The sequence below is a fragment of the Corvus cornix genome, chromosome 2 (assembly GCF_000738735.6).
Source record: "Corvus cornix cornix isolate S_Up_H32 chromosome 2, ASM73873v5, whole genome shotgun sequence".
NCBI classification, from domain to species: Eukaryota; Metazoa; Chordata; class Aves; order Passeriformes; family Corvidae; genus Corvus; species Corvus cornix.
This window is the reverse complement of record NC_046333.1, coordinates 65,413,977-65,551,827: the sequence shown is the minus strand read 5'-3', so window position 1 is coordinate 65,551,827 and position 137,851 is coordinate 65,413,977. Positions and strand designations below refer to the sequence as shown.

Here is a 137,851-nt window from a genome sequence, read left to right as displayed (position 1 = left end):
TCTACTTGGCAAGGTGCTGTTTGATCAAGGGCTGGACTCGATGATCTCAGAGATCTTTTCCAACCTGATTCTGTGATTCTGTGAGCCTTGTCCATCCATCCCTCCCAAAGGCATTTTTCTCCCATGCAGCTCTTGGAGGGGCTGAACACTGCTTTGTTCCTGTCTCTGCAATTATTTTTGTTCTCATTTGTCCTCAGAAGATGACCTTTTTTAACTACTACTGGTCAAATCAAGATGCCAAGTGCTTGCTTTGCCTGGCTGCTATTTTAACACTGATTAGACACCAGAGGCCAAGAATTCTTTAATGGCCTGGTGATGTCCATTATAAAGAGTGACCATGGTAAACAAGGATTATTTGGAAGAGAGTAATAATTAACTCTGGTATCTTGGGAACAAGAAAGAGTGGCGAAAATAGATGTGTGGTGATCCTCCATGCTTTTCAAGTCAGATCTCTTAATCAGGCATGATTAATATGGTGCACATAATAGGAATCTTTGTGTATGGGACATACTCCAGCTTGTTTAGAGGAACAGGAAATAAATTCTCTCCTTTTTGCCCAAGCTGGATCTTACCCAACATTTTTAGGTCACAGATGGACTCAAGGCTATTTCTAGTGGCCTAAGGAAAAATAGCAAAGAGTAATCTTGTACTACCAGATTACAAACATAACTACATTCCATAGCACAGTGTTATCCTTAAATTCTCATGTGACTAATCCTCTAGAGAGGGATCCTGTTGCTAAAATGGCTTCTTGACTGATAAAGAATGTCATACTTTTATCTGCAATCTCCTCCGTTCTCCAATTCCAGCATAAAATATGTGGCTGTACTGTACAAATTTACTAAATGAATGAAAAAATGCTTTTTTTTTCCCTATTCTGTCTTCTTGACTGCACATGCCCTAATAGCTCATGGGTGTGTGTCCCTGTCAGTACAAAATAAGTCTTGGAAATTAGTGAGCTCCTGCTTTCTGCAGTACAGAACAAGCCACTGTGGCTGGGTGGTAGCTGCTGCTCCAACCCCTCGTAGGTGTTTTTCTCTGGGCCTTCCTTTCCATTTTTCTTGTTGCTGTTGAGTCTTCTGATTTCCCAAGAAGAAAGGCAAAACAGACAATATTTTATATGCACTGGGTTTAGGGCAGTGTTGTTTTAAGTGCAGCATCAAAATAAATTTGGGTAGGTTCAAGAGAATAAAACTCACTTGTATGCTGTGTCCTTAGCCACTTTAATGAAGAAAGGAATTCTTCCAGTGCCTATATATAACCAGCTTACTATTAGGAGAGTGCAAATCTCTTTGGAGCATTTCTTAATTGAAGAGTTAAGAATCAAAGAAACACCAGTTTTCTTTTTGCATGTTTTTGCCATTCATACTCCAAGTAGAAAATTTCTTTTAACTACAGAGGATGCAATGGCTAAGATGTTAGCATGGTATTGGACTGGCATCCAAATTCCCTTCCTTGAATAAGCTCTGTATAATCTGCTCACGTGGCACCATTGCCATGAAGATAAATGCATTAAGGGTTGTAAAACCACGTCAGTAAGAACCAAATAAGTATTAGAGACAAAAATAAGAAAAGTAACATCGTATTTCTGACTTCACCTATATTTAAACTCAGAGTGCATCTGGTTTCCAGTCATCCCACCAATAGGGGTACTTTTCATGTAACTGGTGTTTTTTCAGAATGCTTTACAATCGCATTATGAAACCTAAGCACATTTGAGAAGCTGTGCCTTCTGCTTTTGTTTTAGCTTGCATTGCTTTTAATGTGTGCAAAAAATCCCTGACTGATTTTAATATGCGGTAAGAGATGTGTTAATATGAAATTCTAGTTGGAGTGTTCCTGTGTGTGTATTGTTTTGCCTTTATCACTCTCCATAACTCATATTAAATACTTTTACTTAGATGCCACTGGAATGACACTTTAGGCACAAAGCCTCAAAGTCTGTCAGTTTTGATAGCTGTACTTTACAACTCTGAAGGAGCAGATACAAGAGCTGGTATTTTACAGGGAGAAAAAGAGATTGCCATCGCACACCGCCTGTGCAGTGAAGTCCCACCGCTCATTTTATTCACACACCCTCCCTCCCCCTCTCTCACCTACTCCGTTTACCTTGAAGGGGTTTTTAATTTCCCCCAGGGTGAAGCACTCCTACGCAGTGGGACACTTCTAGCAGAGCTAGCAGCATGGCAGAGCTCCATGGTCTATCACGGATATCAGGGATTAGATATACCTTGAAAGAGAGATTTGTTAACGTGATCCGCTAACCTCCTCGTGTTGCTGTGAGAAGTCGGGATTGCGGCAGGCCCGTTTGTGGTTAGTGCAAGCACTGTGCTGTTCTTGGTGACCTTGGCGGCGGCCGTGCCTTTGCTATGTAATATTGTATTTCAGGCACAGCCGAGGGAAGTTTTGAGTCGGTTGCCTTGGATAATCAGCTCAATTATACAATGCAACTTGCTGATGAGGAAGCCGGGACCAGGCATTACTGATGTCTGTGTTTCAGAGGCAACTTGAGCTGTATTGCCAGGATTTATAACTACAAGGTCCTATTAAAGTTCTCAGGAGGGTAATTCATGTAATGTGTCTTTTTTGCTTCGCAGCACAGCAATGGCTTGATTCACTGCCCCATATTTATTCCACTGCAATTCTAGCAGAGTAGCAAATGGGTTCTGTGACTTCATCTTGTGTCTCTGTCAATGGCTTTTGTTTGTTTCTTTGCTTTTGCTGAAGGCAATTAATATTACTCTCTGCTCGTTTGGGCAACCTACTGTTTGTCTCCTGCTCTCATACCCCCTCCTGCTGAGCTTATTGCTTGCTTTATTTCTAATCATGTCTCTGCTCTGTGTCTTCCTGTTGCCCTTCTGATTGACAGCTGGGGTACTGAGGTGTTTGGGAGGTGGCAGTGGGTGATGTGATAGGCAGCCACAGGGACTGCTTGTCAGCTGGACTCTGCGGCTGGCCCGCTGCAGCCCTCAGGATACAACATGAAACGGAGCTGCCAGCAGGCTGGGAAGGGAATACCCGCTGAAGCACATCAGCCAGCTATCACCTTGTGACAATTGATAGGGGAACATGAGACAGATATCCTGCTCTGAAAGGTTACTCAAACAAAAATCTCCTTGTTCCCATTTCCCCATTGACACAATCTGAGAAAAGAGGGACACAGCAGAGTGTCTCCCTCACAGTTGAGAGAGTCTTTTCAGGAAGGGTCTGTGAGCTCTGTGTTTGGGAAACATTGAGCTGTCTTTTTTTTCTCCCTCTTCACAAAGGTCTAACTATCTCTTGGATAATGTTGTGCAGCCATCTGCATTGCTTCTTGCTGTGATACTTGGCCAGGGAATTTGGATTAAAATTAATTTAGTTATAGTGCCACTGCACTTTCTGAGCAAAGGAGTCATATTTAGCCTCATGTCCTGTCACTTCTATAATGTTACCCAGGCTGGTTCAGCGGATATGCAGTGGATGGAATTTCTTTGGTGCAGAATGGTTTTGTACACACACTCAGAGTGGTGGAATTTGCTTGCTTGGACAAATCTGTTAAAAAAGATGAAACGCTGCTGTTTCCTGAGAAGAGCGTTAACAAAAGTTCACCACTGACGTGGGCAGGATTCTGTGTCTGTCTGCACAGAAAGGCTCCCTCTCCCACCTCACTAGGAGATAATAAGAAAAATATTTCATTCTCACCCAAAGAAGGGAATATTTTGCATTTCAGCAAACCAAAACAAAGTCTGCTCTGTTTTTCTTTGACCAGTGATGGAAATCTTTTTAAGCAAGCATTCTATTCCATTTAACAGTATGAGAAATCTATCCTGGTGGACAGAGGAATGGGTAGCAGTCATTGTAGTGGTGAGATTTAAATGCAAGGGTCAAATTGTGAGAATAAAAATTGTGACTTAAAATTATCTTCTTACATTTGCCTGTCCTTTGCCATTTTACCTAAGGTGTCTTTTAACCATTGGGCTAGCTCACTTGCCTTGCTTTAGAATTCCACATTTACTTTAATATATACAAACTAATCTAACAGGCATCCCACCTCCTTTCACAATAAGGCACAAAAGCTGTTCACATTCTTGATAAGGGCATTTTATACTGTTTCATCAGGAATTGCTCATTTAACTTTGTAAGTAAACCATCAAGGCCCTGTTTAGTGACCCTCCTTCAGATAAGGAGAATAAATGCAGCTCCTTCTGTCCTCTCTGTTTTGCTTCAAATGCCAGCCAGAAAGAAACATACTGGTGTCCTCCCACCCAAAAGGTTTTGTAAGTGAATCCAGCCTTTGTTAGCTTGAGAAATCATGGAAGGCAGTTGGAATTTAGATATTTTGGCACTGGCTGTCACTAAGCCACCAGCCTGACCCAGTGAATGAAACTTGAGAAGTTTCTTCAGTTTTAAAAAAAAGGGGAGGCGGGGAATAAATACCACTACAATTTTAATTTGTTATGAGAAGCAGGTGGTCACCTTCTCAGGGGAGAATGGACATGGGAAAAGGAAACAGTGGAAAGACTATTCAAATAGCATGAGGGACACATCTTACTCTGGAGAAAAAGAAAGAGAGTGTAAAATTGAAAAGAAGTAAGTTTATCTCTGTTCTAGCATTGGAAATCAGTGCCACAGAAATGATTCTCATCAATGGCAAGTTGAACATGAGCCAGCAGTGCCCTGGCAGCCAGGAGGGGCAGCCGTGTCCTGGGGGGCATCAGGCACAGCATCACCAGCCAGGCAAGGGAGGGGATTGTCCCACTCTGCTCTGCACTGGGGCGGCCTCACCTCGAGTGCTGGGGGCAGCACTGGGCACCACAATATAAAAAAGACATGCAGCTCTTAGAGAGCATCCAAAGGAGGGCTGTGAGGATGGTGAAGGGCCTTGAGGCAAAGCTGAATGAGGAGCAGCTGAGGTCACTTGGTCTGTTCAGCCTGGAGGAGACTGAGGGGAGACCTCATCGCAGTTACAGCTTCCTCGTGAGGGGAAGAGGAGGGGCAGGCACTGAGCTCTTCCCTGTGGTGACCAGTGACAGGACACGAGGAAATGGTATGGAACTGTGTCAGGTGAGGTTTAGGTTGGATATTAGAAAAAGGTTCTTTTCCTAGAGAATGGTTGGGCACTGGAACAGGGTCCCCAAGGAAGTGGTCACAGCACCAAGCCTGACAAGAGTTCCAGAAGCATTTGAGCAGTGCTCCCAGGCATGGTGTGACTCTTGGCAATGATGCTGTGCAGGGCTGAGAGTTGGACTCAATGATCCAAATCAGCATGTTCTGTGGTTCTGTGAAAAGCTTTTCCAGGTCTGTGCAGCAGCTCCCCACGGAGATGGCTGGTGTAGAGCACTTAAGTCAGGGGGACTTTATGTTCTCAGCAGTGTTGGGAGGAATTTGTGGAAGACAACACGAATTGTAGCTGAGCTGCCATGCACCCTTTGCAGAGCTGAGGCAAAGCAGGAGCTCTGGGAACCTTGGTACGTAACACTGGTGAGAGGAGGGATGGCAGAAGCCCATGGCTTCAGAGTGGGTGCAGGGCTGTGCCAGACTGGGTCTGCAGTGCCTGCTTGCCTAGGAACCAATGTTATTGGGAGGGGAAGAAGAATGTGAGGTATGCAGGGAAGACTGGAGAGGGAAAAGAATGTCAGCATGGAGCACACACTAGCCTGTTCCTTCCAGAGATACTGTCAAAGGCTTATTCATTTCCCAAACAAACAAACCAGTCTAACAGTCGTGCTCGCGGGCTGCACTCCCTTATTTTCCCCTCCAGCACTGAATATTTTTAATACACGGGTTAAAAAATACTGGCTTGCTTCCAGACGCGGGGCATGCATGCCATTCAACCTACTGATGCCAAAAGGGTTTTTCTTGTTTTTCCTAAGAAAAACTGCAAAACAGCACAACTATGGAGACTGCAGAGGACTTTTGTTCTCTCTGGTTCACAACTGTGCAGATGAAATATGATAAATGAAATACAGGGAGGTTGCTCAAGAGGAAATGTATGTTTAGATATCACAGCTTGTTTAAGATGAAAGGAATCCAAAATTGAAACCGGAATTGCCTCAGACAAGAAACTTGGGCACAAAGCTTAGGCATGTTAAGCTTTTCATGCAGTTGTAAGAAGTCATAGTGCTGGCATCCAAAAGCTCAGATCTTTACCTGAACTTTCTACTTGAACTTTCCCCACTTTGGGCGAAACATGGAACATGTTACGTTATTCCACTAGATATTAAAACTGTTAAAATAGGAATGAATCGAGTAAAGTTTTTCTTTTCTTTTGTTTGTTTTGTTGGTTTGGTTTGGCGTTGGGTTGTGGGTTTTCTGGTTTGTTTTTCTGGAGGTTGAGTTGTAGGGGTTTTTGGGTTTTGTTTTTGGTTTTTTTTTTTGTGGAGGTCACCTAGCACATCACAGCACTATGAGCCCAGTTTGGAAACACCCCAGGCTCTTTTGAATTACTAGGTTTGTGGGAACAAAGCTCTGGCTCAAATAGCACATAACCCACCTGCAAAGGAGTTTCTAAATGAAAGCAGGAGTGTGAGTGTGGACAACTAAGTAGGAAACAGTGGTCAGGAATAAAAAGGTTCACTTTCCTGTGACACCCTAGAAAGGTAAGGTTTTGTAGACTAGGATCAGCAAGTTTTTTCTCAGGAGATGCAACCTCTCTCACCTCCTCACATACATGCAGAGTAATATACAGCAACTCTCATCCCCAGAAGCTTTCTCTTGAATACAGTAGAGCACAGCTCTGCTCTTTCCAGTCTGTGGTGCCCTGCTCCTGTCTACTTTTCCTGCCTGCCTCTCCTTCCCCTCCTCCTGCCTTCCCATTCCTGCAGTTGGCAGGGTGGAGAGCCCCAATTCAAAGCACACATGCTAGCACTTTGCTCTGAACTTGTGTGGAAGGATGTTGTACAGATACATGAAGCTACAAAAATGGTGAATAAAGAGGGGTGTGTGTTGAACTCCTCACACATATATTAGATAGATATAAAATACTGCATAAAACCCCTTGGAATCCCATTAATCTTCTGGACAGAGCATTTGTGTGTCTTAACCCCATTTTGGGAGTCGGGACCAAAGCAAACCTTGTCTAAATACTCTCTCCTTCCTCCGATTTGCAAAATGCACACTACTTTAACTTGGCAAAACATCAAAAATGACCCAAAAATACAATCTCTTCTGACTGTAATTTGTCCATCAGTTTTACACATCATTCAAGGAATTGTCCTGTGACTGGACTTGCCAGCTGTGTCCCTTTTTCTTGCAAAGCTTGTTATATTTGTTCTTTCTGTTTTTAGGAACCTTTTGTTGCATCTCTCCCACACTTCTTTTAGCAGAAATTATTTGCTGTTTTTATATTTTATATATTCATGTTTTCTCTCTTCCCCATCTCTCACCAGCAACTCTTTCAAAGCAAAAGCATTTCTGTCTGGTAAGGCCATCAGCTCCGTAGTTGTTCACTAGCCAGCAGCCAGTTTTTTTCCAGTAGGAGGAGAAGCAAAAATAAAACTTTAATAAAATGCAAGTTTGGGATTTAAAAAAAAAAATACAAAGAGGAAAGTTCTGTTTTGCCTTTACTGCCAAGCTTCCCATGAAGTCTCAGCTTGGATGTGTTTTGAAGCTTGAGGAATTTCAAGGAAATTTCCTTCTTTTGGAGGTGTTTGGAGGGAGGATATAAGATAGGAAAGCAATCATCTTTTCTCTCTTTTGTTTCAAACAGATCTGTGGAGATCAGTTGATATCCATAACAACAGAGAACAGCATATGAAATGTCTCACACTGTCTGACTTATTTTTCTCTTCTTTGGGTGTTGGTGTTTAAGCTCTCATCTCATACTCAGTGTAAATTTGCATCTCCACAAAACTGCCAAAAATGGTTTTCTTTGCTGCCATCTAAATCTGTTTATGGTCTACTCTCCCAAAATCATTCTTTAAAGGAAAATGACTGACTTTTAAACCCCTCCTTCTCTTCTGTTATTTTTAACAAGCATTTCAGTGTGGTGTCATTTAGAGAAGAGATCATTGCGTTGCTGTGTGTTGCAGGACTCTCAGGAAACAATGCTAGAAGAGAAGGAATGTGGGAACTCCATTCCCTCTCTTTTCCATTGCCATCATTTGCAAACTCTGAATGCTTCCAGCAACAGGGTGGCCAAAGGCAGGGTGAAAAGGACAGAGCATGTTCCCACTGGCAAAGCTTCTCTCAACTTCACTGGGACAAGGATTTGGCCCATGCCGTGCAGCATCCCAAGCCTTGGACTAAGGACTTCATTGGCTCCTCGCAGTAGGCTGCCTCTGCTGAGGGAGACAGCACTTGCCGATAACTCAGCCCTCACAATTATTCTTCTGGTTGCTGGATACTTGCATGGGTGATGGAAGCACCAGTCTCGGGATCATATGAAAGGGAGGCTCCACACAACTCTTTGCTGGCCTCTCCTTCAACACCTCTGTTCCTGTCTTTGCCCTTTCCCTCACTTTCCAGCTGACTCATGGTGTTTGCTTCAGAAGTCTGATGAGGGCTTGAGTCATAAGAAGTGACACGGGGATTTGACACCTCACATCCTCAGAGTTCAGCCCTGTCTGGGAGCTGTAAGGATCTGTCTCCATGTATTCTTACAGCTTTTAAGGAGGGGCTTAGCTCTTTTGTTGTCATAACGATGTGGAGTGTGTTTGTCTGGAAGCCATGAGTCAGGGTACTGGAGGGACTCCTTTATCTTCAAAGTTCTGAGATAGAGTGTGTTGGCTCTGGCTCTCTAGACAGTAAGTGTGCACTGTAAAAGGACCTTGGTTGTGCTTTCCCAAGTCAGCCACTGTAGCACCGTAGCGAGCACAGCTGCTGTGGGATGGCTCCACAGTAGCTATTCCAGAAGTGGTTGCCTCCAGTGAAAGGCCATGGTATGGCTGAGTGTTTGCCCAAAAAGAAGACCATGGAGGATATATCTATGCAATCCCTCTCCTCAGCATATAAGCAGTGGTCTGACGTGGCTGTCTGGTGGCGTAGATGTTGGCTCAGAAATGTGAAAGTCAAAGGTGTGCTTGGGAGAGCAGGTTTTGTGGATATATGTGTGGATAGGGCCGAAAGGTGTAGACAAAAGCTGGTGGCATAGGCTCCTTGGACTCTTATAATTCCATTTTCCTTATTTCTCAGAGGTGGATATTCTGGTGCAGAGATCAAAAGTGGGATATCATAAGAAATGAAGGTCCCCAATGCTGACCTGACCTAAGCACATGGATGAGGGAGAAGTCTGTTGGACCAAGCTGCTTTTATAGGAGTTGTAAACACTCTGGGGGGTAATGGAGGGAGACATGTCCTTGAATTTGTGGGAAAAGGGAAGGAGGGCAAAAAAAGGAAGATGAATAGAGAAATAGACTATTATTAATCAAAATAATGAGAGTGAAATAGTCAGGGCATCAGGGATACAAAGTACCCCACACCTTATGTGAATCAGTACATATTATGGCCTTTTCTGTCTTTTGAGAAATCTGTTCCACTTCTTACTTCAATATTTAAAACATTCTACACTTGATAAATAACAAAAAATATGGTCCTTAAAGACTGAACCACATTCTGGTAGCAGCCAAGATAACTTTATGAAGACGGACAAACTTGTGTTAAATTTAAAAAAAAAATATATCACGCTAGAAAGTTATGTAAGATTCTATTTTAAAATCATCTGGTCCTAATTTACTAAATTTACTGCCTCAGAGCTAGTGCCAAACTGCTACATTTGATTTATAGAAATACTTTAGCACATTTTTCCATCAGGCTATTGTAGAATATATTTACTGCCTTTTTATTATAGTGAAAAATGCAGACTTTTTAAAGGAAAGGAACATTTTTGAAGAGCCTATTGATAGTTTCTCACACGATGCCAGGAGACATGCAGATAGTAAACAATGCTGTGTGCTTAGGAACATTCCACTCGATTTTCAACTCCTTCACCATCTTTTTTTTCTTTGTAATTGAACAAAGTGATCCATCTGGTAAATGGATGTTTGAAAATGTCCAGTTTGTGCCAAACCACTTTTCTTAAGCACAGACTACATTTTTTTCAGGCAAATATTTAAACAGCAGTCGCACTGTGATGCATTGCTAGCCATTAAAAAAACACACACAAAACCCAGACAGCAGGCAGGGGGGAGTCAGGGTGGAAGAAAGCTTAACAAATATTCCATTAAAAATCTATCTAAAAATATCGTGCTAAACAACCCTCCTTCTTCCCCTTTCTCTTCCTGACAAGGGTTTCCAAATGGGAAATGACTGCTAGGGAGTAGAACCTACACTCTCTGATCAGCAGAACAACTGAGCACATGCTTAATTTTACACACATGCTCAAGTCCTTCGGTATTAATTTGTGCATCTGTGCTTCACAGAACTTCGTCCTTGATAGGTCTCTGTCTGCTTGTTCAAAAAAATTCTGTTCCAGAAGAGTTAGTTTTTCAATATTTTTGAAAAATCGTTGTGCTTTTTTTCTCTGCTGCATCTATCTCCCATTGAAATTATCCACAGAGTTTGATCCATGTGCAATGAGTTCTCAAATATATGGATATTGGATAGAGTTGTGGTTCAGGTCCTTCCCTGATTTTTATTAATCTCTGTGTACTGATCATCTGAACCCAGAAGTGCCAAAATACCATAAGCAGAGGTAATTTTTTTAGTATTTCCAGCTTGAGCAGAAGCAGTTGGTACAAGACATCTCTTTTTCTGTGGTAAACTCAGACTTATTCAGATCTAATCTAGCACTCATACCGATAGCTCTTCTCAAAATCCCCGCACAGTTACCCAGAAGTGGCACTGCCTGCTTTCATTTTCATTTTCATACCTCTGTTTCTTCATCCATCTCTACAAGTTCTCTCTGTTCAGTCTGAGATTCAAGTTTAGGGTCTCCTGGAGTCACACAGTCAGCTAACCAGCTTCAAGGACTTTTAACTTCGGCCCTGTTTTGAGTCCATAAACTCCGTCCCATTTTAAAGCTCAAATCTCTGAGTAATTTGCAGTTGAAGGGATTGATGTTTTTTGCCTTGATGCAGCAAGACTTTGGACTCTTAATGCCTGCTCCAAAAAAAAGTATCAAGGCTTTTAAAGTGTCTGGTTTCAGTAACAGTACTTCCAGATGTACTTCACTCCAGTAAAAGAATGAGAGGGTGTAGTCCTGGTCCTATCAAAGCTGACTCAAGTGTGGCTGGGATGCCACTGTATCATCAGTTAGTGTCAAGGTAGAGAAGACTTAATAAATTTTCACGCTTTTACAGTGCCAAGAAAAAATTGATGTCTATTTTGTATCCAATAAATGCCTTGCCACTCTGTAACATCCCAAGATTTTAGGGCGTTTCACTTTTGTGAAATAGGTTACTAGCTGTTGTGGGGTTTGTGGTTGTTGCTGTGGTGATTGCTATGGTTGTTGAAGGGCAGTCAGAGACGGGGCACTGTGTTTGTTGCCCAACATGAAAGGCTCCTGGCTGAGAAAATGTCCCTGCAGCTACTCAGTACAAACCCACCAATTCTTCTCAAATGCTTCTGTGATACAGATGCAGGAGAGCCTCTCATGAAGAAATGGACTGACGTGAAAAGGAAGGGGGGTAAAAAGGTCGCAGTTAGGAAAAGAAATGATTCAGCACTAGTTTTTGAGGGCTGGCATTTGTGTTTGCAGGTCAAAGTCAGTGTAAATTTGTAAATGTTCTTCTGTGTTCTGCTCTGGAAAGGAGGTAACAGCGCAAGACGAGCAAAGCGCTAAAGTCTAAATTTAATTTGACACACCATGAAAATGAGACAATTGTGTGCTGGCTGGTTGAGGTCCAGAGATGTCACCTCACATTACTATCATTTGTTGAGTGGTTGCCAACGTTTGTCCAGTTTCACAGCCCGGTTCAATATAGAAGAAGAGTTCAGGGTCTCCTCAGCAGTCTGAGGAAGAGTGGGGCTTTGTTTTTTGGGACCTAATCCCCTTAAACCACTTCCTCTTCCCGCTGGAGTGAGGTTTTCTTAATGCCTTTTTGTGTGTTTTGTTTTGTTTCAATGACCAGTGCTCTTGGGGCTGTTTCCAGGTCTCCCTGAAAGGTCAGGTCTGCTTTTTTCTTTGCTTGCCATTCATTTGGTGAGTCGAAAGTGCTCCTCCTGGCCCTTTCCCTCAGGCTTTGAGGCTGCTCTGTTTGCTGACTTCAGTTCTCCTCTGTGAGGATGATAGTAGATGTTTCAGTATTTCACTCTTTCAGAAAAAGTTTGAAAGTTCCTTAAAAACATGTGATTTTATGTCACTTTTTGCTATTTATCACCACCCAAATATCTGGGCAAGTAAAAAGTCTGTCTGCATCTTTCAGCCTTTTCTTTGCATGGTGATACAATGAAAGATGCCTGATGCAGAGAGGATGTTTTCCACCTGCAGCTCTGGACGTCTTTCAGCTCAGTTTTAGCATTTGTTGTTTTCTCTCGCAGGGTTTGTTCTGCATTTCAGAACATGAAAACAAGCAGACATGTGACATGCTTATATAGTTGTTCTAGATTTCAGACGTACTGTCTGTAAGCAGGTGTCCCCACATAATCTAAAATATATCAGGCATGCCAATTTTATAGACATATGTGATATGACTGCTTAATTAAACTAGCCATACATCCTAAAGATGATGTCTGTCTTTGATTGGTTCAAGATCTTGGTGGTGTTGAGATCCCACAAGCTACACTGAAGCTGCTCAGTTTTATGGGTCATTACTGTCTCTTGACACCAGTCCAGCTGGTAAAATTTATGTTGAAGTAGCTCACAGTTGCTTTCATATGTGTAGAGTAATAATTCTGATTTATTACATATAGATGGGGCTTCTGTATTTTCACAGAATCTCCACCACTATATCATTGCCTGTGTTGTAGTGCTGCAAATAGCACCAGGCTGGATTTCACTTGCTCTAGGGCCTATGTTGTCCTTGTCCTCAAAAATCAAAGTGGTTTGGATGCTTGGTTCACTTAGATGTGACTATTGATGGCTAGACTTCCGAGTAAATGTGGGTCCACCAGGAATGGGACTGGGTTACCTGTGCATGGAGTCCGTGGTCAGGTCTGTCTTGGGGTACCCCAGCTGACACAGAGCTGCAGCTCCAGAAGGACAGCATTATCCAGTAGGTCCAATTGCATTATACCCACCCTTGCATGGATAGTTGAGAACTGGGACCTGAGCCTTTTGAATCCAACCCCTGAATGTTTATTGGGATCATGGCCAAGATACCTGAATGTCCTGGCTCAGAAAAGCTGAGCTGGAGTTTGAGACCTGCTTCTCCCTCTCTTCAAATCATTTCTTCTGTCAGGAGCCAGACATGCAGAGGAGAAAACACATAAAATAATAATCATCACATCTTCAAAATATGTTTGAGCTGTTTCCAGGTAAAATTTTGGTCCAGGAATTCTGGGAGCAGGAAAGATTTGGTAGTTAGAATAGCAGTGGAAGAAAAATTGGGACCAGTTTCCGGTCCCTAAGGTTCAGCCAATTGAAAATTCATCCATTGTGCAGTTGTCACAGCCTGCTTGCTTAGGCGACCATGACCCCTGCCACTTTGATCCTGTAAATACAAAGTGGCCTCTTCTCTGGTCCAGCAAGGAACAGAAAATGATTCATTGCAGTCAAGCATCTCAGCGCTCAAGTAGTCAGTAAGTTTTTCCCAGGACTTTTGAAAAGCCTGTTCATTTGATGGAATGCACACAGCAGGCAAAGATAATGCAGAGGGGAGCTACTCTTTTCAGGTTTTTGTTTCTACTAATTTGTGCCATATGTAAAAGACCCTTAAATGCATCACTGATTAACTAACTCGTATATCAATATCCTGCTCTGTGCATCAGTAGTCTACCTTGCTAGCTGCCATGACAAAATGTATATTTCTGGTTTTTTAGAGTGAAATCACACCTCACACTGGGAGTTTCAAGGTCGTATACTCACATTCAGAGAGGATGTGGTTTTCAGCTTGCAATACTGCAAGAGCAAAATGGACTCAGAAAGTTTGCTGTGTAGTGCCAGCTGTGAGCTATGCTTTGCCATTCTTCTTCACAAAGAGGTGAAATCCACTGTTTTAGTCCTCTGGACTGCAACTGGCCTGCTGGGAATGCTAGACTCGGTTTAGCTTACATGCTGGGTACAGTAGGACAGTAACTAGGACAGGAGGACAAACGGAAATATACAGCATGATAATTCTTGCCCAAATGCTCAGTACAACTGGCCTTTACTTTTTGCTTTGACTTCTACTTAAATTGAAGGTATCACAATAAATCTCAACTTTTTCATCCTCCTGGGTGGGTACCTAACTAGAATTTGCATCCTGGCTTGACTGCATGCCTAAAGCTTCCCTATACAAGGAATCCTTATATACCACCTTTTTGGTTGCCAAGCATCTGCCAAGTCCTTGCTAGTGCTTAAGATGGAGCCCTTTGGGTTTGGAGTCTGCTAAGGGCCTCACTGTGAGGAGCTTGTGGGAGCTACTTTCTGCAACCAGTTCTTATTCAGTTATGAGAGGCTTAGTGTGGAAGAAATGTAGGTGGGGACATCTACCCCTTAAACCAAATGGCAGGGAAAAACAAATGCAGTGGCTGTCCTGAAGCTTCTTCTAAGAGGGGTAGTTTCTAGGAACACGGGGCTAGTTCAGCAGGGGCGAGCTGTGCTGCTGAAGAAGCTTTATTAAATTACTTAACCCCATCCTGCTGAATGTTATAACACAGAAAAGAAGACTATCTTTCCTTTTTGATGGCAGGCAGTCATCTTTCACCGTCAGTGCAGTTTTATCTTCAGGGAGGGATAAAGTCTTTGCCGGGAGCTCAGCACTCCATGGGTCTTTATAGAGGAAGACCAAAGGTCTGTCCTCCTTTGTGACAGATTTGCTATTAAATTGAGAAGAAAGAGGGTTTGCCACATTAATGACATTCCTCCACTCACTGGCAAACAGCAGAGGCCTTTTGTGCTGGGTGCTGAAGGCAGCCCTGGTGTGACCAGGAGATGTGCAGAGCTGTGCAACAAAAACGTCTACCCTCATCCTGCGGGCATTTGCCACTCTCACTTGCCTTTGGCCAGAGGGCCAGTGCCAACTAATGCTCCCTGATAGATCTATAGGGGCGGCACATTTGGCAGAACTGGAACTGCTGAGCATGCTGTATATGGAGTTACTTACTGCTAGCACTGGAACCAAGTCTCCATCTTTCTTCTCATTTAGAGGAAAAAAAAAAGCTTTATAATCTAAAATCCCTCAAAATCGTGGTTTGAAACTGCTACCAAAGAAAAGTTTGAAGGAAATATTTGCCCACCAATTAGTAAACTGATCTTTAAGGACAAGCTCTTGAGATTATTGCATAATTTGTGGTCTCTGACCTCATAGTGAAAAAAAAGCAACCCTTCTCTAAAACCACCACCTAGCTATAAATCATGACTTCATTTCAAAGGAGAGCTGGTATTAAAAGAACAAGACCAATTCTATGTATTACATTGTAATAATCTTCCAGACTATCTCATTTGTGCTGGAGTAGCTTCTCTTTTTCTCTAAAGAAAATATGTAAAGCATAATCATCATACATAGGTTGGGTTCCTTTTCCCATGAATATGTTTTGAGTGTGAAACATGGGCTTCACAGCCATTTACTTTTGGTCTTGATTTCATCTGGGATTTTAATGAGTTGCAGAATGATGTCAAAATGGCTTCTGACCTAAGCAGCTCATCCTTCCCCTGGTATGGCAGGAGACCATGCAGGGTAACTTAAGAGATGGTAGTTGCTGATGGATCTCATACAGAAGATGTTACTGCAAAATTTCAGCCCATACTGAAAAAACCCCCATGTTGAGTCATGTGGTAGTGTGGGCACTGCAAAAGCAAGGGGCAGCTCAGGGCATGTTTGCATTAACCCAAAGGAGCTAGATACATTCTCCAGCTCTTTTTTTGTTTGTTTGTTTTTGTTAAACAGAGGCTCAGGTCTACTGAATCATTCATAACATTTAAAGTTTCTAAAATATGCATTAGTTGGATTTTCACAGTGGATCTTCCAAATCTAGCCGTGTCCAACATGCAATATTTATGTCTAATTTAATATTACAGCCCTGTTCTGCAACTGTGAAGCTTCTTCCTGGAGCAGTGAAAGAGCTTCAAGGGGGCTCACATTCATGGGTGGATCTTGTGGTTATTGAGCCAGGCCCTCAGTTTAACGGCAAGGCTTTTGATGTGCTAACATGTGAGCGTGCCTCTTCTCTCTAATATAATTTTCTAAGTTCAAAGAATATCAAACACAGGTGAAAACGGCCCCGACCTTTCTACCAAACCAGCAGCGTTGTTCCATGTCTGTGCTCCAGTACGTGGTTCTCATAATCTGAACCCTGCCTGATTCTCTGTACATTTAGCTAAGCTTTGTTCTGCTAATAGTGTAATTTATTTCACGTGGAACGAAGTTTGCCAGGAGAACTGGATGCTTATCCCTTTAAATAGCATTCTTAGGATCTGCTCCCAAGCCATTCTTTTCTCTGAATATTTTCTGAACACTTACATTTCAAATCGTTTCTGCCAGCCTGGCATGCAAACGTCTCAGTGGTGAGGACTGCAGCAGCTCTTACAGAAGTTGTACAGAAGCCCATAGGACAGATTATTAAAACTATCTCTAGGGGAGGATTTTACTTCATTTGTGAAGTGTCATGACTGATTTCAATACGCTACTTGTCAACTGAGTTGTTTTCAGTCAGAGTAACAAAATATTGGATTCTGTACCTTCTAAAAAGAGCAACTGCTTTCAGTAATTTACTTCCTAATTGATAATGAATATTAAAATGTTTGCATGTGTGCAAGTTATATCTACATGTAAAGATACTAATTTTGCAATTTAACCCGATTACAACTAATATGGTAAAATATTTCTCTGTTTTTTGAGTATGTTAAGTGTACCTTAACAAAGTCAGTAAGTCCTGACTGCGTGCTTCATTCAAAGCACTGGTATTGGGTAATATCATTCATCTTAAGTTGTCTGTCTTCTTTCATAAGTGCAAGTGAAAAGTAAATGTTCTGGCTGTGAAAATGTAACCAACTCTGACCCAAGCACCTGTGCTGATTAATGTGGTATGGAATTTTGCAACAAGCATCTCAAAGAAAAAGGAATGTGGAATCAGTTTGACACATTTTTCCCTATTTTATGCCACGTTACATCAGTTATTGAAAGGTTGAGTTGAAGAGTTGGAGATTCCAACTTAAGAGGATGGTGTCAAGTGCAGACAGAAGACGGAGCGTAAAAATTTCAGGCCTATCCCTTGGCTTAGCGCAGGTCATCCCAAATGCACTGATTTGAATGAGTCAACACACATCTTCACTAGGCAAGGACCTGGCCTTTCAAAATGGCTGTGTGAAATGACCTCTACTTTTCACAGTTTTCATGGCTGACTATCCATTATTTTGCACTGGATTAAGGTCCAGTATCTTTCTATTAGATTGCAAGAGGTACCAGACCTCTACTGCATGCTGCTTCCCACCTTTCAATTGCCTCTTAGAGAATCAAGAAAAAACTGCCTTTCTACTTTCATATAGATCTTTGACTTCTGTAGTTGTTGCTAGTCCTCTGCAAAAGGACAAAAATCAGATCAATAAGAAACACAGATGCTCCTGGTTGGAAGCTCTCTCTATTTCTTGAGGGATGGGCTTCTGGGTGGCTACTGAGACAAAATTGTCCCCCTTGCTCCCTTACTTGCTTTCTGAAAGCTGCATCTAAGAATCTTTCCATCATTCTAGTTCAGCTTTTAAAAAAAAAAGTAAATGGATGTAGAGTAATTTAACCTGGTTCACTTCTGGGTGACAGAACAAAGGAAGATCTGGAAATGTCAATACCATCACTATTTTCCCTCTGTAGTTTTTCTTTAAAACTGAGGATATGTTTGCTGAAAGTCACTGTTCCCCACCTTTCTTCAAAATGGAATTTAGAATTGCAATTCTCCTAACGAAAGATTAGTATAAAGGAACTTGGGAATTTCCTCTTGCCTCTGCAGGTGTTTTTCGAATGGGAAGCCTTCATTTCTCCTGGAATGCGAACAACTCACATCCAACTGCTGCATAGTTTTGGGAGCGTATCTATTTGTGTAGTTCTTCTATATAGATTTATAAATGGCTGCTAGTTTAGGACTGTTCATTCTTCCTTATCTTTAGATATTTTTTCTATGAATGAAATTAACTTTGTAGAAATTATTTTCTAGTTTTCTGTTGAAGAAACCTTTAAGACAATGAAGAAAAATACTTCCTTTTTCTCCTTCTGTTCCATGCTGTACCATGAATATTGTATTGCCCACTAACGTTGTCCTCCTATATTGAAAATGCAGGTGAATGAGAGCCTAGCTAGGGACTGTAGTGTATCAGATTTCTGGTATTAAAACAAATGAACATAATATCCTGAGAACAGTAAATTCTGCGTATCCAAAATAATCTGTATGTTTCAGGTAATGATACTGAGGCAGATTGAAAAAAACCTGCATTCTTTTCTACATGGAATTGCTAAAGTTTTGGTGGCAGAGATTTTAAAACAAAGCCAAATGACCTTTATTTCAATGTAATTATTTAGTTTCTGGGAAGAGACACAATGTGCTTGTATTTGGGGGTATTTCTACCTGACTTATCTCCTTTTTCTCTCATGTACAAAAGGAGGGTGAAACTTTGGCATTTCTATTCTGGGGAAGCACCCCATTTCCAGTTGTGAATAGAGTACAGATGTTGTGTGAAATTGTTTTATTCACTTTGCCTCCTAAGATTATAAAAATATTTTTCCTGCATTTTAAAATTACAGATAATAAAACCTCTGTAATAACTGGGGGTGTGGGGGGTGTCATTTTTATTTTTATTTTGTTTGACATGTAAAGAAAATACAAGCTCTTGATCTACTTCTCCCTCTTCCAAGGAGCACTTGGACTGCTAGCCCCTTTCATTCCTTTAGGCTGTAAACACCTTCTACTAGAAGACTAAAAACTTCATGTTTATTACTCATTGTAGTTTTGCTTACAGCTGAAGTAGTTTATTAATTCACATGAACAAAACAAGACTAAGGCTCTGTCTGACTACTCAGCAGAACAGTTCTTGCTCTCTCAGGTCATGCTGTAAAAGACTTATGCCTGTTGTGAAAAAAACCTTGTCTAAAATCCTGGCTGCCATAAAGGAGGTAGCTGGAAGCTTTTGCAGGACACCATAGTATCTGGAACTCATCCATAGAAATGCAGTGAAGTATTTTTAAATACATACGAACCTCCCAAATCTTTGGAAATCTGAGCAGCTTGCTTTGAGCATGGCCGAAAATTAAATATCTCCCAGACTTGCAAGCCTCATCTATTGCCAAGTTTAATCCCAAATACCAAAAATGCAGAAAGAAGCTGTCTCATAAAGTGTGCAGTGATACTTATAGGTGCAGCTAGATCATCTCCTTTTGCAAAATCCCTGACAAATCCCCAGCATTTTCAATATGCAAAATCAACTTGCAGCTGCATATCCACTACAAAGGGGTTTTCTGCACTGCAAAGAGATGGTTTTCTTGGTGGTGTTACTTTATGTACATCAAGGGCTTCACAGGCAATTTGGAATTCCACCTCACTGGGCTAGGCTCTGGATGAGCTACCGACCTTGGCTCCCTGGCAGTCGAGAGTCGGGAGTTTCTTAAGTTCAGATATTTGGTCATCTGCACACACGGTGCAGTTTCTAAGAAATATGTACACGTGTATCCCTTAAGCTTTCATTTCCTTGGGAAACCAGGCACACGCACACCCCACCCCCACAGGTGCACACGCATACATTTGGAGGTCAATTTAAGAATCAATTTGACAAGTTTAACAAACTGCACTGGTCCCTGGAGTGCTGTTTAGTCCTGTGGCACATTTACACAGGCTGCACTGGTAACTGGCTCTCAGAACTGAGCATGAGGCAGCGTGTGGCTGCTGTAATGCTTTCAACGTACAGATCTCTACCTCTGTACTTGTTAACCTGGCTTGTGGGGTTGGGAGCACTTTTGCATAACTTCTGTTCATGCAGCTGAAAATCTCTCCTCTTTTTGCATAATCAAGTCCTGACCATTAAAATCAGAACCCAAAGGAAAAGGTCAGCTTTTAACAACCATCTGTTGTATAAAATGTACTCTTTTTTTTTTCTTATTTCCTCCCTAGATAACCACAATGACTCTTTAGGTATTTTTTGCCTGTCAGTTAACACTTGCTCATCATATAGTTTGTGTCTGTATTTGGGTATTTTGAAAGTTGACTTCTTGATTCATGTAAGGAAATTCAATGTAAGGTAACAAGAGTCAGACTTTTCCACCAGTTTCTCAAGAACAAGCTCGTTCTTCTGTTGCTGCTGGTGTACATGACTGCTTATCCTGCACTGAGGTAGGACTGAGTTAGACTGTTCAACTAGTGTTTAATTCCTCAGATCCTTCCAGCTAGACAGATGTGCAATTCCTCAAGCATTTAGTAGGATAACATTATGAAATCATATATTATTTTTTTACCAGCCAGCAGATGAAATGACAGCTCTCACTGTGCTCTGGAATGTCATTGTGGTGGCCTTTTTTACAAGTTTTGTCAGCTTAAGAAAAACAAATACCCTACTCATTTGCCTAAGGTCACAAAATAACAACTAGGCATTTAGTGTTGTTAAAGGGAACTGTAATTATTATCAATTACCAAGTATGCAAACATATTTTGTTTACTCAATGGATTTAGACCTATTTTCATTCCAGTCTAATTAGAAAGCTACATGGTAATCTCCAGCCTCAGGCTTTTCCTACCCATCCTTGAGTGACTGCTTAACTTATCCTTTCAAAATAAACAAAGAGCTGCCACATCCACAGCAGAGCTCCAAGAGGAGGTTCCATATACAGTGACACAGCACTAAGACATGCCTTATTTTTAGCAATTCCCTTTTGTTTTGCTTTGAAAAATTGCCTACTAGTTGCTAGCTTCAATGGGAGAAATTTAACTTTGAAATTTAATTTCAGTATTTTTACATCAAGTTAATATTTTCTTTCAGACATGTTGGGAGAGGAAGAAAGTAAATTTGAAGCAAAGATTAGTTAGTTGACTGTATGACAAAAAAAGATAAATTCTGTGAGTATAAAGTACTGAAGTAGGAATCTGGATGAGGTTATGGGCTCCCCTTTCTCATATGCCTTCCAGAACATGTTAGATAAACATGTGTTTGGGTTAGCCCATGGATATTAGACCCTGCCTTTGGGCAGAAAATGATACTAGATGATCTCAGGGGGTCTCTTTCAGCCCTAGTTTTCTAAGATTAATTGTGAATTAGAGAGGAGGCTGAGCTGTGTGAGTTACTGAACTTAATGCACTACTGCTAGAAATCAGGGTGCCCACTCTGCACCCTGAAAGGGAGGAACAGAGCCTCCCTTTGAGAACCGTGCTGCTGTAGGAGGAGGGGCACGTGGAGACAGGAGGTCACTGCAGTCCCTCGCCAGGGTGGAGGCTGGGAGCAGCACCATTCACGGTGGGTCTCTCCCCTGGCCTCTGAGACTGGCAGGGTATTAGCAGAACAGTTCAAAGCGAGTCTGCCCACTCTTCCCCAGGGAAAACAAAGAACTAAAAGAAGAGGGCTCCTAAAGCTTGGGTCTCTTTCTCCCTGCTGGGACTTGGAGGGTGTCCCTGATGTAAATGTCTGTTGAAAGGCAGCCTGATGCCCAGCTTCATGTTGAGCATCCAACTTGCTGGGTTACTGATCTACCCTCTTACTTCCCTGTTATCTCTGTGCCAGTTTAGGTAAGGGAGCAGAGTGGAGTAAGTCCCTCTAGTGAGACAGTGGGGGGACCAGTCCCAGCTAACATGTAACATAGCTGCTGAGTCAGCCTCCTGAGAGTTCGAGAAACCATTGTCAAGCACCAGTTTTTTTCATATTAGGCAAAGAAAGGTTTGAGCTCTCGCTTCTGCTGTCCCAGAAATGGAATTTAGCCATTGGCCCCCTTTATAAAAGAGTGCCATAGTTCTCATAGCATCTACCTGGGCATGTGTTCTGTGGGGGATGTAGTTAACAAGCCTGCTGTAGGACCATTATTTAACATTTATTAGGCATAAAGCAGTTTGGAGGTCATGGAAGAGAAAACAAGGTTCAGTGTCTGCAGGCAGAGGTTCTCAGGGTTGGAACCACAGACTTTGTGCAGAACATGGCAATTAGGCACCCAAACCACCCACACAAATCTCATCCAATAAAACTGTGGTGTGTTTATGTTTATAATTATGGTTGTATTTATATTTTAGATGAAAACACAAACAAACCTCTTTAACAAAAGAAAATATCTCATTGCACAAACATTTCTATCAAAAAGAAGGGGGCCCAAACAATAGAGATGGTCACACCACCAGATGTGCAGCCAGGAGGTGTTCAATACCACAGCAATGAAGCTTCCATGAGATTTTGGGTAGTTTAGAGCAGAAGTTTCAAGCTTTCAAGCGAAGGGCAAGTGGGTGTGTGTATCCCCATGTTCACTGCTGTGTGTATGACAGCACGTGTTCAGTTGCTCCCATGTCTCACGGGAGAAGCCGGAGCATCTCATGCTTCTCACAAGGTCAGGTGGCCAGACTTGCAAACAGTCGGACTCCATCCCTCTCTATCATGTTAATATTTCCACTCAGGGATATACAGTGGCTTTAGGACCTCAGGAAGAGATGTTTGTGCAAATTACCAAGCAATTCAATGGTATGTGCATTCCAAGGGCTCATAACTCAGGCAGAAAGAAAAAAAAAAAAATCAACAAATTGCTCAAAGGAACTTGTTTAGGGTAGCAATTTCCTTGCCATATTTTAGCTCTCTGTCTCCAGCTATTCAGGCTGTCTAAAATAAATCACTGGGTTCTTTTCTTCTTCTTTTTTTCCCTGAACAATAGGGTAAGTGTGATCATTTTGTTTGTGCTAACTCTTCTTGGTTTTTTTCATTAAGTCTCCTTTTCCCTAAATCCAAACAAAACCTGTGACTGTTTCTGTTGACAGCTCTACTCTAAGACCCAAACATGCAAAAACTTTCAACAGGCTTAAAGCAGTATTTTAACAGGACAATTCAAAATAGCTCAGCTGGTTTACCCACCACTGGAATGTAATGCAAGCTATGTAGACAAACCAGGCCCCACATGTTAAAAAACATCAATAACAAGTAAGATAAGTAAGATCCATTCCCTCTTTAGAAGCTACAGATTTCATCCTGTGCTGGAAGGATGTTAAGTCCAGGCTCCTGTTAGGTGGCCTCATCCCAGACAGTGGTGAGTCCATAGAAAATCATAACCAGTTGTGGGTTGGGTTTTTTTTTGCCAAAGCTGTATGTATTTCCCTTTGAAGTACTGCTGGTGAGGAGCATGTTTTATTATGCATGGTGTTAACAGCAGTTCAAAATTTTAACTCATTTTTCATAATAAAATAAGAAATTGTGTCCGTGAGAGCTTCAGGCCAGCCTTTTAGCTACAAGCTGCAATTCTTTTTTATCTCAAATGAATTAAAGGCACTGCTTGAGAGCAAGAGACCAAAAAGATGTTTCTAAGCTAAAAGGCAGACAGAATAAGCTTGGCTTGTCACCAAGGTGCACGGAATTTGACAAATGAAATTTCATTAGAAGTGCAAGGACGGTTGTGAAACTGCCAGTAAATAACTGTCTCCCCAGAGTCTCACACTTTTTCCAGAGTCTATTTCTCCTTGGACTCCATTCTGCCAGGGACAATATTTTAAAACGGAAAAACCAGAGTTAAGCATCAGAGTTAGAAGTTAGTAGATAATAAAGGTCAAATGTATTTCTTCCAAGAGCTACTGAATTTATGCCATTGTGTTATCTTTTCTTCCTCCCTTGTGCTTTCACTCACAATTGTTACCACTAATGGGTCCAAGCCAAAACCATGAATCCAGACAAATTCAGGACTGATTCCAGAGCTAAACTGTGTAGCTGACCATTTTCTCTCCAATGACCCGAAGCAAAACTCAAGCCCCAGGCCTGACACCCCATGCTCTGCAGTGCCTGGAGCTGTTTCAGACCTGGATCTGAACATCATGGCTTATGACCCTCTCTAGTCATCATTCTTCCATAATCCAAAATATAAATTAAGTGCACATCATGATTCATCCCACCAAACCACATCTATGCATGAACCTACTTTTGCCCTCTCAGGACATTACAAAACCATGAAGTATCTCTCTTGGCTGTTACCAAGCAAAGAAAAAGGGTTCTTTGTCTTGTTTCTTGCTGCTTCTGTAAGGAAGATTTTCTACTCTTTCTGCTTCAGGAATGTAAGAAACTTCAATTTCCAAACAGGAGGCCCTATCATGACATGAGGTTGTGTTTTCTGCAAGGATTAGCTGTTGAATTTACTCTTCTGTACCACCCCTCACTGCTCCTCAGCCAGAACCTTGGCTGGGGTGGCCCTGACAATGCAGCTTCTTTTTTTTCTGAAGCCAAGGCAAGATACAAGGCCCAGTGATGGTCCAAAGTGTGGGAATGCAACATTCCTGCACAGATGCTGTCACTTGTGGTTGACTGAGACTGGATTGAGGGAGTACCTGAGCTGTTTCCACAGGAGGCTCTGTGCTCAGTGTCACGATCTGTACGGCACTCTGAAGGATGCTGAAAATATATCTGCCTGCATCTGTCTCTGTTGTTAGATGCAATTTTGATCATGCTACAGATGTTCTGTAAGTGAACTCTTTCCTTCCCTGAATGCAAGGAAAAAGCTAGCTTTTCCTGGTAGCAGGTGAAAACAGGGTATGTGAACCACTTGTTCCTGAAGTGCACAGCAGTGTCCTCAATGGACAAGTGATGGAAAAGGAGGTGCTCTCCAACTAAATTTCTAGTTTTCTTTTTTAAAACCCAACACTATGTGTTTTGGGCAAAATTAATACCTGTCAGAAGAACAGAGTTGGCATTTCAGCTCCTTGATTTGTTTACTGGCTTGATTTGCTGGGAAACAAGTCCTGTGCATCACATGCTTCAGCCAATAAAATCAGCAAATGGTGTAAATGGAAGTCATTACCCCATCAGTTTATGGGAAGAGGATTTAGAGTATTGAGATAATAGAATGCTAGTCATTACTTTTCCAAGTTTCCTAAAGCTGTAAATGCTTGCAGAACTAATATGAAGAGTATTTCCAGTGTAGATGAAGTTGGAGGACTCAATTTCTAGGTAAAACTGTTTTCTAGAACCTTAATTAGAACTTTTAAAAATCACTGATAACCGAAATGTCTTGCCACTGCCTTTAGTAGAGTAATCCTACGTGACTTTCCACAAATGCCTTTTACTTAGCCTCTTTCCCAGGGTGTGCCATGCCAGCAGATGATTTCTTCATTAATATTACTGTATTTGCAGCTAATTCTTTATTCTTTCTCTAAAAATGGGGTATTATTTTGAGGCCCCATGAAGTTTTAGCTCTGAATCATCCTCTGTAAAATCTATTCTCACCCTTAAAGAGTCTAGTCACATTTTGAGGAGGATGGGGGGGATGATCTAAAATAAAATGTTGCAGATGATATTGCACAAAACACAAAGCAATTGCACACAACATACACACTGCTGCCAGCAGTCATGCTGCTTAAGAACAAAAACACTCTTATGAATTTGCAAGTTGATTGTAGTGCCATTGAACAAGCTAACAAATGCCACACCACTGTACAAGGTCACACAGGAGGCCATGCTAACGCATCCATTAGTGATACCAAACTGTGTAGATTGTGACGTCAGATGGACTTTTAAGTCTTGAGAAATAAGAATTAATTTATGGTGATTAATATTGAGAAATAAAACAGAATTTGACATATCAGAAAAAAAATTCCCATTTTCGCACTTGATATTCAACCATTGTACTGAACAGGAAATAGTCACATGAAAGACTCTGGGGTACTTACCCAACTAGATTTGCTAGGAATCATGCCCTGCTTAATTTGCACCTGCTGCAAATTTGGTCCAAGTTTGGGTCATCAGTCAGGTGTTAGTCTGAAATGTAGCATAACATTAGGGAGGGTCAGCAGAATATTGAGATTTGTATTTAAAACATTACAATCTATGTTGTGCATTTACTACGTCAGCTGCTACATATGGTACTATGGAAAGCATTTTGCAGCTGGTCTCAGAAACTCTCTGGAAACACTTTCCTTGAAGCTTTCTGTTTGGGGGGGAGGTGAAAAAAATAGGTAAGTACAATTTTTCCATCTCTGAGCTTTATGAAATTATGGCTTCATGGATGGTCATGTGAAGTGAGGATGGCAAGGTTCAGGATGGACGATTTCTTTTTCACGATCATGTGGTCTGCGGGGAGCCTGGGAGAAAAATCTATCGATCTCTTTATTTGAGTTTATCCATCCTAGTGGTAATCTGGGTGCCAGCAGGTATTTGATGGCTTTATGGTCCATATGGGTTAAAAGGCAGTGGAAGGGCTGTAAATTTTCAGACTGAGGCATGAATTGACACGTAACCAATGGAGGTTATGAACAAGCTTCTCCCCTGGGGACACTGCTAGGTTACTTGTATCTCAGCAAGGTGCTGGTTTTACACCAAAACCAGCACATGGGTTAGAAGGACAGTTAGTTTTTTCAAATATGGTGGTTCCTACATACTCCAGCTGTCAGGCTTGGTAGGGAAGCTCCATCAGATGGTGAAGACACACAGTGAAAAGGATCTGCCAGAAACATCTTACAATTGCTTTATAGGTACTGCATAGCTAAATGCTGAGAATCAGGTCCTACCAGACCCTACCACTGCTGTCATTTGCTGAAGTCCTTGTAAATGGAGGGTACCTTGCAGAATGGGAACCTGAAGCACCTGTCCTTTGAGTATCAAAGGGGAAAAGACACAGAAGGGGGAAATCTGAGGCCGAAAAAACTGAGGCAGGCTGCAGAGAAGATTTTCAACAGTGGTATTTTGCACTGTTTCCCACTATGTCCTTGGAGCCAGTAAAGATTTCTGTAGCTATTTGCTCGATAGAACACCCACTGTTTGTTTTAATTAGCTTGGTCTCATTTTTAATAGGCACCAGCTGAAATTTTGAGTGGGATCTTGTATGCATTTGCAGAAAGATGGGCCTGACAGAGTTCAAACTCGCCTCCCAGTTATTGCAGGTGTAGTTCCACGAATCCGATCTGGTACAGCATTGGGCGAAGCAGCAAGGCCCAGCCAAATTAAACTTAGTGGGTTGGAGCTATCTTTTGTGTTTCACTTAAACGACTTAAGATACATAAAAGCCATTTAGGTTCCTTTTTTTCCCATTTCTGTTCAAGGCTGCTAAGGTCTGTTGAAAGCAAGTAATGATTGCCTGTAGTGGATAGCTTTTCTATTAAGAGATAGTCAAAGCATGTCAGCAATCTTTGACTGATAACAAACAAACCAAGCTCTACTCATGTTCTCTCACACAGAGCCTTTAAGACTTATTGACACGCCTGGAGCTGAAAAAAGCCAAAAGCCAGCCCTGTTAATGACTTGTAAACACGGAGTGTGGCCACACCTCGTAGTGTCTGCAGCCTAAGGGAACAGATCTGCCAAACTAGATCTGCCCTTAAATCCCAGGAAACAAATCATTGGTAATAAAACACAATGGCTGTTCTCCATCTGCAATCAATTTCTGTTTAACTAATGATGTTAAGTGGAAAATAGCCACAGTCTTCTCTCACTAGGTTCTTGAATAAACAATGGCTGTAGCTCAAATGCTTCATTAGCAGGGAGGGAAGCAGCCAATAGTTCCTTTTCCAGGTGTCTGTAGCTGTTAGGGTTTGCATAGCTGTAGGCAGGCAGGCATGGCCCGGCCCGGCCCATGTTACTGCTATCATCCTTTGTGTGATGGAGGGAAGCGTCTCTGTTTGCTGCTTGGCCTGGCCAAGCCTGATTTTAACAGCAAGGTGAGCTCTGCAATTCAATGAAGTGACTAAGTCCTTCTGCTACTTGCAAATGGCTTTGGGCTCAACTGTGAGAGGAGTCAACCAGGATCTGGGAGAAGCTCTGTGTCACTGGGGGAAATGACACACCTGTGTCGGTATCTAAGCTCTCAGGCAGAGAGCCTGAGACAAGCCACTTTTGTGTTTCCCCTGTCCATTTGAGCAGGCTTGGGGTGCCACTGCTGGTGGTATTGCAGTCCCCTAGAGCAGGCCAGCTGCACAGAGTCGAGATGTTATTTCAGGCTCAATAGCACAGAAAGGTTCAAGGTGTAATATTGGGTTTAGGGCCAAGGGCAAAAGTTGTCTAAAGCTGAAGTTGATGATAGGACTTTGTTTTGTCTTGCCAAAAGCCATACACAGATAACACCTCTCAACTTTCACTCCTTAAGTTAGCTTTTCATGCCATCTATAAATTACAGAATCCAAATCTCTTAAAGTGGAAATTCTGTGCTATGTATGCACACAAGGCTTGGCTGTTCTCTTACATTAAAATGCCATGCCAAATAAATAATCATGAGCATACAGAAATGTCATGAATGAGAGAAGGGAGAAAAAGACTAAAGTTAAATAAGACTTCTTAAAAATATTCTGGGAAATGAACAGGCATTGTGAGTAAAGGCAGAATAATTTGTCAGCAGGTGAGTGAATCTGTTCTTTAATGGCATTATAATGTTGCTAAAAAGAAATGTATGTATTCATGGAACTTAAGTAGATGCTAGATCCTCTTGCTTTAGTATTAAAGCAAATAAATCTTTAAAATGTTTTCAGAGAACCCCTTTACCTTTACACTGCTCTTTGTTAGTTTAAAGGAAAAAATAAAACGCACACAAAGAACAAAACAGAAGAATTCCTAGAGAAAAATATTTATGTTCATTTGGGGCAACCCAAAGCCTTTCATTTGGTTTTTGTTGTGAAAGGCAAATGTTTGCCCTGGGTCTGAGCCCAGCCTTCAGGTGTGGTGGCTGGTCCTGTGTCCCTACATGTGCTGGCTCACGTGTGGGCGGCTCTCAGGGTGGCCCTCGGGGTGCCCTGCCTTGCCACACTCCACTGAGCTGTTTGCTTTGCTGGGTGTGTTGTAGATTCATCTTTCTTGTAAAGCCTGAGTATTTCTGGCTTAGGTTACATCAGAGAAACTGAAAGGTAGGGGCTTTGCTTTGTTCTCGTTTTCTCTTTGTGCTCTTCAGACCTATGGCTTCAGCCAGATCAAAATAGAGCAAAGCAAAAGGGAGTTCTCCCTGGCTTCTCCCTGGTGTCTGACTGCTTCTGACCATCAGAGCATTTAATGTTTGCACTGACCTATTCTATCCCTTTTGTATGTGTATTTAGCTAGCTGCTCTGGATTCCCCCTCTCCAGTGGAATAGCAATGGTGACCACGCGATAGGGGTTTATATAGAATGGCCTTTCAAAGAAAGGCTGTATACTGGTACAATGAGTGTTTACTTTGGCTGTTTCTTAGGTGAATCCTGATGATCCAGATACACCCTGTGGTAACCCCACACAACAGTGAAACATAACAACTAGAGGCTGTCTCTAACTGGCCAAAGTAATATTAAAAAATGGTATGAGGAGACACTGGAAGAGCCCAGCCTTTAAATACCAGGTTGCTCCACAGCTGATAAACATATCATCTAGATCCCCATGCTCTCCCTTCTGCACTCATCCTTGTTAACTTGGGGATACTTTCTCCAGTTGGTCCAGGATGCATTAATCCACAATCTAAACTTCAGCTAAGTCTCTGTATCTCTGTTTCTCGTTACTCTCCAGTTGGCTAGAGCATGAGATATGCCTTACTTGCACTTTGGCATACTTGGAAAGGAAGAAGGACTAAGCTGGCTTTAAACTTGTACCTGGCTGCAGTCGAGAAGTTACCGGGTTGGACACAGGCGTAAAACAGAGCAGGCTTAGGCTTTTTTCCACACTTTACTTTGTCTGCCAGCATCTCCTGAGGGCTGCTCTGTTTTGTATGAGGATTATCAGGGGATGGACTTCCCACTTATGAGTTGTCCCTGAGGTCTTACTGCTGCATTAAAGAACAGTAAATACAGGAGCTGCTCCCAAGGCCAGGCTTCCTTTAGATAAACTGTGGCCAATGTATGTTGATGAACTAACTACTTGCACAGCAGATGGGAAACAAATGGAAAGCATACTGTTTTCTACTCTCTATCTACATTTCATGCTTTTATATCTTCTGCCTCCACTGCTAATTTAGTCTGAAGATCCCTTTTTTCCTTAAATATATCTATATCCAAGCAATTAGTACTTTCCTTCAAGATCCAGTCTCAAGTACTCAGTTTTTCTTGCAGCCTCACTCAACACTATACCCAAATTTTTCAGTGGTGAATTTTAATGACCTAAATCTCTGTGCACAACATCTCTGTAACTGCCTATATTTCAGGCAGTTTCTACTTCAAGCCTTTATCTTTGTGTTTCAATGGAGATGAAAATAAACCATCTCTGTCAGCTGGAGGTAGAGGTTGTAGATGGAAAAAATGAATGGGAGAATTATTCATGGAGTGAAATGTAATCCCCCAAATCCAGGCTGGGAGAACTGCTGCTCAGCTGAGGCTGGTTTTAAAACCTTTAAGGCAACCTGCTTTCCTTGTAAACTAAGGAGTTGGGTATAAATACGTTTTACTGCACCTTAAAGTACAAAACAAAACAGAGGGTTGATAGATACTGTGCTTTCTTGTTAACCCTCACCCCTCTTACATGGAGTTCTTCTAGCCCTCCCACTCTTTCTCTGTATGCCTTAGTACAAGTTTTAATCCCAGTTTCCCTTCCCCATTGTCAAGGGGCCTCTCCCCTTGCTAGCCTCTGGTCAGACAATACTACTGAAGCCTGATTCAGAACTTGCTGCTGATGCCAAACCTGTGATTAGCTATTGTTTGGAAACCCTGACAATTAGGCAGGGTGTATATGTTCATCTGGAAGCCAAGGACCTAGTGCAGAAAGTCAGGGGCTGGGGATGAGCTGCTTTATGAGTGTCACAGAGCATCTTACTTTACTGTAGAGCAAGGCACCAGGGAATGCACAGGGAAAATCCACAATGGCTTGTTGGGAGCAGACATCCTGAGGAAGGGCATGTGGTTGCTGCCTGAACAAACCAGGTGGATTGGTTTTGTGGTCTGAACTGCAGAAGCAGATAAAGCACTGAGGGCTCAGTAAAAAAAATATATATTTTTTGCTAAAAAAATTAATTGAATGCTGGGATTCTTGCAAAATCTGGGAGCAGGTAGGGCACATGGTCTTGTTCTCTGGAGAATGTATCATGAGCTGGCAGTGCTGGACAGTGGAAGGCTCACACAGATAAAAAATTAATGCTGTGTACTTTAAGGTGCTGCATGTCAAGAGGGAGGTACATGATTCAAATATAACTTGCCTTGGGGTCATCTGAGACTGTGGACTTTTTTCAGCTTGTTACTCTCTGCTGTGTCTTGCTTCTTCCATCTGCTTCCAAGTAAGCAGCTAAGAGGACAATTTAATTTAGTCCTGCAGCTACCCTGAATCCAGGTGTGAGCTGAGTTGTTCACAGAGAAGAAAATGTTGCCTTTGCCCCATTATCATGCAGGCACTAAGATATGTGGGCAGAGCTTAGTTGGCTGGTTTTTGGAAGGTGCTAGTGTTAGGTACAAGTGTTATAGTTTTCTGGGCAGGAAGGCTGAAATGTATCCTGCCTAGCTGAGCTGCTGAGAGTGAGGTGTCTCCAGGGCCTGTTAAGTCTAATACCAGATTCTCTTGACTGTGGAGAGGACAACCAAGGCTAGTTGTCTTTGTTAGGTGAGGTGGATAATGCCCCAGATCCTTGGGTGCAGGGCTGGCTGGAGAAATCAAACACTGTGGTGCTTCCTTCTGTAACTCCCGAGTACGGACTTGGGGGATGTGGTGGGCAGGGATGTCTGAATGGGTAGACACTGAGACAGATGTGATTGTACACATCTCATAGCCCAGCTAAGAGAGCAACAGGATCACTCCATCCTCCATCAGTGGAAATGGGGCAATCACCTCTGCTGGGCACACTGCAAGGCAGAGACCTCCCTTTCATCATGGTGACTTTGCTCTATGGCCAAAGTGCAGGGGGTGGTTTTGGCCAGTTTCTGAGAGTAATGAAAAAAGCTATGTCTGAATCCTGCTGCCTCTTTCCAGGCACGTTCCAGATGCAAGCAAGCCAAAGTTCTGTATTTGACCTCAATTTACACCTTCCTAGAGGGAAATAAGGAAGCTCTGCAACTGAGTCCTGACTGTAAAAAAGCAAAGTGTGCCACAAGCGTTTCTCTATCTGTCTTAGTAGCAGGAGAGAAGGGAAAGTTTCTGCTTAGTGGAAGAAAGTGAGCGCAGCTAAAGCCTTGCTAAACATAGGGAGACACTTGCTACCTTTCAGCTCCTGCTTTCTGCCTGTGATTTGGCATCAATTCGTTCTGCCCACACAATTTCTTCAGTGTGACTTGGCTTTGCAAAAAGCTCCTTAATCCACCCCAGAAAGGTTTTAATGCAATTGCATCCAGCACAGTCCTATTTCACTTGATTTAAATGAGAGAGTTAAATCTCAGTCTAGACAGAGTGCTCTCTAGCTCCTGTGAATCTTGTACCCGGCAAGCTGTATCATCTATGAGTATGTTTCTCATTTTCCAGACGAGCCCAGGGGATCTGCACACCCCCTCCATAAAATTTCTGTCTGTGCTAAATTGCCTTGTAGTCCTGATTTATACCTCAGTAAAACATATCATGAGAAGAAGAAAATGTTTAATTGTATAACTGAAGTATTTATGCAGGACGCATTTTTGCTGGTTATTTATGCGCTTACCTTCTTTAAAAGGGGTATAAAGAACCGTGACTTTCATTTACAGTGGGAACAGCAAAAGGTGAGGAGAATAAATGTAAGGGGCAAGGAGTAACCCCTAAACTAGTATGGCTTCTGGAAAAGGACCTGTGTTAAAATATTCACTGAAAAATACAATGAGATGCATTTGGGATCTTAGGGGATTTCAAGAGAAACTTGGACATTCCTTCTGTCCTTTATCAAACCCAACCAGTAACACAACCTTACATTTGGGCTATGTAATGTTGAAAGTTGGAAAGCGTTTCATCTTTTAAAACAGTAACATGTGGAAAAAAGTCTTTTATGTTGCTTATGAAATCATCAATTCCAAGTTCTTACTTGATTTCTTTCACCCAGACCCCTTTCAAAATTGCGCTGTAGTTTTCTTTTAAAAATTTTTCTCAAGAATGACTACAGTGCTAGAGACTGGGACAGGTATGCAAGCCTGGCTTCAGATCTGTGCTGTGAAGTTTCTATTGGCAACCATGTCCTATTGACAAGGCACTCTGGCAGCGCCTTAAACGAGAGTTCAAGCAGCACATGCAAGATAAGATGACTCCAGGATAATTAAAAATGGGTTCATTACTGGGAGACCAGCATGATTTACTTAATTATATCATAAATGTGCTTCCTTATCTTTTCTATCGCCTGTGTAAGGATGTAGCTTCTCTGACTGTTCTTTGGGTGTGAAAGCTAAGGAGCAAAGTTAAGATTGTAGCTCAGCTCCAAAGTGGTCTCATTACTGATAAAATATTTATTACGGCATGTAGTTTGTGCTTTGTTCTGCATGACGTGATTCTTGCCTCAAGGGCCATCTAGACTTCAAATGCTGAAGAGTAGGTGTGTGGTAATGCATAGACATGCCTATATGTTTGTGTGTTGGCTGACAGAAGGAAGAAATACTTCATGAAATGTGTAGGTTAGCAGCCTTCTTAATCTCCTTTTCTTTCCCTGTCGAAGCCCTGAGCCTACTTGTCTTACCTGTGGTATTGCCGTCCGCAGGGAAATTTGGTGGCTATGGTGCTGTGGACCAGCAAATGAGGAGCATGAATTTGGGAACTTGTGAAGGCTTTGGAGTGGTGGGGTACAAGGCCTCCTGAAATGTCTTAGACTGTCCTTAGCATAGGAGATGCTGAATTTTTCCGCTTGGCATCAAAAAATTTCCCTTAAATATGAGAAATTACCAGTGTGATCTTCAAAAGGTCACCTCTAATGGCAAGATGAACAAAGTTGCTCATGTCTTTGTGCTTATGGGCTGCACCCCAATAGACTCTACCAATTCCCTGAGATATCATTCACTAGAGACAAGCTTTCCCCTTTGCCAGAGAAAATCTTCTTGGCAATATGTTCAGTGAAAATGCACTTACTACCAAGGCTTGCAGCATTATCCCTGCTCAGGACACCAGCTCTTGCTAGCTTTGACTCTACAACTAATTGCAAGTAAGCTTAACAAGGAGCGCTCTGCCTGGCATCTGAACATTGTGGGTGTTCAGTCAACCTCTGAGAAAATACTCTCTTTCTTGCTGAACTGAAAAGAAAGGCACTTACACTTCTATTAAAGCAGCTTTTGACTTTGTAGAAAGTGAAACTTACAGTTATCCTGTGTTTTTGGCTTCCACCTACAGTATGTTAATTGAAGGAACACAGGAGCTTTGTGCATCGATGATGGTTATCTCCACAGGAAGTCCAGCATTGTGGTTACACTGGCTGGTTTTTTGCCTTTCCCAGTTGTAGGACTTCTTTTCACTTGCAGGATTTCCTTGTTCCAAATATTTCTTCACAGACCCAAGTGCTTTTTTCCATCCTCTGAAAGAAAAGGTCAATGAAACAGAGATGAGAAAAGGAGGAAAATGTCTTTCCATTTACTTACCGTCCTGCCAATTCAAACACTTCTGTTTCACACAGGGTTTCCCTGCATGCTTCTCCTGATGGTGAACAAGACTTTCCTCAGGAAAAAGCTCTGATTCTCTCCAAAATATCATTAAATAACTTTGCCACTGTCAGCAATATATGTTTTCAATCAATGGCATGGGGGTTTTTTTATCCCTGTTAAGGTCTAAGGAATTTTGGCAAGTATCATAAACTGATGCATGCTGCCTGGCCTTACTTTACTGCTCCCTATACATTTATCAGGGAGGCTGATACCCAGAGCTGTTCAATAGCTCTGGAATGCTTATTTCAGCAGCTCCTTCATCTGCATATCTGCAGCCTAGGTTGTAGCTTTGTGCTGGGGAACCAAAAAGACAAACAGACCTCATGCAGGGTAAAATTAGCTCCTTTGTGGGCTTCACTAATAAGCTTTGAGAGAAATGCAGCTGGTAAACCAAAGCACAACCAAATCACAATTTTGGTTTGACTTCATAATGCTTTATGGGTTTGAATAACTCAGTCTTCAAAAAAATATTTTTCTTGCTCTTCTTGTTGGGACAGTGTCTAAAGCCAGACCCATCATACGGATTATGCAAACATAAAATAAAGGGTCAATCTCTACATGGAAGATCATTAGTCTAGCTTTAAAATGACCAGTTGTGCTGTCACAACTTTCAAAGGTCATTTTGGTTTGTTTTTCAAACCTGCTTGTTGTCTTGGGTAACATAAACACAACAGTTCTGAGGCCCCGCCTTTATTCTGATAAGGGATCACTCATACTGTGATCCTGCGTGGAATTTGCCTCCTGAACTTTAAGTGGTGACTGTCCACTGATGACCAATTACTCAGTGTGAATTTTCTGAGACACTTCAGGTTTCAAAGACAGACCTGAACTACTTGGAAAAAAACAAGAAATGACCCGTGGGAGGTGTAAGGAAATAGCTGAGCAAGCTTGTGAGAAAGTTGTGAGTTAAAGGAATATGCAAAGAGTTTGTGCTACCCATGGAGGGTGTGAAGTTCTAGGCGAGCTCTGGGTACAGCTGCAGTAAACCATAACTTAATCCTTCGAGCATGCGACACGCAGGATGAGGCTGAGTAGAGTTACTTGGCTTGGAGATCTTTTCTGTTTGCCAGGAGAATCAGTCTGGAGAAAACCTTGGAAACAGAGCATACTTTTTTTTTTTTAAGAGCTTGGTAGGTTTCACTATTTGTACTTCCAAATCCAGGAAAGTGGTTGTAAGAAATGCCCCTATTTCTTTTGGCTTGTTGGGGTGGGGGGGTCTCTGAGGTATGACTATGGCTCCTGCACTTCAGATGCTTTCACTATCCTCTTGGTAGCATGTGGAGAACTCAGGAGGCATGACTTCCTTCCTGCCCCAAGGTCTTCTAGACAACATTAATGCTTTGTCCAAAGTTACAGAAGACACGACTGTACAAAGTGATTGCTGCCTTAAAGTATGCTCCCATCATGGCACTAACAGCTGCCACCACTCCCAACCACAATAGATTTTTAACAAAGGCCCTGAGTAAGCTGTAGCGTCCTTCAGCTGACAGCAAGACTGCTGGTAAAGGTTGCACAGCAGTCTCCTTTTTTCTGTTCCCGCAAATGAGGAAAACTGATGTCCTGGCAAGGGCTTTTCCTGTCTGTCTGGGTCTTAAGCACAGAAGCAGAACTTCCCAGGAAAGAAAAAGGAATTATATTTTTGTGTGCAAGTAGCTGCTGGCTGCTGGTTATGTTTTTTCTTGTTTACTCCCTCTGTCCTCCCAACTTCTAAAGTGTTTTCAACATGTTGGACCCAATTGCCTACCCCTCACCCAGCCTGCAGAGGATTTAAAGAACAAGATCAAAAACTTCCCTGTACATCAAATATGTCAAGTGTCCAGAGGATTGAAGGGGCCAGAGGTGACTTGTTGCCCCAAGCCAAGTATTTATTTCACTATACATCCACAATTGTGATCAGATATTGGCCAAAGAGTTTGGCCAGGTGGGAGACGACTTGGGGGGGACTCTTCATAAAAGCAGCATGTGCTGCCTTGCTGCTTTTGGCCTTACTTAGCTCATCTCTCTCTGGACTCTGCTTTGAAGAAGGTTTAGTGATCACTTTTGCTCTCCTCTTCCTCCTCTGCAGCCCCTGGGGTGTGTGACCCATACACTGCTTTTGGCCCCTCCTCTTGAGGCAGAGGGCCGGAGCCTTATTTCCCTCTCCTGTGTTCCCGCCAGCCCACCTTTTCTTCTGCAAGGTGTGACCTTGAGGAAGGGCAGTCTGTTCCTGCCTTGTGTCCCTTCAGGGGAGTGATGGCCAGACAGCTTGTGCAGGATTTCTTGTTGCTGCTAAATATACATCTCTCCTGTGATCTGGGAAGTGTGCTGGCACTGCTGGAGTTTGTCTAGGTGCAGGGAATCTTGCAGGTGTAGCTATAGAGTGAGTTTATGCCATTGCAGTAGTGCCAGTGTCAGTTCCTCTGCTTGTGGATCAAGAGTGTAGCTCAGTCTCCTTGAGCTATTTATGAAGCGATAACTCTCAGCTATGGCAGGACAGGCAACACGTTTGATCCTAGCAGTCCCTCACTTTCCTGAGATGTGATACTGACCAGTTGGTGCATGCTCAGCCTGGGGAGGAACACAGAACTGGGGGGAATCATTGGCTGAGGGATCCATACAACAGAGTAAAGCAGAATGGCCTTTTGTTTAAGGCATCAAGTCTGAAGTCTGTTGACATGTTATTTCATCTGTTGTTGTGGGATTTTTGCCTCTGCCCAAGAGTAAGGCATGAGACCAGCTTACAAAGTGCCTAGAGCATTCATTTCTCTTGCTTACTTCAGAGACTCTTGAAGGGAATTGCATTATTTGCCACTGCATTGGGCAGCAGTGACCTCATGCTAAATCCTGTGAACCGAAGGCTGCAGGATACTTGAGCTTGACTTTATAGCTTAGGTGACCAAATAGGGCTCCAGAGGTAAAAAAAGGTTTCTCAAATGAGTGCTTTGGGATCATTACCCTTACATTTCAATTAATACCTTCAGTTCTGTAGTGCAGTCTGAGGCACACAAAAACCATTTATTTTGCACAAATGGTACCAAGAGCAAAATTACCCTTCTATGATCCATGTGGTTTATGAGGGTAAATCATAGTACTGAAGATGATGGAAAGACAGATCAATTAAAATCCTTTTTAAAATAAAAGCGCTAAAGAAATCCTTGTCAAAAGCAATGATAAAATCTTAAGCTTCCCCCTTCTAACGAAGGACAACATTGTACTGAGAGGGCTGACTGCTGCTCCAGGTACTCCATGATTTTACTTTGTACCCTTCCATAGCAGTGAGGAAAGAAAATAAGGCACAACCCGCATGCCTTCCAGATCTGCCATATTTTCCCCCCTCCTCGTGCTCCATAATGAACAAAGGCTCTGTGCCTTTGCTTCACAAACAGGTTATTTATTCCTTGACACTGAATTCACCTTTTATTTGGTATATTATTTTCACCAGTGTATTTCAAATTACAGCTAATAATACCAGTTGCTCTTTCAGGTATGAAGTGCTACAGGAAGTTACTGGATTCTAATTAGGAGAACAGCCTGAGGAACAGGCTGCAGAGGCAGTCCTTGTGAGCTGAGCAAGTAATAGTGAGAGATTGGTATGAGGACTTGAAGTGACTTGTAATGGTGGTTTTGGCAACAGAGTCCATATTTTATGCATCACAGGAGGGTCTCATCTTTGACGACTCTGTATGGCAGGATTCCAGCTATAGTCACTTGCAGCTGGAAATAGCTATCAAACATGCTTTGTTTACAGGGGAACTAGTCAGAAGAATTCTTCTGGCCAGATGCAGAAATGCAGAGGAAAGTGTTAGTAGGTAGGAGTGGAGAGAACCAGAAGAAGTTGGCTAAATAAAAGGATAGATCATAGAATCAAAAAATGGTTTGGGTTTGAAGTGACCTTAAAGATCATCTAGTTCCAAACCCATGCCAAGGTAGGGACACCTCCCACTAGATGGCTGAGGCATAAGCCTTGTTTAATGTGTGTTTGTTTTTTGCTGTTCAGAACGTGCATGGGAACTGATAACATACCCTAGGTACAGAGAACACGCCCCAATTACCAAGCAACCTGCAGTGAGAATTGCCAGATGCTTCTGGCTTGGAAGATCCTGCCTGAAGGTGCTTACAGGTCTGACAGGCTTAGACCAGGTGGGCTGATGGCTTTTGGGTCAAACCACAGGCACAGATCCTGTAACCAGTCCCAGTTCCTGAAATGAGCCACTCCTGATGTGGCTGCATGGGACAGGCCTGATGGCTGCTGCTGAACTGCAACTTCAACCTCCACACTTAGACCATAAATACCTCTCAGCCTGTTAAGCAATCTGGAGAGTAGCTGGTTGAAGAACATTACCCCAGAGGTTACTGTCCTTCAGGGCTGCATTTCCTTTCTCAGCAACAGGCTGCAAACCTGCTGGAAGCTGTCTGTCTCACCTTTTGGGAAGAGGACCATAAAGGGAGTAATAATGGGCTATTGCCCTAGCTCTAGCAGAGGGGTGTAAATGTTGCTCGAAGAGTCCTTTCCACAAGTGAAAATCTGTTGTGTCAGTATATATTTAGTAAAACATTAAGAAAGCATTACTAGAAGCATCCTGTTAATGTGGGTTTGTGCTTTTTAATAATACTAATGGTACTTTCAAAAGTGAATACACACCAAAGTCAAGGTCATCTGTATGACCTTTAGTTTAAGTTCATAGGATCATAAAACTTTTCTCCTCGTCACTCAGCATAGTCGGTCTCTGTTTCCTTTTCACAGTGTGTGGCTCCATGCATGTTTTGGTATATATGGTATGTCCCCTTCAGCCCTGAACAAATGTAGTTATTTTTGTGTTTGGCTCTCAGGTAGTGCTGCTGTTGCAGATGTCCATACAGTGTTTTTCTGCCTAGTGTTGAGAGGCAATGTTTTGGGAGGAACAGAGAAGCACAGAAAGTTAATTCATCACCACCCAGGGCAGGATGTGCTGCACCTGCCATCAGGCATCTCATCTGAGCCACTTCTCAATGGATGAGGAAAGGCATATCTAAAACCTCTCCTCATCTGAAGCCTGTTACTTTCAATTTTTTTTTTTGTCTTTTTCTGGGGGGGGGGGGGGAGTGGTGTACAAATATGCAATCCAAAATATTGTTTTTCATTTCCATTTAAAACATGTTGTTTATATAAAAATTTAGATACTTGTGTTCTTAAACAGTTTTATTTTGGGAAACAGTAAACCCAAATGTTTGAATTTTTTATAATATTTGCTGACAACTATTTTCTGATTTTGACACAACTTTGCTCACAGGCTTGCTTAAATGAAAACCAGATTTGTTTAAGGTCAAAATGAACTGTGAGACTAAGAGGAAAAAATCCCAAACCCTTCTTACTCATACATAACAATTTCTTATGCTACTTGATTAATTTAAGTATAGCCCTCTGCTTTTGGTTGTTGTTGTATGTTCCTACCGTCCTAGCACAGCAGGCCAAAAATGTTTCAGTATAATTAATTGGAAGTAGATGAATATGAAAAAAACTATTTTTAAAGCCTGGGGTTGTATAAGGTAATAGGCATTTTGCAGGAACTGTGTGAATGTTATGGGTGCAATCTGAAATTATGGAAACTTTTTTTGGTATAAGGGACCATGATTTTTCTTTCAATACATTATTCGCTACTTCAGCGGCATATTATGACTTTTTATAAAAAATAAAGCAGAGTTCTTCTAGACAGGATATTAGAGCACAGCCCCTGACTAACACTTGAGTGTTAGTCACTGAAGGAGGCAGGGGATTTATGGGCAAATAGTATGTGATAAAAGGCATATGGATGAGGTCTAATGCTAAGAAATGCAGATACAAAGTCTGTTTGTACAGTCTGGGTTCAGAGTACTCGACTTTGTAACTATAGTATTCTCTTAATTTGTAAACATTTTTGATGCTCGTAGTGCTTGACTGAAATGTGGCAGGGAGGATTGATGTGTGCATGCATATACAGATATACATGTTTAAAGCATATATACTGATGTGAAACCCATGCTTGGTTTTTATTCATCCAACTTTTATTCTGTCTGTGAGGGGCCAGCTGAGGGAGTGGGGACCTAAACTTCTCAGCCTTTCTGAGAGGTATAAGTGAGCAGGGTGATGCAGGACCCTGCAGTACCAGCCAAACGTGGCAAGCATGATGCTACTTGGGTCAGTAGGGAAGCTTCCCTTGGACAAGGGAGAAGAGCAGTTTTGTTGGCTGCCTCTGTTATTTAGCCATATTCATTCACAAAAAACCCAGTGTGCCACAGCACATATCCTGCTGATGCAAGGTGCTGGTTTTGGCATGACAGGTTGCAGCAGGATGGTAACTGCCTTGCCTGAGGTTAGCAAGAGGAAGAAAACAAAACCAAAGGTTAATTTTTCCAGCCTTTTGCTCCTGGAGGTGGATGAAATTTGTTTATGTTTCCATGTCAGATGAGCGTGGATGTTGCAGCTTTCCTCCGTGTGGCACAGCAAACGCTGCTGACGCTCTGTTGACAGCATGCTCTGTAGCTCCTGGGCTGAGCTCTGTCAGCTCCCTCAGCAAACTGTGCCAGGCCTGTTTTTCAGTAGTGCTAATTCAGTGCTCAGGAAAAAAACAAGCTGGGCTAAGTCTTGGCAGTGTTTGGCAGCTTTGTTCCCATCTGTTGCAGAGTAGTAGGAAAACGTTGGGAAATTCCACACGGACAGTTAAAACAGATGGATGCAAGATTCTGCACTTCTATACTTTCCAGTTTTGAGAACTTTTAGGTATAAGCTGTTGCTTTGGGCCTCTCCCAACATATTTGCAAGTAGGGAACAATGATAAAGAGATTGATAGGTGTCCTGGTTTTGGCTGGGATAAAATTAATTTTCTTCCTCATAGCTGGTACAGTGCTGTATTTTTGGATTTAGTATGAGAATATTGTTGATTACACACTGATGTTTTAGTTGTTGCTCTGTAGTGCTTAGCCTAAGTCAAGGATTTTCTTGTTTCCCATGTTCTGCCAGCAAGGAAGTGCACAAGAAGGCAGGAAGGAACATGACCAAGGCAGCTGGCCCGAACTGGCCAAAGGGATATTCCGTACAATAGAACATCCTGCTCAGTCTATTAGCTGGGGCAGTTGCCCAGGAGGGGCTGATGGCTGCTCAGGGACAGGCTGGGTATCAGCAGGTGGTGAGCAACTGAGTGGTGTATCACTTGTCTTTCTCTGGTTTGATTTCTCTTTCTCTTCTGGTTATCTCTCTTCCCACTACAATTATTATTTTATTATTCTAATCTTATTTAAATTATTAAACTGTTCTTATCTCAACCCTGCCAGCTTTACCTTTTTTCCAATTCTCCTCCCCATCCCACTGCAGGGGTGGCAGAGTGTGTGAGTGGGTGGCTGCACGGTACTTAGTTGCTGGTTGGGATTAACCCACCAAACAACAGGGATCAAGTCCTGCACCAGTAAGCACTCAGTGTGCACCAGGCCATGCCACTTTCCACTTTTGTTCAACCACAATTTGGGAGGTACTGCCTGGTAGTGGAAAAGCCAGAGGCCTGCCTCACTGCTGGGGTTCAAACCCCTAGCCTTGCTGAATGAGTTGCCTGGGGAGGATGATTACACCTATACACGTACTTGCTTCTGGGCAAGTCTACAGACTCACCCCATCCACAGCGCTGGGAGCGTGGGGTTTGCCACCCACCGAGCCTTGAAGTGTGGGGGTGGGAGGAGGTAAGAATCATGAAACGGGGTATTGAAGAACCTAATGAACAGCACCCAGAGCAGACATGAGTTAATGTAAAGTACTGTAGTTAAAAGCTAATGAAAAGTAAAGTTTGGCTGTCCTGTTGGAAGTGCATGTATCAGCAGGAGTCCTTGTGTTCTAATTTAGGTGAAGAATTAGTCACAGGCAGCAGAGCAGAGCCTTGGGGGGTGCAAAAATGTGCCTCCTGGAGTCCCATTCTTCCCATCAGCATGCCAGGATCCCCCCGGTGCCTGATGGGATGCAGATAGTCATCAGCCCATAGCCTTCCGCAGTCTCTGGCTCAAAAGCTCCATTTATCAGAGACCAGCGTGGTCCCAGGCAATAAACAAGCAATAAAGGTTGATGTGCCAGTGGAGAGGAGCTGCAGGCACTTGTCAGGTTCTGCCTAGGCAGCTGTCAGGAGGTTAGTGTTCTACCCTGTTCAAGCCCGTTTATTTGGAAGGGGGATGAGACCACTCCAAGTGGCACCCGTGGCATGCAGCCAGGATCCTTGAGGAAGTCATTGTCACAGACTGCCCTTGCCTGTGTGAGCATAACCCAGAGCAGCAGCTGTGACCATACATGAGCTTACACTTGCTGTATGCTCTGCCAGAGGCAGGAGAAAAGGTTACAGGTCAGTAGCTCGGTTTGGCTTCAAAGCTGCTGCTCTAAAGAAGGGCCTTTTCCCACCCACTCACTCCTTCAGTTAACGATCATGAATAAGCCACTCTGCAAGACAAACATCAAACACTTAAATTTACACACACACCCCTCCCATGAGACACAGCTTGTAGTTCCTCTCAGGTCTGGTTGCAGCAGCAGATGATGATGTTGCCATACTGGTGTGCCCAGCCCCTCTGCCAGAAGCTACTGCCATCCTGGCAGAGCCAGCAAGAAGAGCAGAATCCTTCCCTCTCTCCAAGGCAGTCTGCAGCCTTGCACGCTAACGCCAGCTGAGGTCAAAGCCGGTGTGAGGGGGGGATGCTGGGCTCCCATGTGCATGCCTGAGACATGCGGCAAATATTTGTTGTAGCAGTAGTAGCTGAAATTTATCCAGCCCTTGGCAGGTCAAGAAGCAGCTTTCAGTCCGTAGGGATTGCTGATCGCTTCTGACCTTGCCTGGTCTACATCAGCAGTTTTATATTTTGGGAGGTAAAGTAATTGCTACACAGACCTCTTCCCCAGCTCTGAGGCACGGACTTTGTCATCCCTGCTCAGAAGTCATGCACTGAGGGATACCCCTGAGATCCAGTCACTCATCCTGCCTTAAAAGCTTTACGTTCTTGAACTCCTGCGGTTCTTCTGGTCCATTTGCTTCCCATATTACAACTTCGCCCCTTCCCAGTTTCTGTTTTTATTTGTCTTCTCCCACTTTTTTGGGATTTCTTGGCTCCCTGAGTTCAATAATCTAGACAAAGCCTATAAGAAAAATGAGTAACACTGCAGCAGAGATTCCGAGTTAAAAATTTAGCATGTCTTTCCATGAATAATTAGCAATTGCATTGCTTCAAGAACTATTTTTACAATTGGCACTGAAAACTTCTGCCAAGTTGCATTTCTTCTTTGGTGATGATGCATCATTGAATTTGTAGTCATAAAGTGTCACTTAACAGGGGGAGGAAAAATAGTCTAGTAAAGTAGTTTGGTTCTACGATGCTGGGCTGTTAAATGGTCTGGTCTAATATGAACATTCTATGGGAAAGAGCATGAACTTAGAACTGTAAAGGAATGTAGAAACTACTGTAGTTGAGAGGATAACGATTAATCTCACCCCTTGGCTAATTGACAGTTTTAAAATTTGTTGCCTATACTCCTTCCCCCACATGAGGTGACATGGGAACCTCAGCACAGCTCTCCTGGTTTTGCGCTGTGCCGCTGCTGACTTGCTCTGTGTCTCTGGCCTGAGTGCTCTGGCACAGGTGGATCAAGAGGTCTGCAGCCAGTTAATAGGAAAAGTTGAAAGCAAAACCAAGTGAGTAGTCCCTCCTCCTCCTTTCCCTGCAAGACTTTACAGCTAGGTGGTTTAAGTATGTTCTTAAGAGTTGAGGCATGGCTGATCAAGTGAGACGGAGGAACAGAATTAAACACTGGTTTCCTTGCATCGCAGCTGAGCTGTAGGATACGAAGAGAACCACAACCCCCTCCAGTTTTGTTATATGCAAACCTGTGAGTAATTGTTCCAGTTCTCTGCTAAGCTGGGCCTCTTGGACAAACTAGGCAAATGAAGTCTAAGTCTATGGACGCCTTCTCAATCTGTGCTTGAGCAAGACAGCAGGTTGTTCAGCTGTGATTTTGTTGGCCAAGGTGTTTGCCGCCTCTGCTTGGCACAAAAATGCCTGTCATGGTGACAGGATGTGTTACACAAAGTATACAAGGGGCTTGGCCAGCAAAGTCCAACTCACAGACTCTCTGTTGCAGTGCAATGGCTGTCTTTGACCAAATGCTCCTCTACCTTCAGGCTGGCAGAACTATTCTTGTTCCCCCCCCACAGCTGTGAATGATTTTCCACGTGAGGTTGAGACTTCCTGGACTATCTGAAAAACTGTAACAATAATGGAGGGGACTTCCATCCAAGACAGCAGAAGTTCATTAATTAACAATGATGTGTCTCATGAGATGAGTGATTGCTAATGAAGTTCATTAGAGTTTGAGCTGTCATACAGTAATTGCAGACAAAAGGACTAGTTTGGACTGTTACATGTTAAAAAAAAAAAAAGATCCCCAAGCATACCTTTTTTATTGAAACCAAATGTGTTTATGTGAAAGGCAGGAGTTACCTAAGAAAGATACGTATTTAAGTGTTCATAGTTAAGTATCAGTTGTCAGCTACTCATTTGAAGCCCTATAAATAGTACCTTGTTCATTTTTATGTTATGATGTGCAGATGACATTTGGAGGTTAAGTTGGGTATGCTTTCCTCTAAGCGCCAATCCAGTTCTGCATCAGGAATGTCAGTTTGTTCCCTTTCATGCTTATTTTCCCCTGTCTTACTTGCAGCACTGTCAAATAAACAGAATTTGAAAATTTGCCAAAGGGTAATTGTTTTCAGCATCGGAATAAATACAAAAACACCGCTGGTGACATTTTTGTAATTCATTTTCTCTCTGTGTTTTTGTGGGCCTTTATTTCTTTCCCCAGTTGCAGTGAGTTACATCCCTAGATAAACATCTCCTTAGCATCCCACTTAGGCGATCATCCAAGCCCAAATGTATATGCTGGCTTTGCTGACAAAAAGAAGGGCATGCCACTTGGCAGCAAATGCTTCTCCAACTTCAGCAATCCTCTGACATAAATGTGTATATATATATATACAAGGGGGTTTTGGTTGGGGTTTTTTTGTTTGTTTGTTTGTTTTTTTCCAAAGTTCTGTAAGCTATTTTCCTTAAACTCCAACAATAATGAAAAACACATGTTTGTAGCAAGGTCTGCATGGGATGCTTGCCTGGAATTCGCTGTCCTGGGGGTCAGATGAGCTCAGGGCACAGACAGGGAGGTAGATGCAGGGCAGCAGCAGGGTAGATACCCACTGGCAGGCAAATAGGGATGTAGTGAATGTGCTGTGCATGGGCTCAGCAGCCCATGCAAATAACCCCAGTATTCAGTTTTCTCATGTACATAAGCAACTCTTGAGACTTCCATGCTCCAGCAGCTCTGCCACAGGGGGTACCACCTCTAGGAAATGGTATGAGGAACTAATGCCTGACCTTGACTTGGGTCTGCTCCAGGGGAATTCAGCTCGTGAGAGCCCAGGCCATGATGCGGTATGGGGCTGGGACTGTTCTTTCCCACAGTGCTGCAAATCTGTCGTCATTCAGAGTCTGATAATCAAACCAGACTGTTTCCCTTGCCAGGTCAATAACTCTAGAATGTAATCTTAACAGCTCAGTCCAGTGGCGTGTTGTGTAGCTCTGACCAGGAGTTGGATGTCCTCTGCTCCTTCTGTGGGAAAGACCATCCCTTTTCCCTGGGGTGTTCAGGACCACACACAACTGCATTATTTCGTGTGGGAATAAGAGCTGTTGTACCTGTTGCTCTCATCTCTGGGCTGGTTGGATGGCGAGATGCCTACAGAACAGTTACTCCATGCTTTGTGGCTACAGATAGACCTGATAGTTGATCACTTTGGTTCACTGCAGCGGTGTTGTGCAGAACCTCAAACATGGTGTCATGTCTTCCCTGCAAATAGCTCAGTGGAGGAAAAAGTCACCTACTGGAGCATCAGGGAGAGTTGTAGTTTCCCAAGGCAGGTCTCTGGAGGGAAACCACTGAACTATTTGCAGTGAAGAGCTGACACCATATTTAAGGTTCTGCCCAGGTTAGTTCTGCACAGCTACAGTGCAATGAGCCACTGCTCAGTTGCAGAGATGGATTTCAAAGGAAAAAAGCAGCAAATTAAAAGGAAAGGAGTCATTCTGTTTGCTTAGCTTAGCAGACCTGGCTGTATCCATAAAAATATGTGGTTGCCATTACATGTAACAAATGAGAAGCAGGTCTAAAATACCACTTCTCAATTTTTTTATGACTTGGTCCCCTGGTTCTGTGGGAACCATCTGCCTTGAAAGGAGTGAATCCCATTGTGCCAAATCTGTCAAATCTGGCAGCAGATTCAGACATTGGGAGAGAGGACATGGGTTTGCCCTTCAACAAGTGACACATTTTTCAAATGTGCTAAGTGATTAACACTGGACAAGACTGGGATTTGTGACCTTCTGGTGGCCCTAGTAGTGCTCAGATGCACACAGGGGCAATCAGGAAGCAGTTTCAATCTATTTGCTTTGGTCTGCCAGCTGTCACTAACTTGTAGTTGAATATAAACTTTTTTTTTTTTTGGTTGGACGGATGACAGAGGAGATTGTGCATGCAAAGGAGTATTACGATAGGACATTTTTTTCTGGTGGCACTGGAACATGCTTTTCTAAGTGTGGAAGCTGTGGAGGTCAGAGGAATCTCTTCCTGCTTTTGCAATAGCAATGGGTTTCAGTTTACAAAACAATTTCCCTGGGACAAGAACACAAGGCTTTTGACAGCCTTGTTAGCGATAAGCTGTTTGGGAATGTTTTTTTTCCAGATCATTTTTGTAATAAAACAAAATCCTACTTTGTCTAAAACTAACACTTTCTGTGAGAATTAATAGTTCTGAGTGACTTAGCTGTAAAAATTTCAGATTTTTTTATTCAAATGGCCTGTTTTGATATTTTTGCATAGGAAACTCTAGCTCAAAACTAAAACTCTATCTCAAAATTACCTTCATTTTAACACTTAGTCATAAGAACTCCAAAACAAGAAAAGAACCAATATATTTTGAAGTGCTCAAAGCTGGAAAAAAAAACCCCAACAAAAACAATAAGAGAAGGGCCAGGTGTATTTTAGTTTTTTGGTTTTGTACATTTAGGTTTAGCTCTAGAATAATTCTATCAGAGCCTCAAATATATCCTCCCACACAGGAGAATTATTCCTAGTCCAGTTTATTATGGATTCAGTAGTAAAGCAGTGTTCTCCATGACAGATAATTTTGCAAATGCTGTTTGAGAAGGGAAGGAAATCTGGCCCAGTCAGTCACTTAGTGGAACTACTCAAACCAGAGGCCTTTCCCACATTATATTAGGGGTACTTACTTTCTCTCTGATGCTTTCCAGACAGCACTCATAAAGCAAAAGGGATGGTGTCTCTGAAGGGAGGGGTGTGGGGAGGTTTGGGCTGTGCAGTAAAGTGCCATTGAGCATGTGAGCATGTACCCAGAGGTTGGACAACAAGAAAACTGAGTTTTGTTGAGCTCCATCCTGAGCCTACCTCCACTGCTCTCCTCTAGTGACTCCAGCTTTTTCTGAAATCCTCACCCTACAGGAAGGAAGGAGAGACCTCCCCAGAGGAGGTGGGGACCCAGCCACAATAGCTGTGCCCAGATCCTCTTTTTCCATGCTGAGGAACTGGAGATGTTTCCCCCACAGAGCAGTAAAGATCGGTAAGCTGGAGCATTTTTGACGTCTCCTGTGATGGACATAAGGCTTTTCAAGTAGGCTGCAGTACCTACAGGTTTTTCCAACACCCCAGGGTCACCAAGTAGGACTGAAATCATTCACCCTCCTTACCCACTGCTTGTCCCACAGCCACTAGTAATGCTGTGTGGTCCGTAGGGCTGCTGACTGCCATTAAATGGGCTTGTAAATAATCTGGACAAGATCCTGGGAGTGATAATTTGTTTGCTGATGGGGCAGGAACTGTTAGAGGTTGACCTACTCCTCTGTTCTCTCACCTCCTATAGCACTTTACTTCAAGAACTCTTCTCTGTCTCTTTGCTTTGGGGCTTTATTCCATTGGGTTTTCCTCCTTCAGAGCTTTACTGCTACAATTTTTATCTCCCCTGCTCTCTGCTGCTTTTGACAGCCAATGAGGAGAACAGTCACAGCCTAGGACTTGCCATGAACAGAGTCTGAGCAAATCCATCCATTGCTGCCATCAAGGGCAGCCTTAATACTCATTTGTTCCATACTGAAATTTTAAAATTTCCAGCCTAAAGTTGTAGAGAATTATCTCAAAGTCACAAGCATGGCAGTAGAGCTGCTGGGGAAGTCCCAGAGGACTTGCCCTGAGAAAATAGCATGGACTGGCTTGAAAGAAGATTTATGCAGTAATTCTTTCTCCACCTTCCACTGACACCTCAGTTGAGTGGTCCTCGCCCTTTCCTGAATTAAAAAAGGCTGACGAAAGAGGTCCCTTCCAGCAGGCCAGCTGCCTGCTGCTTCTTGATAAACCCATTTTATGTCAAACAACTTAGGTCAGTGCAAGCTTTCTCTGCCCTTGAGCCACTCTGCTGTTGCGATAGCTGCTGCTGCCCTTCCTGCTGGGAGTGAGTGCGCTCAGCAAAGGGAGAACACCATGGCAGGTTGTGGGAGAGGAAGCATGTTGCTGACAAAAAGGAAGATAAAGGTGGAGTCCAAGATTTTGTGCAAGGCACCCTCCCAAAATCCTCTTAATCATCTTGTGTCACACCCCTGTTTAATTCCAGGAAGTTTTTAACTCTTACCTAGTTTTCCAAGTATTGCCATCAGCAAGAAAATGGTGCTTAAATGAAGTGCTGAGGAGGCCTCTGGAAACCTTGAATGATCTTTGGTGACTTGACTCCAGAGCCAGCCAAGGCGCAGTGGATCACCTCTTGAAGGTTGGCCATCCCCAGAGTAGCCCTGTAAGCCAAACCCAATGAGCGAATTGGTGTGGAATGGCTCCATGCTGCAAAGGCTGTTTCATGTTGTTTTAAACTTGAAAGCTGGAAAATTCAGAGCCAGCACTAAATATTTGTTCCACTTTCAAAGCTGAGCATCAGGGAGCCATTCCTTAAATAGTGGATGCCTGTTCTCTGAGCCCAGATGTGCTTATAGCATGGGTCTTGCCAGCGTTTTCCTTTCCTCCTGCTTCCCACATGAATGCGTGTGCAGATTTCTAGCCACCCATCTTTACCCTTTAAAGCTGGTGTGAGGGGTAGCAGCTGTTCCTTCTTCAACAGAGGTGGCAATAATATTGTACAAATTGTTTTCACCCTTAATCAGTAAAACTTGCCACACAAGTGATCCTATTTCTTGCCAGAAGTGATAAATGGAACTCAATTTTGGAGCACATGAAATGTTAGACAAAATACATTAGTCAAAGACACTTCAGAGTATCAGTTACTTTCCTGTGGTATGTAAGTAATAATTCAGTTCTTAAACCCTTCCACCTGGGTTTGGAAGGTCACCTGAGCTCCTGTTGCAGGCATTTAGCAGCAAGTTAGAGTGTGAGGTAGCAGTGAATTGATAGATTGCCCTGTGTTTCCATTTATGTAACTAGAAACAGCAGTAGAATCCAGCCTGAAATTTGAGATACTGGTCTTTACTAATCCATTTTATTGAGTCCAGGCTGGGATGTTTCTGTCACTCGCTATCATTTTACACAGGCAGCTAATCTCAAATTATCCCTTCTTTAAATAGCACAAGTTGTGCAGACGTATGGTAATGACAATGCACAGAGATGCACAAAGCACAAACAGTCATCTCCTGAAGATCAGTTGTCCCTTCCTTCCTCCTCTGGGATCTGCCTTTGCCCTAATGTGTGTGCAGTGGAGAGAGGCTATCCTGAGTGAACCAGAGGAACCAAGATCTAATATGCCTGGAGAGGGGAGCTTTTTCTTTCCATATTGTGTCTGCTCTGTTTCCTTGCTCTGAGTTAAACCTGTTGCTCCTTTCAGGGGAAGAAGGTGCTGAAGGAAGGCAGGAAGGTTATCCCCTTGTTACTGGTCAAGTGCTGGTGAAGGGATCTGTCAGATTCGGCTATGTCTGACTTAGGTGCTGCCCAAAGCTTAACAAATGATGTGGTTTGGAGTGATGGAGTTGCATCACTTCAGAAAGAGGTTGGTGCAAGAAGGAATAGATTCCACCTGCAACTATTCCAACAGGTTTCTTCCCTGACCAAAAGAAGAGCAAAAGTGAAAGTTTTGAGAGTTTTAGCAAGGTTTTCTACTTTTTCTTTTCCTAAGCAATCATGTTTGAGCTCATATGCAGAAATATTCTTTCTAATCCAGCAGAGGAGACATGATGTAGAGGAAGTCAGAATGCCCAAGAAAAATCACAGTTTTCTCTGCTGCAGCCTAAGAAAAAATATGTTCTCATTTACTGCACTCATATGTACCTCCATCGTTTTTCAGCACTATTAACTGGTAAAGAATAAAATCAGTTGTCAGGACATTGAAGCCAAAAGTAAGAAAAAAATGGGAGTTATGATCAAAGAGTTGAAAAGTGGGTAGCAGTCTGATAAATTCTGGGGCAAATCACAGGAAGGGATTAGGAAAAGGTGATAAAATTAATGGTAATTAATGTAAAACTGTCTTGTGAACTAATTGCAATGTAATTTTGGTAAGATGGTGTCTGATTGGTAGAAGTAATGTTTTTGATATCAACTCAAGCATACACCTACTGAAATTTCTGTAAGACATGATTTTGTTCCACACGATGCTCTGAGTAAAGACAAGCCCCAAACTCTAACAGCATAAGACTAAATAAAGGCATCAAATTAATTGCAATCTGGCTAATAGTCATGCTTTCTAAAGTAATTGTAAATGAGGAGGCATTCAGAACTGTTGTTCCTGAGGGATATACCAAAGGGATCATTCTTTGAGGCCTGGAGTACTCAGTGGCTTGGGTTTTGACCTAAGAACACATGACATATTCCATTAGACAAAGACAGTGGTGATGATGCAACCAGTGATGAAGAAATAAATAACAGTGTCAGGGACCAGCCTATTCTTTAGCATCTTCTGCATTGTCTGGTAAACTGATCTCCTCCTCAAAAATGTGTATTTGAATCTTCAGCCAAATTCAAGGTGCTAACAGACCAGAGATGTGTTTTTATAGCTGTGCTATTTGACTGGGAGATTGTGTTTTGGAAACCAGTGACTCAGGCTTGTTTATAATGGATAATCTGCTAAACACGCACTCCCTGTGTGATACAGTGTACCTGAAAGCAAATGTTACAGAGCAGATTGCTGAGTAAAGGTCAAGGAGGTGATATTTCCATGTGTACAGCGTTAATGAGACCATTTCTGAAATGTTTACGGTTTTAAAAGGATTTTGACAGATGGGCAGAGAACAGAGACTGTCTGAGCTGCATGAGCATAGGTTGAACTGTGCTGTCTAAAGAGAGGCAAGAGAATCTAAATCAATTTATTTTGTTAAACATGACATTTGATGTTCATCCAGTAAAAACTGAAAGCAGGGAGAGAATTAATAATGGCAGATTATCTCTGGACATAGCAAGGTGGTTAGGTGCTGGAGGTGGACAAAGATGGGTTAGAAAATAGGCAACTAAAAATGCCTTTTGCTTTCAGTGTCAGCAACTACCCACTTAACTCAGGATGCAGGGTTTGCCTGTTACATGAAATAAGCACTGGATCCTTTTTGAAAAAATACAATTCCGGTAAATGAGCTTGTGGTAAAGGCACAAGTGTTGTGGTAAAAACGCTGTGGGCATTAGAGTTCAAGCAGGCCAGGCTAAGTGAATTCACAAATTTCAGAGGCTCTAGACAGAACTGACTTCTCCCACATCCAGTACTCCGTGTTTAGCTCAGTTTGCCTGCTCCCTCAGTGCCATTCCCGGTGTATGTTAAAGCAGGCAGGATACCCCCCTGTCTCCTCATCTTAGGGCTTTCCCTTGGTCCCTTGGGGAAGGGAGTCTTGTGCTTGGGATCTGTAATGTGTGAGAAGGCCCAGCAAAGGATCACTGGGGTGATTCTGTAGTAGCAGTGTAGGGGCCTTAGGGGAGGAAGGTCTGGCCCTATAGATGCTTTGTGCTATTCTTGTGATTAAATTCCCTGGAGAGGAAAGCCAGACTTTGGGTCAGTATCACAAGCCTGTTCAAAACACAAACAAGGATGAAATCCAGATCTAATAATCATTTTCACCTCATGGCTACCAATTATTTGGTTCCACAGCCAGGATGTTACAATTGGATTTGTTCCACTTCTGAACACTGCAAATACTGAACAAAGGTGAAGGTTTTCATAGCAGTTTTTGAGCTGTGAGCAGCCTTTCAAGAAGAATGTGAAAGGACAAAGTTCTTAATACAGAGGAAGATACCAGGATGGCTTTTGTGTGGGTCCATGAGGCACCGCATATTTGCGTCACCTTACAGCCGTTTTTCAAATTTGTTATATCATTAGTATATAAATAATGTAGAACACAATATTAGGGGAACTGTACATAAGTATATTAAAGTCTGAGATGCAACAGATGTACTGCACATATTTACATAGGAAAGTCTATATCAGGATGAGTTTCTCAGTACTGTGGGATCTGAATCCTAGTTTTGGGACAGCAGGTACCTGTCAGTGTCTGAAAGTACTGGCTTGTACACATGTGAATCAAGAATGCCCATCGCCAGCTTTCCTCCATAGGTGCAATAGGGATGGAAATGTTAGACATTTGGCTGCACTTGGATGTAAGAGGAGGCATTTTATGTTAGGTAGCAGGCACACTGCAAAGCCATTCCTTGTTACCTTAGGAGACTGAAAGGAGTAGGGCAGCAGGCACACCTGTCTTCACTATATAGTTTATATGAAGTGACTGCACTCTGAAAAGTGTGATGTGTGGTGGGAGTTAAGTAGGAGTGAGAGGCAGGGGTTCACTAACCTCTCTGAGAGGAGGACAGGAGTTGAAAGAGAGACACAGAGTGTCATTACTCAGTGTAGAGATAAGTCTCACCCTTTAATGACCTGCCTTCACCACCTTAGGGGTCAGCATGGGCAATCTATGAAGCATGTTTGGCACGTGAGTTGCAATGATGCAGTAAAACGTATATGTATGAGCATCCATCCTCTGTGCTAGTGTTTGATACCTGAACAACCCTGCTTAACATGCCATGGGCCAGGAATAAGTGCCTGCAGAACAAATACACTGAAAAAGCCTCTTGATTCTTTCTGTAAGGCTTTCCTCTTCCTTCTGGCACAAACACTGCAGAGCAAGGCTTTTTGCACAGGCAGTGAGTAACACATCTCATGTTTTTTAACGTACTTTGAATTCTTGGAAGGCTGAAAGGACCTTTACTTTACACCCATTTGTAGCCCAGACTGATTTCCCGACTGGAGTAAATGTTACCATCAGTACAAGGACTTGCAATACTTATACAATTGTGTCTATATTGGGGCCTTCCCTTTGACCAGATTCTAGATGGGGCAATTTTTAACACATATTTATTTTCACAGCTATGCTAGAGCCAAAGTATAGAGTAGGTTTAAGGACTGGGGTCCTTAACTGCTACCCTCCTTTCATAGCACTGGTGTTGCCCATGTGCTTGTTCTGCTTCATGGGACAGATTTAGGAATGCTTGTTTTGATGAACTGCTTGCTTGCTTGGCTTGGCATTCCCAAACACTGTGTCAGCTTTCCACAGAGCTGTCTTGGTTCAGTCGGTTGGGGAATTCAGCTCACAGCACTAAGGCTGCAAGTGGCATGACTCAAGGATAAGGTAATTGGCTTTATTACTTTTTTTTTTTTCCTGAGTAATTACACAAGAATTGCACAGCTGCTTTCCAAAAGTGGGAAGAGAGGGTCTGAATTTTCTGTTGGGTGTTCAGGAGTTGAGATGAGATGTTGACTGTGATAATTGTGATAGTGATGGTAATTGTAATGCTTTCCTTTGGGTGGGAGCTGTTTCTAGATGTGCAGCTCATTCAGTGTGGGTTTTTCTGCGGCAGCTCATGCTGCACAAGCCACAGTTTCTTGTGTGCCTGTTGCCAGCTACTTAGAGAGCAAGTGTCAGGGAGTCTGCTCGCATACCAGCAGGAGGAGAGGGGGAAAACATACAGGGAGAAAGCTAGAGATGAGACCTGAATACTCAGGGACTGATCTGTATCAAAGTGTTTCCAAAGTACAGAGACAAGTGTGGCTGCCTAGAAGAAAGACCCTCACACCTCATGCTGTCCCTCCTGATCATCTCTCTCCCATCTTAACACTTTGTGTCCTGAGCTCCACTATGTAGTGAGTACCTGGAGGCGGCTTAGTAAACATAGGAAGAATGCAAAATAAAATGGAAATAAAATAAAATAAAATGAAAACATGGACAGCGTGAGCTGGAAACTAAACATCACAGAAAAGTGATAGGAAGGCTGATGGGGGAAGTTTACGCTTTCTTGTAGGCTGGCATATTTGTTAACAGGAAACAAATAAGGTTTGGGCACGTGACATTTCTTACAGACCTCTGTACTTGGAAGCTTCTCTGTTTTTTCTTAATTTCATTTTTCCTAATGTAAGCTATTGCTGCTCTGAGACCTGTTTGTCATTTATATCCTTATAGTACTGTAGCTCTGCCCGTCATCGGGGTGCTGACAGAGAAGTCCTTTTGCACGCATTTGTTAATGGAGGGTGGATGCTGGAGGGATTCTGGTTTGGACATTGTTTTGTTTGTGGAGGTGAAAGTGCTGAAGACTGAAGAAAATAAGCAAAATAAAGAGGAAATGAAACCTTTCTCTAATTTCCAACCTAAACGTATTATTGACCAGGATAAACATATTTTTAGTGTTTGGGAATGAGACTGTCTTTCAGCTGTTGTCATTCACTCTTTTCTTCTCTATTTCCCCACTGGGAGTGTTTTGGGGCAGCAGTCAGACCCTTGTACACCTTCCTTCACCCGGGTTCAGCTCCTCAGCTGGCTGGGCTTCCACTTCAGGAGGTCCCAGCCAGCACGAGCTGGTGGTCACCAGGAGCAGAAGTCCCACCCTTCACCCTGTGCCACCTCCCAGGTATTTGCCTGTCTGGAAGCAGAGCTGGCCGCTGCCCTTCTCTGCTCACCCTCCAGCAGCCCTGTCCTCCCACGCTGTTATTTTTAACCCGGACTGGAGTCTTGATTCACTTCACCCCATGGCCTCCTGCTTCTGCCAACAGAAACAGACTGTGAAAGTACAGAGTTAACCCCAGCTTTCTCAGGCTTCCTGAAGTCCTTCTCAGTCTGGGCAGCTCAACTCCATCTGCTGGAAATATTCCCCCTGATAACATGGAAGATGACACCAGCCTTTTCCTCTGCTAGGACCATGAGAACAGGCTCACATTGCCTTTGCCGTGGACTTGGGTAGAAGCTTGGCACAATGTATCTAGGCTTCAGGGAAAAGTTATCAGATCCCACAGTACATTCATAACTTGTAAGATGTCCTAGTAGTCAGGTATTTTTCTCCTCAGCTTTCCTCATGTTTTCCACTATAAAATCTCACCCAGTCTCTTGTTATCATCCTCAAGACTGTTCCACCCATGACAGTCAAGAAGGAAAATATGTTCTCAATAAATAACTGTTATGGTCGTAAAGTTGTGGGACTAGAACTCTAAACTGGAAGATGTACCAGAAATACAGTTCTGCATGGACTCTCTACATTTTATTTCAGAGTCTGACTGTGCTGACCTCCACAGACTTCAAGCAGAATCCATCACCTCACCCCGCTACTGAAGTCAATAGGGGCAGGAACCATCTGATCTAACTGCACAGGTGTGCTCTATACACAGATGTATCTGGAGTAGTCAGACTCCTTTTGTAGTCAGGGGAGAGAAAATGTGTTTTGGCATTAATCAGTCTGACCTATTTTAGCTTTCTGCTAAGTACATCTTTTCACGGAGTGTAATTGAGTTGCCAATAATGAGTTCAAATGTGGATATCTACATCAGCTGATGTGTACCTTCAAACTTTCCAGTTACTTCACCTGGCTCCAGACCAGGTCTTGGCAGATCAGCATTCAGTCATGACCACTCACGTAGTTATAATGAAAATCATTTTGCAGTTCTTGCCTCAGAAGGTCCTTAACTAAGTGGATGCAGTGCTATGGGAGAGAAGGCCTGCAGGTCATTACAGCTTAGCTGCCCTGTGCGCCAAGAGATATTCAGTGATGGCTGATACTCTTTCTATACCTTTCATGACAAGTAACAGTTTACAGTACAAGAATGCCAGAATAGTTCAGGTAGGAAAAGGACCTTTTGAGCTCACCTAGCCCAGCCTCCTGCTCAAAGCAGGGCCAGCTTTGGAATCAGCCCAGGCCACTCAGGGCTTTGTCCAGCTCATCTTGAAGACCTCCAAGGATGTAGATGGTGTCTCTACAAGGAGACCACAAGGATGTTGTGGTGTCTCTGGGCAACCTGCTGATGCTTTGGCTGTTCTTGGGGAAAATTACTTTCCTCACTTGAAGTCAGAAATTTCCCTGTTTTGATGTACAGCCTTTGTCTCTCATTCTCCCACCACGCACATCTGAAGAGCCTGTTTTGGCCTTCATGGTAACCTTGTTGTAGGTACCATAGGGCCCCTGATAGATCATCCCCAAAGCCATCGCTTCTCCAGGCAGAATGATTCCTGCTCCCTCAGCCTCTCTTCAAAGGCTGGGTGCTCCAGCCACGGCTCCAGCCACAGCCATTTTAGTGGCCTTACACTAAACTCACCCAAGGCTATTGGAGCCTTTCCTGTACTGGCGGGGGAGTGGGATAGGTGAAACTGGACACGGTGTCTAGATACGCTCTAATGAGCCCAGAGCAAAGGGGAAAAAACACTTCACCACATCTGCTGGCCGTGCTCCTTCCAGTGCAGCCCAGGGCTCTGCCAGCTGTCCCTGCTGCCAGTGTCTGCTGCTAGCACACATGTAACTTATTCCCTGCCAGCACTCCCACATCCCTTCCAGCAGCCAGTTGCTCCCCAATCTGTACTATTCAATTAGTAGGGTTTTGGCAAAGGTTTTCTATGACTGAGAGCTGTGATAAGAAGCAGCAGTCACTCATTCATTATCATTAAGTTATGCACTCAGTATAGCTTCAAAAAAATCAAAAGTCTGTTGGTATTTATTGGGAATACTTTCCTAAAGCAAAATGCTCACTGGGATTCATTATTTAGCTGAATCCTGACATGAAATAGAAGTATGAATCTGATGTGGGAACTTTCAACAGCTCACATAAAAAAAACGTTTAATTCTGTTTCTAGGAGATACTGGCACCGTTTGGAATGGAGTGCTGAGGTGCTCAGGCTGGTTGTGTACCGGCTTTTTATTTTCTTTCAGCACGATGTTGGCGTGCGCAATGTTGAATTCACCCTTGTGACTCCCTTGTGAAGCACGAATGAGCTTCACTCTCTGTTTAAAAGGGAGAAGCCATGGTGCAGAAACCCAGACACCTCTGACCTAATTGTAATTGCCAGAAAGTTAGACATGCAGTCCCAGGCTAGGAATCCACAGTCCTTCTAGAAAGGGAGAAATGGGTCCCTCCAGGGTTTCCTGGATTTTACCTCTTCCCGACTTGTTTTCAGGGTGAGAAATAGCCTGTCTGTTTTCACTGGCGCTGGCACAACCTGAACAGTCCATCTAAATTATTAAATCTTTAAGTAAGGCTTGGGGCTAAAATCCTAGTTAAAGCTAAGCTTTGGCATTACAATTTAAATGGTTCTTCCCCAGACAAGTCACAGAGAACTGAGAGTACTTCTAGGTTTTCCTCCAAATTAAACAAAGCCTCCATCTTCCAAAGACCATCCCTTATGTTGCCTGAGGGGTGCCATGGAGACTGAGGGGGGTGTGGGAGGGGGAATTTTGGGACATGGCAAACACACTATTCTCTTCCTCCTCTCTCACTCCCACCTTTGGCAAGACCTTTTCCCTGCATTGGTGTTGGCACAGATTTGTTGCTGCTGGGGAGGTGAACAGTGGGTTGTACTTGGTGTTTCCATTCCCATCGCCTTTCTTCTGTTGAGGATCCTGGCAAAGGGGACAGAAACTGCCCTCTGGTCCTGATGAAAAGGGACCTAACTCACTTTGTGGAAAAATGTTACCTTTTGACTGCCAGAGTGCTTGGAGGTGTTCCAAGTTTTTACAGTAGAAATGGCACTGATATATCTCTAATTTTCCCCTCTGTGACACGATCTTGCCTGCAAATTTCAGTGTCACAGCTGAACCACTTGTTTTCTTCAACACCTGTGCAGAAGCCTAGATAGAGCCCTACTGCTAGTGACTTTTGTTGAGGGATGGAAGGTTTTGGTTTTGTACAGTTTGAGAGATAAGCTGAACTCTCATGTTGAAGGAAAAAAAATCACTAGTGTGTATGCAGCGAGAAGCAAAATGGCATCCCCCTGGGACACAAACCACCAGCTTTATTTCCAGCCTGTGGGAATTCTGACTGGATTCCACTGCTCACAGGTTCGAGCAGGAAAACACTTCAAATGAAGGAACTTTAACACTGAAAAGAAGTTTTGATTGCTTTTTTCCAAAGTATTGGAGAGCTCTCTTGCACAACTAGCTCACACTAATGAAGTGCTGAGGGTCCCCATCCCAGGGACTGTCCCAGTCTTTCCTCAAATGTACCCCAGCACATAGGTTATAAGAGTTGTGCAGTAACCTAAATGACACCTAGTGTCGATTAAGATTTAGTTTGGAGGCTGAAAACTATCCAGTGATTTAGTCTCAGGGATTAAGGAAAACAAAACCTTACTGACGGCTGGATAAAATTCACATTCCTTTCAATTGTGATCATCCTACATCAAGGAAATGTTTGAAATGTTGGCAGTCTCCTGTGATAAGCCTGTGAAAGTTATTATATTGCTTTAAGTAATTTAAGAAAAAAGAACCAAGAGCTATAGTATAAATGTGTTATATAAATCTCCATTTTTACAAAAATAATTTGATTGATGTCAGGTCCCAGCGGGTGACCTTTAAAAGAGACCACATCAAATGGAGTGGCAGAGCTGCAGCTTTCCACCCCCACACTGACTCTTCTCCTCCTTGCTTCTCCTCACCAGAGTGCCTCTAGACAGCTATGTCATCTGTAGCCATAAAATAAATTGAAGAATGTCTGTCTCACGAAAGGCATGAAAGGAGCCCTTTTCTCATCTCTGTTGAAGTGGGCCACATCCCTATTTGAGCTGAGAAGTGAGCTGTGTACCTGCATGGGGGCTTAAATGACTGTAAAAACCTCCTCCTCCTCCCTCGCCTCAGATCAAGACATCCTGCATTAAGAGGGATGTTTTCTGTGGGGCCTGGGCAGGGCATGGCAGGAGTTCTAGCTCTGTGCTACTTGTATTTGCTGTTTAGTTAATGTAGAAACAGCATAATTTCTAGTCTTGTCTATCAACATCAACTGTTCAGCATCAACTGTTCAGCATCAACTGTTAATTCTAGAGGAAGGAGAAAGCCCCTCTGAAAATCAACATTTCTGAAGCTGTTTGGTTGCACCTTAGAAAAAGAATATTTTCTGTACTGCTTTGAATCAGGAAGCAGAGTAGAAACAATCAGTGTTATCGTTACACAAGGGTGTCCTATTTTCAGAAAGCCATACAAGAGTAATATAAAGCAAAATAAAGTCCTGCTGAGATGTCCTGCCTGAGACATTTAGAGATGCTGTATTGGCAGACAAGAGCTCATCTATTCAGAGAGAAACAAGGTTTTATTTGGAGGGAGGTGAAGTTTAGTTAAAGCAGATTTGTTTCCTTGTGGCCTAGGGCCAAGAGGGGGGATAGGGATGTGGGTGATTCACAGTCATCTACGCCCCTGTAACCAAGTCCCTGCACCAGCCCATCACGATTGCCTGCCTCAGCACATCATGTGAAGCTTGTGAAGAAAGCACCTGCTGGTGCCCAGCGAGCCCTCAACCTTTGAATCTTGGTGACAAGAGGTCATTTCTTGCACTTCAGATGATGTGGAAAGTAAGACAAGTTTTCCCTTCTTTAATTCTTTCCATGAACACATGAACATTTGTGTTCATAACCTCTTCTCAGGTGTTTCACCCCCTAATATTCCTCTAGAAGAGACTTTTGGGCCCCCCCTAGGATCAGACAACCAGTGGGAGGGAGCCAACAGATTGACAAGCTACTATAGAGAAGAAATGTCACAGAACTTAGACCAGCTCTGGTTTCAGCATCCCTAAAGGCCACAGAATCCTTTAGAGATTTTCCTGTTGATGCTGAATGCATGGATGTTGCAGTCATTTCCCTAACAACAAATAAAGTCCAGAAACAAAGATTATGCTTTCTCTGAAAGATAAGTAGAAGATCACAGAATCACAGAATGGTTTGGGTTGGAAGGGACCTTAAAGACCACCTAGTTCCAGCTCCTTTGCCTGGGCAGGGAACTCATGATGCAGCAACAGGCACTGGTTTGAATACCCTTTTCAGCAGGGAGCCCAGTGCTGTTCAGGCACAGGACAGAAGGATCTCGATCAGTAATGAGGCAGAGGGAAGAGCACAAAGATATATCTAGGTTTGATCCCTGTCTGTTCCTTACCTAAGGGAAGGTGTCTAGGCAATGCATTGAGAGTCTCTCTGAAGAGAATAGAGGGTGGATCCATTATGGGCCATCCTGTCCTTCCAGCTTTTTTGTCATGCCATGTAAACACAACCACTGAGTTTTAAACCAAAGGTATCATGAAGATTAATTGAGGACCATTAATTTTTGCTCTGTAGTATACTGGTCTGCCTAAAACTTCTGTGAATCTGTTTAGATCTCTTTTTTTACTGCTGACTGAGGCAAACTGTTGATGTGATCTCAGACTATGTCTGGGGATCTGAGCACAGCCCACCACATGCTCCAAACTAAGTACTGGCATATATTTCACTATTTATTGTATCATTCACAGGCATAGAAGAGTCTCTGCTTTTCAGGCTGCTCCGCAGATGCTTTTAGAGTGTTTTAAGTGTTTGATATTCATGACATATTCTTTGGTTAGTATGTGATTAATTCAAAATATTTTCCCACTGAGTGGCAAGAACAATAGCTTCCAGTTTTGATTCTTAAACACAACTTTAAGATTTCTTTAAAATGCCAATATTTCCTTAAAATATACTACTTCTGATAACATGCCTGCCACCAAGCTTGTACGGTAGAGCACTTGGAGAATGCTTAGCTTTGAAAGAGCAAATTTAGGTGAGAATAAGATAAAGAAAATTATTTTGTTTGCAAAAAACTAAGCCATAACCTACAATTGAAGTTATTCAGTGTAGCTATAAAATCATCTTAATTGTCATTATCAATTAGCCCACTTAGATTACTAAGGGCAAACTCCAGGAGCAGACAGGAGTCCTCAGTTTGCATGGAGGAGGACAGGCTGGATACATAGTAGGAGATTGCTAACAGGAGTCTGTTACATTTCTGTGCAACAGCTCCGTCAAGTTTCTGCTCTCATGGTTTCTGTGGGAAACCATGCAGATTAAAATGCATGGTACAGTGGTAAGGAGAAGAATTCACTTTTGGGAAAAGGGTAGGAGGGATGACTGGCAGAAGGAATTCATGTGGACTGTTCAGAGGATGACGGAGAATGCTGTACCTTCCCCAAGCTACTTCTCCCTTCCTCATCCTCCTTTCCGCTTGAAAAACCAGCTTCTTCTTTCCCTGTTTCCACTCCTCTCATATCCTCTGTCACAGACCTGAATTATGAATGCTTCTGCTCTGAGGTGTTTTGACTCACCCGCCTTTAAATCTTGGTCCCCACACATTCATTTATCTCTGCTATCCAGCTGCAGGCTATATCTCTCAGCCACAGTGGGTCCCCTGGCTCTTCCCAGCAGGAGAGCCAAAGTTCATCCCAAGAGGCAGTGTAGCTTGCCTGATGAAACACAAGTTGCTTTTATCAGCCTTCTTTTGTTTTCCTGAGAAGCAGGCAAAAAAATTTCATGTTCCATGCACTCAGCCTCAGCACAACACTCCAATGCCAATCCTTGATTAAGCTTTGCTGACTGTTTATACCAGGCTTTTTCCAGCAAAGGTTAACTTTTTTTAGCTGCCCCTGTGAAGCAGCATTGCTTTGGAGGAAGCCTCAGCACTGAGCTGGATTTTCTCTCTGTTATTTCCTGGCTTAGGGAGGTCGGTCCATCGGATGTGCAGCTGGATACGGACTTCGGCGACTTACAAGGAGGTTGATGAGGGTTGCTTTTAATGGCGTTAGACTGCTATAAATCTGTCTCCGGCCCTGCCTTGTCTTTTTGGCAGAATTATTCAGTTCAGTACAAATTCGCCAGTGTTGCAAATTACTTAGCGAAATTTACTCTACAAGCATTTTACCCAAGTGTATTTTTTAGCCCTGGAAATGATTCCTTCAAATAGCCCAAAAGAGGGCAAAACTACATTTGCTGTTTTCCATACAATGTGTACTCAAGTCATATCCTCATTAACCTCTTGTCATATCCTGTCACGCCCTGAATGGTGTAACTAAAGGAGGCTGGGCCGCCTGTGGCAGGTCACCACATAGTATTTCCTGAGTACTCATGCTTGTTCTCTGTACAATCACAGCTCAGTTGTGAACAGCTGCAGAAAGTGAAAGAGGGGCAGGTACTGCTGACACAGCTTTGTAGTCATTATTCAAATAATGTTCACAGATGCTTTCTTACCAAAACATATTTTACTTCAGAAATTAAACGCCACCAGCATTAGAAAACAGCTCACCCACCACCGCGGACTAGAAGGTACAGCAATTGCATTATGTTCCTCCATCACTATGAATTGCCTAAATAAAGACAATAAAACATTGTGATGTAAGTTCAGCCACATGAAGATCTGTAGGCTAGAAAGCTTTGGAATGAACAGGACTGACTGAGGCAGACCTATGGTGAAATCTGCACTTGCAAAGAGTGATGTATTTTGTCTTTAAAACTCAATTTGAATTATGTTCAAACTTTCCCACATACTAAACATCTGTTTAGAGAACTATCAGTATACCCTGATGCTTACAGGACTGACTGAAGCATACATTACTGTAAACTCAATGCTGAAAAGAAAATCGAAAACTTCCTGATAAATATAAGTAGCGATATAATTAAGAGATAATGATCTCTTTGGTAATTCATAGTTCAGAATAAGGATGGTCTTTGTCCAGAAGAGTTTACAATGTATTTCTTCTTGGCAAACAGCAGGTTCATGGGTTTTGACCCCTTTTCAAACAGGAGTGGCAAATAAATTCACTGCTACCAGCCAACTTCCTGATTTGCCTTTGGAAATGGGGCAGGACTTCTCTGATTACTCATGAAATGCATCTTTATTAAACAACTTACCAGGATCCAAGTAGACAGAGGAATTAAGTTGCAATGGTCAGTTGTCACACAGAAAAAATTATTTCAACAAAAAAAAGCCCATGAGAGCAAAACAGCAATTAATTTGGCCTTTAACAAGCACAGACTTCAAATCAGTTGACAGTGTTGTTAAAAAAACCAAGGAGGTTGCTGCACATCTACATGGATAGGTACCAGGCTGCCTATAGGCTTGTGGGCTCAGGCTCAGCTGCTTACTGGACAGCAGCTCCTCTCCAGAACACCAGCAACCACAGTGGAGGGGTTTTGCTGGGCAGCACTTACCTTGCCAGGGACGCTGCTCCTGTTTCCCTCCCCCGACACTTCTCATTGGGTTTCTCGTGTCCTCGGAAAGGTCAGTGTAGTCCAAGGAAACCACATCTGCCCATTGGCTCCGTATGGAAGGCTTGGTTGTAGGAGTACATTTCTACTCTGTCTCCCCTCTTCTTTTTTTGTAAAAGACAGAAACCACAAATGTTTTTCTTCCGGTTTTTTGTCAGTTCCTCTCTATTTGGCAAGCCTTGTTTTTGACAGATTTGTCAGATATTCGGGCTGAGTGCTCCTCGAATCAGAGAGCCCACAGGGAGAGTCCAGTGGTCATCTGTGACTGTCTTACAGTCACCAGATTTGGTGGAGCTATGATGGGTAATAATTTAATTTTATCACCATGATTTACTTGGCAGTCCCATTTCCTGAGGATTTTTCTAACCTTGCTACAGTGCTAAAAAAGAGCCTTGCAGCTCTGAAAAGCCAGATCAAGGCAGGGGAAAATCAAATTAACTCAGGAGACAGGCACTAATGTCCAGCCAATGGTCATGCTGGTCTCCTTCCCAAGACGGTATTTCCCTTCTGCTTCATGATCCAAGCTGGCTGCAGTTCCTAGCTCCATGGCTGCTAATCCATTTTGAGGTGGCAATATCGGGACTTCAGGTTCAGGTCCACAAAAACATGTTGCCTGCCTTGCCCTGGCCCAGAGGTTATCACCCTTGCAGGTACAGCAGCCTGGCTAAGGTAGCAGCTCCTACTTTTACAGGTGTGACCCTGTGTACCAAAATAACTTATATCAGCTTCAGCCTGGCCACAGAGCCTGTTAGCTGAGCTCTCTGGCTTGTGATCCAAGCTGCACTGGGCTGCGGCAGCTGAAGCAGGGGCAGACACCAAGCTCTAGCAACAAGGACTTTTCCTGCTTTTGCACTTTATCCTTGTTAGATCATGACCCAGAGCCTGCAGATGCCTCAGTGCCACTGAGGGCTGTGTTTGGAAAGTCTGTTTCCCACAGAAATGAGCCTTCCTTAGAAAAGGCGGGAGTTGCAACCATGTATTTAGGCTGTGAGTGTGTGTGTTACCTCCAAATTAACAGGGCAGGCAGAAGGCAGAAAAGATCCTCAGGCATTTGGAAACCTTAGAAAATCCAACTTGTTAGATTACATCAGGTCTGAACAGGCTAGATTTGTTATTCTGATGAGGTAAAAGTATTATTTTCTTAACCTGCACAGTCCTCAGGGCAAACTGTGACATATTGACAAAAGATGCCTCTTACTGGTGAAAATAATTTATATTTTTGTAGGCATTTATAACCCTTTTCATATTAAATTCTGTTGCACTGAGAAGATTGCTGTTTTCTGTGTCAGTGGAGAGGTGAAGCATTTGCCCGCTCCTCAGAAGTCTCATCATAGGTTTGTAAGCTCTGAGCTGCAATTTCAAATAGGAAATTCCAGCTGGGAGTTGGAGGGATGCTCCTGGAAAAGTCGAATATTAGAAATCTTACAGTAAGTGCAAGGAAACACATCTGAGGACCCTCCTTCTTTCAGAAATGAAAGGTTAACTTTAGATGAAGAGGAATAACCAGATGCTTTTGCTGCAGTTTGTTGAGCACAAAAAATAATTACTTAGGTTTTCCCACCTCGTTCAAGTCAAAGTCTTCACTCCCAGCTTCTCATTTTCCGAAGCTGGACAAACCGATGCTGTGTGTCCAGATTTGTGCCAGCTGTGTGTCTTGTTATTTTAAATGGACATGGAAGTCAGTTTGTTCTTCCATGTATGAAACTCTTTATTCTCCAAAATTTTTGGTTGTATAATAAATTCCAGGCTTGCTTGACCTAAAAAAGAAATTTAGCAATCCTTCCTGATGGCCACAGAGTTGGTGAAAAACACCAGCAAGGTGTTGCTCAAACACCAGAAGAAAATAGACTCTTCCTTTAAGGCAGCTTTGGCTTGTTTCAGACTGCATCCACATTGCAAACATCAGCTGCTGCTGCGTTTTTGGCTCAAAGAGCATTTTCCTCACAGAAGGACTCCTGGTATAAACACCAGTGGCTTTACTACTGAATGATTTGCTGTCTGTTAATTCTTTTTATTCTCTTACTACCTACAGTGCTGCTTGGCCAAAATTTTCAGAGGTATTCCTCATTTAAAAGAAATCCTTTTCCTATTCAACACTGGTCCAACAGATCCATTTATTTTCCCAAACAGTATCTTTAATAATTTTCCCCAAAGTCCAGTGGCCAACTTTTTCTTTTTTTCTAGATAAATCTATGGCCAAATCATCTTTCCACAGCCCTATGAATCTGTATGTTTATAGCCCCCCTTTGAAGTAATTAGTGTCTTGTAATGTTTAGACTCATCAAGTTCTGTCTGAGCTTCAGCCCGCAGAGCTGCCTCTGTACCTGCACCCCAATTCCTCAGGAGAAGGTAGTTTTACATAAATTGCTTTTACTTAGCACAACACAGTTGTTGTATGAGATGTGACCTGAAACAGACATGGCATGAAATGGCACAGCAGGGACTTCTGTAATTGCTCCTTTCCCATTTTCACTGCCTCTGGAACGTAGCTGTCATGGCAGACAGTCCTGTTTAGCCCTGTGCCCCTCTGAGGCAGGGTCTTTAGTCCCTCAGCTGCTCCTGGAGCACTGCTTAGCTAATTAAGCTTAATAGAGCAAGCCTCTGTTGTGGCTCATTAGCATTTTTTTTCCAATTTTCCTAAGCCTTGACATAAATTGATCTGTGATGAAGCTACCAAGCAGCATAAATACTTAGGGAGAGGTGGATATGCCACCCCCAAGGGTTCACAAAAGTGGTATAGAAGGTTAAGGCAGTAGACGGAAAGACAAAGGGATTGAGGCTTCTTTCCCAGCTCTGCTATGGAGTGTGGTCTCTGATAAGAAATTCTGGCACATTTTTAATACCTTCTTTCTCTTCTTCTCCTTGGCAATATCAGCTGCAGAGTCTCTTTGTGTTAGGATTGACTTTTGGCTTGTATGTTTTTTCAACATCATTAAAAACTGCTTCCTCTTCCCCTGACCACTGTATTAGATGGATACATTTGAAGTGATCCTCAGTACAAACCTTGAAAAATGACAGCAATAAAGAACAAGGAACTAGCAAGACTTGGTCTTAAAAAATAGGAGTTATGCTTTGTGGGTGTCTGCATCAGTGTGTGTCAGTGAGCTCCTGGGAACAGCTTGTTTTGAAAAGAATATATCTTGAAGTATCTTGAAAAGAAGTATCTTGAAAAGATACAAGAAAAACTTGTATCTCAGATAGATCTGGTTTTGGGGATTTGGTTCTGACTCCACTGAACAATCCAAAAACATTTTCTTATTTAGTTGGAACAACAATCTATGTTAAAATATCCCAAATACAGAGATATTGAAACCAGGTACAAACTGTCTCCCTCTCATTTTGATGCAATGAGTTAATGCCATTGCTGAGGGAATGAAGCTGTATTGAAGCATTGGCAGATACCAAAAAGTAAAACAATCCACAGAGTTTCAACTGGGCTTGTGTCAAAATTGTGTGAAATGATATATCTCATTGGGTTTACAAGTGAGGCTATAATTGCTCCAAATTGTGCTCAGGGCAATAAAGATTTGCTGAGTGATTCATGGCCCAGAAGAAGCCTTTTACAGTAAATCTGGTCCCACATCTGGTTTGACATTGCAGTCTGAAAATGGGTACGACTTAGAGAGGTTTGTGTCTTGCCAGGAAGGCTGTAGCACAAAGCTCTTGGTATGTTTTTCACCCAGTGGAAGCAGAATATTCCCAGCTTCTGTTGGTTTGGATGCTGACTGAAGTGGTGGCTCTGAGGGGAAAAGACAACAGTGGCTCCTGGGTGTGTTTCACAAAACTGAAAATACATATCCAAGGGGTGGATTCTGAGCATGCTCTAAGTAGCAGTGCTGTATGACACACAGCTGAGTTATAAATGGGTAAGCTGAACCCTCTCTGATGCACCTCAGTGCCAGGGTGCAGCAGAAGTTTGCATGAAGCAGTGCCAAAAGGGCATGACAATTGCCACTGGGCCGGGCAGCTGCTGTGTCTCGCAAACAAGACATGTCTGGGATCAGTGGGAAGGGAAGGTATAGCGCAGACCGAGCCATTGCAATGGGCCTGATGGATCCAATTCAGTTCTCCTCAGGGTCCTGATTCACCTCCCATCTTTGGCATCCTTGCAGTCAAAAGAAGTAATAGCAATAAGTGCTGTAAAATGAGAGATTGGGGTCACATTCATAATTTTTAGTCAGTTGCACTTCAAATTCCTTTTTTTTACTGCTTTCTAGCTGAAAGCTTCTGAGGCATGACTTTCTCTCAGGACACGTAGATTATCATGCTACAATTTCCTTGGGATACTTTGTTTATCTGTGCTAAGGTTAGATTGCTCAACACGCACCTAAGCAAATAAAGTAAAACCCAAGGGCTATCTTTAGCTGTTGCAAAATGTTCTCCCTAAAATAATGAAGTGTGTAACAGGCATTGCTTGAGCAAGAGTTTGTTGTACTGTTCCAGGTTTTTTTAGTGTAGTCGGAAGAAGTAGCAATAGAGACTATCTGGGAGTAAAGAACTTTTTCTGGGTGCTAGGAAAAACAGCCAAGGCTGGCCCTGAGGCAGTATCAAACCTGACTCCATGGATGACTGAGCAGTGCAGAGGCTGATGTGTGTACAGTGTTTTGACAAGACAGGAGTGAGTAGGGTGGTTGGGAGGCCTTTTTGGGGAGAAGTTTCAGACAGCAGTGTACAGGGAAGGGAAAATGAGAAAAGTGTAGATGTGGCACCCATTAAGGTCTGTGGGTTGTTGACAAGTGGGAGGTGTTCAGAGGCAAAGTTTTGTTTTGGGTGAAATACCTTTCACCCATCCAAAGCTGCATTTCTGGGCCAAGGCTGGTGTAGTGGGCAAGAGCAGCTTTAGAGGAAGGAATTGCTGGGTCAGTCTGAGTGTGACTTGTGCAGTCACCGTGCTTGGTGTGTGTACACAGGGGAAGGAAAGATGCGAGGATGCCAGTTGTGTACTAATTGATCACAAGACCACCCGGGGTCACTAACATGACCTGCCCTTAAGGAAAGGGAATTAAATTGCCAGGCACGGTATAGAAATATCAATACTATTTGGTAAAGCACCAACAAGATGTTATCTAGAAATTTAGTCATGTATTTTCAAGCAAAATCAATTCATACTGGGACAGATGCCAAGAGAGGTCATTAGGTTCATTAAGCAGATGATTAGGGGTCATTTTTTTGTTAGGAAAGGGTATTAAAATTCCTATTGGTTTGCTTAGCTTTGCAAAACAAAAGCTTCAAGGGGATACAATTGCTGTTTATAGATACTTCAGCAAATACACCCCGGAAAAAGAAGAAAGCTGTTTAGGCTGAAGAGCAGCTCTGACACAAGAATAAATGAACCTCAAATGCTCATGTCAACCCTGAAAGGAGACATCTACCCCTGAGAGCAGGGAGTATTAGTGGGATAAAAAAACAAACCTCCTTTGAAGGTGCAGATAGAAAGGAATTGTATGATGTGGGGTTGGAAAAGCCTTTCCAATATCCTGTCCTCATTTGCAGCAAGGTTTACAATATCTGGGGGTGAGAGCAAAAGCTTTTTCGTTGGTGGGCAGTTTTACACAGGAAGCATTTAAGACCTTCCCTCATGTCTCCAGTGCCTTGTGCTTGCACACGTCTGTGCTTCCGTGCAAAGAACTGCAGTGCCAATGCTCTGACTTACCTTTGCTTTGGGTTTATTTGGACAAGGGTAAAAGTCTTCATTGGGACTGAGCTGTTGGTTCATGTGGACACCAGCTGTGAAGAAATGGAGAACTTCTGTGAAGGGCTGAACTATGAGCAGGGCACTTGCAGCAGTTCGTGGGTTGCGTGCCTTGTTAGCCTTTGCTGTTTATTGCCCCATTGTTTAAAATAAATGGGAATGGTATGTATCTTGTAAATGAACATACAGGGATCATTTCCAAAGTCTCTGTCCATTTATTTCTGTCCTAAGTAGAAACTAATGAGGTCTGCAGAAACTTTTCATTGTAAATAAACTCCTTGACAAATATTTGAATGTTTTTATTTTATAAGTTAGTTGTAAATATTTTTGTCATCGTTCAATTGTTACCAGAAATAAATCAGTCCTGGAATTCACTCCCTGATAATATGTTACATCTTCCTGGAATAACTACATTCCAGAGGTCACATTCTGCAAATATCTTTCCTAACTTAAATTACTAGCCAAATAGTCTGAAGGATCCTATATGATTGCTATTGTGAAACCCAGCTTTCCTTGTAGCCATCTGCATTTAATCACTCTCAGGGATAAAAGTTATGTGCAGTGCTTTTGAACCAATGCTTTTCTTCTGAGAGCACATACCTGCAAGTATCTTCATTATTCACATTTTATGTTCGTGTGAAGGATGTTCATACCTCCCATTCCCAAAAACACAGTGGGGTACTGCACATAATGGCCACTCATTGTAAAGTTATACTTTGGCAATAGCTTCAATATTATTGCTGTGGTGTTGTAAAGAAAGGAGGAAAATGCATTTGGCCTTCGTTTAGAACAGAGCACTGCAGTTTTCATATATGTTTTTTCTGTAATTTAAGAACTTCCAGGTTTGGTAAAAGTTAGAAATCAACTGAGAGTCTGGAAACAGCACAGATAACAAAAGGAACAGTTATTCCTTATTTCATACTAAAGTTATTACTATCCTTAGGGCAGGACTCAGTTGGCAGGGAGAAGGACAAGGGCTAAAAAGAGATGGATGGGGAGCACAGAGGGAGTGATGTTCTTCAGGGGGCATCCTCTGAATTTCAGCGAGCCACTTCTTGTTATCTCTTTAACATGAAAGATAGTCAACTTGCTAAAAGAAAACTACAGGACTAACTCCCATACCCCCTTTCTCAGTTATGCCACCTAATTCCTACAGCTCTGTGAAGTTAGTGATGAAGCTGGAAGGCAGAAGGGCAGGGCCTTGGCATAGGGGCAAATGTGGCCCCTGAGAATGGAGCACCACAGAAAGGCATCAAGCAGAGCAGGGCATCACTAATGGGAAAACACAGGAAATTCTTCCTGCAGTCTCCAGGGAAAAAGACTTATGTCAAGATCAGAAGAAAGCAATTATCTCTATTTTCTTTCAGTTAAAAAAATTTCCACAGTCTTCCTATTTCTTCAAAGTGTAATTTATCATGAATGTACAAGCAGGGAAAAAGTTGTTTCTGAACTGCTTATATAACTTTTTTTATTTCCCTGTTAACAGTAAAACAGCGCCATGATCCTGACTAATGAGAAAATAGGAAGGTGGAGGGTCCCTCTAAAACAGACATTCTTTTTTTAAACATTTTGTATGGAAAACACTGAGTTGAGCCATGTATTGAAACCTACAGTGTTTCGATTAAACTTCTTTGAGTTTGGGAGCATGTAAGGCATTTTTTTACCAAACGGTTACATTTTACTCTCTATTACATGTACGTGACAGATAATTTCATTTAACTAACCCCCTGATTTTTCCATAGGAAATCATTTGCAGTGAAAAAAGGTTTTGTTTCAGCTCAAGGAGTAGGTGATGGGCCACCCAGCAGGACCAGGTACCTAACACAGCCTCAGCCCTGGGAACAGGGCTTGTGGGGGGATATGTTTTCCTTGCAAGCTTTTCTAACCTAGGGAGTGTTTCTAACAGCAAGCAGGTAACTACCCGGACTCAATAGCTCTCTGGTGACTGTCATGTTCCTGAGAGTCTGCTTGACTGCAGAATGACTTTATGCAGCAATTTACTCCTTAACAGCCACTGGGATAGACCACATGGAGCACCATCCTCAGAGCCAGCACTGTACTGGCTCTGAGCCTGTAAGGCCCCCTAATTTATCCTGTTACATCCTGAGGTGGCTCTTTTTGGAAAGCCCAGGCCTGTCCCAACAAGCTTGGTGGGATCAGTTACAGGGCAGCTGCTGCCAAACAGCTTCGTGGGGCTGCTCAGGAAATGGTCTTTGCACCAGCTGGGTTGGCTTGGCTTTTCTAGTAGAGGAGGGTGGGGGACCAGCACTGGACTGTGTTCCTCAGGGAAAGCAAGATGCACCCAGACATAAGGAGAGTTTTCTTGGTTGGAAACTGAGGTTTGTGTTGAAGACTGGTATTGCAGGGACACATCAGACTCTAAGTACACGCTGGGGGGCCTCTAGGAGCTGATGTGGGCTCGTGTCCTCAGGATCCCATGTAAAGGGGTCTTGGGCATCTGTCTGTGCCTGATGGGGCACAGCTGGCTGAAACACCATGCCAGAGCTTGGTGAAAGGAAGGGTTTTCTGCCTGGCAGGCCAGCAAACATCTGACAAGCTGGAATCATGCCTTCCCCTCTTGCAGTCCCTGTGCAGAGGTGCAATGATGGATGGCACTGCCAAACCTTCTAGGACCCTGGGCCACCCAGCACCATGGCCAGTTGTTGCAAGACTCTGCAGAGCAGCCACTCCTCAGTATGTACTTGGTCCTCACCAGGGAGAGACATTTGGATGTGATGAGTCGGCCAGTCAGCCAAAAACTGCAGCACAGGGTTTATGCTGATTCCACGCTCTTACTGGAGCTTTGTGCTGATGGCAAGGTCTGCTCTGGTACTAAACCTGCCAATGCAAGGGTAACCATCAACACTTGAGCCAGCACAATTAATTTATATCAGATTAATTTTTGCACAACATGGCCAGGCAGTTTCCCATGCGGAACTAGCAACATCTAGAGAATGTTACTGTTTTTCTTAAATGATGCCCTGCCTGAGAAAAAGAAGCAGTTTTGTGGGTCATCTGCCCTTGTGGAAACGATGGGGAGGCGTAGAAAGAAAAAGAGAAGAAAGTTTGCCTGCTGTGAAGTGAGGACAAAGTGTGGCAGAGAGAGTTAACCCTGGAACTCAGCCCTGGCTGTCCTTTGCTTGCAGGGGAGCTGGGAAACCCTGGATGGAGCTGCATCTACAAAGGATGAGGGAGGACAGAGGGAGCTTTTATTTAAGGAACCTTTCCAGAAAAACCTGCCCATGAGGTTATTTTTTGCTGTTCAATAGCACGCATTGCAAGAGAAAAAGTACAGTCTTCTCCAAATTAGGGAGGAGGACTTTGTGTTTTGGTCTGATTCAGAGACACCCCTCACAAAGACTTCAGAACAAAACTAAAAATAGCTTACAGCTAACTCCACTAATACCAAGGAAACACTTTTTTTTTTGGCCAAGAAATTGCAATTGTATTGTCTATGCCCACTGGTTTTAGAGGGCAGAGTTATGCATCCCTTTGTGTTGATTTTCTTTCTGAGTAAAGCCCATTAGGAAGGTCAGGGTTGTTTTGTACTTTGTTTGAAGAGCTATCCAATAGCAGCAGTATAAGATAATGTGGATTATCATCTTATAACTCTGTACAATTTTATGTGTTTTAATTAGTGATACAGAAAGAGTTCTGTGGGACAGCTGAGGCTTAGAAACAGACACTAATTAAATAAGCAAAGTGTGCTGAGATCTGTTTTCCTCAACCGTATCAATAACAAGATTCTCTTACAGGTCAGCACAAACTTCCTCCTCCCCCTCTCATCTGAGCTGTGGGTATTAAACAGTGTAGTGTTTTCATAATCATCAGATTTATATAACAGCAGATATACTCAAAACACAGAAAGAAATTGGGCCAGGAAACCCACAGTGGCTGTTCCAGTAGCTTTCCAGAATCCCTGACAAACCTCACATCAAGTCCCCAGCTGCAGCATGACACAAAGAAAACCTCTTTTTTCCCTGTGAATCAGTGCTGTTATGAAAAAAAAAAACCAACCAACATTATTAAATCATAGGTAGAAAGGGTGATCTGGTCAGGGCAGTGTACAAACATATCCAAGCTCAGCCTGGTCCCACTTCATCTCCCTTCCAGTAGGTAGGGACTAGGAGGAGCACTACCGAAAGCTGAACATACCTTGGAGACTTGAAGACCATTGACTACTTGCCTAAAATAATCAAGAATTTACTTGGGTTATAAAATATGCCCACATACAGAATATGGGTGAAGGGTTGGCAATTTCTTTCAAAAACATTGTTCTTTTGCAAAATGATGACTTTTAGCTCCTGGGCTGGTGAACAGGGTTGTTTTTAGTGGCCATTTTCAGCTGACTTATCAGCTGCACACTGATTATAGAGACCCAAGAGCTAAATACAGTTCTTGAACCTTCATCATCCTGTGCCTTATTCACTCCCTTCATTAACAGAGCCAGGCCCCTGGGGTCTGTTGCACACCGTAGTGATGGGCATTAAAAATATTTGACACAGAATTCTGCAGTATTCCCAGGAAAAGAGCTCTCTGAGGCCTGTGGTTTCCAGTGTGTGTGTATATGTCTGTGTCTGTGTTTGTGTCCACGCTTGCTGTACTGTTCCCCACAGCAGGAAGATAAGAATGGAATTATCCCATATCTGCCCAGCTGCAGGCTTCTCAGGCCTTTCAAGCATCTGGTGCTGGCTAGCATCAGGGACAGGATATTGACCCTTGTTCCTAAGCAAGCCTGGCAATTCCCATATTTCCAGGCACTGGACACAAACAGACTGTTTCCTAGTAGAGGATGGCTCATGTTTCTTGCCAGTGCTAACAATCAAATGCCATTTTTGCATTCTCTCTTGCTCCTAATACACAACCTCAGGCTGAAGGTCAAAGGGTAGATCCTGGATGTTCCCCTGCAAGGAAAATCAATTTAGCTTCACAAAAGACAGAACAGTCAGTGCAGGAGGTCACCGGATGGTCTCAGTTGCTCTCCAGGTTTAGAAATTTGAACAGGGAGGAAGCAGGGGATGAATAAGGATAAATTGATGCAGCAGGACTGCTTGAGGACTGGCAGAACCACAGCTTGAGAAGAGACAAAGGCAAAATGGCCATCTTCAGTAGAGACTGACTCATCCCACTGTGCCAGGACCTGATCTGTCCCAAAATTGCATAAATATTTATAATTTGACCTCAGTTTATCCCATTGTGAAGCAAGATGTCCACCAAGTTTTGTGAACATTTCAGATCCAATCTGAGACCTCGAATTTTAAAGGAGAAATTTGATACCAGTTGGGTAGCCTTGACTGAAGCAAGGGATTTGGACAGAGAATCACCTGATTCCTTGCACAAGGCTGAAAGGAGATGATTTTGAGCTTAAAGCCTGAGGCAAAACTACAATTCTTCTCTCCTGGTGTAGAAGGAAAATCTGCTTGGCTTGTAACTGACAATTTGACAATTAGAGCTGAGAAACACTTTCAGAGGGTTTCTGGGGCCATTTTCTTGCCTTATAAAGATGCTCAAAGCAAGAGTCAAATAGTTTTTGGAGGCGCCAGGGCAAAAAACTTGGAATGAGAAGCACTGGGAAAAGCAACTCCGAGGGCAGTGCTTTTCTCTCCTGTCACACAGTTTGTGGAGGAGGTTTTGGTTCTCTCCACCTCTGCTCTCCTCTTGCCTCTGCCTTTGGGCTGCTGAGTGCATTTGACAGAGTCTCACTAAGATGAGCTTATAACCTCCTTTAGGGGTGTTGGCAACTCATTGTTGCACTGTGTTTCAGCTAAGTGTCACAAGGAGAAACAGTCTGTTGCTTCTCTGATGTCGTCATCTGGTAAAAAGCACCCAACGAGTGAATTCTCTCTTCCAGCTCATTACATTTTTGAGCCCTGCTCAGTAATAACACCACGCACAGCTTCAGATTTAAGCAGCGAGATCCCTACAGATACAGACAGTTCTGCAGTTTTTGTGCACATAGCAGAGTGTGACAGCTCCCCAAGGGCCAGATGCTTCCTGCAGAGTCTAATAATGCCCCATCAAATCGAGCAGGGTTACATCAGAAGTAGAATATGAATTGGGATCTTCATTTGTCATTTAGTTCATATTTGGCGTGGCTATAAATAGGTCATTTGGCTGCAATTCCTATTTCCCAATTTTATTTTTTTAACCTCAGCTTTGCTTTTTTAGACCACGAGCGTGTGATGAGTCTAAAAATGTCAGACTAGGAATTGGAAAGAGCAGATAACTGAGGCATGGCTCAGTCATGTCCCAGGCTGTTCACTGCCTACCCATTGTGGGCAGAAAAGGGCCAAATTATCAGTCTTGGCACAGTCACTGAGGGTTGTTTTGAGTTCCTAGGAATTTAACCCTATGACTTTGACCTTTGACAAGAACACTTAATTATTTCCAGCTCTCCAACCAGGTCGTAAACTGGCCTTTAGAAAAGTTTCCTGCTCTCCATAAAAGAGAGCTCTCAGCTTCTGTCATAGCAGAGTTTACATTCTTTGAATGGAGGAGCTTCTTGAATCAGCAGGATACTGTGGTTGGGTTAAAGAGTTCAGCATTTGGTTTTGTTTTTAACAGGACATGAATCCATTCTCCAAAATGCCATCCTGTGTCCACACTTTGTATCTCCCAAACTTTTCCTGTTGCTTATTGTTTCCCCAGATACTGGAATTTGAGATTGTTCCACTGTAAAACCAGAATTTTGTCTACAGAATCAGAATAAAAACTATTCCACCCTTTTCTTATTTTCAGGATATATATATGGATAATAATCAATTCTTTTTTAATCCAAATACCCAGAAGTGACTGCCTTGTGCTCCTGTGAGCCTTTGAGTTTTGGTAACAGCTTATGTGTTCCCTCAGCTGACAGATCGAGCTGCATGTAATGCGCTTTCTGTACAAGGTAAGAGAAACTTTTCAGCTTTTTCCATCATGCTCTCCACGTATTCATTTTGTCAGGGGGACAGTCCAAAAATAATAAATACAAAATGTTAGTTATTCTGGGCTTTTCAATTAATTGGAAGGCACGACCCCAGCTGCAGCCTTAATGAAGCAGTATTTCATCCCACGCTTTCTCTGGTTTAGGTAAACACACAGACCTCGACAACCTGGATGCAGCAGGGAGTAGAGGCTCTGCCTGGCAGCCTGGCAAGGCTCCTGCTTTCAGCAGCCCTCAGCTGAGCCAGTGGGTTTCGTGCTGACCTCCGTGCGCACGTCACTCCCAGTCAGGAGCTGCCGAAACCACCGAAGCCTCACTTAAAGGACAGTAAGGTTAAACAGAGAATGTAATTCTGCCTTCCCACTTAACAGCTTTACCAGTAAGTTGCTGCTTTTTCCTTACATGGGGATGTGGTTGGTGGGGACATTCTTTTCTAATGAAAAGGCAGCTCTTAGTACCAAAAACCACTTGCCCACATTTCTAGCACGTAAGGCAGAAAAACAGCTGAAAAACAAACTTTTACTGAAACACATATTTTTAGACTGATTTCCCAGGTTTTGCAGCCCAAGCTTCCGCCTGCCAGATCTGAGGCAGAGCCCAGTGCACTGGAGCTGTCCCAAAACATGGAGCTCTGGTCCAAACCTGTGTTTGCATCAGCCCAGGTTGGAGCCTGGGATCAGACCAGGGTAAGGGATCACTTGGAATGCCTGCACCTCAGGAAGATCTGGCCAAGTCTGAGCTGCAACCAGGAACCCCTGATGCCCCCATGCCTTCACCTCTGGATTTGGGATCACTGAGGTGCAGGACCACCACGCTGGCAAAGCCTGTGAGATGTCAGTGAGGAGAGAAACAAACAACACCCTTTCCTTGCCGCACGTGAGGAGGTGGAATGGAAATGCACGCATTGAAGATTGCCTGTGGTAGCAGTGATTGTATTTCTTGCTCTGCAGAGAATGAATTAACATAGGCAGTGACGTTATAAAACTTGTCTTGGAGAACAGAAAGCAGCTGTAAGCACCTTTCCTGCTCAGAGGTTGTGCCCCATGCCTGGGAGAAGGCTGGAGTCCTGCATATGGCCTGGGAAATTCCAGCCCTTCCCCTGCCTCTTGGGGGCTGCCAGCTTCCACCTTAGTCAAATATGGGAATGAAGCCATAGCTGGGCAAAGTGGAAAAAAAAAGGCGGAAAGAAAACTGTAGAGGCCACAAGCCCTCAGGAAAAGGGCTGCATTTCAAGATAAACCCATTTAGCTCTAAACACAAATGGCATGTTTGTAAAAGGGCACAGAATCTCAGTTGCTGGAAACGAAACAGTGATAAGTGGCAATGCTGAAGTCTGTCTTGAAGGATTCGTCTTTTTTTTAATATACTTTTGTTCCTTCACAGTCTCCTGCCTGTTCACAATGTCCTGAAAATGTCTTCTGCTGCCTTACCCTCACCAACAGCATTTTGCCACAGATGAATTGTGTATTCTTTCCTATAAGTATTTTCTTCAACTCCAGCCTGAAAATGATTGACTTGTTAAATAGCAATTCCCTGCTGCCTGAACCAGATTCTCACTCAGAGGCTGCTTTATACTGTTCCAGCAATGCCAAACTGCTGAACTGCCAGTGTGGTATAAAAGAGACCTGGAACCTTAAAAGGAACATTCTTTCATGTCTCTAGAATATTTTCTATATTCTATAGAAGCACCAAATATTTTTGTAAAATAATAATAATAATAATAATAATAATAATAATAATAATAATAATAATAATTTTAAAAGCAAATCCACCCATTTAATGTTCCTATTCCCCAAGTATACCATGTGGTATTTTAAATGTCATCTTTCAGGGCCCTTCTCTTTGAAAAACTGAGAAGTTTTATGGCATAAATATTTTCCCTGTGAGGTTTGGAAACCAATGTGTTGGACACTATATTTTTTTAACAGTTATGGTATATTAGATCATGGTCTTTTGTGGTTAGGTGTGACATCAGGCCACCACAAAGCCATACCAGGAGAATCACACGGAGGAAAACATGTCCACTTAATAGCTTTCAACCTTCAAGGGAATTCAGAAAAGCCAAACCTGTGCATGTGGAATGATCTGTTGTTATTCTGCCAAAGCTAACCTGGGGTGACTTGCAAGCATGCATACTTACAAGAAGTTCTGAGGAACAGATAAGGAGAAAATAATTGCTATGTGCATATTCCAACTTCAGAAAAACATCAGCAAGTCAGCCAGGCCAGCCACTGCCCACCCCTCCCCTTACTCTCCAGTAATGATGATTCACCTACAATCTGCAGCTCTTGGTACCAGCTTTCCTAAATGAGGAATGCATCCCAAATGACTAACAGACCCACCTTGGAATCTTGGTGTATCTGGTCTACAGCTTTCTTAATGTTCCCACTTATCCCTTCCATTTATCTGTTGTTTTTATTCCATAGTATAGCTCCTGCAATCCTTAGACCTTTCAGCCAACATCATGAGGAAACATACTTTCCTTGGAAGACAGATCTGTGAGAACAAGGGCCAAAATGCTGATGGGCAGATGGAGCACAGTGATGCCTGAGGCCAGCTGCAGGTGATTTAGGTGGGAACGGGAGACCCAAACATGTGTGGATATAATCTACCTTGTGGGGTTTCTTGTTTTGGGAATGCAGTGGTGGTGCTGCATTGTGGAGCTGCCCTGACTTTTCGTGGGTGCAGAGGGATTAGTTCCTGCCCTGTGCTGCCCCCATCCTCCTGTGGTCGTGCCATAACTGTGCTCCCACCCAGAGCAGCTGGGGAGCCTGGTTTTGCTCTACCTCTGCAGCCACAGTCAGTGATTGCCAGGGAGGAAGGGTCCCTCCAGGATATGGAACATAGCTCAGGGGGAAAGCAGGTCTCAACCCTTGTGACAGGCAAGCACCCATCTACAGGGATTTGCATTATCTGCTTAGGAGGCCATCCAGCTCAGATCCTGGGATTGGAGACGGGGTTTTTTGGTTAGAATTTTTTTCCAGAGCAAATGCCTGCAACTTTATTAGGAATTTGCTGATTCCGTTCCTGACCTGTAAAAGCACTTGGCTGCCTAGAAGGTTTTCTCCTTTTCCTAACTATCCTAATTGGGCTAATGAAAAATGTTGCTTCTACCCGTAAGATTTACCTCAGCTAGGATGTACTCCATCCCATCCCCAGCAGATAGCAAAGTCTGGTTCCCGCTGCTGGTCTTGTATTTTGAAGGACAGAGACAACATGTGAGAGATTCTCCATCCCTGATAAGCCTTGGAGAGCTGTAGCTGCAAGCAGTCTCATACTGAGGTGTGTGCATGCCTGCATACGTGAGAGGAAATACCTTAGATTGCAAAGGCAGTCCTTCTATTGCCATTTCTTAGCTTTTAAGTCCTCAGCTTTGTAAGCCAAATGATGTCCTATTAGCACAGACTTGCATTTAGGTGTGCAATAAAATGCCTTCAAATGTACAGATTTATTGACACAATGAGTGCATTTTTTTCTCCCTGGAATGGAAGGGGTTAGAGGAACTGCAGATTCAAATGTATTTCATAGACCTGTGTTATTCTGTTCTCTGTTTTATTCTTTTTCATGCTTGTAATTTTTATATAGCTGATATGACCTTCTATTTTTAATGGGGCTTTCCTTTGCAACATGCAGCTGAGATGTATAAATGTTTTTATCAGAAATGATTCCACGTGATCCGTCAGGCCATTCAGACTTAACCAGTACTTTGCCTTGTACTTTGAATAACAACTTTTCACATCAATGTCATTACAAAGGATATACAGCCTGAGGATTCCTGTTAGAAATTTTTAGGGAAATCATTCTGAATAAGGAACACACTCAGACCTACTGTTCTTTTCAGCCATTTTTTACAGACAATCTACAAATTCAGTGAGAGAATGAGTTCGTGGACTTCATTACATGAAACTGTAGCACTGTTAAGTTGAATCTAAACAAAAGAGGAGGAGGAAGTCAAAATCCAGTTTGTCATTGTCCTTGCTAAAAGATATGTACAAAAGCAGTGGTAGCAAAGGTTACCATGGTGTTTCTTATCAGCCCTTGCAGAGGGAGATGAAGAAAAGATATTTCTGATAATACTTAAAGTTACTATTTTTTAGATCCAATATGTTCATAACATAATATCCGTTCTTCCGACTGCACATGGGACAAATCCCTAAGAGCCAATCCATTTGTTTTGCTCATGGGGAGCTGCTGCTTTACACTTTGGATTTCATAGCAGCTTGACAATATCTTAGCTATTATCCTTTTAAATGAACTTTACTGTGCTCAGGGATTATTTTGTTGTTGTTGCTGTTAGCTGGGGATTTGGAGGACTTCTGTGGTCAGAAGCTGTGACATAGGTCTAAGTACCTGCATTGCTCCCCCTCCCCACAGCCTGGGGGAGAGCAGCTGAACCTGCCCTGCCCTGCTGCTCTCCTGGGTGAGTAGTCATGGAGAGCAACTGAGGCTGCAGGAGGTGTGGGGCTTGGAAAAGCAGAAGGATCCCATTTTCTTTACAGTATGACAGAGAAATGCAGCAGGCCAAGGTCCTAGGTATGTCCTGGTGTGCTGCACCAAACACTGACCTCCTGTAGCTTGGCTCTAGATTTTCAAAACAGTTTTCTGAGTGGCTCGGGGGGGTGGGGGGATTTCAGCAACACCTCAAAGCAGTGTTGCGTGTTTATCTCCTCCAAAACAGCCCTCAGCTTGTGCAGAGGAGAGGGGAGCCCTGTGAGAAACACATGTATCTTTAAACCCTCCAACAGGGGCCAGATATTCCATTTGCTTAGTGTGTCATTGGGCTGGGCATGCCTGTACTTCTAAGCCCTGGAGGACAGGAAAATGCTACTTCCCTGCCCTGGGTAGTTGCAGAACACAGTTTTTAATGGTTTTCAGATATTTATCAGAGCACTATAAGGAACTTCCTGACTTTCCAGGGAAACATTTAGTGCACCTTTTCTTAAACTGCCAGGTAATGATGATGACCACAATTTTCAAAGAAAACTCTTTGCTAGGCACTGAAGGAGGAGGTGGTTTCCAGAGGCTGGAAGCACCGCAAATCTCCCCATGAAGTTGTAGGTAACTAGTGCAGGGAGCAGCAATGCCAAGCAGCCCAGCAGGGAGGCAGCTTTGTGTTCCGTCTGCAGGTGTTGTTGAGAACCCCATTGCCCTGGGTTGGCCTAAAGAAAGAATCACAGCAGAACCTTTGGAAATTAGTGGAGTGGTAAGCTTCCTTGTCAGTCTAGCAGCAAGATCCTCTCCTTCCTGTATTCTATGACAAAGACAGAGGATCAACACTCTGGGCTGAGAATGATACAAAAGAAGCCCTTAAAAGTTCCGCAGTGCCTGGTTTCAGGCCCTTAGCAACGGCTTGCTTCAAGCTGTAAAAAAGGAGTTTAAACATTCCCTAGTTAACCTCTTTTCTTTGTCCGGAGCCTTCTCATGTCTCCAGCTGCTGTATTCATGTGCTTCCTCAGCTGGAAGGGAGCCAGGCACAGGGCAAGGGAGTTTGTAAGCTTAGAGATTCTTTTTTACAACTTTTGGAGTGCAGAGTGAAAGCATTAGAGAAAAGCAGCAGCAGCCCTTCCCTGGACTGTTTTGCCCCTGTTTTGTATGGTCTTACCCCAAAAGCTGATGATTACTATATGGATTGCCAGGCTGGTGTTTTTCCATTCCTAGTGGAGGGTTGAAGTTCTGACTGGCCTACTTTATCACAACTATCAATAAAAGCAACAGATGAATTGGAAGTCCTTGAACTCTGAATTGTCTAAGGTGTGACTCTTACATGGAGTTTTATTGGTGTGCTACGATATATGTTATATATCTCTGATCATAAACAGAGTTTAGATAAATACAGCTGAGACAACCGATAATGGCCAGGAGTATAAAAACCCACAGTTGTTCATTGTAATTTAAAGGAGGAAGTGTTGTCTTTTTTCTAATGCTGACAACTTTCCCGGGCAGAACAACCAGCCTTTCTAAGAGTATAAATGTGACTTTCACTGTATAAATCTGTGTCTCCCCTACTTTGTGTATTAAACTGTGTGTAAAAGACCACTCATTTCTATACTGCACAGATATCCCTAACCTCTTCGAAGCTGATTGAAGGAAGGATTTCACTAGTTATTTTTCAGGCAGTTTTTGGCTAGTAGGTGCACAAAACATTCAGAGTAAACAAGACCCTTCCTCCTCTCCCTTGCTTGAGAGCAAGATGGGCTTGATGTTGTAGAAAAACAGGTTTTCACCCTGTAAGCAAGCTGTGGTGCTGTTCCCATGAGCATGGTTTCAAGAAGCAATTATCTTTCTGATGGCTTTTTTTCAGAGACTCCATCCAAAAGGACTTCAATTTTTGTTTGTAAAGAAATATTCCTCTTCTTTTTTGTAACAGAAGGAATCACATAAGGTAGCTAATGCTGGACTAGATGTAGGTGATGCTGCTTCCCAGGGAGCTCAGAGTAAAGCTATTCATAAGGCTGATGGCAAGTCAGAAGCTCTCCTTAAGGCAGCAGAATGAGATTTTTCCATTGCATTATCAGTGCTTGATGGGAAATTTGTCTAATGAGGTAAGAATCTGGACATCTGGAAGAAATGGAAACAGTAAACTGAATTAGAAAACTTTGGGTATCACATGAGGTAACACCTATGGGAGCAGCAGGGAAGCTCCTGGGAAAGGTTTATTTCAAAGGAACGTGGAGAAACAGAGGCCTTGCTTGTGGATGGCAATCCCTCACCATCACCACCAATGGCTTCTGTAAAAAGGACTCCGTGAAAAAAGGCTGTCACGTTTAAACATTTTGCTGGCAGATCACACGGAGTTTTCTGTGTTCCTGCTTTCAGCAGCTGAGGAAGACAAGTACAATAGACCCATCCTTCACCTCTCAAGCATTTTACCTGATAGCATTTTTCTCTGTTTTCCTCAGTGACAGCGGTCTTGGAGGAATCTGCCCCAGAGAAGAGGTCTGGGTGGGAGAAGAGGGGTTAACTATGGGGGAGGGTATAGGATATTCTCTGAAGCCAAGGTTGTGATCCTTTGCCCTGTCACATCTCCTGCTTTCTCCCCCATAGCTCTGCTGTATGTTTTTATGCTTCCATTACCCCGTAAGCTCACAAACCAGCCTTTCACTGGGGAATGTGAACAGATGGACTCCTCCAGTGTCTCCTCTGGCTTCTGCAAAGCCCCTGTGTTCAATGCTGTAGTGTCATATGAAGTAGGATCAAATGAATTTTTTTAAGAATTCTGCAACAGGGAGGATGGGGCCATTTAAATATCACGTGTTGGCTCCCTGCATCATGGACCTAAGGACTGATTACAGTGGGACTGGTTTTGGTTTAAACATATTATCTTACAAAGTTGTTGGGTTTTTTTAGTATATATTTGATAAGGGGAAAAAATTAAACTTTGAGTAATTAGATTGAATAAATTCAAAGCATGATTAATTCAAAGCACAAATCTGAAGTTGAAACATCCCTTCCCACCCCAACAAAAGAGAATATCTGGAATTTTAGACTAGAAGGTCACTGGTGGGTGACAAAGGAGACTTTTGTTCTGCCCTTGGCCACACTTCTTGCTTGCAGGCTGCCCCTCCTCAGGCCAGCCTCTGTCACCCTGCCTAAAAAGGGAGTGTAATGATATTGACCTATTTGGCAAAGCGTTTTGGGGTCTCTCTGTGAAAGAGACGGGGGTGAGCTGCCTTTGCAAACTTTGAGTGTTTCACGTTGGTATGCTCCTTCAGCTTGGAAAACGAAACGTGCTAAACTTGGGCAGGTTTTAGTGTTTGTGATTCATTCCCAGGGAATTCCAGACTTCTTTAAGCTCTTCCCTTATTTGTAGGTATTTGCTGACTGGTTTACTAAACAGGCTGTTCTGAGGCTGTTTGCTGCACTTGACACCATTTATCCATCCGTAGGACTGAGTCACGCACCATGAAGCCTTACACAATTAAGATATGGTGAACAGCAGCAAAACTCAGCCCCGAGCACAACCCACAGTTTGGAGTGGTGGGGCGACAGCTCCACCTCCCCACGCCTGGGCTCTGTCAGGTGTGTGAGTCAGGGCTGGCTGAGCAGGCAGCAGTGGGACTTCTGGCTTGATAACAGGGCAGGACAAAGAGGAGCTGTTATCTGCTGTGCACGCACAAGTACTCTCAGTGCAGACAGGCTATCTGGCACGTAAACTCATAAGCTAAGCACTACATGCAAAAGGTAACTGTAATAAAAACATACTGAGAGCATTTTGTTTATGGTTTCTTCCTCGACAAAATAAACCGCAAACTTGCGGCAGCTCTTTTCCTTAGTAACTTTCCTTTCTCCTATAGCTCCTATTTTAAGAATATCTCTAATCCATAATCTGAAAAAAACACCGAATTTTCAGAATACGCCTCATTATTTTGAAGCCTCCTCAGGGAACAGAAATGCAGTTTCAACCTGCTCATGCTTTCTCATAAATTGATTTCAAACCTTGCACGTGAACACACTGTGATTTCAACTGGTACCCAGAGTGACATCTTCCATGAAACCCCGCAGCTGTCCCTTAATGGGAGATTAGTGCTTTAACAAGATGGTTTTTTATTACTGTTGTTGTTTGCTCACTAATGAAACAGGCTTGTGCTGTGTGCTATCAATTACATCCCAAATCATGTAATGTAATGACTCAGGACTTTTTTTTTTTAAAAGAAAATGTAGCTGCGAGTTTTATTCAGTCTGGTTATTTCATGGCTTCAGAATTTGTTGTCCATGTTCCTCATTACCGCAGCTGTAGATAAAAACTTGAAAATCTGAATCTCTTAAGGCTCAGGAATGTGACAGAAAATAGCCCCCAAAAGGTCACACGCAGTTTGGTTCTGTGGGAGAGGAGAAGGTGAGGAGGAGGAGATACAAAACTGGCACAGGATATTTGCAGCTAACACTGCTGTCTCAGTGGGGCTGCTGGCACCATGTGGCTCTTGGGGGTCTTTGGAAAGTTTTCTGCTGTTTAGCCTCAGAATCTGGATTCTTCCAGCCTTGTTTAGTCTTTCTGGGCTCTTTCAAAGGTCAGCTGAGAGAAAACATGAATTAGCTCTTCCAGAGGGAGCTGCTGCTCCTCTCTCCCTGTTTGGTAATGTAGAAGAAGTGTCTAAAGCATGGTGTTGTGAGAGAAATTAGCTGCTTCTGCTTTCTCCCCTTCCCCTGTAGTGAATTTGGTTCCCTGAATGAATGAGACAGATTTAGTACCAATTTTATTCCCAATAGGCAACCTAAAAATACCTCCAACTCCACACACATCCCTTGTAGTCCACAGCTTTTTCTGGAGCTGAGGCAAAACAGAGCTGATGTCATGGGCTATTTTTATACAGCGATGTCTAAAATATTTATTTTTGTAATGGCAAAAGAGTGCACTGTACTCTTTGGTAAATAATTTCAATGTTATTGTTTCCATTTACGTAAATTGACAAATAGCTGAAATTAGATGGAGCAAGTTTGGGGTTTTTTTGCAAATTATTTTCAAGTTCTTGAGCACCTTTTCCACTCCTGTCTTCTTTCCCTGAGTCTCTTCCAACAGCAAACATCAAAGTAACACCTGCCAGGGGTGGGTCAAGCTCTCAAGACAGTGGCCTTTGGTCTCCAAATAAGAGCAGGTGAGTAACTGCATGCTTACTGCCCCAGGCATGGGCAGGGAGTGCTGCAGCAGAGCTAGAACGTTCATTCACGGTTCCTGGAGAAAGATACTGTGGTCCTGTCAGCCTCATATCCTCATGTTGTCCTGGCAGCTGGGACAAGCCTCCAAAGCTTCACAGAGGAGTTCCCAGATGGTGGCAAAGAGCGAGAACCCAGATGCCCAGCTATGAAATACGGTGAATAGTTGTCATTAGCCACGTCAGATACAGGCTGGGTGCTTTTCCAGCTTCTGGTTTTCTTATCCTTCAATGCCACTGAAGTGCTTGGGCAGACAGTCTGCTCCCTGTCAACTCCCACTGTCACTTTTTTCCTTAAGCGTAGTATCAAAAGTGCTTGTACTTTTTTTTTTTTTTAATATCAGGAGTAGCCCAGTCTCTCCTGCTGTGTTTATGCTTCTGCCAGCAAATCACTGCTTCTGTCATGTACTTGGCATCCACTTGCTGCTCACTAGAAACCCAGGTGGGCACAGCACAGCCTTTGTCTCAGAGTCATCCATTGGAATAAAAAGCTTTTTTTGGCAATTCAAGCAATTTTTAGTCTGCAAAATTGGAAAATAGAAGTTTGCTGAATGGAGCACAGAATGCTGCTGAATGCAGAGCTGTTTCAAAAAAGAAATGAAAGCAGTGCATGTTCTCTCAATTTTTGTTTTCTAAAAGTCAAATCAAGGAAATTAACATATTTTGGGTTTTATTCAGGCCCTGCTTTAGTGGTATCTGTCTTACCTGGGTGAAACAGGTGTGACTAAGGTGGTAGGCAAAGGGCTTTTTTCCAAAAGGAGTCAGGTACCTAATGACAGTTTGAGATGCTTCTGTCTAAAAACAGGTCCCCAAAACCTCCATGTTGCCCTAGGGGACATGAAAGCCTCAATCTAGACCTCTAGCAATTGTCACAGAGGTCTGCATGAAATAGTGGTGGCAGCTCTTTAGCTGCCCATTTCTGAAAGGGGAGATTAAAACATTCGTATTTCTTTCCCGTTCAAGGACTTTTGAATCTGTGTCTTTCACTTCCCCAGAGAACATCATAAGCAGCTAACTAGAGCATGTCCTGAAGCAGTGCTCTCTTTGTTACAACTCTTCCTGGTTCAGAGTAATTACATGTGTAATTATGAGGATAGAGACACCCATGGAAGACTGACTCTGCCTGGGTGGTGGTTAAATACTCACTGCAGGCCACGGCTCTTGCTCCAAGGATCGTGAGGTATATCTAACTCTAGTAAGTCAGTTAGAAAGGAACAAAGCTTACTGAACTTTCTTAAAAGCTTTTATTAACTCACATGCAACATTTGGGTCCTTTCTGCACACAGAACACACGGACTCTAAAGGCTAAGGTCCTTGAGATTTAGCTGAGCAAAATGTTTTGAGACAGCTGTGTTCTGCTGTAAACCAGCACTGGCAATAAACACCAGCCTCATAATAGAAAGGAAATACCCTTGTTGTCTGCCCATACTCAGGTGTGGGGTCAGACTGGGATGTTTTCATCAACACAATGTCATAACTCATTACATCTGCATCATTTAAAGGAAAATAAAAGTCTGATCTTCTCGTTGCCATCTTCTCTGCTTCCTGCTTTCTGAATTACTTTCACTGATTTCAAGGCAGGAAATGCTGATCCTGTGTTGCAAGATATAGCCCAGCCTGGAATAGTGATTTAATTTTAAATACTCAAGGTAGAAAACATATTCTATTAACATCTTGTTGCTTAAAGGGTCGTGCTAATCAGCTTCCAGCAGTTTCTTCTTCAAGTCTTACTCAAGTAGTTATTAATTAAGATGTGTTTTTCCACTGTTTTTTTCTATATAATTTTTTTCTGACCAGTATTATTAAACCATCTGCCTCTGGAGTACAAATAATTTTTCCAAACCTGCACCATTCTTGCACATCTGTGGAAAAGAAGTCACTGACAACAGCTGCTGAAACCCTTGGTAGTGACCAAGAAGAGTGTGCTGTACTTGCTTCAGACATCACTGGGGAGTCTGCCTATGTTCCCCAGCTGCTGTGAGACTGGGTAAGGGAATCTGGTTTGGGAGAAGGGGAAACAACTGGAAAGGGTTTAAACACTTCTGTCCAGTGAGGCTGAAGGAAGAAAGAGACGAACCAGTGACTGGCAAAGAACAGAGCCATCTGCATCATGAGGGAACAAGAGGGCTTTGCAGACCCAAGGTTCATGTGATTTACACAATGTGTCACATGTACGTGGCAAAACACGGTTCAGAAGATCTTGAACACATCTTGGCCGCTAGAAAGGTGGCTTTAGCATTTTTAGTTTCACCTGCTAAGAAAATACAATCCCTCAGGCAGGGCACTGTAACTAACCTGCAGAACCACGGCAAGTATAGGGCAAGTTGTGCAATTTCAGCTCAGTGCAGTTTTACTATGGATTTACTAAGACAATTACTTCCCTTTTGGGAGTCTGTCCTTCTGAATGCCCAAGTGCAGCCTCAAAACATCCGTCCTTCACGGGCACCTTGCAACTGTGACCTGCCTCCTCTCTATCTGCTATTTTGATGGAAATGAGCAAAAGCTGCCCGGTGTGGCTGCCCTTATTTCTCTCTCTCTTTGAGATTTAGCAGCAGTTTTTATAAAGAACCAGTGTTTACTTTTTCCAATCCTAGCCCTTCTGCGTTGGAGAAATGCCCTCTCCTCAGAGCCATGCCACCTTCCTCAGAGTGTTTATGTCCTCTCACCAGGAAAGGATTACAAATTATGTTGGGAATGGATTTTTTAAAACACACAACCTCTTATTGCACAGTGTTTTTAAGTAAAGTAGCAGGTGAGCTTGTTAACTCCATCTGCCACTCTTGTCATGGAGGACATGTTTTTTAAACAAGCTTTAATATCCTTTACTAAATAAAAGTTGTTTTCAACAGGAATACCCTGAGCATAATCATGATATACATATGTGCTCTTTTTTTAAATAAAATAAAAAAAAAAAAGAAAGAAAAAAACCCAATAATTGCCATCTGCCACTTTCTTAGTAAACATTGTCATATGTCATGAACTCAATTACCCAGATCACTGGGGTGTGGACAACTGGGTGCTGCTTTTTAAAAACAAGTGTTGAAATAAAACTTTGCTTTAGGTGCAGCAAATCCATTACTGAATGTCCATCAGAGAGAACGGGCTCCTTTCAGGCAGCTGTGTGTGTTCCCTTACGTCAGTGGAAAACTGCCTGGGCACAACCAGCTCGTTTCTTATTGACTCGTGTAATTACAGGCAGGGCTAATAAATGGCACCAGTTACTGCAAAGGCTGCCCCAAATTCTGCATTCTGTCTTTGGTCGAGTTGAGCAATGATGGTGACTTTCACCAGATCTGCTTTTTGGCCAAGTGTCCTCTGTGACAGGGGAAGCCACATTCCCTGCTGAGGAGATGCCTTGGGCTCGGTTTTAGAAATAGGTTCACTCATTTAGAAGAAGTCCAGGCTGAAGACCTGGGGCACTGCTAGTGCAGGAGAGAAAGAGGAGGCAAAAGAGAATAGGAGGACAAAATTCTGTGATCCCCTTGAAATCTGAATTTGGAAGCTGCTGGGAAAGACCAGAATTGGTGGAAAGGTGTTTAAATTAAGTGGGCAAAGGCACGGGACAGAGGTACAGCACATGAAAAAAAAAAGGCAGAAAAATGGTAAAAATACTCAACAATCATTTAATAAATGGGGTGGTAGGGGTCCGTTGCCCCTTTTCCTCAGCTCCTAAGAAATCACAGTTAATTTATTAAAGAAACAGTGGAAGCTTGAAAGCTAAGATCTCCAAGACTAACATTTGCTTGTTTTAATTTGAGTGTTTTTAGATATAAACAGTTAGAAATAATTCTTAATTGCACACTAGATGTGACCATGCAGTGACCAACATCTGCTAATCGAACAAGGAGACCATCTTTTAGGAAGGGAAACAAGTTACAAGTCCAGAGGCAATCTATATTGCAAATCTAAGAGGTCAGTCATGGTTATGATTCCTAATTTATTGTTCACAGGGCATTGAATCATCTTCTCTGGAAAACCTACAGAAATCTGCCATCTTATACTGGATTCTGAAAAAAATGTATCCTTTTTCAAACTACTACTGGCATCAGTTTCAGCTGGCACTTCAGGTGTCTTTAAATACCTATGTAATTGGCTTATTTTGTGTTCATAGAACTTATGGGTCAGACTCCTGTCATCCTGCTTCAGTATTCATTGTAAATTGGTATTAGCTTGGTGAAATGACTTCTAGGAATGTTTAACATTTTCTTTCTCTCTCTCTTTTCATTTTGGCATGTCTTCTTTCCCCTTCTGATGCAAACCAACCTGCTCTCTCTTAGTGATATTTTGATCAACTGATGTGGGGGAAAGGAAGCCGATCTGTGAGAGCTTTGATACACACAACAAAACTACTGACTTTGTTGGAAGAAGGAGGATCAGTCCAGAATCTGTCTCTTCTTTTTTTGTCGTTTTGGGGGGATTTTTTGGTGTTTTTGGTTGGTTGGTTGGTTGGTTTTTGTTGGGTTTTTTTGTGTGTGTGTGTGTTTTGGATTTGTTTTGTATTGACTTTTAGGGTTTTTTTATTTCGTTTTGTATTTCTTTTTGGCCAAAATGCACCAACATGTTTTGAATAGGTGTCTCTGGCATTCAGTAAGGCACAAAAAGAGTGATTTATAAGGTTCCCATGCCCTGTTGATTATTCAGGAGCTGTCTGTGTTTGATGTGGTGGGCACACTGTGCCCAGTTTGTTACACCTGTTTGGTTCTCAGCTGAAACCCGCTGGTGCAAAGCTGCAGCCCATTGTGCTCAGCAGACTGGCCTCTTGTGAGTAAATGATATGTATTCCTCTGGCTGAGTAAGACCTTGATGAACTTGTATCAAAGGTTTTTCTGAACTCATTTTTAGGAGCATGATGTGAATTTTATGGAGCAGGTGTGGGTGCCAGGGAAAGGTGGAGGCTGGTGTCACACTTCACAGCATAAAGCCACCCACCATCAAGGCTGCTTTTCATGTGCTCAGCCAATGTGAACCCTACTGGAAACAGAAGGCCCTCTGAGGCTACGTGTAAGCCTGAAGGAACAGAGCAGGCTTTTGAGGCAGGAAATCAAAGACATTGGAAAAATTCCTGCTTCAAATCACGGTAATTTTTAATGACTTGTAAATCATGACTGAAGAAAGAAAATCATAATCATTTAAAAAAATCCTCTCCCTTGCCTTCAAAGTAAGTAGAACACTTTCCAGATCAAATTGCTCTCCTCAGTCACCTCAGCAGAACAGAAGATGGCTCTGCAAAGGGAGCTGGTTACAATTCCTGCACTGGGGTGCTGCCTTTTGTGAGGACAGAGTGTGTGTTTTCCTGTCAGATTGTGCCATGTTACAGGCAGGGGGAGACCGTCCTTGAGGGTGGCAAACAATCACCTCGACTGGGAAACAGGAGCATGCTCTGTGCTTTTCACCCAAAGGGAACAGCAGTGCTAGGATTTGACCCTTTTTGTGCTGTTGGTGTTGGGTTAGAGCTACTCAACCCCTGGAGTCTTCCCTCTTGGAGGTATAGTGTCTGATGATGCCCTAAGGCTACCATGCCTTAGGTAAAGTGCCTTAAAAGAGAAAGCCCCTGGCTTTACTTCCAACAAAATTCATGAGCTACTACAATTGACGAAGTTTTTAAATATGGGGGGAAAGTGTGTAAGGGTTGATGAAACTTTCTTTTAGCAAAGCAATTTTGGATAGCTCCCAGTGATTTGAGAATGCTTATATTGTACACAGTCAGTAATGTAAGCTGGGAGGTCATTCTTGTCCCTGTGTTTCCCAAGACACTGATTTCTTGATTGTTGTTCTTCTGATAATGCTCCTGTGTATTCAGCGTTTGATGCTGCAGAAGACACCTCAGCTTACAGGAGAAATTCCTGTGCATTTGAAGGAGACTTCATCTTTGGTCCAGTGGGGGATAAACCTGAATCATGAGGTAACAGAGCTCAGGGTATCCATGCTCTATGAGCTGCTTTGGGAAAGTATTTGGATTTTGTATCTTTTTTTTTTTTTTTTTTAATTGAATGGGCTCTTTCCTGCCCTGAGGAAAGGAAGCCCCAGGAAAATCCTGCCATAAAAGATTTCTTTGCAGCAGTCCCACTAGGTTAAAATGGAGACTCTTCACCATGAAAATGTTCCTCTGGGAGAAGTTTCACCTGTTAAATCTGAGTGTTTCAGCATGTTTTGGGGTGCAAGGTCTTTACGTTCTGCCTTGAAGGGAGTTAGGAAAAGGGAATGCCTGCATTGTTTATGGCATAACTTTTTGATTTCAGCAACTGGAATTGGGGGTAGAGGAAAGAAAGAAAAAAGTAGCAGTGTTAGGAATAGAGTAAGTCACTAAGAGTGGCAAAAGGAGTCTGAAAGACTGCCATAAAAAGCAGACTTCCCAGAAAGCTAGATCATTTCCTCGCTATGTTGGCATATATCTGAAAAGTTTCATAAGATTACCTATATATTTCTGATTACTTAAAAAATTTGGGCATGCCGGATTACAGTGTTACCCAATATCAGCATGTATTATGTAATTCTAAGGCAGTAGAGTTACAAAATTCAAAGACAGTCTAGTCGAGTCTTTTTTAGAAGATGTTAAGTGGTACAATGTGTAAAAACAGTTGCTGCCTATAAAGGGGGAAGAACATTTTCTGCCAGTTCTGAAATTGAGGGTTACAGAATTTGCAGAAGTGGCCTTGGCTGAGGCTTTGCATTTCAGAGCTGTGATCTTCTGAAGTGGCTCCTTGTGGACCTGGGTTCTGTTGGTGCAAACTGTCACGCCTACATGCACAGCCTCACACGCAACAGGTAATGCTTGAACAAAGCCTTCTGGCTGGATTGAAACTTCTCATGATTAGCAGGTAATTAAAAAAAAGAATAAATCCAGTTTCTCAAAGCCAGCATAAACCCCCACCATCCTTATTGCTTAAATAATGCAGGAGAAGATCTCGGGTAATGCACTGACATCTGCAAATCAGAGTTAATTAATCTTTGCGATACACTTTTCAGAAATAATCTCCTTTGTCACTTGGTGGTGAGAGGCATCAGCTGCCAGTAGAAAGAGCAGGCATAGACCACAATCAAGAATGACACACACTGCAGCAGAATGGGGCAAGAGTAGAGTTGGGTTAGCCAAAACTAGTCTTCCACTTCTCTGTAGCCTTCATTTGGCAGCTTGCTTTAAGCTTCGACAAGAGTCAGTTGTGCTGTGCATCAACCTCTTACTTACTCTTTGCAGTCTGGAAATATAATGAAGAATATGCTTACTTCTCTGATCAAAATCTCCTAGCAGGGCTCATTTGAACGAACACAATGTCACAATGGAGTCCGGACAACAAACTAGCAAAAAAAAAGGTAATAGAGTAGTGAATTTATAACCACGAAGTAGGGGGCACTTGACATCAGTATCAGGATGTTAAGATGTCTTAGCATCTCAGGATGCTAAGAATGATGACTCTAATTCTCCTGTGTTTTATTAAGCATAGGGCAGCAGAAAGGACTTTAGGCTGCTATAAGAAAGGTGAGAGCTAATTCTTTTCCAGGCTAGCATTTGCCAGCCAAACAATATGCACAGGATTTTTATGAACATAGGTGAGTGCAAAGGACACTGAAAATAAGTGCTTGAGGGAGGGTTAGGCTTGTCATTTTCCCCTCTCCTGAGAAGAATACGTGTGAAGTGCTACCTCCACCATCAAGTGTGCTTTGTATTTATTTGCATTGTTTCCTATTAGCCCCACCTCTTTCACCAGTCTCTTCTATGTGGATGCTTTTGGGTGCAGATTTGTACTTTGATGGCGAGAGTAAGAACAGGGTGTAAGGACAGAGAAGACTTTTCTTGGCCAGCCTTCTGCATTCTGGAGTTCTTCAAACTTCATGGTGGCCTGGTTACATCTCTGGTTTCTTTTCCCTGTAAGTGTTGAGTGACACTGTCCATGATGGAAATCACAGATGTAGGCCAGTTTAACACCCCCTCCCTCTCAGCTCCGTTTAATAGTCCCTCCCTCTCACCCCCACCAATGGTTTATGGTCAGCTTAGTTAGGTTCTTTTGCCTCTTTTAATAGAAAAAGTGGCAGGTGTTGGTGGCCTAGACTAAAAATGTGTGATGCAGTTTTAAATATGATTTATGTCTTCTAGCTATTCCTTAGGATAGCAAAGGGTATTCCTTTTTGCATCAACCTAAGATGTAGTTGAAAACTGCAGCTGTAAATACCTATCAATCAGAAGCAATGACTAGGAAAACTAAACACAGTCATTTGATGTTCTTTTGCTTTATCCTCCATAAAGCTTAATTTTTGAGTGGATATTTTAGAGGTACTTCCTTAGATTCCTCCTCTGGACCAGACACCATGAGTTGCACTAAGGTTAAATCCTGTTTCCAAAGCAGATCCAGTTCAGTTAAGGCACTGACAAGAGGCACACAGCATGGCAGTGCTTGGAACAAACATATATATGACAGAAGCAAGGCCTTCTCTATCTGGTGTAAATGTGTCAATATGCACTTTGTTCGTGTTTTAACAGTGACTTAGTCACAAGCAGGGAGTGGTGGTGAACGCAAACCAGGAAACTTAAGAGCCTTCTTCTCATGAACGTGTAATGAAGTCCTCTTCAGCCTTTCAGCCTCCTTTGAATTCAGCTGGATTAAAGCAGTGAACAAACAATCCATAATTGTTTGCCAGGAGTACGATGATCCACAACAATGATTGTGTAAAAGGAACAAGCTGAAATGCCCAATAGCCTCCTCAACACCCAGGAATTATGCTGGTACAGCACAGAGCATAACTGAAGTACTGGTTAATAAAACAGTTAATGAAGTAATTGTAAAACATTTTTTCTACTTTTCTGCTGAGCAGCACATGAGAGGTTCTTAACAGTCAGTGGCATGGAGGGGGTTTTACAGGAACAGGGATGAAGGAAGGGGAAATCTAGAGGAAAGAGTCTAGATATCTGAGCATAGAGCTTCCCCTTAAATGTAAAAGAGATTTTTTTTTCATTTTCTTTCCTACAAATGTGAAAGTTTTAGGATGCAGTTACCTGAAGCATTTTCTGTATTAGCATGCCTCATATAAGGAGTCCTGATCTCTTGGTCCTCTGTCTGTGCTGCCACGTGCCAGCCTCTCGCTCCATCAATGAAACCATCTATGGTGATGCATGCTGGATAGTTTCCCCTGCCAGGGCACATGGAAGGCCACTGACCACCCTCGGGTGCAGCAGCAGATGCTGTATTGAAGAACCTGAGTGTTTTTTCTGGATACAGACACAAAAACCCAGTAGCTGATAGTGCAGTACTAGGCCATTCAAAGAAACAGAAAGTAGCTCTAGGAACTTGGAGTAGAAGCCCTTAGGAGAGCATGGACCTTTGATTTCTGCTTACAGATAGGTTATTAATTTTTGAAAGATCGCTTTACTTTCCAGAACACTATTCTGATCCTTCTTGCCACATTTTCAGAAGTGAAAAAAAGCACATTGGGATATCTAAAACCTCTGCTTCCTGCCTTCCTGATAAGATCCCTGTGAACCGTGTTTGTCCCTTCTCTTTTACTTTTTTCAGGAGGCAGAAGCTGCAGATGTGAATGAAAGCTTAGACATGTAAATATTCAGCAAAATTTCATTGCCCTGCAGGAAGAAAACCTGCCTACCTGTCCTCAGTTCCTAGCTTCTGTGCACAGACTAGCCTTTTACAACTTCAATGAATGCCTTGTCACAGATACTGCGTTGATTCACCAACACCTGTTTGCTAATAAATATTCTAATTGTTCTGAGGTATAAATTGGGAGTGTGGGAGGATTGCAGATCATATCTTATATAACTGCCAAAGGATATGCAAAGCCTTTCATGGCCTCCTGAATAATGTAAGGTATACTTGCATTTTCATTAGAGTAACCTCCTCCTCCTGAGTGAGGCAGAAAGCGATTTGTGCCCCGAGGAAAGCTACGTGACAGAGGTCTGTGTTCTTAGAAGGCAGCAGCAAGCAGTGCCAGCAATATCCGGTAGATCAAATGTTTCTAGGCTCTCGTGTTTCTTGTCTGTGAAATCAGATTCAACTGCTGGCTCCCATGGAACTTGCAACGTAGCATTCCCAGCTAAAATACTGCTTTGAAAACAAAACATCTCCTTCATCACTACTGCTGGGCATCACAGCAGGCAGTTGTTAATTCCAGCTGCATTTATAAGTGGGCTCTTGGGCAATGAAACATTAATTCTCCGATGTCATTTGCTATGCTGGCCGCAAAGTCAGTGCCGAATTACTCACGTCCATCAGTGTTTGGTTGCTCTACCAGAAGAGATTCTCATGAGCTCGATTCCCTTGCTGTCTTCACTAACTAAATCAAAAAGTAAAATAAAATTATCTTTCAGCCAAAGCCTACAGTGGCATATGGAGGATCTCTCCCTTACAACTAGTAATAAAGGATCCACAGAGACAAGTATGTGTGTTTCCAGACTTGCTATACACCTCCAGCTCAAAATAATAGTATATCTATATATATATGGTATGTGATATATATATATATATCATGCCTTGAAATTTGAGCTTTGCTTCCAGTTCAGCCTATGGCTGAGTCAGCAGAGGAGTCAAAATGAGTTGCAGCTGAATGTTATGGAGGTTAGAAGTAAAGGGAGCAAACGGCTGTGCCCAGGGATACAGTATAAGAACCAGAAAGGAAATAGGAGTAAATTCAGGGGATTGGCATCAAAACACTGAAAGCAGCATGTTATAGTCACTAACAGGCTTTTGCTAAGCTTCTGGTATTATTATGTGAGTAACATAAAGACACGTTTTAGACCATGGTCAATGTATTGGTGATAATAATTGTGATGGTAATTATGCAAAGAGATTACTCACACTTGGTGCACATCTGGTGTTATGTCAAAGGCAACTTTTAAACTCGCCACTGAGCCCTCCATGATCCTGAGCATATTGAAAAAAGCTTGATTGATTGTAAAACCCAGTAGGCGCAGCAACAGAAAGCAGTGTGATAAATTGAGTGATCAGAGAAATATGCTTTTTTGGTTGTTGTTTCTGTTTTTATCAAGGGTGGCATTTCAGCCTTATGTTGATAGCCTGCCTAAAGCCTAGGCAATAGTTATGGACCATCTAAGTTTTGACTTACTTGGAACACTATAAGAGCAGTGTGTTTTTGGACTACTCACTCTGGTGTGGAATTTTACTCTTTAGTATTATATTATCATGCCTCATTGCAAAAGCCTGGTAAAAACTGAGTGTGAATATGACTACACTCTCCAAATATGCCTCCCTGAAGCTGACCTCTTTGCATTCCTTACCTGGCTTCATTTAAAGCTGCTGACACTTTTATGTAAAATTTAGTATCATCTACCTGAAATAGAAGACCAAATCCAGCCGTGTTCTGCAGTAAATAAGAACAGCTACTGTAACTTACTTGCCCAGGTGGTTGTACAACACCCCCTGATGCTACGTTAGGTTTTCTTGTTGTTGGGCTTTTCCAATTAGCATCCTAGAATGGAAAATTTGTATTGAAACAAATGTTTAAGTACTGAGGATGAGCATCTTCTATTTAATGCCTTGGAAGGGGAAGCTCTGTTGGACAATTTTGTTTTTCACAAATGGCATCACTATCAATTCTGAAGCCTGTAACAGAGTAAAGTAACTGGGGTGTCAGAACCTGGCCTTCCACCACACGTTCTTTTGGAATCTTTTGGATTCTCATTGTATTTATGGTTCACCCCATGAAGATCAGAGTGAGCAGAGGTAATGCTGACATTGCAAACCACTGGATCCAACATCAGTATAACTTCCTGCTTAGCAAAAATACTTCCATGGAGGGTAGAACCAAAAGGATTATCTGCTCTGCTAAATCCTATCCCTGCAACTACCTGACCAAACCAAGTTCATCTCATGCACCAGAGGCTACAATCCTTCTCCCAGCATCTTGTAGCAGCCATAAGGTCTGTGGTGAATGATAAAACATAACATACACCAGCCTGCTTTCCTTTGCCTGCCTCTCTTTTCTGGGTCTTTTAAGATCTATCTAACATTTTGTTCTTACAAACTGAGTCTGAATGTGATTAGCTTTTGTCACATTGTGGCACATTACAAAAGGACATTAGGTGCAATTCACCACCGTGAGGCATCTGGTCTTGCCTGTTTACCATTAACTAATGAGATCTCAGTCTGGACATGTGAATGATGTTCTAATTTTGCAGTGATGCCTTCATTTAGCAGAGATTTTTTCTTAGAAATCCTTCCAAAACTGCACAATCAAAATTTAATACAACCAGCAAACCTCTGGCATAAAAACCAGATTGTACTTGCGTTGGTCAAAGTAAGAGTAATGCAGCTGGAAAGAGTCAATGATCAAAGCACCTTCCACTATAAAGCTCTAGGAATAGCCTAGGAATTTTTCAACTACAAGATGCTTTAACTTCACTTTAAAGCAAGAACAGTTACTCTAGGCTCTAAGATCCTCTGCATGCTTATAGATGCTGCTGGACAGAGTAGGTTGCCTCTGAACATGCAGAAACAGAAGAGCTGAAGCTGAGAGAGGAGTTGCAGGGAGGATTCCTTCCAAAAGGAAGACAAGCAGCAACCTTAAGGTACACCTTCATGTGCACCTTTCCCTGAGCAAGCCTTGCAGTTATCAGGTTTCCAGTACAGTGCCCTAGAGATTGGAAAGGAAGGTGGGTGAAGGGAGGGCAGCTGCGAGTCTTGGGCAGCTCTCCAGGGGAGCTCTGGCAGAAGCAGCTGCCGGTGGACGGTGTTGAATCACTGCAACCCGGCGGCACAGCTCTGCTCAGCCAGCACCATCCGGATCCTGAGCAGCTCTGGTGTCCTCTGGTAGCTCTGGCTGCAAGAAGGCTGCAGCCACTCTCTCCAACTTCCTCCCCAGACAGACCGTCTGTCTGGGAGGCTACGTGCCAGGGTTCATGCTGTCCCAGGGGTTCAGCCCCTAGTTATGAGGATTTAGTTACTAACACATTTGTAATACTGATGCTGTTAGTACTTAAAGTGCTGTCATGGGTTTTCCAGAAGCTGTATTTGTTTGCTGCTACATGAACAAGCAGAAACAGAAAGGCTAATTTTCTTTTGTAGTGAGAAGTGGAAACCCATGCTTAAAACCTTTACCCTGATGTCCTCACCCACTGTACCACTTCACCATAGAGGCTGACAGAAACAGAGAACTTGGGCCAACATGCATTTCTCCTCGTTTTGCAAACTGACCAAGTTCCTCTTTCAGACGTGAGGTAGTACGTGTGTGTACACACTGTGAGACCAAACTGTTAGCTAATCCTCTGCTCTGGAATCCATCTAACAAAGGGGTAGAGCACTGGGAAATATTTCTTTTCTAAGTTGTTTAAGTAAACAAAATTAAATCTCTTCTTGGCCAGTTTTAAAGATCAAGTAATAAAAGCCTGGAATAGTTCTGTTGTATACATTTCCCTTGGAAAGTATCTGCTTCAGTTTTTCTCTTTGTTAATCAGGTCTGAGATGTCCATTAGAGAATAGTTTATTCCCAGCTTTAGTTAATATTTTTCAAGTGTGCTGTATTTGTACACATTAATTCCTGCCCTCTCAGCTCTCAAAGATTATCTAAGGACAGGACAGCTAATGGCTCTCTGAAGCCAGTCAACCTTTTTTCCTGATGTCAGAGTAAGGACAGCTAAAATAGCAGTAGAAAATACCTTCTTAAATTAGCTGTGGCCCTCTTCCCTTTTGTAAGACTTTCTGATTTTTGTGTTGCTTTCCTTAAGTTGTAGATTGTTTAAAAGTGGGTTCATTATTCAGTGCATATGACAAGAAAACGTATTTAAATTCTGATGTCTTTGGGAAGTTTGTTCACATTATGCGTTCATCTCATGTTTACTCTTTTCTGTGGTAACTGCTACCTAATGCACTAATTCTGCTGTACTGATTCTGGTACTTACCAAGCAAGCATAAGGTGACAAAAATGTTTGTGAGGTGATCTTTATCATCTTACCAGGACTTGAATTCTTTTTAGAGAAGGGTCAGTCAAAAGCTAACACTGTGTAAGCTGGGAGTATTACCATTGCGTTCATTGCCACTGCAGGTCAGATCCCCCCTTTCCTAGCAGTAGGAAGTTTGTTTTACTTCTTTCTCTTCCACTACTGCCACACGAAGCAAGGAATTAGGACATACTCGTGTACAGTTCCATCTACAAACGTTTCAAGAATGCTGCCACTTTAACTACTCATTTGTTTCCTTTCCTACAGGTGTATTTGTTTTCAGACAGCTCCGTTTATTATTCTAGTCTAGAATAATCTCTGCACGGCTTTGTCAGTGCTGTTTTGGGGGAGGACCTGAGGGAAGAGTGGGAGGATGGTCATTTTCAGGGTCAGTGCAGCCTTGGGCATCCTTACACCGATTGTGATCTACACCTCTAATTAGGGCTTTGGACAGGGAGCCTGACCTGCATTGAGCACATCTGTTTGCAAAACCCCTGACCTAAGGCACTTCCACGCAGGCAGGTGCACATTACTTTCATGTAGTTCAGCCTGAATTAATCCTTGAACTGTGAGTGCAGGAGAACGAAATGCAGAAGGCAGAGCTCCTCCTGTTGGGCACAGCCCCGTGCAAATGTGGCCAGTCTGCTTCCAGCCCCAGGGTGGCAAGAGGATGTTGCACTGTGTGGCCCTCTCAGCTCAAGTCTCTATCAGCTGTGTGTGCTCTGCACAACTAAAATGGCAAATTTTTCCACCCCTGGAAGAAGGAGATTTCTTAGAATAGATCAAAGAGGTCATTGTAGCCCAGACATAGTGACTAAGCTCATCCTTTGAGTGAGAGAGCACACTTCCTGTCCTCACCTGACTCTTTTACCCTGTTCTTAAGACTACTGAGTATCATGACAGCCCATTTTAGAGGGGACTGAAAGAGTGCATCTGGACAGGGTGTTAAGTACTGGCTCAATGAAGCACTTCATCTTTCTTTTTGGTCCCCACTTAAGTTTTTTAATCAGCTGGAGCCTACAAATCTATAAAATCAAATATTTCTCCTCCTGGTGGTATTAAATTGCATGCAGAGCTCTGTGGGCAGGTAGCCAGAACAATAACAAAGCCACCTTGCAAGTATTTATCTCTGGCAATACCTTATACTTCTGATTTCTGTCTGTCTGAATATTTCAGTGCCTTTTAAACTGTCCATTAATTAAACCCCACAAGTAAGGTTATCTAATTTTTCCAACTGCAGAAACCAAAAACCGAAGGGGTTACAAATAGAATTGGGAGACTTCTTTGTGTTTGGAGTGCTACCCAAGGCCACCGGTGACAAGAGAGCTGTTCACAGAGCATGATACTGCCTGATGTGAATCTGGCCATGTGACTCACCTGACAGCATGAGGTTGGTCTAGAAAGATGCTGTGTCTCCTGATTTTTGGTTGTCCATCTCGGTGGTGCTGCTGACTCTTTCCTTTCTTTAGAATTAGTGTTACTGAAGAGTCAGGCAGTATTGAAGGCAGTACAAACAAGACGAAAAACTTTGGTGCCATGTTGGATCATGCATGCAGAATTTTATGACGTATCAAGGCCTGATCCAAAACTGTTACAATTACTCATAGTTCCATATGATTTTGGTTTTCTTTTCCAACAGTGGGATTCCCTTGCTGTAGGAATGAGCTGATTTTGTTTTTCTCTTTATGTCTACTTTCAGTTTTGCACAGCTCTGCACAGGGAGGTACCTTTGGAAAGCATAGTTCTGTGACATATTTATATGATCAGATTGAACTATGAACCAGGAGAGGGAAATCTAAAGGCAGTGACAGGAATTCAAAGACTTGTTAAAATAGTTTGAAAATTTCAGGAATTCAAATGGTAATCTCACAATGGTGTGAATTCATGTATGCTTGTGCTGGTGCCAAAAAAATCCAAATTAACCTGTAAATTGAAACAAAGAATCTGATTTTGCATTTCATGGGATTGTGGTAGGGCTGAAGGAATCAACAGACATAAAAATATGTTGACAACACAGGTGTAATTTTTTAAAAACGGAGAAGGAGATGCCCTCAAATATATTATCTGAAGTAGACTGTATTGATAAACTGGGTAATTAGGTTACATAAATCAGTGCTGTAAACATACTGGGATAATCAAATAAGTGGGTAAGACTAGTTAGAACTGGCCTATACTACAGATGAACAAAAATACGTAGCCCTTACTGGCAGAACAGAATTGTTTCTGCCCTAAGGCAGCTGAATCTCTAGAAACACCTGTAACAGTTCTGCTAAACGTAATTACAGTTGTCAGATGAAAAGAAGACACGATAAGATCAGATAATTCTACCACTCTGGAGTCCACTGAAATCAATTAGGTATTTCCAGGTTACTTTAAAGGATGCTGGGTCAGCGGGAGAAGGACCTGCTTAGAAACTGAGATATTTGTGATTTTGCAGCTTTGTGGTATTGAAAAGCACTGCTACAGAGGGGGAAAACCAGAAGTTTTGAGGAAATGTCCCGCTTTGTATTGCTGATGTGTCACCTCCTGTCTGCTCAAGAATGCATCGACTGAGAGGCAAACAAGGGGAGAGGGAGAGCTCAGTGTGAGGGTGCAACAGATCATAGATAAACACGAGCAGATATGGCTTTAATGTGAAGCTTGAAGTTACAGATATTTCAACAAAACTCAGATATTTTGAAGCTGAGTTTTCTTGAATTCTGAGTCAGAGAAAAAACGCAAATGTATTGCAAATCAGATAAGCCAGCACTTAGGGTTGTATGTAGAAGCTAAACTTAAATGCCTATAAACTATCTGGACTGTGGCATGCATATGTGAGGGTTTAACAAAAATTAGTTTAATGAAGGAACAGATTTCCTATCAAACTTCCAGTAACTCCAAAACAATCTAAAAATACGATATTTCAAAACTAATAGCTTGACAATGTTCTTGCTAGCTAATGACCTAAGCACATGAGAAATCTGATGTGGCTATCATGCATCAAGTTGTTGACATGGGCTGTGAGAGTCTGGTATGCTATTTAAAAAATAATTGGAGGAGGGAGGGTTATTCTGAAAGAAATAAGTCTTTCTGGGAGCAAGTTTTTTGCATTTTAGCCTAACAACCTTTTTGAACATGATACTGAAGAGAACAAGGAGCAAAGATGGTTCCCTGCTTTTACTTTATAGTTTGACTTCTGAGGGAACAGTGAAACTAGTTTCATCCATGTCTTGAAAGATGGTTGTCCCTGCTAGACTGTTCCAAAAGTCTCCTAAATGACCATTTCAACAGAAAATTGTCTGCTGTGAGTCAACTTATAAAGGGAAACACAGATGATAATTTAGATTTCACAAGAACCCTGATAACATTCTTAGTCATGAGAAAGGATTCCTGTAAAGGAGTTCACAAAGAGTAATAAAATTCTTTTGTAAGTAAGAGCCTAGTTGATATTAACAGTAGTCCTTACTTAAAACTGCTGCGTATGCGCGAATGCACACGTGTGTGTGTGTGTGTGCATGTGTCTGTGAGTGTGTGCAGAGAGAGTAGGAGAAAACTTTATTTTTCTGAATGATGGTGTTGTTTAAAACAAATATATGAGTTGGTCTTTTAAGCAGAGCAGATTTAAAGGCTAAAAAATAATTAGATCCAAGGTTGGGTAACAATTTATTTACAACAGTACTTGACAAGTCTTTTTAGAGTAGTCAGTGGGACTTTTCTATTTCATGGTGGGTCCAATCCTTCAGGCATTTTAATACATGCAAACTACTGGCTGAAAACCAATGTCTTTTACAGAGGGATATTCTCTAAACAGACTAAGCAGACTCTTTTCTTTTTCCCCAAAGCTTTAATTTAAAAAAATTAAAAACTCTAACTGCAGTTTCTAAGTATCCACAGGTATTTTCTTGCAACAGCATTGCCAATAAAGCCCTGGAGCATTCCGGAGGCAGTGCCCGTTGTGGCAGGGTGCAGCCGGCTGTGCGGAGCAGTCTTGGTACCGCAGCGCTCCATCTACCGCTGCGTGGGGAAAGTCTTCCGTGCACCTCTGCCTCCCTCTGCCGCCCTGGAAGTCGGCTCCGAATGATTTTTGACGGCTTAGATCAACCTGTGAGGCTGCTTTTATGCTGGGGAGGGCTGGGATATTTAGCCCGTGGTATCACCTTACTTCCTTCCTCTCCTACATCGCTGCCCAGGCATCTTCATCCGTCATGGAGGTTAAGGGCTGAGATCGTGTTTCAGCCTTTTAAGAGCTGAGATTGTGAGGCCAAGGGTCTCTGAAAGATTCACTTCTCAAACCACAACTAGCTGTGACTGCCAATTCCTCTGATTGAGTAGTAACTGCTGTGCACAAATTGGTGGTCTAGAAAAGGGGCAAGCATGAAGAAATCTATTGCTAACATCAGAGGTATTAATTTGCTATCTGCATTCGTAATGTCCCGTCAGTGACTCTGGTCAAAGGCCAAAAAAAGGCCTTTGAAACAGGGGAAACATGTCTGCATATATGAGCAGTGCAGGGGTTATCCATTCAGTTAAAACAGATCTTTAACTGCAGCACTGGTCAACCTCTGTGGCCAGTGCCGGTTAGAAAATCTTGAGTGGGAATTGTGTTCTTCCAGGGACCAAATGGTGTTGCTATTTGGATTTTGAGCTTTTTCTATGACAGAAAGCTGGATTCCTTATGCAAAAATTTAATATTTGTTTCAGAACATGGCAATAGAACAAATTCAGCCTTGTCTGTTTCTCTAAAAAGATGTGATTTAAGAAATCAGTTCATTTTGAACAGCATTACTTTTCCAAGTGGAAAATTATTCAGCCGAGGGCTCTCCAATGAAATTTATCATTATTTTTTCAGCTTCTGAAAAAAATACCAGAAGTTAATAGCAGCTTATGTAGACGTATTCTGATCTTTTGCAGGGTAGAGAAACTAAGCTGACCCTACTTTTCCACCTGCAGAACTAATTTCCTTTGGCTCAAGTCAGGGTTTATGGCTGGCTCCTCGCAGCGCTTTGCACACCCACGGCGCCGGGAAGCTCCCAAACCTCCCAGCTGCTGTGAGGGAACAGAAGAACGGGGGTGATGCTGGAAGGAAAATGAGCTCTTCTGGGATGAAGATCAGTCCATGTATAAGTTTTCAGGTGTTCCCCATGGACCCTTTCACCGGTGGGTTTGGATGTGCTAAGGAGGCCTGGAGTCTCTCAAGCGTTTGTAGTGGCTCAGGGCCGGCAGTCAGGCAGAGCATGTGAGTTGTGTCCCAGCCTCTGAAATACCACACAGGAGTGGAAACCTGGGGTTTGTACACAAATTGTGAAGGTTTCTTTGTCAGCTTGTCTCCCCTCCCCTGCTGTTTTCCCTGCAGTTCCAAGCCTTCTCCTGATCCCTGCTCTGCACAGGTTATCAGAGCTGGTCATACCCCAGCCTGCCAGCCCTCCCTCTGCCAGCTACCAGCAAGCCCTCCAAGCCCTCTCTGACACAGTCACCTTCCCTGATCCATCCCCACATGTCACTGTTGCGTGCAGGGACGGCGAAAAACGGCGTAATTTCAGGTCAGAGAAGATGGTCGAAGCTGACCCCTTTAATGCCAAAAACCCCATCTTCTTATAGCATGGATCGCAAAAGAGAAATTACATGATTGGCCCATCGGTCAACCACCTACCAAGGTGATAGGCTAAGAGGTATAACCACCCATTTCAAAATATTATTCCCAGTAAACTAAAAACAATTCCACTATGTTCTCACAACAGCCTTGCACCTGCAAATGTTTACCAACTAGCAAACCATCGGAGAGCTAGCTTGCGTGAGAATGGAGAATTTCACATGAGACAGTAAAAAGTGGAGAATCTTTTCTCTGCTAGCCTCCTCAGCATCTACACCCACGTTCTCTGCTGTGCCCATCCTCCCCACCCTCAAGGTGCCACAGAAGGCCCTTGCAAAAGGACTACTTCTCTTTTTTCAGCCATTCATAATTTAAGGAACTACCTTATCTGATGAAATTCTGAGATTATGTACCTGGCTTTTCTTTCTTTTTCTTCTTTCTTATTTTCCTGTTTTAATTATCAGGACAGTGCTGTCCACTCTGGTTTCTCCTCCCTGAGATCTTTTCAGCCCTCACCACCTTTGCTTGCCTTGCACAAGCACCGGTAGTTTATTCTTCGCCTGAGCTACAGTTTCAGCAGCAACCTAAGCCCTGCTGGGAATCCCTTGTCATCATCGCTGTTGCTCCGTACAATGCTGCCTACAGAGCTCATAATAATCCCTGTGGGGAGCTAATACACTCAGGACTTCTGTGGCAGCACCTCTGACGTGGGAGGGCTTGCTGAGGGCAGAGTTGACTGCAATTCCCTGCTCCTATGAAGCTACAGTTTGGAAGAGTGAATTTTGGTTGTTTCTGCTGCTTCATTCATTCACCCTCTTCCTCCAGAATAATCCCAGTGTTGTGCTACTGGGAAATATCACTACCATGTACCACACTTTTTTTTTTGCTTTAAAATCAATACTTTAGCAATATTTTCCTGAATTATCCAGTTAGTCTTGTTTTCGCATGACAAATTTGTATTCAAATTTGTATCCAGCTCAGCCACCGGATGATGCACTGAGGATTAAGTTGAATAAATTATATGAATTATGGCCCCTTTTAAGAGGAGTCTCTGTTCCTTTATCACTTGTACACTGTCCAAATGTGTTGGAGGTGTTTGATAGAAAATGTTCAGATAATTTAGATGTTGCATGCCTGAGGTTTGACAACCACTTTTAGCCTCTTAGGTGGAGTTTCAGTGGAAGCCAGATGGTGGTTTTGGTGATCTCTCTTGGGAAGAAAGCTGGTTTGTTGTCCAAGGACTTAGAGGAACATCTGTGTTCTTGCTGTCCCTGCACTGTTGTAGAATGATCAGCCCTCCCTGGGGGAAGCTCAACAGGTTTCTAAATCTCTGTCTCTAAGGAGAGAGCATATGCACAACCTTGAAGGATGCTCCCCAGCAAATATTGCAGGAGTCTGCAGGCTACAGAGATATTCACTTGACCTCTACGTGAATGTGTTCCCTGTTGTTCTACTATAAAACCTCGTGGAAGGTGTTTCAGCAGGTTCTGGACACAAGTGATTCAAAATGCATTCTTCCTTGTGTGGAACACAAAAAATCATCAATGTGCAGGTTGAAAAGTCACTGAGCACCAATGCAGCATTGTTTACCGATACATGCATGTTTCCGGCCTATCAGATGGCCTTGCTGATATCTGTCAGTAGGTTATCATAGGAGATTTATAAGATAAAATGGCCACCAAAAGTAGTCAGCCTTTTTACTGTATGTTTGGTTACACCACAGTGTCCTGCAGAGTATACCTTGTTCTTGGGACATTGGTCTACAATAAAAAAAAATTTAGGGGTGGGGAATTTTTTAAGGACATCTAAAAAAGTTTGTTTTCTCAAAGTTCTGCACACAGAGGTTAAAAAGAATAAACTAGAAAAGCTGTTTCTAAACAATTCATTGTATGTTTCATGTTCGAACTCAAATTATATGCTGTTTTCTCACAGAGCCATACTCCAAGTATGGACTAATTCTGTCCTAAAAATGAATCACTATTGTATAATGAAGGGAACTGTTTTCTGTAAAGCCTGAATTACACAGCTGTAAAGTGGTGGGATTACTAGAAGAGGGAGGGAGAGGACCTTCCCTTGATCATGGAGCAGGGACCTGGCCAAGCAGCTGAGTTCTTTCTCCATCCCTGATGCCATGCTTAATCAGTCAAACCCAGAGCCCCCTAGGGAGCTGTTCCCTCTGAGTTTCTTATGCCCTGGCTTAATATTTACTTGCAGAAATGCCAAGTATTGTCAGCTGCAAAAGGCTTTGGGAGCACTCCTCTGAACCAGACATCCTAAAAAAATCTATCTGAAAAAAATCGGGTCATTGGCATCAAGCAGGATATTAGTTGATTTATCTGTTGTGGCTCTTCATCTACAAATTGTAAATTTTGTTATGAGTTACATTACCTCTTCAACCCTTTCCATCAAAGGATGCTGACATAAAATGATGTTTACGAAGTACTATAGCAAGCACTGTTGAAGAAATGCCAGCACTAAATGTGGCCTAGGGATGAATATTTAAGAATGGATGGGGGATGATTGCTGGCTTCTACATCGGCAAGCACCGTGCGCCCTGTGTTTCGAAAGAAGCCGTGTCCAGCTTAAAGACTCTGTTACGTTATTACATAAAGAAAGCAAAGGCACAGAATAAAGATTCGCTCATGATTTCTGACGTTCTCTAACTTTCGGTGGCTTTAATCTGCCGCCACACTGGCGGTGGAGCTACGAGGTTCAAAGGGACAGGCAGGGATGTTCCGCAGCGTTGCCTGGATGTTGCCTCGGGATGAGAGCTCGGGATGACAGCTACTCCGCTGCGACCCGTGCTGTCACCTGAGCTCCCGCAGCTCCGGCGCTCCCGAGCAGCACCCGCCCTGTGCGCGCCGCTTCTTTCGCCCTGTCCCGTCCTGTCCGCCCAGGGCTGTGTCCCAGACCCCGCCGAGGCAGCCGCGGGGGTGCCTCTCCCGCGCTCTCTGGAGCTCCGTGTGCTAACGCTGTGAGCAGCGAGGTGAAAACACTGCTCTCATCAGGATTCAGATTCTGCATTTTGCTCTTCTCCGATGTTTAAATGTGCACAGCAGCATCAATACCAGCTTTAATACCATGTAGTGTAATCACTTTCTTTTCCCCTTTAAATCTACCCATATGTGTATATAAATTTTATTTAACACACTTCTTGCTAACGCAAGTTTCTTTGGGGGTCCACGACATCCCCAGTCTTCCGCGCTCTCCTTGAGTCAAATCGTGATTCCGAATTCTGGTTCTCCGTTTGGTGGGAGGAGCCCGCGCCCCCCGGCTCCTCCCGCCGCGCCTGCGCGGGGCCGCTCTCCGCTCCCGCTTCCCGCTCCCGCTGCCGCTGCCCCGCTCCCGCTCCCCTTCCCGCTGCTCCCTCCCCCTCCCTCCGGCAGCGTCTGGCGCCGGGAGCGTCCCCGCTGCCGCTGCTGCTCCCGCATGGAGCCGCCCGCCTGAGGGACGGCCCGCGGCCGCCCCGCCCTCGCCCAGGTGATGCCGGTGACCGGGGTGACGATGCCGCCGGCGAGGCGGTGGCGGCCGCTGCTGATGGAGGAGGCAGAGGCGATGATGATGACGATGATGGGCCTCCGCTGCCCGGCCCTGCCCCTGAGCGTCGGGGAAGCGCCAGCGGCCGGCTTCCCTCCTCCCCCGAGACTGCCCGGCTCCCCCGGCCGCCGCCTCCCCCACTCCGTCCTCGATGTCTCCACCGCGGCGCGGAGCTCCCTTCGCCGCCTCCCCGCCCTCTCGCTCCTCGCCGCCGCCGTCTCCCTCCCGCCCCGCGGTCCGGCGGCCGCCGGACCCCGCCCGGCGGCGGCACCATGAAGGTGGAAGCGGGGACAACTCCATGATCAACCTGTCGGTGCAGCAAGTGCTGAGCCTGTGGGCTCACGGCACCGTCCTCCGCAGCCTCACGGGTAACGGGGCCGTGCGGGGCCGTGCGGGTGCGAGGGTGCGCTCCGCGGGCGGGCGGGCGCTCCGTGGCTGGAGCACAATGGAGGGCGTGGGGGTGGGCGGTGGTGCCCCTGTGTGCTGCGCGTACGGAGGACTTGGTGTTCGTGTTCCGGAGTCTCTCCGGGTGCTTACGTGTGTGTTCTGTGAGCAGGTATATCGTGTGTGTGTGTGCGCGCCTGCTGTGGGGTCCAGGGAATCGGGAGGGGTCTGTGTGAGGCGTTGGTGTGACTGGGGTGTGGACTCGGTGTCTGGGATGCCTGCCCCTTCAAAGGACGTGAGCGTGTGGGATGTGCTCGCTCACTTTTCTATGTCCATCTATAATAAAAGAAGGCTAATGGTGTAGGGTGTGTGTGCATGCGAGTGAAGCGATGGGTACCTGTGCATGAGTAAAGGGTTGTAGAAAGTGTGTGTGAGTGTGTAAATATGTATGGAAGGCTGGAGTATGTTTGTGGGGGTGGTTGATTGGGTTTTAATTTTTTTCCCCTTGTGGATTTAATGCTCATTGGCATTTGACAGAGCTATAAAAAAAAAACCAACTAGAAAACCGTGAAATTGAATGTGGAGAATCAGAGACTTACCCCGCTACCCCTAAGTATACCTGTGCACAATGAGAGCTGTGGGAGTGAATGAGGTGACAGATGTTTTCTGACAAATAGTCGTAACCTTAATCATCTGGGATTCTTAAAGACAGCTGTTACGAAAAGATTCTGTGAACCAAAGTAGAGCCAGGTCCTCACCCTCTGTTAGGAGAGGGGAGCTTTGTCTGGCTTTTGGCAAGAACTGGCTTTTTTCTGCTCAGTCTCAGGCTGAAAAATGGGTGTGGACTACTGTGAGACCCAAGGCATACAGTGGAGAGGGGTATATTCTCTTATTGTGTCCATGTGTAAAGAAGCATAAGCTTCCAGCTCTGAATAAGCAGGGATTGGGTGTCAATAGCAGAGATGTAACTGAGTAGTGTCTTTCTGCTCGGTGTAGGGGTATATTCAGTGGTGACAGATTAGTGGAAAATGTTGAGTAAAGGGTGTAGGTTTTAAACAGTTATGAAAATATTCTAATATTTATGGAAGAGTATTATGTCATCTTTTTGCACTCTATAGTAATCATGAATAGATATATTCTTTTTTCTTTTTTAATCTATTAAAGGTGGAAGAAGTGTGATGAAAATAGAAGTGTAGCTGAAGTTGAAGCTGTAGCAAACAGAAAGTGATCATCTTTCTTGTTCTTTTAACTTTCAGGATACATCTTAGTGTAGTAAAAAAGATTAATCTTTTTGTATTTGCCTGATCTGTGAACAGTGTGTGTCTGATGAGTAAAGTTTCCAGGTATTAGTGTGGTGACACACTAAATACAGCTCTCTTCCTGAGTAGTTACTTTAGCATACCTACTTTAAAAACTTGTACTCTTAAAGGAAAAAGTTCATAATGGATTTCACTTTGCTTTGTGCCAGACATCCTCTATAACATTTTTCTTATTAGACCATTATGCAACATAGGCGTTTCTATGAAATTAAGTGCCGAGAGTAAAAATCAGCTTGTTTCTCAGTGCTTTTGCAATAAGATGAGGGGTTGCATAAGGTGTTTATAATGTGTAATGTTTTTTCTTTTTAATTTAAAAAAATATGAAAAATAATTTTTTATCCATCATAATGTTGTTGGACAATGTCACCATCAGTTGTAGTTGCAGTTTCTAAATTGGTGCTTAAATGCAGGCTGCTCTTACAGCCAAAACCTGTTGAGTTGAATATTCTCATGGACTGTCAACAGTCCAAAACTTGCACTGGACTGAAAAATCTTTTCCACAGGATAAAATATATTTTGATACAATCATTGATAATAACAAAAAGCTGAACTAGTTACATAAACCCTTCCTTACTACTTACCGAAGTAAACTTTGTTCAAAACCAGAAATTCTGTTGTTTTCCCTGCTAAGAAAATAGGTTTGTGAATGAGTTTATCTCTTTGACTACTTAATCCCTTCCCTTTTGCATCTCTGTTAGGTATAAGGAGAAACTTCTCCAGAGTACTGGGAAAAGAAAATCATTAATATAGCGTGTTCCATGAATATTCAAGACTGCCTTGTGTTTACTTTTGGACTTAAAGTTGTGGTCTGGACTGGACTTTTAAGTTGCACAAGTAAAGATTTTTCTCCTTTAGATAAACTGTATTAATTATGTTTGCACAAATAAGTTGCAAAGTTTTATCAGCATCCTTCTTAAAAATACATTAATTTTCTGAAACTTTCAACAGGGTCCTGATATGAACTCCAGCCTAAGCTTCCTACCCTAATAGCTTAGTTTTGGTGGGTTCTTTTTCCTGTCAATGAGAAACTGAAAGATTATTTTTATACTGTATATGTGAGCCAGGTTCAACATGAAAAAAGGAAGTGCTGTCTTTGGTATGTGGTCTCAAATACCTAGGAGACCACAGACAAGTTCATTGCTGCCACATGCGCATCACACCCTGTAACAGCTAAAGCTGCAAGCATTGCTCCTTTTAGCTGAACACAGGCCCATCACCATGATGTGCTTGCTTCCTACCCTCCTGACTTCTCTTGGAAGGTGGAAGTAAGGCTTTCGTAATCATGGGACAGGTGGGGTGGCTTTTACCTCACTCTTTGTTACATCCTCCAGTAAATCCCAGGAACACCTCCTTTATATGAACTGGTTGTGTTTTAGAGTTAAAGGTAGATGAGGGTTTACTAGAACTAGTCAGACAGTAGCTGAATTTGAACTGAAAAAGGAGAAAAAAAAATCCCACTATTAGTATCCAGTAAAATAAAAATTGTTTAAAGGCTGCTTCCACAATAAAGGACTTGGCAATATTTCTACTAATAGAAAGTCCTAAGCTCCATCCTGTGCTCATTTGTTCCTGATTGTCTGGTTTGTCTTTGCCCCCTATCCTGTTACTTGAGAGGACTAGTCTGTAATTTAAGATTTAAATGCTCCTCAGCGAAGTGCTTTTTTCCCACTTAATGCAGCAAAAATGTTAGCATCTCCAAACAACAATTTGACTGTATTGTTAACTTTGAAAGTATCAGTTAATAAAGTAATTAAGGACAGGACCTGGTGCTGAAGAAAAAATGTATCATGTAAAGAGCAGAGTTACGTTTGCAGGTATCACATGCTGTCACTTCATCTGAGTGCTTTGCGTTTATAAGCTACAGGAATGTAACATTACTGTTTTTTTCTAATTCAAAATTTGACATGTGCTACCTTGTTGACTTAAATTTGTATTTTTGTATTCCTAGTACAGGTGCTTATTGCTTGACTTACCTCTGTACCTAATAGTAGTGGATGGGTACTGGGCTTAGAATGGAGAGAGAGATACTCTGTTTTGGAGTAATCCCTTTTGATTTATGACATGTTGTAGGCGATCATTATTCATCTGGCAAAACAAGCTAAGAACTAGAGGAAAAGTGCTGAAGATGAAGGACTAAGGGAGATACTCCATGTTTACTGAAGCTGAGTGGCAGTAGGGCAGCATATTCACATATATATAGAAAATATTTGAAAATGTTACAGTTTATCTACTTTGTGTAAGATGAAGCTGTTGATGGAGTGCTTCAAGTGTAGATAAGATGGAAGTGATATGAATGTTATTCTAAACAGTAAAATACTTTAAAAACTATTTTTCTTATCTCTAAGGCTGTGTATGCCTACACTAATACATGTATAAGGTGTATCTGTATTACATAAGCATAATGTGTGTGTGATATTTATCTGATATGTATAAATACCAAATACCAAACAAAGAAGTACTTCAAAACTGGTGTGATTGGGCATTAATTACAAGGTATTTGAGCCTTGCAGTTTTTCTGGTTGGAAAAGAATCCCCACCTAAGGCAAACCAGTGGAAAGGAACATAAACACTATCTTAAATTATCTTTTCACTTTAAGCACTAAGAATTTTAAATAAACATGAAAAATGTATCTCAGTTGCTCTTATTAGAAAAGCTGTGACATCTTTGCAATGTATTGAATGTCACTGTGCTTGTAAACTGGTAGGTACTGGGCCTTCCCTAGTTCCTGTATTTCTCTAGGAGCTGTGGAGTTTTGATACACGTATGCTGTGTTTTGGTGACTTTAAGTAATTTGGGTACACTGAAAGGAAGCTGTGAAATTTTCTTAGAGTCAAGCAAAGGAAGTTGCAAGCGTTTTTTAGGGATGCTCTATGAGGGCATGACTAAATGCACTGAGGCTAGGTGAGTATTTGGAGCTCTCTGACAGATAGAGGTAAATCATTACCTCTGCAGCAGCAAAGTACTCTGTCTGTGCAGCTCATGTTGTCAGACGAGCCAGCTAATTAGTATAGCTGCACAAAGACTGAAATTGGAATGCGCTTTTTTTGTCAGGGTAGCAAAGGTGATGATGTACCTAAGTTTATGCTGCTCATTAGTCAGTGTTTAGGACATAATTAGTTGAGACACTTCAGTCTCACTTCCTCTTCCTTAGAGATATGGCAAGTCAATTCATCAATTAAACTATTCAGTCATTTTTGAACAAGTGAAGTCATGACTGTGTTCAGATGCCCACATTCTCTATTTTATAGTGGCACCTCTCGATGTTATTCCCAGCCCATTCTTTGTGTCTTTCAGTGTTACTCTAACACAGGGTTTTTGAGAGTCATCTCTCTTCATGATTCAGGGGCTAGATGATATTGAATTTTACAGAACATGAATTGTATCATTCTCTGCCCTCAACATGTCAGGATGAGAATGTCTACATTGTCCTCTAGGTGTATGGAGCTTAAGGTCTCCTCTAATTTTCTTGAAAGGTTGTCTCTCTCTCCTTGCCTTGTTCATCCCTGTTAAACAACTTGGTTGGCCTCATCACTCACCCTATGAGCAGAAGTAAATAAATGAGTGTGTTGAATGAGCAGGCATAAAAAGAGTAAGTAAAGGAGGATAAGAAAGGGTAACCTCCAGCCTTTCCTAGGGAAGGTGCTTGGAAGTGATTTGTCCTGTTTCAGCTCCTAACACCTAGGTGATGTTTTAAGGAAGAGAGGTCATAGTTTAACAAAACTCCAGCTGCTTTTGTGTCAAACAAGGAATATTTCTGGATGTTTTCTAATTTCCTTTTCAATATGCCTGCTGCTTTTAAGGAGTAGGAGGAGAAAGTGTGTAGCAAAGAACTGAAGTTTGTATTTCTTTAGCCAACAGGACATTTTGGTGCTGGTTCTCTTCTCAAGCCTCCTGCCCTAAATATAAATTGAGGGATGATGCTAATTTTCCTTGAGCCTTATTTGGAACGTAAATAAGACTGAAGATAGTTGCTCGCTGTGGAGCTATTTTGTTGTGTAAGAGTTTGTAAATATTTTTGGTTTCTTAGTTACAGGGGAGTAGTTAGCCTTCCCATAAGCTTTCATTTTCTTCTAAAAATACGGTCACCCTAGTGAGTTTTCCGAAGACTGGAAGTCATTTGTCTTCTCTACCTGATAATGGTTGACAATGCCTACAAACCCCAATTTCCTAAAAGGTGATGCCTAACAAATCCTGTAGAAATTATGGTGTGTGACAGTGTCAGGTTCCCACAGACTTTCTTGATCCAGATTGATTGGGTCCTAAGGTTTATTTCCCTGTTGTCAAACTGTAGGTCTGGCAGGGCTGCCAGCTTCTATATTGGCAGATCTTTGGTTAATCCTCTTGTTTATGTGCTTCCACTTGAATAAATAATGGAAACACCCAAGCTGTGCTAGTAATGGACAAGGCCTGTTAGGACTGCAGGAGAGGTTCCCCTCCCACACTATCCATGAGCATAGCAGATTAGATCACCAGTCAGTCAGTCTTAATTTTAGTGAGGGGGTTTGTGGAGTGAGTACTTGACACCCCTGCCACTGTTTCATCACAGTAGCTTCTGAGAATGATGAGACAATCATTTAGTGGAACAGTACCATGGTCATTATCCTTTTGCCAAAATTTTTGAGACCCATCTTGGGGCCAGGGCTGAAGGGATGGAGGATCTGAGGAGAGCTGCTCCGAGCTACCCTCAGGATGTGTGTGCATCCATCCAGGAACTCAGAAGAAAATGTTACACCTTGAACTACAGCTGAAGTATTAATTGAATGTAAATTTACCACCCACTTTCCTTGCTGCTCTCTTCAAAGAGCCCTTTGGCTACTGTGATTCAGAGTTGTACGTCCTTGGGCAGGCATAGAGTTGCCATTTATGCCTGTGTGAGAGGGGAAGGGTTGAGCTACTCCCAAAGTGCTGCTCAATAAAAAGTTTAAACTCTGTATCTGTGCTATCTATATACATTTCCTACTGACTACGGACTCTCAGAGCTGTGGTTATTGTGTAGCAACATTTTTTTCTCGACATCTTTTCACAGTATGCTTTGTGCTGCTCAGTGTTTTTTAAGTTAGGTAATTGGGTTGTATTTTTTTCTCAAATAGTTGGTGTGAGTCAAGCTGCATTAATACAGGCTCTCCTCATAAACAATAAGTATCTTGCTTTTGTAAGGAAGCTGGGGTTTTTGTTTTGTTCTATTTTTGAGAGGGACCTGCAGCAAAGACTAAATTAATGACAGTATTATGGGATTATGGAATATGTACCCTAATTTGCTCAATTCTGTAATAATGCATACCTACTGTAGTTGTCTTAACACAAAAGGGATTTTTTCTTTTATTTACTCACCCTTTTGAATTATAGAATGTTTTTAGAAAGTCGACACCAAGTGAGAAAGGTTCTTGAGTTATTGTGCAGCTCCATTGATGGTTCCAGCTCTTTTCTTTGAAGGTGATCGTCATGTCTGCCATTCTTCAAAGAAATGTTTGTGCTCCACACATTCTCATGATCTGATGCCCTTTTTAGTAATTTAAAATAGTCTCTACCTCTCTCTGAAGTTTGTACTAAGCAATCAGAAGCAAGGAGTTAGATGTGTTAAAATTTGTCGTTAAAATTACAGTGTTTTTATTTGTGCCTTTGAAGCTAATTTGATGGAACATTCTATTAAAGCTACTGGGTGGATCAACTAAAGTCTTTAATCTCAGTTTTCCCATCTGATGTTACCTGATGTTGTCTCTAATTGTTGGGCATGGGGTGGGGGGCTGGGAAACAACAAAAAATCCACACCCACCCCAAAATAAAAACTCACAACCCAAACAAACCCCAAGCTCCAACCAAGTTCTTGACTTTTTCCTCTTTCAGCCTTTGTGTCAGAGAGTATTTTATTCTACAAGAAGTAGTTACAATGCTTACTAAGAAATTGCAATCAACACTATTTAAAGAAACCATTAAAGGAATTATGACCACTTGTAAAAATACATCTGAATCAAGATTTTTGCCAGAATCCTTTTTATAATTTTTGACATAATACAGCTAATCCTTTATGATAGTCTGCTGAAATGAGGAAAGAGTCTCGAGCATGTACTGGTGGTGTCACATGTATCACTTTTAAGATGGAAATCAGTATTGCTTTTCTCTTACTGTTGATTGTTTGCAATATTTTAAAGTTTGTTATAAAGTTCTTGTCTGAAAAACATTAACCCTTTATTTGACTGCTTTCTTTCAGAGATGTGGTACTGGGTTTTCCTCTGGGCTCTCTTCTCCTCTCTCTTTGTCCATGGTGCTGTGGGAGTATTAATGTTTGTGATGCTGCAGAGGCATAGGCAGGGGAGGCTGATCTCTGTCATTGTGGTCAGCATTGGATTTCTGGGTTCTGTAACTGGAGCAATGATAACCAGTAAGTCTGCCTTTTGTTTGTGTGTGGTGTTTTTTTGTTTTGTTTCTTATTTTACATCTAACTTCTAAAAAGAAGAAGAAGGAAAATAAAGCCTGCATTTCTTAGTGAACTGTTAATTGTTTATTAAGGATTTTGTGATAGTTATAGAGAGACTCCCCCTTCTCCCCCCCCGCCCCCCCAAAAAAAAAAAAATTAAGGTTTGCTGATGTTCTAGGTAAAATGCTGTTTGGCAGGGACATCTGTTACAGAGTTTCTTATGGTATTAGATGAATGCCTACCACTCAGATTACATTTTTTATTTCTTGACATTGTGTCCTCAGATAGGTGCAATCATTTTTTCTGTTAAAGCCAAAAGGTTCACAGGGCTATGGTTAAAAACCACACTCATGTTTAAAACATTGCAGAAAATAGGAGTATTTTATGTAGTAAAGTGCAGAAGTGTTACACCTGACCGAATATGACAGAAGTGATGTTGACAAGAATGTTTTGAGGAAATGCTACTCATCTGTCTTCATCCAGAGTTATTGGTATCAGATGCTGCTTTTCCATCTTTCCCAAGAAATTCTTTTATCTGTGTCAGCACTGAAATATGGGCCATAAAACCTGTAGGACACTTCATTCTTTGGTTTTATCATATCCAGCTATGTTTATCAAACATATAAATAGACTACGGTAGCTTTCCCAAGCAAGCAGGAACATGCTGAGGGGGGGAAAGTAGCGAATGCTATTTTTGCAGGAAAGAAGCGTGTGCTTCATTGTCTGAAGCAATGCTGGTAAGGAGTTCTCAGCATCAAAATCCATGTGTTGAATGGTGCCTGTGTTAACTGAGCAGTAGTGTCTGCCCCAAAATCTTCAGTGTTGCAGAAAAGATGGCCTAACTTGAAAGGTCTCTGAGGGTAAGGAACTCTAAATCTATCAACCACCATATAGTCTGAAGGCAAAACTTCCCACCTTTCATTCTGGTTTTCCTGTGTTCTGCCCAGATTATCAGAATAGTGGTATCACTGTCAGCTTTGGACACATTCATAGAGGATTTGTGACAGATTAGTTCTTACAGCTACTGAAAGTCCTTCCTGGCTATTGTTTTACAAGGTTAAATAAAAATGCAAATGTCAGGAGGAGTTTGACTAAGACTTTCCTCAAAGGGTTGTTTTATTTGCTACAGATTTGTCAGCTTAGAATTTCCACCATATAACACAGTAAAGTTCAGTTGGGTTTTGGGGCTTTTTTTGCCAAGTTGGAACTAGTTGAGTGCCTTATGTTATGTGTTATGCTGATTTTTGTCTTAGGCTTAAAATGGCAGTGGCCTGTTACAAAGTCAACCATGCATGAGCATTTCTGAAGAACTGAAGTTGGGAAACGTGGTGTTGAAAGATCCAAGCAGAGACTTTCACAGCTTTCTGTGATGGGGAGGTTTCAGGATCAGTGTCTCCCAAGCCAAAGTACTTTGTGTCTTTTATCTTTGCATAAAAAGAGGAGCAACACAGTTGTATTTTTGGCATCCAGTTTTGCAGGTCAAAACATTTAACACATAAGCAGTCCTGTTTGTGTGCATATTCATCTGAGAATTTATCTAAGCCTAGACTGTAGACTTGTTACGCTGTTCCCAAAGGTTTTGCACAGAGCATTGCAACTTGCTTAGCCAAGTACTTTTACCTTCAAATATTTTTTGTTTCTGGCCAGAACTGGCTTGTTTCATACTGAAAGAAATTCTGCAGGGAGCTTCTGAAGGCAAATTAGGTGATCAAGTATTAGAGGATTTTTAATAGCTATTGTGTTGCAAAGATGCAAGTTGGAATACCAGCTGTTTGGATATGCCTGGTCCAGTGCTTAAGAAACTGAAATAGCAAACTGACTTCAATTTCCACTTTGTATTTCCAGTCTTCTGCATTGTTTGTGTAGGTGAATGAAGTCAGTATAGACTATTGCACAATATAAGTTTAATTTTGCTCAGGGAGATCTTTCAAACTTTTCTGCTGTTCTGGGACCTTTTTACCAGCATATGGAAAAGCAGGAGACTCCTCCATTTTTAAGCTTTGCAAAATCATGGAAATCAATGGTTATTAAAAAAGGTATTGAAAAATTAACAAAAACAAACAAAACTGCAAAACAACAACCAAAAAAACCCCACCAAGCCAAACAAGAATATATAAATACCAGACAGCTTAAGGCAAGGATTTCAGCTGTATTTCATCCAGAAGGGTCTGTTCTTCCTCCTTTTTCCCAGCACACTCCTTTTTGGTGACATATTCTTATTTCCCTTGTTGGCAGCCTATTGAACACACTTTTGGCTCTACACCAGCTTTGCTGGGTTATGTGTTACAGGTTGTATTGCACACTGCTATTTGTGTAATAATACATAATTACCAAACTACCAAATTTTTATTGTTTTATTCTGGATACTTCCCAGAGTATCTCAGTGTTTGCTCAAGAAGCCCAAAATTTCTGTTCTTGATCTAGTAGTGACAATTCTGGTATACATTTTTGGCCACTTTGAGTTCGCTTTGAAAATATAATTTTAATGTTAGTAGTGGGCTCAGTCTAAAGGATCTCTTTCAGTTTTTGACAGCAGCTAGCCAAGGAACAAATGGAAAAGCTTATGCAAGGTAGCTGAGTGAAATACCGTAAGGCCAGCCTTCTGGTGAGATATTTCAGACAAAATATGCTTTACAGAACATGGTTTTTTTAAAAACAGTAATAAAAATAGATTAACCCAAAAATTACCTAACAGTGTGATTAGTAGTGTTTGTAAGTACTGTTATGGCCACAATCATTAGTGAGTTCTACTCTTCCTAAAGACACTGTAAAAATTAGGTGTTGCTTTTTGAAGATGTAAGATGATTCGGATGCTGGCTGTACTTTCAGAAAATCTGTTGGGACTCAATGTACTTCTGTGTCACTAATGGATTTTTGATCACTCCAGCAGACTATTCCTATTAGTGACTGTGCAATAGCAAAAAACCCCACCTTTTTTTTAACTGTTGCATATTATTTTTAAAAACTGTGATGACTTTTCAGTTCTCTTTGAGCCTGAAAAAACCTCTGTGATCTCTGAAGGCATTTAATTATGACTAGATTGCGCCCAAGACGATACATACGGAAGGTCTACAATTAAGTTTTGGGTTTGGTTTTGGTTGATCCTGGCCTCTTGATACTATATTTCAAATTTGAATTTGCACACAACTGTACAAGGAAAATGCTCTGTTGCGGGTTTTTTGATTTTTTTTTTTTTTTTTTTTAATGTGCTATAGCTCAAAATCTAATTGTATTGGTTAGAAGTTTCCTCTCATAGATGTTCATGGATAACACTGCAGTATTTTGACCTTTTTCATGTTTTGCTGGATTTGCTAAACAATTGTTAACAATTAAATAGTTTAATAAAAACTACTTATATAAAAATAAACTCATATAATATGACCAGTTTATTCAGGTGACATATTAAATGAACCTGGTAAATGTGTGTTTGCAATTGTTTTGTTGACACTGGCAGCTTTATTGTTCTTGTCTTCTCCCTGCCTACACAAACACTATTAAACCACACTTCAGACTTGGTCAATTTTTAGAGGATTGCCTTGCTACCTTTTCAAACTGGCACAAGGCACAAAAAATGTTTTAAAAATATATCTGAAGATGTCTACAGGGAAACAACAAGATTTAATTTTCTTAAATCAAACTGATGATGGAAAAGTTGATCTGGTTCAATTGGGAAAATCATTCCTGAAGCATATACGTAACTATAAAAACACAAGCAAGGCTGGTAATTGTGTAATGCCATGAAGTAATACAGTGTTTGGTGATGTTCTATAAATAGCTGATGCATAGACAGAGTAAATAATTTGTCACATATTTCAACCTTGGCTTTTTCTGTGATTTGATCATTGTTTTCCTTGTGATTCTTAGGTGCTGCAGTAGCCGGAATTTACAGAGTAGCAGGAAAGAATATGGCTCCCCTAGAAGCTCTTGTCTTTGGTGTTGGACAGACAGTACTGACATTAATTATTTCGTTTTCAAGAATTCTTGCAACGCTTTGAGACTTATGTAGAAAGGGGGAAACAAAAATCTTTAACCTGAAGAGAAGCTTCCTCAGAGTGGATTCATCCGCTTATGGACTCGGATTCTAGTGCGAGAGAAAGGAAGCGATGTGGAAAGTGCACTGCAAATCTCGAGGCTCAGTCAAATGAACAGGCTGTCCTCTAGTGTTGGAACTGCAGAACTCCTGCACTGCGCCTTACGTGCCTCCGTCATGGGCAAGGGGGGGATCCCTGTGTGCCAAGTGGAGATGGAGCACCTCGAGCAGCTGCCAGGCAGGTCCATGCTTGGTGGTGGGATCACTGTCCTGAACACGTTGTCATGAAACAGGGGGGCTGTCCTGAAAGTTGCTCTGTGTGCCAAACTTGGGGTTTAATTCTGAGCAGGTGGCTGGGTAAGCTCTGGAATGTAGAAGAATTCTGTGAATGTGCACAATTCTCCTTGAATTCAGGTGAAATAGCAGAATAACTGACTTTTGTGTATTAGCAGAATCTCTCTGAATGCTGAATATTCTTGTTCAGTATTCAAAACAACTGCTAGATCTGTTTTAAAATGTAGATGAATTTTGATGGGGTTTAAGAACCACAGCTTTAACAACCCTATATAATTAGCACTATGTGAAGAATGGCTCGTGGCAGTTTTCTTCTTTGGCACATTTCTTTGTGATTTTAGCACGTCAGAAATCAGGAGTTTAAGGAGCCTGTATGAAGGTTACTAAGTACAATCTGTTGTGTATGCACAAACAAATCTCAAATCAATGTTTTCCTCTAAATTATTTTGTCTTAAACATGCAGATGGTTACCAGCCCTTCTGCAAACCTCAGGAAGGGTACTCGTTGCAAATAAACTCCCTATATTTAATTAAGCACGGGTAGGACCCTTACCCCTACATGTATTCTGTAAGGAACATGCAAATATAACAAACTCTCAGAGAACACACCTATGGGGAAAAGGGAGAGGGGTAACAATATGATGTGTTGGTTTTCTACTGAACAAAAATACTAAGTTTAATAAAATAGTTACCATACTCCAAAAATTTGTAAGTGGGGCAGCACTAATGTATTTACTACCTTGTTTCTGAACACTTTGTATCTTTGGAAAGGTTAAGATACCTGGAACTTTCAAAGACTTAGCTTTCAGTAGTTTGTGCTTTTCTAGTTTAAAAGGGACAGAGTGGTGTTGTGCATGTGAAGTGTCTTAAATGTGAGTGTTTGAAGTAAAGAGAAATTTTAATTCTAATGAACTAATTATTTATGAAATACAAAATTTAAAGGGCATAAAGTTTTGTGAAGAATAAGGAATCTTTTACATCTTTTCTCAACTGAATTCTTTTCAGCAGTTGTCTCTTAATGCTTGACAGGGGGAGTAAATCACTCAAAGGTTTTGCTGTTACAATGTCAAAAAGACGTTCGGGACTGTTGCAAACACTGGCACCTACTGCACAGCTAAAAGAATATGTTTAAAATATAACTTGCAATCCAGTCATTGCTTAGTGCTTCAAAATATAATGAATTAACCTGTCTGCCTTTACCTTATTCCGCATACATTTCCTTAAAGTACTAAGAATGCTAATATTATCTGTTTTCTTTAAAAGCATTAAAGTCTTGTTTGGAAAATGTACAAAGTTATGGGCTTTGCAGGGAACAAGTTAAAATACAGGTTTATAAACATTTTCAGTGTTATTTTTACTTTTAATTGCTTTAAAAATGTGGCTGAATACATATGCTCTCACTGGTTTTGAATGTCTTCAAAAACTTTTTTTTTGTGGTTTGTTTTTGTGTCTTGTGTCTTTTACTTTCTGCTTATACTTTTTGGCACACAACCATTGCACTTTAGTTGACAATGAAATTATGGTATCTGTAAAAAGCAATTGAAACTCCTCTCCATTGTCTTAAATTGTGAGAAAACTGGTTTCAGGTATTTAAGTTAAATTGAATAATAAAATAATTGAAGATATTTCTCCTAATGTGCCTTCTTACATATGTGTTTAGGGGAGAGTATTTAGAAGAATTTGTCACATCTTCATTCTTGTTCTATTTTGATTGTTTCTAATTAATTTGGTTACTTGATACAGTGTCTTGTTCAACAGACCTTAAAACTTTTATTTGATAACCTGGAAATGCTTGTCTGGGTCAAAACCAACCATATAATGAAGCACTGTATTCAGTAATTTAGGTTGTCTCATGCCTTTAACTCACATCGAAACTTATTCACAGGTTCCAAATTTCCTTGAACATCTCAATTCTTATTTTTAATAGGAGGCTATTATGCTGCCACTGGTCAATGGCTTGCTGTCTTTCACTAAGTTAAACTACAGCAGACTGCTGCTAACTGATGAGATACATATGCTTGTATTGATGAACTTCATTCTTCATTTTAATTACTGTGCCAATGAAATTGTTGCCATTGTAACTTTCCCGCTTGGACAAGGAGGCATCTTTGCAGGTTTTAAGGTACCTTTCTCCAAATAATTTTTATTGCATAGGTTGCTTGTATTCCTTTTTAAAACGTTGTCATGTGCTTAGTTGTCTCTGCATTATATGGCATTATTGCCTGGCAGCAAGGGACAGGCAGATAATATAATGCTTAAGTGACTTGACAAGGCTTTATTTGACAGAAGTTTGTTTTCAGCTGTTTCTTGTGAGGAATTTATGATGATAAAAAGCTTGTCTGTGAAGTATTCTTTGATCACAGAATGAACATACTGCCTAGTAACTCCAGCAGTGAGAGAAAGCGTAAGTGGCCTTATGTCTGCGAAACTTGGAACTTTCATTCCACATCCCTAGAAACAGCATTGTTAAGCATAAGGTGCTTTAGTCAGTGTGTGTATATAAATATGTGTGTGTATATATATCTATTTATATATATATAGGTATATATATATATATGAAAGAGTGGTGGCTTTGTGGAGTGTTTTATACCTGACACACGCTAACAACTGGGATAGCTTTTCTAAGAAAAAATAAAACTGCTTTAGATAGCCTTCCCCTCCTCCTGCCCCCTCAATTAGGCTACAAAGATATCTTGTGTGTGAATGGCACTGATGGTACCCTGGTTCCCCTTGGACAATACAGTGTTGTCCTGTTTACAGGATGTCTTAGCACTATCTTCAATCAGCTCTGCCTGTCTCTGCATTGTATCACTGGGCACATTCTGCATTGTACACAACAAATAACGTGTCGACACAGTTTAATATTTGGGAGAAGGGGGAGTACTGAATGTAGTATTTAATGTGGAAAAGCTACTGCTTTTTTAGAAGCTGCTGCTCTCAAAGGTTTAAACATTCCACACACTTTCAATTTATCAGTATGATCATAGACTCATAGAATACCAGGTTGGAGGGGACCTCAAGTTTGACCTGGTCCAACATTTCCTGTCAATAGCATGGTCCAGACAAGGTAGCCCAGCACCCTGACCAACCAAGTTTTTAAAGTGGCTGGGGAATCCAACACTTCCCTGGGGAGATTGTTCCAATGGCATTATTCCAGTGTCCAACTAGAATATCACAAAGTAATTTGCACACATGAGCCCTCATCTTTTCCATGTGACTCCTTGTAAAAAGGGAGTCTCTTCTTTGTAGGTACTCAATAAAAATTGGAATATGGTGATAAAATCTCCTGTAAGCCTTCTTTTCTCAAGGCTGAACCAACCCAGTTCTCTGCCTTTCCTCATATGTCAGGCTTCCCAGGCCTTTGATTATCCCTCTGGCCCTTCTCTGGACCCTCTCCAGCCTGTCCATGGTTTTGTGGGTTTTTTTGCATAGCAGGGACCAAAGCTGAACACAGAGAACCCAGGTGTGGCTTGACAAGTGCTGAGTGAGATAATGATGATTTTATCTCTGCTGGTGATGCTCTCTGCTAGTGATGAAGTCTGTTATTTATTTCAATTATCTCATTGGCTTTCTTTGCCATAACAGCACACTGCTCACTCACATCAAGCTGCTTGTTCACCAGGACCCCCAGATGCCTTTCCACAGAGCTGCTCCTCGGACAGGTCCATCCCAGCCTGTGCTGCACTCCTGGATTATGTTTCGCCAAGTGCAAGATCTTACCCTTGTCCATGTTGAACTTCTTAAGGCTTTCTGTATACCCTATCAATGTCCTTTTAGTTCTCAATATGTATTTTTCTGCTTTTCCATCTCTGGTACACTTCTCTTCTGGCTTTGAGCAGACTCAGAGGTTCACAGTTAAGCCAAGGAGGTGTCTTTCTCTGCCTCTTTCCTGACCTTAAAGGTGATAAACTGTTTCAGTGTTTCCAGGAGACTTGGTGAAAAACTCCCAGCACCCACTAGCTTCTTTATCCTCCATGGCATCCCTTCCAAATGGGCTCTGAGCATAATGAAGTTTGCTCTTCTAAATCTAAAATGTTTATTTTAACACCGACCTTCAGCGTGCTCAGCAGGATCCCACTGCTGGGATCATGGCAGCCAAGGCTATCACTGATTGGGATTTTACAAAGCTGGCTTCCTTGGCTTGTGAGTAGTAAGTCCAGCACTGCCTCATTCTTGATTGGCGCATCTAACATCTGTATTCCAAATATGTCCTTCACGTGTTCCAGGAACTTGATGGATAACACGTGGCCTGCTGTATTGTTCTTCCAACAAGTGTCTAGGTAGCCAAAATCGCCCATAGAATGAGGTTCTGTTGACCCAAAGCTTTCTTAAGTGACCCAAGTATTGTTTAATTGGTGTTACTTCCTTGGTTTGAAGGTCAGTAGCAGATGCCTACTTGGAGATTCCCCTTGGAGATGACCCCTTTGGCCTTGACTCAGGCATTCCATAGAGCTTCTGCAATCTCTTGGTGATCATCAGTACACATACACTGGAGGTGGTTGGTCTTCTAGCTCTCATCTTGGGAAGCAGCTAAGGAACGTTTGTCACTGCTCAGGTTGGCCTGACATTCCCCAGATGAAAAAATATTGTTTTAATTCAAAACCCAGAGCTATATTTCAGGAAAAAAACTTCCAAATAATTATTTTCTTTAATTTTCTGGGTAATTTTGAGTTTATGAAACTAAGCTGTGTGCTGTGGCTAGCCATGATTTGCTGGTGACATTTTTTTGAAGAAACCAATGATTTAACCAGTTTTGAACACCCAACATGGTTCCGGTTTTGCCTAAAGTAGCTTTCTGTTTTTGAAGTACACTGTTTTGATTTTGAGAAAGGGAATAGTGTTTCCCTCTCAACATATTGTATATTGATATTTATTTTGCTTACAATTTGTATTTGAATTCTGTTGTGGGGGGCACATATATAATGCCATTTGAGCAGAAACGAATGGAGTCTAAGTTCTAAGAACTTTAAGAAGTGATGTAATTGTTGTTTTCTGTTTTAATGTATGTATTTCATGCACTAGGCATATTCTAATAATGCCTTGCCTGCATTAAATCTAAGTATTTATATAATAAGCATATTAAACCCCTTGTTTTTGTGCACAGCCATCCAACATCACACATGTATAATTCTAGATAAATAGACACAATAATATTGCTTGGTGTAGTGCATTGTGGATTAATCAGTTAGCCCCCTCCCTCCCCCCCCCCCCAATAAGTATGTGACTCTAGTAAGACCTAGAAATGCAATTGTGAACATGAGAATTTTTTTCAGTCGCTCCTCTGTTTCTATAAATAGGTGTTTTCATCACGTGTACTTCAGTTAAGGGGAAAAATGTGGAGATTAGGTCACAGTTGTCATCCTAACAACCAATCTAATTCCTAGCAATTTGAGAGAAAATGAAATTCTAAATACTTTCATAAATTATGATGGATTATTACATACATAAAAATGCTAAAGCGTAAGTTTCTTTCAGAGTTACCAGAATTTAACATACAATTGCATCAGCATATTGATAGGATACCTTTTGAACTATTACTTCTTTTTAGTCTCTAGATTGGGAGCAGCCCAAGGTGGAAAGACTATTTAAATCCTCAGCTGCTGCTTCAGAAGGAATAAATGTTATTTGAGTACAAATGAATTTAACAGAGCTGAACATTTGTATTGGGCTAAAGGTCAAATATTTGGTCACATGTTGGTCACCACCATCAAAACCTTTAAGGTCAGTGGGAAAAGTATTCTGTACTGTTACAGCAGCAAAATCTTCATCTGGGTTGCATTAATTTGCATATGTAACTGCACATAATTTTGGGTAAATTAAGTTATCACAGAAAGTAGAATTCAACCTGACTACATACTTTTGATATCCTAAAACTGTGACAGGTTATGTCTTGACAGCATGCTGTTTCTGCTGTTTCCCACAGTTGTGCCTGAAGTTACACATGAAATTCAGTTTGTGCATTAATTCTAAATGTAATCACAAGGACATCTCAAAGCCTGCAAAGATGTGTTACTGCTTAGGGTATTCTCCCAGTGTGTAGCAGGTATAAAAACAATTATGCTCTAAAACAACGATCTAAAGAAGTATTTTCTTTCAGGAACAGACTTTTTTTCACTTCTAATTGTTCATCTTGTAGTTACTGAAGACTTTAGGAAGTTACTGCATGAATCCTACCAGGATTTGACAGTTGTTGAAGGGAATGGATAGTACATCCTTTTGTGCTCCTTCTGTGGACTGGAAAACACCAACTGTAAGGCAAATACTGAAGAGTCATTTTCAATAAAATAAACAATACTTGTTTAATACAAGTGGTATTCCTTTTGATTTGAGACCTAAATTTCGAGGTTTACTTGAGATATTTAGTATCAACATTGTAAAATCCATTCTGGATTATCCATCAATATAAGGTGTATGGGAGCTAAAAATCTAAAACTTTTAGAATTATTTGGCTAGAGGCTTTACTTGTTTGAAATGTGCCTAGATTTTATACAGAGAATGAAGTTCTGAAGGTCCTTAATATTTTGGGTGTTTTAGAGGATAATCAGGTATCTATGTAAGTAAACTTTTGACTGTGACACTGTATGGAATAGCACACAATTCTTCAGAAGTGCTTACAGAAACCACTAAGAATAAATACCTGTTTTACAGTTAGAGAAAGGCTACAGTATTTAACATCTGTATTGATAACTTTAACACTTGTACTATAAGCTTTACAAATATAAGTATTCTAACCATTTGGATTTAGCTGAGCAAATAAGAGGAGAGGAAAATGGGAATTTGAAAATCTTTAGAAATAACAAAGGTAAAAATACTCATCAGTCCACTGACAAACTTGTGTTCCTTCAGTACAGCTTTTCATCAAGCATGACTTAAACTATAGAACATTGTTGGTATCTCACCATAAACTGTCTTGTTGATAGAATACATTCTTCAAACTTGTATTAGAAATAGATGTTCATATGTTCACTTTATGAAGTTACCTAAGCTAAGTTGTTGTGACCTAGGCATTGTTATGAAGCTCAAAGATAGCAACAACAGTGATGGAGAAGAGTGATTTAACATTTGGTTGATTTATGCTTTGTACAGGACTATATCATAGTGTGCAAAAGGTACTTGTTTTGAGTTGTGGATGTACTGCATGCTCATGTAATAGTTTAGCTCCAGTTAAAAAAGGGGTGGCATTTAAGCTGTAAATACTGTATACTACTATATTTCATTTTTTAAACAACTTTTTTATTTCCCTGTTTGTGTACAGTTCTCTATGTACATGTAAAAAAACCTTAAAACAAACAAACCACAACATTTTGAGATACTTTTGTAGTTATCTTTTGCATTTTAATTGCGTTAACAATCAAAATATGTGCATTCAGCTGTCTCTTCAGTTTGAAGTTTTCATTGCATGTTTTCAGGTTCTTTGTAAAACAGCAATAACAGTTGCACAATTATTTAAAGTAAAACATTCTTCTGCACAATTTCCACTTCCATTCTTTAGAATGCAGACACAGTGGAGCACTTGTCCAGTTCTAAGATTTAAAGAATCTAAGTAGTTATTTATTTCTCTTTTCTTTTTAGTGGTAGGAAATGTCTCATAGTAGCTTGTAAACAGAATTTGCAAGTTAAACATGATTTCTCGTGCTCATTATTTGACTAAAATTTTCTGTTAGAATATTTTCATAAACTTTCTGTAGCTTATTGCATGTTCTTCTAAGTAATGACAAAGCTGTGTCAACCTCTGTATGAAGTACCCTGATAACACAAGTTTTGCATTTTGTGAATCTGGTTGAAATATACAGATGTACACATAAAATAAAGCTGAAATTAGTAATTAAATGTACGTTCTTGTAGACTATAGTGGTGTGTTCCTGCAATTGTCTTAACTCTGATTTATAAATAGAAAAAACCCTTGGTGGGACCTGTGTTAGCACAAGACTGAAGTGTGTTGTGGGCAATACCTTCATTTCTCCGTTGTTTCCATACACTGTTTTATGAACTATGGCCTCTGTTTCTTATAGTTAAACTTTAGCATGTGGGGAAAAAAAAGCCTGAGCAAATGAAGCATCTGTAAATGGCTAGTTACAGCAGAAACTGAGGCAGCTGCTTCTGTGGATATAATAAGGATTTGTTTATGCAACTGGGTGTATGCAGTTTAGAAAACAAATTGGTTGCAGAAATGAGAACCAGATTGATATAGTTCATCAGGTTTTCACAAGGGAAAGCTGTTTGGGAGAAATATGCTTAGTCAACATGATGTAAATGTTTTTATGGGTTTTTTGTTGTCATTGACCTGCTGAGGTATGTAGCTGCTATTTATTCCTGCTTTTGTCCCATGTACTTAATTTTTAAGGAAATCTAATTCACCATGAGTGTACTAGTCACTAGCTCTTGGAGATGCCGTTTTGACAGAGTATAGTGTAAGCTTTGTATTGTTTATTTTAAAGAAAAAGAAGTTTTATTTTGCTTTATATTTTCTTAAATAATCTGTCTGGGAACATTCACTAGTAAATCTGTGTGTTTTCCATGCAGACTGAAAGTACTGCTTTTGGAGATGGCATTGCAGGAGCTTACTTATGAAGAGCTTAAGGGGCTTTAGTGAGTATACAACCAGATTGCTATGTCTCAAAGTAGTTGTGGGTTGTGGGGTTTTTTGTTTGTTTGGGTTTTTTTTTTGTTTTGTTTTTTTGGGGGTTTTTTTTTGGGTGTGCATTTGAAGTTTGGCGTTTGGGTTTTGTTTTTTTTTTTTGTAAGTTAAAGTTGCTTTCAAGATGAGTTTTTACTGTGAGTGATGGAGGCACAAAAAGGGAAATCAATCTAGAGAAAAGGATTCAAAATACCTGAATCTTCTGATTGTAAAGTCTGGAGGAACTTGTGTAAGGCACAATGCAATGCTGTGCAGAAGTATCAGCTTTCAGAGTAACTGCCAGAAGCAAGCAGCTACTTTGATTTTGCACCCTGCGTGGGGTACCTGCCTCTGCAGAACAGCTTGGTACCCTCGGGGTCTGCTTCTGAACGCAGCAGGGATGTTCCACTGCCATCCTGCTCCCTGGCTGCCTGCCCTGGACCGCCGCAGGCACATCTGTGAAATCTGAGCCGTGTTCCCAGCGAGAGCCAGGGGACAGCAGGAGCTGAGAGCACGAGAGCTGCTCCAAGGTAACTCATGTCTGTGCCCAAACTGGAGCCGTCGTTCTGGGAAGAGCAATGTCCAAATGCTATTTCCAGTATCCCACAACGGCTCATTCACGATTGAATTTTTTTTCCTTCTTAAAAGGTAAGATGTGTGTATTTTTAAGACCCATACTCTCCTGAAGAACAGATTTTCTTGTTTTCTGAGAAGCTTAGTTTCAGGGAGTGCTGTTAAGCATTGCACTGCTTAACAGTTAAATTGCTTCACAGAAAGGTTTTTAAATCAGCTTCACTCTCCCTGATACATGAGAGAAATAGTATGTCAACTTTAAAGTACCAAAAGTAACTAGCCTGTTGGGTTGGATGTAACCAGAATAAAACTGTGTTAAAATAGTCTACATATTATATCATATATATCTACAAACATATATGTAAATATATAGACATGTAAATATGTATATCCATATTTAACTGAGCTTCTCATACTGGCTTTACTTTGTAAATGGTGGTGAGGTCTACCTTTTCTTTTAGGAGTATTTGTTATTTTTCAAGTATTCGTAGTAAGCTTGGGCACAGAAGTACAGTGTAGGTAAAGCTTGTTCAACGGTAAAATATGATACAAGTTTAAATTTTTTGGAGAGCATGAAGACAATTTTTATTTCAAGTATGTTCCTTTTGTCCAAATAAATTACAGCATGTGTCAGCCCAACTCTGTTGATGGATAATAGAACAACACTGATTACTGACATTCCAGGCATGATAGATATTGGCACTATCAGGGGTTTTTTAAATCGTTAAAAGCTGACTGAAAATATTATTGTAGAATAGGAGCTTGAAATGTTATCAGTAGAAGGGGAGCCAGAGTAATCAGTAGTCTGAGCATATAGCTTCCTATTTAACATGGAGTTTATCCCAACACAACTGTTTCAGAACCAGATGAAGCTGTCCCTTTGCACAGTGCCTGACTATCAGCTGAGCAGCGCCTTTGTACTGTGGTTGCATTTTACTTTAGAGCTGCTAAAAGCTGTCTTAAGAGCTGCTTAAACTGTCCCTGGTGCTATTAAAAAAAAATAATTAAATTATGATGCCTCAAAAAAGAATGTTTCTAATGCCTGCACTATTTGTTCTCTCTTTAGTGTTGGAGCAGTTACAGCTAATGGATGCCTTTCCATTTCCAAACCTTGCTGGGCACAGCTTCTGCTTTTAGTACAATTCCAAGTACCTTCCCTCATTAGAGGTTATTTGTTATTCAACCCTGGGAGAGGTGTGCAGCCCTGCTCCTAGCACTGCACAGCCTAGAGCCTTAGTCCCTGACTGTTCCCCTCTTGTGCTGGCATGCATGCACAGGACCTATGCTATAGAGGCTCTAACTAAGTGTAAGACTGTAGAAAACAGTGATCTAAAGGGAGGATGGAAAGTGCAAGGAAATAGCATTGTTCAGCATGCTAAAATGACAGGGTTTAGCTTTTTAAAAAAAGTCAAAATTAGGCCTGTTATCACATAGCCAAGTAACTTGAGTGATAAAGCATAATGATGCTTGAGAAGTCAATCACTGCCAGACAGAGACATGACAGGCCCATTGGATGTGGGTGAAAACGCCCTGATAGAATACCTTGAAATAAAAGCATGGAACTTAGCTTGGATGGGGAAGCAGAGCAATAGATGAGGTGGCCAAGACTAGGATGCAGTGGGTTATGGTGAGGATCTTTGTACTGCGTGAAAGAGAGAAAGGAAAGGTGTATTTCTCAAAAAGGGGTGAAAGGATGCTGCAAAAGCAAGAAGGGAGGCAGCATAAGCTTCTTCTGGGAGGCTAGAAGAGTTTTATTATTCCGAATATAAAAAGGTAGATATCCACATCAGAGATCATGCCGAAGGGAGGCAGCATAAGCTTCTTCTGGAAGGCTAGAAGAGTTTTATTATTCTGAATATAAAAAGGTAGATATCCACATCAGAGATCATGCCTCAAGTTTAGCATTTTTAATTATGGCAGTGCTGTACAGGAAGGGAAAGAGAACAGTGAGATATGAAAGAAAGGAACAATGTGTTGTGCTGGAAGAATTAAAGACAGATTCCAGACAGTCTTCATACTTCACCCAGCTCTCCTTCAGAGTTAGGTGCTGCACAAAGATACATACCCAGGGCTGTTTCCCTCATATAGAAGGAGCACTTCTGCTTTCTTGTAGTTCTTATTCTGTGTTTTTTTGGGATCCCACCAGTTTAGAAAACTTCGTGCCTCTATTGACTAATGCCAAAATAATTAATTAAAAGCCTGTTCAGGTTCAATTAATATTTAAGTTATTTTTATCTGAATTGTTACTTTGGGGAGTATTAGAACAAATGCTTTGCCACATTGGTTTTCCACAAATACAAGAAAATGTTTTTCTTGATAGTTTTCAAAACAAGCAAACAAAAGGAACCAGTGAAGTACTACATAGTTCACTGTGCCAGATCGTATGCTCTGAATTTTTTCGTAATCCTGAGGCAATATATAATCCTTACTTTAGAGGATAGTTGTGAAAGAGTTGAATGGTTTGTTTCTCAGGCACCAGGAGTTTTTAGGCAAACCCCCTGCAAAGCAGAAGTTCTGTCACTAGGTGGTGATCTTGGCCTGTTCAGGATTTCTCTTCCTCCTTTCTATCCCCTTTCCTCCCATGCTGCACCTCCAGCTAATGACCAAAGCAAGAATCCTGATTTAATGCTGCTTCTGAATATTATGGCTACAAATGTAAAGAGTCTTTGCATGTAAAGGCTTAGAACAGACTGAAACTATTCGTTCTCACATTTTTCCTATTAAATTTATCTTTGCTTGTGATGTCCAGTACTCGAGGTATTATTTATTATTTATCCCTGGTAGCATGCTCAACATTGTGCTATACGACTTGAGTATTTCTTAAAGTCACACTAAAAAATACAGGAGCAGATGAGAAAATGCAGAGCTGGAACACTTAAATGTTAAATTACTCTTTACCTGACTTGAAAAAGAAATGTGATTTTGGTGGTGGGTATTTTTCCAAATAAAGGAACAGAGCAGTAGTGTGTTGGCTCGGGAATTCAGGGCGCAAGATTTTGCCTGGTGATGGGTAGTAAGGAAACAGTAAAAGTGGGAGTGGGCAACAAACTGGGACAGAAGGGAATCTCTTCTTGAGGCTATACTTCAATTTGACTTGTCACAGCAGGTGCTTTCTTTGGTACACTTCCTTTCTTTCCATGCAGTGCAGCTCTAACTCCACACCTTTTGCAGGCTGACTAAGTGGGCCCATAAAACTGGGAGGTTTTCAGGAATTGAATGTGGTGGTTTTGCCATCTGTGCTCGCTCGTGCAAGCTGGGTCCCACAATCCCATAGGCCAGCTTTAGGCTCGCCTCTCTCAGTGCATGGCCATTGCATTAAGTGCTCTCATTCCATTGTGTGTTTTGCAAAGTGAAGTCCTCCTTGGCTTTCTAATTGGTCAGATTGAGATATGAGATACTTCAGAAAGAAGCACTTCAGTGCCAAGACAGGGTCTTGCATTACAATCTTTGCAAAGCATTACCCAAGTGTTTCGCAGTCAGAGTAATTACTTTGCAGACAGAGAGGACCTTGGCCAACTAATGCCTTGCTTGCCTTCCATAGACTGGCATGTCTATGGAAGATCAGCCTGAAAACAGCCAGATCGTCAAAGTCACATTAAAATCTCAGTCAACTACTAGAGAAACTTACCAGTTCCCACTGGAAGTAGAGCTATTTCACAGGACTTCATGTCCTGTGGGAAAGATTCCAAACAGTTCTGTAGTGAACTTCAGTTCCAATAGCTGTTGCAGTAGAGAGGGAACGTGCCTGAAATTCCTCACATAAGCATTAAACCCCGCCCCCCCCCCACTTCCACTTATCTGCCTAAACAGTCCGATAATCACAGTGATTGCGCATGCCCAGAGCTGAGCCACCCATTTTCATATTGAAGATTTATGACAATTTTTATTTATTTTATAATAGTGTATTATCCTGGAATCAATCAGGGGGAAAAGAAGGACTTCAGCCTATGACAATCCTTTTAATTTAAAATTAACTCCTTTTTGGAGCAGTAAGATAGTCAGCTCTTTAACTTTGTCAGGTTCTGAGTACAGATTTCAGGTAGGTTAATAAGATAAAGAAGACTCCAAATCTCTGAATTTAAAAGAAGTGGGGGGTTGTTTGTTGGGGTTTTTTCCCCCCCCTTTTTATTTTTCAACAAGGTTGAACAGTCTTTGGAGTGCTTTTCTAACTGAAGTCATCCAACTAATTCTTTCAACATGGTGAAATCTGTTAAATCTAAACTATAAACATCTTTTAGATATCCCATGGAAACTTCCAGTTGAAAAAATAAATGGTGAGTCCCTGTTGTAAAGTTTCAACAATGCCAATAACAGCAATGTTCTGTCTTTTACCATAGGTCTGAAGAGTGAGTTTTCTAATAAGTTTACAATTCAACAGTTGAATGCTCTTGCTTTTGCTGAGGGGCCTCTAAGCACAAACAATGTAGCGTGTGGATCATGTGCTTGGAAGGTACTTTAAATAAACTGTAAAGAAGAGATTTATTACTCCAGTAATTAACCAGAAAGAGTAAAGCAAGCAGGTATTAAATGCCAGAGATCTCATGAGGAACCATTGTTCCATGTCAAAACACTAACTTAAAAGTGGTAGAAGATCCATTGAGTAAGTTCACGCAGCTCCAGTTTTGAACCTGAAACTTGTAGAGCTATGAGTTTTGAAGACATAATACCTTAACTTAAAAACAAAACAAGCAAACAAAAGGCTAAAGAATCTGACCTATTGCAAGACAAGTCCATACTCAAAGGTCAGACTGAGTTCTGGAACCACGGGAGGAATGAGCATGGATATCCATCTGCTGAGACCAAATATTCCCACTCAACCCCCTGGACACGCAGTACCCCTTAGCAATGCAGTCAGGGTGAACATGTGCAGCTATGGCTGAGCAAGAGCTTGTTTCCCTGTCTTTGGTTGTCCACGTGAGAGAAGGGGACAATCTCCTTTAGTGAAGTCTCAGTGTTAGCTAAGCTGTGAACACTAACTACCTGTAAAAATGTGCATTTGGGGCTTTTGAAAGTATATCTGCTCTTTGATAAAATGGCTGTTACAAATCTTTTACCACAGGTTTGCAAGGTACAGTCCAGTCTCAGGCTTCTTCAGTGTTCTCTGCTCTGATTTTCCTTCGAGTATTTGGCACCGGTCTGCCCTGGTTTGTAAAGGTTCAACCTACTAGTTTCATCCTACACCTAAATCAGGGAGCTAGGACTGAACATCTAATAACCCCATGCCAAAAAGAGCAGAAGCAGATGGTGCTGCACCTGTGGGAAAGTATTGCTGATTGTAACACTATCTGCCCAATTGCTTCCTCTGAATAACAGATGGGTCACAAACAGGTTATATCAATTGATCTTTCCAGCTTCTCTTCTGTATTTGCCAGGAAATTTCCCTTTCCAGGCTCAGTTTCACAAACACGTAATTTAATGCGGGCACCGTTGAATTGCTTGGCTCCTATGGTTATATAAAAATAAAGGCTGAGAGCTCAACAGAAGATCATGCACAATTTGGGGGGAATGGGGTGGAGCATCGTAACATTTTTTGTTAGCCTATAGTGAAAAAGAGCCCCACAAAAACCACACATGGTGTAAGTTTTGGGTGCTCCTTTCTGTGGCAGTGAATATTCTGTGAAATCTCCCCACCGCCTACAGAGTCTCTGTTTTTGTGTAAACAGCACAAGGAGTGGAGTGTAGGCACTGGTCAGTGGCAGACTGACCTAAGTTTCAGGTGTGTATATCTTTAAGGCTAGCTTCTTTCTCGTTAGCTCCAACTCACTAGCAGATGCTACTCTGTTGCCTTCTCATTCACAGGTTCTTGATGTGGTTTTTGCAGCAGGACTCTTCTAGGAGGTTGCTCCCTACCTGCACTGGTTCATGCTCCCTACTGGTCCCCCTGGCCTCCTCTGTGAGGCCTTACAGTGAGCATGAGATTAAGTGAAAATGTGGGATGCATTTTCTTCATTGGCATAGTCAGCTGAGATATTTTGATACAAAGCAAAAATCCTCCAGGTATGCCCTGTCTCATACATACATACATATATTTGTTAGAGTAACACAAAGTGGGGTGAAGGAGTAATTCCCAGTGTGCATCAGTTCTACAACACACACAGTGAGTGATATGCAGTTGCTTTTAACAGAGCACTTGAAGGGTTTTTAAGTTTCAGTAGTCTGCCAGGTCACATACATGCTGGATGTTTGCTGATACCTAAGCTGACTATATGCCTCTTTGTCAGTGAGAATAATTTTCTTTCAAATATCTTTTAATTCTTCCGGGAAGTTTCTCTCTGACTTCCCATTTTTAATTTAAGATGACACTTTTAAAAATGTTTGCATTCAGGTTTTGATATGAAATTACATTATTCTCCCCTCCTTCCCCAGTTCCTATAAAGCTTGCTGCAAGATATCCAAAATTATTTGTCTTTAACTGCCTGGAATAGATGATATTACAAATATGATGCTATGCATAAGTACTGTCAGATATTCTTTTTTTCCAAGGCTTACTTTTGGCTGGATTCCTTAAATGAGGTGTGGAAAAGAGACCTTTTCCTTCATGCAGCTGGAGACAGAAATTATGCGGCCTATTAATACCTTTTCAAAATCTATGAAAACTATGAATTAAAAGAAAAAAACCCCCACTATTATACTGGGAAAAGCAAAATTTATGTTTGCTCCCTACCCCAGGGTATCTTTTTCCAGGTGCTTTAAGGACATGCAGTACCTGTCTGACTCTGTGCATTTATGACTCAGTTATATAAGAGAAAAGCAATAACTGACTTATGCCAGACAAAAAGACGTCAGTACAGAGAATGTGCCTCTTGGATTTTAGGAGTGAGGGGAATCATATGGGTGCACAACAG

General features: G+C 42.1%; 1 protein-coding gene and 2 long non-coding RNA genes across 4 annotated transcripts; 2 read left to right on the top strand and 1 right to left on the bottom strand.

Moving 5' to 3' along the window:
- Positions 1 to 25,508: 25,508 nt before the first annotated feature.
- On the bottom strand, positions 25,509 to 64,200 carry LOC120411689. Its single transcript, XR_005604192.1, has 4 exons — positions 64,048 to 64,200; positions 49,269 to 49,425; positions 34,227 to 34,439; positions 25,509 to 25,885 (listed from the first exon to the last, which is right to left on the bottom strand). It is a non-coding gene; the product is annotated as an uncharacterized LOC120411689 (long non-coding RNA).
- A 14,421-nt stretch (positions 64,201 to 78,621) lies between these two features.
- Positions 78,622 to 92,362, top strand: LOC120409824. Of its 2 annotated transcripts, XR_005601641.1 has the most exons (4): positions 78,622 to 86,314; positions 88,169 to 88,358; positions 90,322 to 90,389; positions 91,214 to 92,362. It is a non-coding gene; the product is annotated as an uncharacterized LOC120409824 (long non-coding RNA). The 2 variants fall into 2 exon arrangements; XR_005601640.1 differs by lacking the exon at positions 91,214 to 92,362 and having other exon boundaries at positions 90,322 to 90,800.
- A 16,785-nt stretch (positions 92,363 to 109,147) lies between these two features.
- TMEM170B (transmembrane protein 170B) lies at positions 109,148 to 129,660 on the top strand. Its single transcript, XM_039549267.1, has 3 exons — positions 109,148 to 109,742; positions 117,287 to 117,457; positions 121,358 to 129,660. The coding sequence occupies exons 1-3, from the start codon at positions 109,526 to 109,528 to the stop codon at positions 121,486 to 121,488; spliced, it is 519 nt and encodes a 172-aa protein (XP_039405201.1). The 5' UTR covers positions 109,148 to 109,525; the 3' UTR covers positions 121,489 to 129,660.
- Positions 129,661 to 137,851: the final 8,191 nt, after the last annotated feature.

Coding starts and splice junctions, on each gene's coding strand:
- TMEM170B (XM_039549267.1), top strand. CDS start 109,526: ATGTCTCCACCGCGGCGCGGAGCTCCCTTCGCCGCCTCCCCGCCCTCT. Junction 109,743..117,286: donor CGTCCTCCGCAGCCTCACGG/GTAACGGGGCCG, acceptor GCTTTCTTTCAG/AGATGTGGTACTGGGTTTTC. Junction 117,458..121,357: donor AACTGGAGCAATGATAACCA/GTAAGTCTGCCT, acceptor TGTGATTCTTAG/GTGCTGCAGTAGCCGGAATT.